The sequence below is a fragment of the Lepisma saccharinum genome, chromosome 2, assembly GCF_977018435.1.
Source record: "Lepisma saccharinum chromosome 2, izLepSacc3.1, whole genome shotgun sequence".
In the NCBI taxonomy this organism is placed as follows: Eukaryota; Metazoa; Arthropoda; class Insecta; order Zygentoma; family Lepismatidae; genus Lepisma; species Lepisma saccharinum.
Window position 1 is genome coordinate 22683429 of NC_139230.1, and position 121896 is coordinate 22805324.

The 121896-nt window shown below is 36.9% G+C and overlaps 1 protein-coding gene across 1 annotated transcript; it reads right to left on the bottom strand.

The window, feature by feature from the left end:
- Positions 1 to 54309: 54309 nt before the first annotated feature.
- On the bottom strand, positions 54310 to 118757 carry LOC145983950 (uncharacterized). The gene is made up of 14 exons (XM_083117152.1): positions 118505 to 118757; positions 105893 to 107941; positions 102294 to 102502; positions 99169 to 99318; positions 97273 to 97351; positions 93055 to 93209; positions 92125 to 92262; positions 84782 to 84917; positions 79557 to 79691; positions 78265 to 78522; positions 74369 to 74681; positions 65259 to 65397; positions 60373 to 60493; positions 54310 to 58542 (listed from the first exon to the last, which is right to left on the bottom strand). Exons 1-14 carry the CDS (start codon positions 118602 to 118604, stop codon positions 58457 to 58459), a joined length of 4068 nt encoding a protein of 1355 aa, XP_082973278.1. The 5' UTR covers positions 118605 to 118757; the 3' UTR covers positions 54310 to 58456.
- Positions 118758 to 121896: the final 3139 nt, after the last annotated feature.

Here is a 121896-nt window from a genome sequence, read left to right on the forward strand (position 1 = left end):
GTCTGGAGTTAGGGCCAATATAATGCTACTTGGGACTCACGTTGTGTTATCTCTAAGAAACTGAAGGAATACATTGAAAAACTTGATCAGATGGAACAGCAAGGGGATTTGAAATATGAACCTCCTGATCTTTTTGATTCTCAGTGCTATGTTAAACACGCCAAGACTTCAAACTAACCGTTTCCCTTCTTTTCTGGCACTCCCTTCAAATGTCGCGATGATTAGGCATTAATGTGTGTAAAATGAGCTAAATACGCATGAATTATTCCTACAAGCGACATTCTGTTTCCCATCGCCCGCTCTCTCTCTCTCTCTCTCTCTCTCTCTCTCTCTCTCTCTCTCTCTCTCTCTCTCTCTGTCCTGCAGAAATCAGAACCTTGCTGAAACAAGCTCCCCTTATTTCGGTGGTAAACTATGGTTTGTTTTGCGGAACGCAGGGGCAAGCGTGTTAGAGACAAGTTGGGTGTGCTAGGATGGGTCCAAGCTGTCAAGATATTGCGGCTTGGACATCCACCAACTTCCATTATCTACATCCACTGGACAGGAATAGTACGAGCCAGTTGGCAGGTTTTCAGAAAACCATCATAACTTCCTGAGGCGGAGTCCACACTCGTTGTTTGCCTACTTCTGGTAAATGTGTTGTAAAAATACTTTTTTCTCTCTCTCGCTATGATTCTTGAGATCTAATGTGTTACTTCGCTTTTTGTTTTTCTTACTTCTACGAGGATAGGTGAAAGCTAAGAGTCGCTGGCTCCTATTCAATGAACCAGAAGAAAAATATGCGAGTTGTAGAAGATCCTGATCTAAAGTGTCTTTCTGTAATGCCAACCAAATCGAACTGCATCATTGAGTTCAAGATTACTATCGCAAAAAGAACCAAAAATAAAAGTGCTGCCACAACTGTAGCAGATTTCTAATCTGTTCTATCCTTACAGCAAGTTCCATTCTTTAATACTTTCTTTCGAAAATTTCCTTAAGATTTGACTGATTGAATTGCTTTATTTTGCTTCGCTCTTCAGCCAATTTTGGCTAATCGCGAAGAAAGGTTATATGATGAAATGGATAAAGGAAAAGATACACATATGGACAAGGCAAGAGGAGCCCCACAGAAGATTATACTGGCTGTGAGTCCAGACGGCAGAGCCTCGCTAGTCTACAAAATGCAGTCCAAAGTGTACTATATGGAAGAGAGGTGGACATTTGGGTATCTTCTGAAAGGATCGCCCTTTACACCCCTATTTCCTTTCAATAAAAGCTAAGATATTCTGAAAATTTACATTTGTTTATAATTAATTCTGGAGCATTCAAGTGATCTTCGTGTGGCTTTCGTTATTGCGTAACGAACTCTGTGGTTCGTGGGATCGAACCAAGAACCTTTAACCATTCAGGTGGGTGATGTGACTCGCTAATCATTCATCATCTTCATTTGAGCACTCTCTCTTCATGGTAAGCCTAATGGTAATGAGCAAAAGGTACAAATATCTACACACTTGAGTTTAAACCCCTACAGACTGGATCAGCATGGCTAAGAATAATGGTATACCTGTCTCTACACTGCAGTCGAAGTTCTGTGAAGTTTGATTCTGATGGCCACTGTACAACAGTCTGACTTGAGACTCGCTACTTAATACGTTCTTCCTTGAACCGTACTTCTCCCCTGCTCCATTTCAGGCTCGTTACTAACTGCCTGACGCTTCGTATTCAAATAGACTGCTCGACTGCCCGACCGTTTAGAATTGATCCCTGACCTCTCCCCTCCTAGACATTTATTCCAACTCAATTTACTCAATATCGCCGACTCAGTAATCTGACGACTCTTCCTTGATCGCGGTTGTTTGCACCTCGTTGCAGCAATCGCGATCCAGGAAGCTCAAGGAAGCTCGGCAATGTCTGACAAGACATTCCTTAAATGTTTCGAGCTATTTCCTGACTGGAAAGGTGACGGCTAAATGTCTGGGGTTTGGAGGTCTTTGTGCTTTAAATTTCAACAATTCTACAGATTGTTACGATGTCTATATATTTGCGATAGATACAGACTTGAAGGACAACGAAACTATTACGGATATCTGGACAACAGCGAAAGTAAACTAAAGAATGTTTCATTTGAATGTTCTAGAAATAATTCTAAACAGATTCAATTCCGGATAGCGCTTTTTTTGAAATTAGAAATTTTCGAAAACATTGCTTGCTGGCATAGGTCCAAGGTCCAGCAGCAACTTAAACAATTTACAATTTAAAAAATGCCTTAATGGAAATAATTCTCTGAAACATGTTATATCTGTTCAAGTGAATTCTGATACAGCAAAGACCAACACATAAGCTGCACAGAAAATTTGGAAATAATCACATATTCATCAATGATCACAGCATCTTGTTCTCTGATTGGCTAGTTCCTTTCTGGTTTCTGAAATCATACCTGTGCCTAAAAACCAACCTTTAATCACATAACATGTTCATATAAGTACATATTTGAACGTGTTTAAACACATAGCATGTTAGAGGATAATATTTTCTGAGTGACTGCTCCCAGTGCCATGTGTAGAAATCACACAGACTGCCTTTTAAGTACATGTTGCAACAACTCAGTTTCCGGGCAGGAAGCTAGGCCGATTCGAACGTGGAAACAAAATATGCCGTCCGATAATATTCCTTCCCTGCCAGCTAAAACCAAACTAACAGAAATGACAGAAATCTATTACAACAAAAATCTAGAAATCACTGTTCTTTCTCTGCTATCTTCTGTAGTTTCTCTTATGTAGCAATAATGTGGCCAAAATGTTACATAGATACCGTACATGAAAAATCGAAATATGGTCAATTGATTCCATTATGAAATAATACTCCAACAGAATTCTGAAGATGATTTAATTCCAAGTTTGTTGAACAACGTGTCTGGTAGTTTTAATGCAAATAAACTAGTGCAAATTTCTTCTCGTTATGAATTCTAAATTTTAGACTGCTATTAAATGCATTACGCAGAAAGAATTTTAAAATTCCGTGACTGATTTTTGATGGGGAAGCAACAGTTTACGAGGTGATAACAATCTCCCTAATAGCCTCGAGTTATGAGTGCATCTGCTGTCAGCGTTATATTTTCAGCTCCTGTTTTACTATGCACTAACTAAATGTTATTACCAAAAAGGACTAGAACGGAACAAATTGTCGTGCGCTGCATTTCATCACGTGCAATTACCCATAAATAGCTATTAGATTGCAGAAGTTTATTGATTATTGATTTGTGTGCAATGTCATTAATTACTTCGACTACGGTTTAAGTTGGGTAACATTAGAAACGTGTGTTTGTGCTAAGCAAACATAGTGCGAGTTGTAAAATTTACTGGTTTGTTTTCTTATGGAGCCCTTCGTGCAACGTTTATTACTCTCGCTCATTCTCATAAATAACATTAATAAAAGCTCACCAACATGCAGTGCGAGTAAATTGATTTACTCAAACAGACTGCACAACATGACTAAAAAGCTGAATATGTTTTGTACAACTCCAGTTTAGTTTTTTCGTGGTTCGGATCCTAATTTAAACTGCACGTCCAGCCCTGGTTATTGTTCTATCATATCTGAGACAAAGTTTTTTGCATTCGTGTGTACTTCGTAAGTAAAAAGTAATTTAGTACTGTCACATTTAAGTGGTCTGGGTTGTCTACATCACTGTTATTAGTGGTTGAACGAGTGAAAATAATAATTGCGAAAAACTAACAAAGGTTCTGGGCTCGAGTAATGGAAATCACCCAAATCACTCAAAAAGTGACTCACGTTTTCCTGCTTCCATTTTTTTATTTCCTCAGCCAGGTCTGTAACGACCCTGAGTTTTAAGGTTTTATATTCTTCAATTGTTAGGATATGTTAGCATACGAGTCGATGTTTAGTGGTGGGAGAATTACATAAGTTCATCAAAAAGTGAAATCAAAGCATTACATTACCCCTCTGGTGCATACAAGGTATTTACTACATTATTACATATGAGGGGTCTCCGAGACCCCTATTAAACAATAATAGGAAATGAGCAAGTAATATCACAAATGAAACTGTTCGTGGATATACTGACTGATATATTTGTTTTTGAAGTAAACGATTACAATTCCTTTAACTTTTACTATAATTTACAGTAAAATACAGTACAATTTAAAGATAAAGAAATAATATTCACACGTATAATATGACAAACATTTTGTACTTCATATATCACTAGTCAACATACAAAATATCTTCAGGCACTGATGACAGTTGATGCACAACAACTGACTGTGTACCTTGAATATATTCTTGTTACTGTTTACTATAATTGTTGGAAAGTAAAATAAAAATAAAATCACACTTGCAACATAACAAATATTTGGTACTTTACATATTGAAAGTCGGCTTTTTCTTGGAATTGTTAGTATCGGTTTGGGCATCATGGTGCATTGTGCTTAAAACTATTACTGCTTTACTTTTCTTGGGAACATACCTGATCATTGTTGTGGAGTCTTTGAATCCAAATTCTGAGGAAAACACTTCACTGTTTCTACAAGGTTTGAATTCATTGGGAATTTCAGGCTTATTTGGTCTCACAGTTCCAACTGTTTCATCATCACTACTAACCACTGTAGGCACAAACTCTTCATCACTGCAAACTGATACCTCACCTTCCTCATCATTTTCACTGTTAGATTTATCAATCCAGTTCGAAACAACAGTTGGAAAACTTTTTATCTTCTGCTCTCACATATTTTCTATTGTGCAGAACACGTTCACTTGCGGCAGATATAACGGAAGCAAGTACAAAAGCCACGAAGAATAGAGAATCAGCAAAACGTGACTTTCCTGTATCTACGTACTACATCGACTGAAGAAAGTAAATGAACAGGTGTTTTTCAATACTAGATGTCTCTACTGTACTAGTAATAAAACAACTGCCACGCGCACATGCGTGCAATTCTACATCACACAAAAACTGACAACGCATTATCCATAAGGGTCTCGCAGACCTCTGATATGTAAAAAACGCAATGATATGGAAAATCGGATATAACGAGAGGAATTATATAAGTAGGGAGTCAAGCTTTTGCGCAATGTTAGCGTAGTTAGTAATCTTAAAAGTCAAGAAAAAATAGGAAAATCAGAAATTTTCAGTCGGAGGGATGGAGTAACAAAATGTTCTGAGGGTCTCGGAGACCCCTGAAATGCATCGAAGGGTTACAAACATTTTGTATGAAATTATAAATGGTGTTTTTCCAGTTACTGAAGAGTAAAGGGAAGTCATAATTAACTTTTCTCTGTTAAACTACAGAAACGGAGTTATAAATGGAAAATTCCTCCCCCTCTAAATTGTTCGGGCCATCCAGTGTGCTCCCCCTTCATTATTATTATTATTATTATCATTGATTTTCTTTATTTTACTTCGAGTTTTGTGGCACTTCTGGCTAATTTGCGAAGATGGGGATTAGTGATGACGTGATGAAATTGATGAATGGACACTCTCAAACATCCATGCCCGTGCCGGGATTCGAACCTGGGACCCCTGACATCGTAGCGCGATGTGCAAACCACTCCGAGATGCCTCAAAGTTTGACGAATACCAACATATGATACAGTGTCATATCAAGAAAAGTTGCAACAGCGTGGCTTGGGACTGTAAAACTCTTTCTTGTGGTCACTTGTTAAAGCTCTCTCTTGATAAATCATCAATGGTCAAAAGATATATCTCAATTGTGTTTCTAAATTTTGTTCGCAGTACTTCTAAAGAATTAAGATGGTTACATATGATCTACCGAGACGAGACATTTTGAGTGTTTACTCTTTTTTGATAAATTGATTGATTGGGTTTATTTTACTTCGCTTTTCTGCCACTTTTATGTGATTGCGAAGATTAGAATGAGTGAAACTGATAAAGCTACACTAAGAGAGAACAGCAATGTCCAGACCGGGATTCGAACCAGAGACCCCTCACGTCGTAGTGCGACGATATCGGTGGCGAGTAGCGACGCCAAGGGTCCTGGGTTCGAATCCTGGTCGGGCTTGGTTGTTTGTGAATGTCCATTCATCAATTTCATCACTCATCCCCATCTTCGCAAATTAGCCTCGAGGCACAAAACGCGAAGTAAAATAAACTAAATCAATCAATCAATCAATCGGTGGCGAGTAGTTAACACAGAGCGCTACGAAGCTGGGTTTGGTATTATTATTTTTATGAGTAGTATTATTGTCATTGCATCCTCAATACACTAATTACTTTTTCCTGTAAATTGTAGTGCAATGAAAATCTATAAAGACATTTAGAGTGGTCGTTAAATGCATCCCGTGAATGCAGAGATCCGGTTTCATTTTGTTGTTTACGTCCTGTTGAGGAAAATCGGAACGAGCGGCCTCATTATTTGGAGCTGCGAGCATCAGCTACTCTAGGGACAAGGGAGGAGAACGGACGTAAATACGGCGTCATTGGCAGAAACTCATCTACGTGAGAGTATTTATTTATTCACTACACCAGATGAACAAGCCTGCATAGTAGCCCGTATGGAGAGATGTTAAAGGGGTTCGAAGAACAGGCAGATATTTTCCGTATATTCACTATAGTGCGAGAAATTTCAATTTTGCGTGCATCATAAGCATCCTTGACGAATAAATTCTATTTTTGATAAATTTCCACCGTATAGCAAATTAAATTCCACAGTCAAAATACAGCACGTAAATGTTCAGGGAACATCTAATTGATGCATTTTGGATATTTGTGCCGAAGTTCTGGATATTCGACAGATATTCAGGAATACCCAATAGACATCCATTGGATATCCCCTGTTCAGCGGACATCCATAGGATAACCAGGAAAGATGTTTCGTGCATATTCTGTGGATCAATTGGATATGCTTTGGACATTCTGTGGATATTATTTTTATACGTTTTGGACATTCTGTGAATAGTTTTTGGATATGTTTTGGACATTCTGTGGATATTTTTTGGATATGTTTTAGACATTCTGTGGACAATTTTTTGATATATTTTGAACAATCTGTGGATCATTTTTGGATATGTTTTGGGCATCACTGATACTTGGTTCACGTGAGCGGAACGTTATCTGAACGTTTTTATTTGATTGTGGACAAGAAATTGAATCTAAGCTGGACATTTTTCTGATATTTTTCACACATATTTTGGATACGAAAAGCATGTTCCTTGACTAGATTTAGACCTATCAAAGAGCTAGTGCACACGTACGTTTGTAGCATGTACTCCTCTCTCTAATTCTCTCTTACACAAGTCTATACACCCGAAATTGTAATGAAAGTAGTAAGCACAATTCCCTGGGGTAAAATAAGCTAGTAGATACAACACCAATGCAAGTGCGTAATGGCATATTTCCATAATAATCTATTGTGCAACTAGTAAGAATGTATACTTCAAAATTAAGTACTACAATACGCGTGCCAGCGCTATTCACATGCAACATGCTATTGCCTTGGTGCATTCAAAGTTAATGTTACAGATATAATTGTTGAACAGTAACGAAATCAATGACTATTGACACGTCCGTACAACGGTAAAATCTACTTTACAGCAAACAACTTTCGTTCTACTAGACTTTGGAAAATCGAAGTTTGAATTTTGTTGTGTAGAATATGATCCGCAAAACAGGTACAATCAACTCAAATGATAATTGTCGTTATGAATTAATATGACAAATTGAAGTATTTTATCACTTTTTTGACAGCTTAACTTTGCGAAAACTTGTGTTCTCTGATCCTGTATCCCAGTGGGATTCCGCTGTAGGTACTTTGCATTAGTTTACAAACTGCTTCGAGCCCATTTCTCGAAAACATATTTTGCTAACAAGAAGTTTAAGTTCAATTAACATTTAATAATGCACGGTAATCCTGCAAAAAAAATGTTTACCACAACTAGTTTTACTAAAATTTACACTAGTTCTATAATATTCTGTTAAATGTTCATTATTTCCAATCGTAGATTGGAATCTAGATGCTCATTCTGTATTTATTTAGATTTCAGTTGTTAGAAGTAAGGGCGGAATGCGATTAGAATCGCTTGCTTCACGTCCAGTTGCTAAGACGGCAATTAATTTTGCGTTTGACCAATGTTCAAAGTGGCCAAAGTTAAATTTGACGCTTCAATACTTCACAAGTAGCACGTAACCAACGTCAACACTCGTCGTTAGTAACGCCAAAACACGAATAGCAAACTGCAAGTCACTATCGAATAAAGGCGACGCCAATTTTAGCGTAAACGCTCTACGTTCAGTTCTAAAATACCCACAAGACTGAGATCAAGCAGAATTCTAAAAATGTTCAATAAAAAATGGAGTATTACGGCAAATTTCGGAACTTAATTCAAAGTAGGCTCCCTCAGCGTTGAAATACAAGTATATACGTAGACTTTGCAATGGCCCGAAAACGAGATCTTTTGAGCAGGCCTGTGGTCGATTTTGAAGAAAGTAGTTCGTCGTAATGAGCTGTAATTTACAAAAGCAACCTGCCTCCCCGATGGCGTAGTGGTAAAGTTGTCGCCTTGTAATCCAGGGATCCCGGGTTCGATACCCGGTGGAGGCACATGGCACAGTGGTTCAGATCCCACTTTAAACTGTAGGTCCATTCCCGATTAGCCTTTCTGTGTATAAAGTAGACTTAAAACAACAAACAAAAGCAACCTGGTGGTAGATTTCTTATATCGGACAAACGGATGAAATTTGCTACTTCATTTAATTTGAATATTCGTACTTACGTATTCTGCATTGAGAAACATTGCTGAAAGTGGCATTTCGCTTATTTCACGGAAATACGCTCTATTTGCGACATATCGGGTAAGTTTTCTTCGTTTCTTTTTGCCTTCGGTAACACGCAAAATGGCGGTCACAGTTTCACTACCGTACTCGGCATGCAGTGTTTCCACCCCACTGTACCCAAAAATACCTACGTAGCCCCACAAACCATTGACGCATAGCCCAACGAACCATTCATACATAGCCCCACGAACCATTTCCGGTAAGGTTAGGTTAAGTTGGGTCACGTTTAGGTTACAATAGTTAAAAATTGGTTTAGAAAAAAATACGTAGCCCCACACACCATTCTTGCATAGCCCCACGAACCATTGACACATAGACCCACAAACCATTTGAAGAAACGTACCTTCTTCAGTTACAAAAACACGTGTTTGGAAACACTGACCGGCATTGACCGTGATTACGTCATCACACAGAGGCAACATCCGGCTGGAAGGAAATGGATGCAACAGCTTTCGTCCATCGGTCACACATTTATATCGAAAAATAGATGATTTACCGGCAAAATTCAATGAACGATGTGAGAAAACACTTCCCCGAACTTCCACAACTATAAAGAAACTGCATTCGGTAAGTAAATTTGAGGAAATCCGTTTGTCAGATATAAGAAATTTACCCAATCTTAAATAATATTACACGTTTCAACGAGACAAATTTAAAGTTCGATCGAAGCAATGAAACTGTGTCAAGATACAGTTCAGCTGTGTCTTAAGGTTTAGTTCGACGACGAATTCCTTTTACAAGAGGTTTCGCACATACCTACATTTACGCCTTTGGATTACGAATCCTTGGGAAACTTAAGACTCCTTAAGCACGAAGTCCGATCAGGTTGTTCCTCGTTCTCCCATGAGCTAGGCTGAGGTGACAGACCGGGGCTGTATGGAATAGCCAAGGTCGAAGTGCCGAGGTCTGCGTAACAGCGATAACTCGTTCCGCTCGAAGCGAGCTTTGGCATGGCAGTGTTATCAGCGACAATTGTAGTTCCCCTCGATGATGACTGACATCATAAGCAGGGGTTGCCACAAGGGGAGATAATTTCGCAGACCGCGCCATAAAAATATATTTTCTGAAATATGTGTAAAAGAAGTTTAAACCTTGGCACCATGCTGAAGTACGTAGGATGAGTTGAGAAAGGGGTAAATCAGAATACATTTCCTAAATAATTCATTTACGTTAGCTGGTTCCAAGTTATTTTTTCTACTAAGTTCGTCATATTGAATCCATTAATTGAAGAAAAGGAATGATTTAGGGGAAGGCAAGTAAAAAAAAAATTACTTTTAGTTATAGGATAGTAGTAAACACATGGTAGTAATGAAATATTTTTATTTGCGGATTTTGACATGACCTGGGGGGACGCGCCATTGGCCTTGTGGGGAGGGGAACCTCTTAACGTACACCTGTTGGAGTCACATTGCACAGTGGTTCAGATCCCACTTTAAACTGTAGGTTCAATCCCGATTAGCCTATATGTGCATAAAAGTGCACTTAAAACAACAATTCATTCAAATACATGACGTACGTATATTACGTCACGTTCCAGAGAGACAACTGCGCATCCATCTAGTGTAATTTAAGAAAACGTAAGGTAAACAACTGTTTCGGCAGATCAATAAAGGGTAAAAGAAGTGCGACTCATGAGATGTATGAAGATGGATCTGTGATTATACCAAAGGTACAATGATATTTTCAATCGTTGTAGCCAAAGGGGAAGAAATATCACGTGAAGCAAAAAACAAAAAATTTACAAAGATCAATTCTCAACATACCTTTTAGCAATGCTAGAAGCTGAAGAAAACGCTAGATGAAAGCGCGTTTAACTAACATGCCACCTCTCTCTGGTATCACTCGCACACTCCTTGTAGATTGAGAGTGCACCGATCGTAAAAATTACTTGGTCAGCACAAATAAAGCGGCGAACGCTTCAATGTGGAATAACGATTCGTCTACACCGTTCTATATGACGCAAACCCAGTCTTGGAGCTCGTAGCTCTGCAAAATGGTAGAACGCTGACAGTCAAATGCACCCGAGTACTTACGTTGCACTGTAGATTTCTACAACACAGGGCTGACTCCAAGGCACTCAGTTAGACTGTGTTCTGCCTCCGGTTAAAAAGCAAAACACAGTCGCGTTCGTGGTGGTAACAACAAAACTTGTACTTCGGGGGAACTTTCTGTGCACAAGCTGGAACGCTAACCTTGCCTTCGAAAAGTGTTCCCACTTTTGCAACCAGTTCTTGAAGGCATGGGGAGGGAAGGAATGAAGCGATACGTTGGCCAATGTATATTTATTTGCTTTTCTTCATTGTTACAAAATAACAACAAATATGTTCCAGGTAACTTTCAGACCAAACCTTCACGCGACATGCTTGATTTTTTTTATTTTTGTTATTTAGCGTCGATTTTCTGTCACTTTTGGCTAATCGCGACGATGAGGATGAGAGATGAGGATATAATGAAATGGATGAAGGAACACTCATGCCCAGGCCGATATTCGATGCCCTTGATGCCGTGACGCACTGTGTTAACCAAGGCGCCACGGAAGTTTGTTACACGCGATGTACCTCAAACGACACGTGTCACTTGGAAACAAGCCTTCAGAAATAAATGCAACCTTTACCGTAGCTACTGGACAAGCTGCAAGTGACGCCTCTGTGTTGATCGCGTATGTGAAGTGAATGCTTTTTTATAGGCATTGTCACTTGTCGCATGTCACTTCGATGTGAAACCCCCCGTGTCGCGTGTCGTCTATCGATTTGGTCTGAAAGGTGGCATAGTATTTTTACACGCTGATTGTGAAGTGTTTGTTAGGGGTTGTTAAACAAATCTATAGCTGCCATTTGTTATTTAGCGTCGCTTTTCTTCCACTTTTGGCTCATCGTGACGATGAGGATGAGTGATGATATGGTGGAATTGATGAAGAGACATTCACAAATACACCCATGCCCAGACAGGGATTCGAACCCGAGACCGCTGGTGTCGTAGCACGCTGTGCTAACTACTCCGCCATGAAGGTCGGTGCCTATATATTTATATTGGTAAAGGTGGATTTTTTTAAAAAAATCTATAACTTCTTTACACTTTTAAAGGTTATTTTCTCCTTAAGACACCAACTCATCAGACAGACTAATCGGGACTGGATCTTAAGTTAAAAGTGAGGTCCGAACCACTGTACAATGTTCAGGGATCGAACCCGAGAACCTTTGATTACAAGATGACAGCGTTACCACTACATTACTGAGGAGGCACTCGACACAACTCGCCAGCCAGTCAATAAAGGAGATTTGTCATTATTCTCAATATAATATCTTTTGTTAATATATAATTGGCTGCATAAAGCATTTTTTATACTATTTTAGTTAATTATTATTAGAATAGGTTTCAATATCAAAACCATGTACTGATTTCGGCGTGTGTAGAGACATCTCTCAAAAACAAAGAAAGACAGGGAAGAGGAACAATACGCATGCTCCAATCTGAGACCCTCATTGGCTTTCATATCCACGACTCATCTGATGTAGAACATAATGAAAATCTCCTTGGGAAGGAAGTCCCCATCTGTTCCCGTGCCATTTCAGAGTGAGGATCTACATTATTATCAAGTAATGACCCTTAATGTTAAACCACGCTTAAGGGACTCTAATCTTTCATTAAAACTTAAGTTATCCTCCAAGGTCCAAGGATTAATGTTTCGTTTTTAAGAAAATTGCTTTCTCAGCCTCGCGTGCAGAAGATGTTATACGCTTGTGGGCAAGACAAATCCAAGTACATAATCAGAAAAAAATATAATAGATATTTTCAGGAGATGCTTCTGTGTATTGCTTTCTTTAAATATTTAGTAATTATCTTCTGACATTCTTACATGAAGAATAACTCAAACCTGAGCATTCATAAGTATTTCTGAAGTACTGTTTATCCAGAAACTAAAAAGTGTGGTGCCTGTGGTTAGTTCTGGGATTAGAAATGGTTGGGAGTAGGAGAAGATAAAATTAAAACTAATTCAGGCGCTAGTTCTTTTTTTTTGGCAAATATGGTCTAGATAGCCACGAATCCAACTAAGATAAAGCTACACATTTTCAGATATCATCTTAAAACATTTATTAATTAATACAAGACTGAATTAAAATAATTTATTCTTGCGCCACAGTGGAATTCCTAAAGATGTCTCAGTTAGTAACAGCATGAATAACTATGCAATATATTCTAATATCATATCATATTAAAAAAAACACATACCGTACTTGTAACATTATAAAAAGGCAATGGAAATATCCATAAGCGAACTCGAAACTTTAAAGGAATATAGTATTATTTAGCACTGAATTTGAAAGTTCAGAAGCCAAGTGAAAATATTCAGGCGCTCTGTATTTTTCAACCCCTGGTTGGGAGCATGTAACACTGACACTTCGTCAGGTTCATATTTATATATGAGTAATGTAACATCGTAAGGTGGCCTTTTGTTTATAGTTTTTAAGTGATGTCATTTTTTTCATTATGTACCAAGATTATGTAACCCCAAGATTGTAGCCTCTCTCCCCATCCCCCTAAATCATGGCTTGCACTTCTTGTTTACAATACATGGAATATGATGCTTTGTAGTAGTTGGACGATAATAAGTTTCCACAAAATTCCAGTTCTGAGTTGCACACATCGAAATCTATTGAAACCAGGGTGCGAAATCCTGGGGGGATGGGGGGATTTTTCCCCACCAACAATCTATGAATAAAAAATCTCTGGGGGGAGAGTTTTTGTTACAACAAAAGATAAGCAATTACTTTTAATATCAAATATACTGTACTAAGAATAATATCGGAAACATACACAAATTAGTGTAGTTGTGTTCAATGCTTTTTCTCTCTCAAGAGATCATTAACAAATCTACATCAATACGTACAATAAAAGGGGTGTAAGGGGTGACCTTCCACGTAGTACACCCAAATGTCAACCTCACTTCCACGTTAGTGCACCCTGGACTGAAGACTAACGAGGCTCTGGCGACTGGCCCCATGGCCAGTATAATTTTGTTTGTTTGTATTGTCCTGTTGTCCTTATGTGCTGAGTGCCAGTTTCCAGCCTCAGCTTTTAACAGAAGTCAGAACATTTTAAATTTTTTCGTTATGCAACGTTAGAGTTGCTATTTGTAATGGTAAGGGGCTGGCCCCCGTATAATGCGACGGGAGCAAAATGGCCTAAGTGCTGACGCTCCCAAAATTTTAAATCCAAACCAAACCAAACGTACAATAAAAGTAAAACAAGAATGCAAAACAATAATAACTATGAAATCTAATTTATTTATATTAGCATAAAGCAAAAACTAAATAAAATCTTCATCATTTATTAACATCTTTAACCAGTTAGTAAATGAAGTAGTTTGACACTTTATAATATCTGATAGGCTATATATAAAAGCAACAATTTTTTGTGTAGTTCATAATAATAATATATTTTTAATTTAGTAGTTTATTTGTACTTTTAATAACATCATAAATATCGTATATGAGGGGGAGGGGGAGGAGGTTTGTAGATTAATATATCCCCCACCAGTCTAAAATGATTTCGCACCCTGATTGAAACTTGTAAAGCAGCTAATGAGAAACAGTAGGTAAAATTTAGTAACGTATACAAGGTTCGTAACCTTTCATCGAAGAGATTTAATCTTAAGTGCAAATTTCACTTGCCAAAGCAAAATTACCCTGCAACAATAAGTTAGAATTGCGAATTTGACACAATTTATTTTCCTGTTTTATAGAGTAATGTGCAAGGCGTTACTATGAAGTACACAGTTAGTATAACTATTGCAGCATAGCCTACAGGGAATCAATAATATAATAATATTGCTAAAAGAACCATATCATCGAAATGACTCACCTGCTTTAAATTAAGCAGTATACCGACACTAAACATTATGAAAATGCCAGACACGCATTTTTGCAACGCAACATTGCGAGCGAAGCGGGCAAGAAAATTTTTATATCCATTTCTTTGTAGGCTTGCAAGAATATTACTTTAATGGTACGTCAATACCTTCATAGGATCTCTTTATATTTACTCTTTTCCAGCTTCTCTTTTCCCATGTTTGGCGCAAACAAGTGCGCATACCATATCGCTAAATACACTGATAAACAATGAAATACTCCTTTAAATAAAACTAAGTGATCTTTATGTAATCAGATGTGCTGATAACGAATATCGCATCCGTTTTCCTGTATCACCTAAAGTTTTTGCAAAGTTTGGTTCCTAGCAAATGGATAAGAACCTTTTAGCGACCTTGTGTGTTTATGACTGGCAGTTAATATTTCGTGGAGGAAACATCTGGTAGTAGAGTAATTTCCTGTTTGTTAAAATTTGTTCTTCTGTGGGTTAGTCGAGTCCTAACTTCGTTTCCGATAACTTCGCGAGTAGCCGTATTTTATGTTTGTGTATGTTCGTGAAATTGTGAATGTAATATTGTGTATAGTGAAGTGAAGTGTAAGTTGTATTTTAACAAAACGATCAGAGCATTCATAATTGTTTTCTTAAAGAAATATATTATAATTCAATTAATGAGTTCGCCATGTCACGCAAATATGTGAATAACCCGAACTTGTTTTGTTATGTTTGCGGGGAATTTACTCCGAAGTCACAGAGAAATACTATCACTCCTATAGTGAAAAAAGCATACGAGTTGTATTTTGGAAGTAAAGTAGACGAGTGAAAAAGCTGGGCACCAGGTAAAATTTGCTTTAATTGTTCGCGAACTTTACGTGGTTGGCTTAATTACACTCACAAATCAATGCCCTTCGGAAACCCTGTAATATGGATAGAACAGAAAGATCATACTACGGATTGTTACTTCTGTTTAACAAACATAGTGGGATATAGTTCTAAATCAAAACATTCTATATTTTATCCTGGTGTTCCTTCAGCCAAAAAACCTATGAGTCATGATTTTATACCAATTCCTAAGCCTCCTAAAGAATGGACAGTGGATGAAACAGAACCAAGCAGTGCTTCTCCAGATGATGAACCTGGACCCTCATATTCAAACACCGATCCAAATTTTCCTGATACAAATATACCTCACTTTATTTCCCAATCCGAACTAAATGATCTAGTCAGAGACCTCAATATTTCTAAAGTTCAAGCGGAATTATTATGTTCTCGTCTCCGAGGGTGGAATTTATTACAAGATGGTGTTAAAGTGTCATATCGGAAACGCCAACAATCACTGACACATTTTTTTCTGTTAGTAATGAGTTAACTTACTGCAATGATGTAGAAGGCTTTCTGCAAGAACTTGGAAGGAGTCACAACCCAAACGAGTGGAGACAATTTCTAGATTCATCTAAGAATAGTTTAAAAGTAGTATTGTTGCATAATGGTAATATATACCCATCAGTACCCCTTGCCTATTCTTCCACCATGAAGGAAACATATGAAAATATGGATACAATATTAAAAGTGATAAATTATGAAAAATATGGTTGGCAGATATGCGGAGACCTCAAAATGATTGGTATACTGTTAGGCATGCAGTCTGGGTTTACAAAATTTTGTTGCTTTCTTTGCGAATGGGACAGCCGGGGAAGAGATAAACATTACAACATTGTGGATTGGCCCATACGGAGAAACTTAATTCCTGGAGAGAAGAGTGTTAGGCATCACCCTCTACTTGAGAAAGACAAAATTTTGTTACCACCGTTGCATATAAAGTTAGGGCTGATGAAAAATTTTGTTAAGGCTTTGGATAAACACGGTGAGGGTTTTGGGTACTTGAGAAAAACATTTCCTAAACTCAGTGATAGTAAGTTAAAAGAAGGCATATTTATTGGGCCGCAAATCCGTGAGATCATTCATGATGACAACTTTGTGAAATTGCTAACAGAAAAAGAGAAATGCGCATGGTTAGCTTTCAGACAAGTATGCTGTAATTTTCTTGGAAATGTGAAATCTGACAACTACAAGGAACTTGTTAAGAACTTGAAGTGTTATCAGCGCATGGGGTGCAATATGTCCTTGAAAATTCACTTTTTACATTCGCATTTGGACTTTTTTCCTCCTAACTTGGGCGCGGTTAGTGACGAATGCGATTTCACCAGAATATTTGTGTCATGGAGAAACGATATGCAGGAAAATCGGTACAGAACATGTTAGCAGACTACTGTTGGAACCTCAAGGAAGAGGTTTCTGGTGGCAGTTACAAACGGCAGAGTTCAAGAAAAAAAAATTGAAAATGTGAGTAAAAATGTGTTTTTCTCCCTTTTTTTGCATGAAATTTCTTAATTGAACAGTCAAAATCGGTCCTATATATATTTTCTTTTTATATTTCATAGTTATTCACTTCAATATTTAAATCTTATTTCATGAGCAAACAAACAAAAATAATTTCAAATTTCGATGTATTATTACAAAGGGAATTAAATTTTTATTAAAAACAAAATATGAAAATCCAGGAAAAGCGATAGGTGATACAGCATTTCTACTTTCAGATTTGAATTCAGCAGGGTCGAATTATAAATAATCACCTATTTTCGTTCAAAGGAGTAAAAAAAAGTTTAAATTTGTTCATCAGTGATATAGTTCACAAATATAATGTCCGAACCCTAAAGAAATCCCTTGATAACAGCACTATTTCTCTCTCGCTTCTTCTTATTGCTTTTTTTCCTTTTCGTTATTTAGTGTTGCTTTTCTTCCATTTTCGGCTACTCGCGACGATGAAGAACACCCAAGCTCAGCCCAAATTCGAACCCGGGGCCCTCGCATTCTACCGAATTGTGATAACTACTTCGTCACTAACATAAAAAACGCCTTTCTTTTTAAAATACATTTCAGGAATATTTCACATTTACATTACTTTGATTGTAGACGTGGAAAATGCAGTTAATTAATATTTACACTGCAATCTTTTTGCTAGGCCTTTTCTTTGAGTCTGAGAGACACACAATTCCCTGCATATGGTTAAATTGATTGATAGTAAGCAACACTGCTGCTTTCCGAACACTTACTTCTGCTGTACTTTCTGCCACGAAGCTGGACTTCAACTCAAACGAGTGTGTCACTTTTTGTGAACAGAAGTGTACATCAATAGATATGATGCATTTAGTTTTCTGTGTGTATAACCTCTCATTGCCAAGCTAGAGACCCTGGTTCGATTCCCTGGGTAAATGATTTCAACAGCAATGTTCCTGCATGGCCCTGGGCTTCACCCAGCCTTTAATAAATCAGTACCTGTAGGTAAAAGCGGTCGGAACGTGGTGCTAATAACATCACTTCACCAAAATGACCGAGATTGTAAATATGTTTTCGGCATGTTCCAATGTGCAGAGGGTAGCTTGTAAGAGAATGAGTGAACTTCAGGTTTGTTTAGGCACACGTGTTTCGGTGTAGGATAAAATGAATGGCAAACTATTCCATTAGTAGCGAATAAAGGAAGGTTTTTTAATACATTTCCTTTTCTAAGTAGGCTAATGCGTACAAAATGAAGGTAATTGTCTCATAATGCCATTACATTCCATTTCCTACCCGGTCGGATTCAACTGGAAATCCCAGAAACGGAACAAACTGAATGCCTTTTGTAGCGGGGAAAAAAGCTCCGGTCTGCTCGTGAGAGCATTCATGTATGTGTTGTTGTTTTCGCTCGCAGTAACTAAGCCATTAATAGAACTGTTGGCGGGTTGGCCCCCTTTTTTTCCTACGCGAATCACTCAGCTTCACAGATTCGTTCGCCGTGCTTGCTATGAAATACAGCTTCCGCCGAGGAAGACACAAGCTAATGTTTCTCCCCTGGCGTGAGGTAAACATGCCATTGTTTTTAAATGGATTAGTCCCTAGGCTGAAGTTCACTATCTTTTCGGGATACCTTTGGGCGCATGCTCAGACTTGAATTTCACTTGGTGATGAGAGAATCGTTTACACTTCTATCATGTTTCTAACCTTGTGTATCCCAGAATTCTAATTCTCTCTGGGGGGTCCGTCTGTCTGTCTCGCCCCAACCTCCTGGAGGCACACTGCTTGAGATACGAACCCAAGACCCTCTGACAAACCTCGGGTTTTGAGTAAGGCATGGCTATCCCCCCCCCCCAGTTGCTGAATATTTACACTTGAGAGGGATATCATATATATAAAGTATACAATATTCCGATGTTCCAATCCAATTGGTGTATCCCCCCCCCACACACACACACAGGAAAATGACGCTAAATAACGAATAATTAATAAAAAAATATCAATCGATCCTTCCATTTTGTGTGAAGATAAATGAAAATGGTAGATAACTATAAAAATAAATATTAGTTGATTATTATGTTATCAAGGATGCCTCCCCCCAAAAAAATTCATATGACTTTCCTCTGAGCACCCCTACTTGCGATTAATCAAAAGAAAACTAGAAAAGCAGACTTAAATAACTTATATACAATACGAGACCCTTCACTCTTGCCTCAAAAGATCATGAGTTCCCTAATTCGACACACTATTTAAAACTGTTGAAATTTGAGAGTAACAGCTTCTTGAAGGCAGTCCAATGACACATGTTGTTTGTTACACTCCAAGAAAGTGTTCATGGAGTGTAAATGTTAGGACACAATTACAAAATGGCTATATGATAGATTGATTGAGTTGGTATTTTTAAGTCCACTTTATGCACAGTAAGGCTAATTGGGACTGGACCTACAGTTTGAAGTGGGATCCGAACCACTTGTGCCTCCACAGGGTATCGAACCCGGGACCCCTTGATTACAAGGCGACGACAACAAAGTGGTTATAATATGACAATATGACACTGCAAGAGTTAATAGTGTTTTCTACTGAAAATAAGTTTTGAAAAGGGGGTGCTGAAGGGGTGTGGAAGAAAAATACACTCATATCCTATTAGCAAAGCGTATTACCTTATTCCTGGTCCATAATATCGTTTTTCTTTACCGTCTTACAGGTCTTTATTTTGCAATATATGAAACCACAACACAGATTTAAAGAACTCGGGCTCTCTTCCCCCAGGGCGATTTTTTTTTACACCGGGAACTTACGAATAATTTCAGTTTCAGTGGAAGTAAATCCTTACTTACAACGGAGAGAGCCTCTAAATATCATAACATTAAAACAAAATATAATGTTCTGAGAGAAAGACAGGACGAAATATTAGAAGGTCGATCAGTTGGCGTCGGATGTCACAGAGACACTTTGGAAAAGCCATCCTGGGATTTCGAATTCCTGGTTGAAGGGCGGGCAATTTATTGCTTTTCCTCGAGGCAGCGGAATTTCCTCCCCTACGATCAAATTACAGCTGAAACTGTTAAGGCGTCTACTTTAAATTTTACGACTCATGTAATTTGCTGCAAAAATTGGTGTTTACAAGTTAGAACCATGAATGATAGATAAATCATCTGGAGTACGTGCGAGAAAACCTAACCACTTTGCTGTTTATTACTATTGTTGGACAATTTCAACGAGAAATACTTGTAAAACTATCTGTTGGCACTGCACATAAAATCACAAGAAATTAATAATAAATACGCTTTTTTTTCTTCTTTTTTTACTTACATGATTTGTAGCATTTATCACGTCTTGTCAAACTTCACTATTTTCTTTTCAGAATTTGATTATTTAATGTTGCTCATTCTTTAAAATTTCACCAATACTGCAATCTCAAGACTTTTACGTGGTAAACTGTCAATTATTTTGTTTATAACAAACATACATACAAACACAAATTTATGTATATTGATTAATTTGTATGTGTGTACGAGGGATGTTCAGAAAGTTACGAAAAACAAGTTTAATATAAATGTTTGGTTTGCGTTGTTGTTTTAAGTCCACTTTATGCTCATATAGGCTAATCGAGACTGGGCCTACAGTTTAAAGTGGGATAGGTAAATGCCACCAGGTATCGAACCCGGGACTCCTTGATTACAAGGTGACAACGTTACCACTACGGCATCGGGGAGACTCTTTCATATAAATGTGCCTGTTATTTATTTCACGTTTAAAAACTTTCTAAAAATTATGTAAACGAACCAAAGTTCCAAATAAAATGTGCACTGATAGAGAAACCAGAGCATCACAAGTACAAAAGTGGATGTCATTGTGGATAACACACGAATATTCAAGAATCTTGCCTGGACCCAGGTTCGATTCTTGAAGTGGGTCTCAGGAGGAATATACAAAAAGGGGCTCACCCCCTCAACTACGGACCATTTGATTTGATTCGATTTATGTTATTTAGCGTTGCTTTCTGCCACATTTCGCTAATCGCGAAGATGAGGATGAGTGATGGTATGATGAAATTGATGAACGGACATTCACAAAAAACACCCACTACGGCCGAGATCGAATATTTATGGAGTTCTACCTCCACACACCTTACGTGCCTTAATGGCACGGTTTAATACACAGGGGATGCCTTTCTTTTATTGTCTCAACTTTTGCTATTCAGGCTTCTTTCTTCCCTTCTTCTTTCTACTCCATTAACCAAGGCTAGTGATCCATGATTTTGGTTTCAATCATGCCGCACTTTAGACCAAACGGGCAGAACGGAATCTACACCCTTGGCTCGCGTGATGGCATTTTCTTAGCCGAAAGCCGGGCCGTTTTACAGCGAAAACGTGTCGGGTAATTTGCGCCTGGTGTACAAACTCGACAACAGATCGAAGCCGACCGACCACCCCGCTAATGACGCTGTTCATACGCCCCATTGCGTTCACCGCTGTGGAAAGAATCGCTCTCAGCCTCGGATCGAATTACTTCCTGGTTTCACGGTATGATCCGTTGACCAGATCAAGCACTTTCAGGGGTACTTTTATTTTCGATTGCTCTAAAGGAGTTAAGTTCCTCACAATAATACTTGGATTATGTTGTCGGATTTAAAGATGCTTCGTCGTGAACGGATCCGAATTACCTTAACACGAACGTACTCGAATCCGAATTCAGGATTTCTTAAAGAATCCACGCTCACACCAGAAACTTTGGCAGTTGCGTGGGAGGAGTAGTGATGGGCATAATCGAAATAAAATAATCGATTAATTCGATTATTTTAATATTTCGAGTTATTCGATAATCTTTATCAATCATCGATTACTCTAAATCCTTTCAGACTGTCCACCGTGGCGTAATAGCCCTTTGAGGATCAAGGCCTGTCAAGATATTTTTCGTTGGATGACACGGATTGCCGTGCCCAAGGAGGGGCGTGGAAATCACAACTCCCCCTTTGGTCTCGTATTCCTTAAAAAAAATCCAAACGCAGGAAAGGATGGCAAAATTAGGGCTGACTACTAAAAAAGTATACCCCCCTCCCTTTTTTCAAAAATTATGGGCACGTTACTGGTGACACGTGGTCAGAACATCGAGTCCCAGTGCCACTGTTTTTCTGGTTTTCGAGACTGGAGCCCGCTACCATTGCTTTCAAGTATCTTCCCAACTCTCCTCACATCGAAATTTTTGAGCTACCACCGGAGATCGAACCCTCAACAGCTCGCACCAATGGCAAGAGTTGGGTTGAGTTTGTATTTTTAGCCTACTTTGTGCACAGTAAGGTTAATCGGGACTGGACCTACAGTTTAAAGTGGAATCCGAACCACTATGTGCCTCTACCGGGTATCGAACCCGGGACCCCTTGATTACAAAGCGACGACGCTTCCACTGCATCATCGGGGAGGCCCGACCAATGGCAAGAGTAAGCATATTAGACTACGTGGGAGCAATTGGTGATCAGGTCTTGATGTCTAAAATTAAGCCATTTCCCCCTCCGAGACGTCTGAAACATACTGGGTGTGTAAAGAAACCGAGCCATCACACAACCCTTGATGGGTGTCCATCTGCCAATGGGCAGTTACAGGAATATTCACGCCAACATACACAAACAGGGTGAGAATTAACATATCTCAATCTCTCCGATGAGAAAAAGTGTACCCAGTTTCACTTTAGTATTTACAAGTCGTCTAGAACATTTAATTTATATGCTCATACATATTTATAGAAACTGGTACTAAAGTTTATGCAAGGTCGGGCAAATAGTATAGGATCACTTGCTCGATTTTAAACGTAGTTTCTTTCCATGGAAATTCGTTTCTAACTTATGACGATTAATACGTTTGCTTTGCTTACTACATTTATCATATTTTCTAGTAAAAGCTTGTTGCAGTTTTCAACGTTAGAAAAATGCATATCGTAGAACGGCGTTATATTCGTGAAATTAAAGTTCAAACTGCGATAGATTCAGTGGATTTCGAAGCACTAATAGGTTGCCCTTGTACAGTCAATGAAAAAAGTTCTTCCCCATAAGGCTTTAATAGGAGCAAGTAATGCAGGAGGGTAGGCAACACATATTGCACCCTTCGATGATCGGGTGATTTTGCCTGTCTTAACACCGAGAAATGTGTTCCACGCGAAGGTCAACATGACAGGAAAGCAAAGAGGGTCACGTGACTATTGGTTACGTGGAGTGTTGTGCTTCTCCACGTCCCCAGTTCTTGATCCACATTGCAGAAAAAGTAGAGCTGCATGCAATATATGAAAATAGGTTGTTTTCAACTACACGCTTAATTATGATTTTCCCAATTGTAAATCTATCAGACGTGTCTCCCGATTTAGTCGGGACAGTCTTTTACTTTGAATTCCTGTTTGTCATAGGCGTAACTTGACGGGAGCAGAAAGGGCATTTGTAACCTCCCCCCAAAAAAAATCAGGTTTCTTAAAGCTGCTAAAACAGGAATTAAATACTATGATTTGACGCGTCCAAAAAAAGTATTATATTGAAAGATTTTTCCCAAATACGTAGATAGAAATTTAATACTTTGAAAGTGTCTCAGATTTGTTTATTGTCACAACTTAGTGTGGCACAGGTCTACTACAAAAGTGGAATTTCGTAACAGAAATATGAACCCACTCCTTTTATTTCGTAGCCGATTTCATCTTGAAACTGAAATTAAGAATATTAGTTAATAATGTCATTGGTAAACAATAAAAAAATGTGTTAGACCCAATTCTTTAATACCTTATCATAATCTTTATCGCAAGTTGAAATTTTGTTGTAAGTCCACTGTATGCAAAAAAAAAAAGGTAAAGTTCTCACCTGTGCTTGGCGCTACGCCATGAAGGCGTATAGGGGGTGTGGGGGTAACGCCCCACACTTTCTTGATTCGTTCGTGAGTGGGGGTGATGTGATCAGCATCACGCCGCCCCACACTTTCTTGATTCGTTCGTGAGTGGGGGTGATGTGATCAGCATCACGCCGCCCCACACTTTCTTGATTCGTTCGTGAGTGGGGGTGATGTGATCAGCATCACGCCCCTGACCGCCTTTACCACCAGGGTTTCCCTCAGGTACCCATGTCATTCGACGCTGGGTGGGCGCTGGGGCCGCTTCCAACGTTAGAAAAGTTCCCGGGCTTGAACCGGCCGGGAATCGAACCCGGGACCTATAGCATGGTAGTCAGACGCGTTACCGACTGAGTCACCGGCACAGATAGACTAATCTGAAGTGCATACAGTTTAAAGTGGGATCCGAACCACTATGTGCGATCACCTGGTATCGTACCCCAGACCCCTTGATTACAAGGCCTTACCACTACGCCATCAGTGAGGCGCACACAATCTTTGTATTTTGACCTTTTTAAACCTATATGTATCATATAAGAGGTTGTTTAACGTTGCTATGCCTCTATGGATTATATTTAGCCAGTATTCGAGCACATAGCGTCAGGTTTCATAGAATATAAGCTTCTCTTCCATGTTTATGGTTTCCTGTCTGCAGTAGAAAAACTGGCAGGTTCCCATAGCTTTTCTTTCAATAGTCTTCCAATGGTTGCATATCATATCACTCAAATTTGATTCATTCGTTTCGAACACAATCCCCGATGGCGCAGTGGGATCGTGGGCGCCTTGTAATTAAGGGATCCCGGGTTCGATACTCGGTGGAGGAACATAGTGGTTCGGATCCTCCTTTAAATTATAGGTCCATTCACGATTAGCCTAACAGGACATAAAGTGGACTTAAGACACCAAATCAAGCAACTAACACAATCCCGTTATTGTCCAGATTATCGAATCCAGAACCTTCGTCGCGAATAACATAAGCAGGAAGACAACGTGAAATAACCGAACAGAAACAGAACCTAAAACCTACATCGGATAGATTGGATTAAGTCGACGATACAGCACGGGTTCTGAAATGAAAAAGAATACGAAAGTTGAAGGACCTCTACGCACCCACTTTTCCTCCACTCAATGGGGAAGATATCCTTCTAGATGAGAAGCCTTTACGTAGGAGTGCCCTGAGGGGACTTCAAGGCCACGACGATAAAGTGCAATGACGGGACCAAAACATACGGCAGATAGCTGTGTTCCTCCTTATTTCGTACGCCATTGATAACTGGAACACGTGACCTCGTCTTTGGTAGAGCAGAAGCCTGCTTGCTTGCCACCACCCTTTAGTTCAGTGACCTTCGACCGTAGTCAGCAAGAGTGAATGACTCACCATATACTTGTCTGTGAGGCTACACAAGAATAGATATTTCGTTAGTGGCTGTAAGTATTGTTTCATCTGCAGTTATATCAGTTACCATTTCAATAGTTTCCATCCTAATGGTTACTTTAGTGATAAACATGTAAATTAGTTCTCGAGAGTGAACGTTTTATCTATTTGAACGGGGGATTTTTATACAGCCTGCATGTATTATTTTTTCCTGAAACAAGAAGAAATTCGAAGACGCAAAAAGAGTTGTATAAGAGTAGTTAACAAAAGGAAAAAGAAGAAGAAATCGAAAATGTAAATGCTGAAATAAATTATGGTAGAGATCGAGTGAATAACATTTTGTCATGGGGCCTCCTCGATGGCGTAGTGATAACGTCGTCGCCTTGTAATCAGTGGATCCCGGGTTTGATACACGGTGGATGCACATAGTGGTTAGTATCCCACTTTAAACTGAAGGTCGAGTCCAGATTAGCATATCTGTGCACCAAACCAAAACTAAGAAAGAAATTGTCACAGTGTAAGAAAATTTCATGTTCAACCACATACGAAACACAAGGGAATAATATATTGCAGTTTGGAGTTCACATCTGTAGCATCTAACCAGCACAATTATGAATCGCAACATATGGTATCAGATCCATTTTTATTATACATGTATGATAATATAAGAGAAGTAGAGGAAAGAGAAAACCAAGCGAAACACGGACGCCTTCTCCAGAATTTCAAATCTCGTTACATAAGGTTCTGGGTTGGAGTCCCGAACAGGCATGACTTTCTTGTTCTTGCCCTTTTATCTGCTTCATTTCATCATAATTCATCGTTATGGTTTACCTGCAGGGGAAGAATACTGGCAATAATTGCCAATACAAAGCCAATGACAAACAGAACAACTCGATTACGGAGGTGCCAAGAAGAAACGAGACTTGACAGTTTCTCCGTCTCTCGGTTTGTCGAATTGAAAATTGCTCTCCCGTTCTCGGTCTCGATTAGTTAAATATAGAAATCGAAAATGTATGTGAATGAATATACATGTATTTTATATATTCCGGTTTTGTAGGACATTTCGTGAGAGATGAAATAAATACTCTTCCATCGTATTTATTTTTATAATTTTTATTCCCTGTTCGATGATCGCGACGATAAGGACGAGTGACCATTACATGAAATTGATGACGAAATAGTCAAACACCCCCGACAAGGACGGTACTCAAACCCGGGAACTTTGGCGACGATATCGAATGTCAATCACTTAATGAGCTTGACCACCGAGCCTGCTTAATGTTGTTTCTGTCAGGTAATTCGTAATAATATCCCACATTCACTATCATTTGCTTCATAATTTATCTTATTGTTGTGATTAACCTGAATTCAAGGAATTAGTTGAAAGGCAAAAATGCAAGATTGAATGTCTCTGATGTTACTTCGTGCCGAATAATATGACGTGGTATTATGATATGAATTTATTAATCATATAATATCCCTATTCATTCCATTGATTGATCCCAATTGAGCGCACAAAATATGCTATAATGTCCACTCCATGGAGGAGTGGTTAGCACAGCGCGCTACGATGCCATGGGTCAATAGTAGTTGTATTTGTGGTATTATAAACCCAAGAAAGTATGAACCCCCCTCTGGCAGATTTGGCTACACTTAAAACAAGCTCAACATGCCTACATGAGCTTTTTGCTCAAGTGTGGAACCCTGCCTAATCAAAGATTTTTGTAAAAATGCCCTCGGGAATTTCTCGGAAAGTATGAACCCCCTCAGATTGATTTGTCTACACTTACAAAAGGCACTTCTGTGAGATTGTTGTCCATAAACCTGTCAAAAATATGCCCCTCTTGATATTTTTTTTGGCCACACTTAAAATTAAGCCAAGATGCTTATAAAACCCACACCCACACCCACCTACACCCACACACACCCACACACACCCACACCCACCTACACCCACACATATTTACTTCCGGTCCACTTCCGGTTTACTTCCGGTCCACTTCCGGTCCACTTCCGGTTTACTTCCGGTCTACTTCCGGTCCACTTCCGGTCCACTTCCGGTCCACTTCCGGTTTGACTACTTCCGGTCCACTTGTGGCCAAGTTGTGGCCTATTTCTGCTTTTTTTATCTGCTTTATTTTTAATGCCAAGTCAAAAATATTGCAATCAATGCAATAAAAATATATCCAGCCCCAATTGGGTTAAGCACCAAAAGAATTGTAGTCCAGATAAAAGCAGAATAGTCACAAAAATATGCCCCAAATGCCATAGAGAATATAGCATGAAATACTTCACATATGAACATATAGATACTTCTTCTGCACAGTCATCAATATTTCCAAACAAAATTGATTGGAAATATTTGTGTGATTGCCCTGTATAACTTAGATTGCAAGGCCAAATTTTGTAATTTTGTAGACCAGGAGCTGGATCCTATGCTCCAGAAACAGGCTCTCCACAAATTATGTGAACATCATGGAGCACACAATATATTTTACAATTTTGAGAATCTCAATTTAAATTCAGGAACAAGAGATTTGGATTTGATGTATCTGGAAATATTTTTGCATCTTGAATCAACCTGCAAACAATATTACATGTTAGGCTGGGCTATTTCAACAGCAGTAAATATTTACCAAATGTTTCAATGTTAAAAAACAATCAGAATAATATCTTCCAGGAAATATAGATACCTGAACATGCAAACATATTTTGAAAGAAGAAACATTGCAAGATATATAAAATCAGACCACCTGTTGGATTGTTTTAGGGAAAAATTTGAAAATCTATCAGAGTATGATTTTTTTAAAGTGCAAAATGAAACAGAGGCAAGATGGGTACTTGACAGTGATGTTGGGTTTGGGTATGTGAGCATAGAATTGGGTTCTGAATATGATGATTTTGAATCCAATACATACTGGCATAGAATTGATGCATACCTGTTGCATTGTTATTGGGGAAAATATGTTGCTTTTTTTACAAAAAGTACTTCAAGTTTAGAAAAATTTAGGTTTTACAAATTTTTCCATGATCATAGAATTTATACAAACAGCAGGTGGCCTGTTGATGACATAACATGGGACACAACAATTTCCATACTTGATGAGGCAGGAAAATTGGATGTAAATTCTGGTTTATATTTTAATGAGTTGATTATGTACCTGCTTAAAAACAATATCAATTCTGGCTTATTCAATACAAGATGGACTTAAATAATTAGAGTTTTTACACAAAATATTTTTTTTGCTAACAATTTCAAGTTTCTTGAGTGGGAATATGTTGTTTTTAAGATCAGCATTGATTCTGTAGTACAGTATTGCTGCGGAACATGTCAAGTCCTTGGATTCTGTCACACCTATTCTAATACAATTAATATCACAAGTACCATTACAAGGCACGCACTGCATAAAATCATAATTCCAAGCGATGGAATGGAGTAATTATTTTTCCACGATTCCATATCATACAAAAAAATTATACTGCAATTGGAGCTTCAGCAGTTCGGGACTGTGCAATATATTGTCTACAAATGTAGGAAAAATAATATTGTACGGGTTGCAAACAAAACTCCCAAAGCTTATGTATTTCAGGTTTCTTAAATTTGAAACAGAATCCAAACTGTCTGGAAGTTCATAAAAGTGAAGCCATTCTACAAGCGGGTCTATCTCAGCTTTTGCATGATATATTTGAGCAAGAGGTGATGTGTTTATAATATTTGTTGGTATAGAGGTTTGTTCTGAGTACAATTATATCTTATTAATTATGAACAGCTCTGCTGCATGTTGTGATGATGAATATCTAGTCCCTAAACCTAACAGAGCTGTGCAGTGATGTTGTTATTGGGAACAGGATTCAAATCCTACAAATATTTATGGATAGGAGTGAAGAATTAATTTTTGCCATGAAATTATATCTAGATACTCAATATCCCTGTGCAATAATGCTGTTATTGGGAACAGGATTCAAATCCTACACAGATACAGATTCTTGCTGAGCTTAATAGGTGATTGTCATGGAAGATACTCAATATTTCTGCTGTTATTAGGTACAAAATTCAATTACACAGACACTGATATAAATAATAATGCATACAGAACTGTGGTTTCTATAAATCTATACTCAATATCCCTATACCTGACAGCTGTGCGGTGATGCTGTTATTGGGAACAAGATTCAAATCCCACACAGAAACAGATTTTTGCTGGGCTTAGAACTATTATGGATAGGTGATTGCCATGAAATAATATCCCTATACCTGACAGAGCTGTGCAGTGATGCTGTTATTGGGAACAATTTTAACAGAGCTGTGTTTTCCATAAATCTATACTCAATATCCCTATACCTGACAGAGCTGTGCAGTGATGCTGTTATTGGAACAGGATTCAAATATACAGATCCTTGCTAAACTTAGAACTATGCCATGAACAAAACTGTGCGGTGATATAATTATTGGGAACAAGCTTCAAATCCCCGCACAAATACAGATTCTTGCTGAGCTTAGAGTGAAGATACCAGTGATATAATTATTGGGAACAGGATTCAAATTTTGGAACTATTATGGATAGGTGATTACCATGAAGATACTCAATATTTTTGTTATTAGGTACAAGATTCAATTATACAGATACAAAAATATTCATTAACAGAGCTGTGCGGTGATGTTGTTATTGGGAACAGGATTCAAATCCTACACAGATACAGAGCCTTGGAATTATTATGGATAGGTGATTGCCATGAAGATAGATACTCAATATCCCTATACATGACAGAGCTGTGCAATAATGTTATTATTGGGAATTGGAACTTAGGTACAAGATTCAATTACACAGATACAGACACGGAAATAATATCTAGATAATATTTTTTAACAGAGCTGTAGTTTCCATAAATTTATACTCAATATCCTATACCGTGCAGTGATGCTGTTATTGGGAACAAGCTTCAAATCTCACACAGATATAGAGCTTTGGAATTATTATAGATAAGTGATTGCCATGAAGATAGATATTCAATATCCTATTAGACACAAACACAGTATCAATAAATTTATAATATATTTATATTTAATAGAACTGTGCTGTGATGCTGTTATTGGGAACAGGATCCAAATCATAGATAGGTGATTGCCATGAGGATAGATATTAGACACAGACACAGAAATAATATTTATCATTAAATTTATAATATCCCTATACCTGACAAAACTATGCAGTGATGTTGTTATTGGGAACAAGCTTCAAATCATGGATAGGTGATTGTCATGAGGATAGATATTAGACACAGACACAGAAATAATATTTTCCATAAATCTATACTCAATATCCTTATACCTGACAGAGTTGTGCGGTGATGTTGTTATTGGGAACAGGATTCAAATCATGGATAGGTGATTGTCATGAAGATAGATATTAGATACAGACACAGAAATAATATTTTCCATCAATCTATACTCAATATCCTTATACCTGACAGAACTGTGTGGTTAATATTATTAGGAACAAGTTTTAAATCTTACACAGATATAGAGCGGAATTATTATGGATAGGTGATTGCCATGAGGATAGATACTCAATATCTCTGCTGTTATTGGACACAAACACAGAGAATGAAATAATATTTAATAACATAAATCTATACTCAATATCCCTATACCTAACAGAGCTGTGTAGTGATGCTGTTATTGGGAACAGGATTCAAATCATGGATAGGTGATTGCCATGAGGATAGATATTAGATATAGATATAGAAATAATATTTATCCATAAATCTATACTCAATATCCCTATATTTAATAGAGCTGTGTAGTGATGCTGTTATTGGGAACAGGATTCAAATCATGGATAGGTGATTGCCCTATACCTAACAAAGCTGTGCGGTGATATAATTATTGGGAACAGGATTCAAATCTTACACAGATACAGAGCGGAATTATTATGGATAGGTGATTGTCATGAAGATAGATATTAGACACAAATACAAACAGATACAGAGCCTTGCTGAGCTTGGAATTATTATAGATAGGTAATTGTCATAAAGAACACAGAGAATGAAATAATATCTAGTAAATAAATTTTTGTAAATCTATACTCAATATTCTTTTGACAGAGCTGTGCGGTCATAATGTTATTGGGAACAGGATTCAAATCATGGATAAGTGATTGCCATGAAGAGGTAAATAATATTTATCCATAAATCTATACTCAATATCCCTATACCTTACAGAGCTGTGCGGTGAAGCTGTTATTGAGAGGATTCAAATCCTACACAGATACAAATCCTTGCTGAGCTTAGAATTATTATAGATAGGTGTGTTATTGAGAACAGCATTCAAATCCTACACAGATACAAATCCTTGCTGTGCTTAGAATTATTATGGATAGGTGATTGCCATGAAGATAGATATTAGACACAAATTTTATAAATCTATACTCAATATCCCTATACCTGACAGAGCTGTGTGGTGATGCTGTTATTGGGAAGAAGCTTTAATACTGAGCTTGGAATTATTATAGATAGGTGATTGCCATGAAGATAGATATTAGACACAAACACAGAGAATAAAATCATAAATCTATACTTAATATCTCTTTACCTGACAGAGCTGTGTGGTGATGCTGTTATTGGGAAGAAGCTTTAATACTGAGCTTGGAATTATTATAGATAGGTGATTGCCATGTAGATAGATATTAGACACAAATTTTATAAATCTATACTCAATATTCCTATACCTGATAGAGCTGTGCGGTGATGCTGTTATTGGGAAGAAGCTTTAATACTGAGCTTGGAATTATTATAGAAAGGCATGAAGATAGATATTAGATACAGACACAGAAAATAAAATAATATTTAGTATTAATTCTATACTTAATATCCCTATCTCTAACAATTACAAATCCCACACAGATACAAAACTGGATCGTATGTTGAAACGTTTATAAAGGAACAATAGCGGAAAATATCAGAATCAGATTATTAGGGTATGTATTATTCACATCTTATCCATAACATATCAGCAAGGGTAAATAATATTTTCAAAGCAACCTACACAACACAGCTCTGTTAGAGATAGGAATTATGACAATAACAATATCAACAAGGCTCTATATCTATGTGTGAGATATGTACCTACACAACACAGCTCTGTTAGGGATTCATAACAATTCCATGCTGTAGAAATATCAGCAAGGCTCTATTAGATGTTATTTCCATAGTAATCACCTGTCCATAATAATTCCAAGCTCAGCAAGGCTCTGTATCTGTGTGGGATTTGTAATTGTTAGAGATAGGGATATTAAGTATCTTCATGGTAATCACCTATCCATAATAGTTCCAAAATTTGAATCCTGTTCCCAATAATTATATCACTGGTATCTTCACTCTAAGCTCAGCAAGAATCTGTATTTGTGCGGGGATTTGAAGCTTGTTCCCAATAATTATATCACCGCACAGTTTTGTTCATGGCATAGTTCTAAGTTTAGCAAGGATCTGTATATTTGAATCCTGTTCCAATAACAGCATCACTGCACAGCTCTGTCAGGTATAGGGATATTGAGTATAGATTTATGGAAAACACAGCTCTGTTAAAATTGTTTCCAATAACAGCATCACTGCACAGCTCTGTCAGGTATAGGGATATTATTTCATGGCAATCACCTATCCATAATAGTTCTAAGCCCAGCAAAAATCTGTTTCTGTGTGGGATTTGAATCTTGTTCCCAATAACAGCATCACCGCACAGCTGTCAGGTATAGGGATATTGAGTATAGATTTATAGAAACCACAGTTCTGTATGCATTATTATTTATATCTGTGTCTGTGTAATTGAATTTTGTACCTAATAACAGCAGAAATATTGAGTATTTTCCATGACAATCACCTATTAAGCTCAGCAAGAATCTGTATCTGTGTAGGATTTGAATCCTGTTCCCAATAACAGCATTATTGCACAGGGATATTGAGTATCTAGATATAATTTCATGGCAAAAATTAATTCTTCACTCCTATCCATAAATATTTGTAGGATTTGAATCCTGTTCCCAATAACAACATCACTGCACAGCTCTGTTAGGTTTAGGGACTAGATATTCATCATCACAACATGCAGCAGAGCTGTTCATAATTAATAAGATATAATTGTACTCAGAACAAACCTCTATACCAACAAATATTATAAACACATCACCTCTTGCTCAAATATATCATGCAAAAGCTGAGATAGACCCGCTTGTAGAATGGCTTCACTTTTATGAACTTCCAGACAGTTTGGATTCTGTTTCAAATTTAAGAAACCTGAAATACATAAGCTTTGGGAGTTTTGTTTGCAACCCGTACAATATTATTTTTCCTACATTTGTAGACAATATATTGCACAGTCCCGAACTGCTGAAGCTCCAATTGCAGTATAATTTTTTTGTATGATATGGAATCGTGGAAAAATAATTACTCCATTCCATCGCTTGGAATTATGATTTTATGCAGTGCGTGCCTTGTAATGGTACTTGTGATATTAATTGTATTAGAATAGGTGTGACAGAATCCAAGGACTTGACATGTTCCGCAGCAATACTGTACTACAGAATCAATGCTGATCTTAAAAACAACATATTCCCACTCAAGAAACTTGAAATTGTTAGCAAAAAAAATATTTTGTGTAAAAACTCTAATTATTTAAGTCCATCTTGTATTGAATAAGCCAGAATTGATATTGTTTTTAAGCAGGTACATAATCAACTCATTAAAATATAAACCAGAATTTACATCCAATTTTCCTGCCTCATCAAGTATGGAAATTGTTGTGTCCCATGTTATGTCATCAACAGGCCACCTGCTGTTTGTATAAATTCTATGATCATGGAAAAATTTGTAAAACCTAAATTTTTCTAAACTTGAAGTACTTTTTGTAAAAAAAGCAACATATTTTCCCCAATAACAATGCAACAGGTATGCATCAATTCTATGCCAGTATGTATTGGATTCAAAATCATCATATTCAGAACCCAATTCTATGCTCACATACCCAAACCCAACATCACTGTCAAGTACCCATCTTGCCTCTGTTTCATTTTGCACTTTAAAAAAATCATACTCTGATAGATTTTCAAATTTTTCCCTAAAACAATCCAACAGGTGGTCTGATTTTATATATCTTGCAATGTTTCTTCTTTCAAAATATGTTTGCATGTTCAGGTATCTATATTTCCTGGAAGATATTATTCTGATTGTTTTTTAACATTGAAACATTTGGTAAATATTTACTGCTGTTGAAATAGCCCAGCCTAACATGTAATATTGTTTGCAGGTTGATTCAAGATGCAAAAATATTTCCAGATACATCAAATCCAAATCTCTTGTTCCTGAATTTAAATTGAGATTCTCAAAATTGTAAAATATATTGTGTGCTCCATGATGTTCACATAATTTGTGGAGAGCCTGTTTCTGGAGCATAGGATCCAGCTCCTGGTCTACAAAATTACAAAATTTGGCCTTGCAATCTAAGTTATACAGGGCAATCACACAAATATTTCCAATCAATTTTGTTTGGAAATATTGATGACTGTGCAGAAGAAGTATCTATATGTTCATATGTGAAGTATTTCATGCTATATTCTCTATGGCATTTGGGGCATATTTTTGTGACTATTCTGCTTTTATCTGGACTACAATTCTTTTGGTGCTTAACCCAATTGGGGCTGGATATATTTTTATTGCATTGATTGCAATATTTTTGATTCGGCATTAAAAATAAAGCAGATAAAAAAAAGCAGAAATAGGCCACAACTTGGCCACAAGTGGACCGGAAGTAGTCAAACCGGAAGTGGACCGGAAGTGGACCGGAAGTAAACCGGAAGTGGACCGGAAGTAAATATGTGTGGGTGTGGGTGGGTGTGGGTGTATGTGTGTGGGTGTGGGTGTGTGTGGGTGTGTGTGGGTGTGGGTTTTATAAGCATCTTGGCTTAATTTTAAGTGTGGCCAAAAAAAATATCAAGAGGGGCATATTTTTGACAGGTTTATGGACAACAATCTCACAGAAGTGCCTTTTGTAAGTGTAGACAAATCAATCTGAGGGGGTTCATACTTTCCGAGAAATTCCCGAGGGCATTTTTACAAAAATCTTTGATTAGGCAGGGTTCCACACTTGAGCAAAAAGCTCATGTAGGCATGTTGAGCTTGTTTTAAGTGTAGCCAAATCTGCTTGAGGGTGGTTCATACTTTCTTGGGTTTATAATACCACAAATACAACTACTGTCCCTGGTTAGAATCTCGACTTGGGCGTGGGTGTCCTTGGTAAGTGTCCCTTCATCAATTTCATCATAGCATCACTCATCTTCATCGTCGCTATTTGCCAAAAGTGAAAGAATAGCAAATCTAAATAACAAACATCCAATCAAATCGAACATCTCTACCGATTTAATTCTATACGGTACCGAATTCCCACTTTATTACTGCATCTTAAGTCATTTTACAGCATCTCAATTGTTTTCCGATTCGAAAACATTTGGAATGTTGTTTTGTGCAGTTGATTGTGCATTGTTTCGTTGTTTGGATTGTTTAATTAACGTCGCATTAATTAGTTTTAGACCAATCGTGACGGGGGGAGCAAGAGCACAAAGAAAGCAAAAAAGACAAGGAAGAGACCACGGCTTTCTTTAAAGATAGCATCCCGTGAATACAACTCAAGTGACTGCAGAATATTATGAATAAAATTTATTTCGCTTTTTTCTTTTATTTCTGTTTCAGTTATTTTACTTCGCTTTTCTTCTACCACTCGCGTTACTCGTTTCGGTGAGGAAGAATTATAAACTCGTGAAATGGACGATGGTACAAAAAAATATATGCCTCTCCCACGGTTCGAAACTGTCAGTACAAAATATGTCTTATTTTTAAAATTTACGGGCAAATATGGTTTGTCACGTAGCAATTTTCGCTTATCTCTTTCTCAAGGGGTTCCATTACCTCTCTGATGTCGTAGTGGTAACGTCTTCGCCATGTAATGAAAGGCTTCCGAATTCAATACCAAATAGAGAGGCATTTGGTTCGGATCCCATTTTAATCTGTAGGTCCAGTGCATGAACTGGACTTAAACAATTAACGTGTGGCATGTGGTCTGTGATGAGAACCATCATTTCAGCGAACCTCTTGACAATGACTCTAATATCACTTGAAAGAATAGTATTTCTTTACGAGTAGGTCTTGTCAAGAAACCAGTTCCTGAAATTTTCTTCTGGAGGCATCGTAGCACACAGCTGTTTGTTGTGGCTGGGGCACGAGTCATGTGACTCATGCTATCAAAGCTCAATCCTTCCCGAGAACTCAGAATCACCAGACAAACTTAAGCGAATATTTTGTTATTTGGGTTGCATAAACAACAGGCTTTAAGACGTTACGAAATTCTACGTCCCGTGGCCCAGGTATTTTTTTCTAAGACTGTACATACAACGGATATCTTTGAACGAAATAACCAGCAAGATAGTCAAGTACTTGATATTTTGACCGTCGTTTTATTGTCGTAGTGGTCAGAAAAATCACGAGACGTTTGCTAAAGTTCAGAATTAACTACGGTCTTAACCTACCTATGGTCCACTTCGATGATCGTCGTCTGGTTGAATTGGCCCTCGAACAAGGAAACGCCACTCTCTGCTGTTTGTGTGAACTGCCAGGTAAGATGACGTTATTAGTAGGTCGTCGGCGAAGAGTACGTAATAAGCAATAGCATATCGTCTCAGCCAGAATAGCGCAGGCAACTTGACATATGCAGAATTATCTTACTTATGGCTGGTTTACATTGGTCGAGTAAACGGGAGAGTTACTGGCCTATCTGCTCGACTCAACCCTTCTGTGGCGAATACTGTTTACACACTTTCTACTCGACTCTAGCAAAGTGGGATAGTGGCTGCAGTTGTTCGGTGCTATTTTGACTGAATGAACCCATGGACGTCGTTGGCGATTAAAAAAAGAGCTCCGAAACAGTTTACACGCTTTTTTTTACAAGAAATTAATACAGCAATGCATGAGGACGTGTCTAGAAAGAAAAATAATTTCCTTGATTTTTCTATTTTCAATTGTTCTGGGTTGTACGTAGAACGTATATACAGGGTGTTTCTAAAGGTCGTTTACAACGCTTGGGAGGTGATTCCTCACACGAAAACAAGCAAAAAGTCTAAGTTCCATTTTTACGACAGAGGCTTCGTTTCCGAGATAGGAGCCTCGCAAAAGGTGACAAAGTGAACGTCACACCTAACTGGGACGAATACTATCACAGATAGAGAGGCGGTTCCAAGGGAATCATAAAGGAATCGTATGTGCTCAGTCCGGAAGTCACTATGAAAAGTTCACTGCACGCATGCGCAATGGAGTCCTCAAAGGAATTGGGGATTTCCAGCAACAACAATGCATGGAAAAGGTATGTAACGCAGCAAGAAGGACCGTGACAATGAGAAATGCGTTCAAGACAACACATCCCGACCTCAAACATCAAAACATGACCACCGAACACAAAATCCGAAAAGTTGAGCACGGTTGCATACCCCAGTTACACGCGAGGAATGAACGAATCATGTCATGTGGCATACGAGAGACAGGAGGAGGGAAAGAAAAACACAATATCAGATGATTGCGACAACGTGTATTTTTACACGCGACAACTACGTAATATCCCCCCCCCCACACACACACACACACAACAAACAACAAATGCTACAATATCTTACGCACAGACAGTCCGTGTCACTGTACACCAACTGAAGATGTCACTTTCACCACACAAAGGGGGTGGGGAGCAATACCAAAACTGTTCGCACGCGATCATTGTGACGTAAAAGAGACCAGTTTTGGAAGCGCTGCACAGGCAAGTCTGGCTCTCGTAGTCTACGTTTGACCTTCATGACTGCTGTTCCCGCGAGAGGAGCTCGAAGGGTTGGTTCTCTCCGGCAGTCGTCCCAATCGTGTTGCAGGTGCTGGGATATGATCAGCAGTTCGCTCTAGGTTGTCATACGCATTGAAGAGTACTAGTATGTTGCATTGAAAGAAGTTGACGTGGTGGAGTGGGCAAGTCAAGTATCGCAACAATTGGTCTGTGGTGTTCGTACGGTGATACGGCCAATTTGTGCAGTGTGCCAGTGTTAAACAAAAACAATACTTTGCAGTTCCAGCTCCCTATTACACAGATGGCTGCGTATACGAACCATCAGCTAGCAGACATGCATCTCATGTATGGGGAGGCACGTGGTAATAGCCGTGAGGCAAGGCGTCTTTATGGAGAACGCTTTCCACATAGACGTTTACCGTCTCACACCTTCTTTCAGGTAGTGGACAGTCGACTGCGTGAAACAGGGTCAATGTTACCACCGCGACAAGAAGTTGGAAGACCCCGAAGTGTACGCACACATCAGTTTGCAGAAGATGTGTTAACAGCGGTCGCAGAACATCCTGGCACCAGTACGCGAGTGCTCGCTCGGGCACGAAACACGTCTCATGTGAATGTTTGGCGAGTGTTGTCAGATGAAGGAATGCACCCTTTTAAACTGCAGAAAGTACAAGAACTGTTACCTCGTGACTTTCGCCCTCGTATGGAGTTTTGCCAATGGTTGTTGCATCAGCTGGACACAAACCCTCACTTCGGGGCAAACGTATTGTGGACAGATGAAGCCATTTTCACCAGGATGGATGTCTTCAATAGTAGAAACAGTCATGTATGGGACTTTGACAACCCACATGCACTTTTTGTGGCCCATCACCAGCACAGGTTTTCAGTGAATGTGTGGTGCGGGATAGTACATGATCATTTAATTGGACCATACATTCTCCCTGTTCGCCTGAATGGTCGCACGTATCATGCATTTCTTAGTGAGGTTCTGCCTGAACTGTTGGAGACCGTACCTTTGGCACTGCGGCAAGAAATGTGGTACCAACACGATGGTGCACCAGCTCATTTCGATCGTAATGTACGACATTTCCTGCATGACGTGTTTCGCAATAGGTTCATTGGTAGGGATGAGCCTGTGCCTTGGCCACCGAGGTCGCCAGATCTCAACCCTCTCGATTTTTTCTTCTGGGGAGAAATGAAAACCCTCGTATACGACACACCTGTCACATCAGCTGAGGACCTCGTTGCTCGCATCAACGTCGCCGCCGCGACGGTAGCAGATACACCTGGCTTGTTTGCTCGTACTCGACAATCCTTGATTCGTCGCTGTCATCTCTGCGTAGAAGTAAACGGCAGACATTTTGAAAACCGTCTGTGATTATTGCCCTCGGCAAATACCAGTGAGAACACTTTTGGTATTGCTCCCCACCCCCTTTGTGTGGTGAAAGTGACATCTTCAGTTGGTGTACAGTGACACGGACTGTCTGTGCGTAAGATATTGTAGCATTTGTTGTTTGTTGTGTGTGTGGGGGGAGGGATATTACGCAGTTGTCGCGTGTAAAAATACACGTTGTCGCAATCATCTGATATTGTGTTTTTCTTTCCCTCCTCCTGTCTCTCGTATGCCACATGACATGATTCGTTCATTCCTCGCGTGTAACTGGGGTATGCAACCGTGCTCAACTTTTCGGATTTTGTGTTCGGTGGTCATGTTTTGATGTTTGAGGTCGGGATGTGTTGTCTTGAACGCATTTCTCATTGTCACGGTCCTTCTTGCTGCGTTACATACCTTTTCCATGCATTGTTGTTGCTGGAAATCCCCAATTCCTTTGAGGACTCCATTGCGCATGCGTGCAGTGAACTTTTCATAGTGACTTCCGGACTGAGCACATACGATTCCTTTATGATTCCCTTGGAACCGCCTCTCTATCTGTGATAGTATTCGTCCCAGTTAAGTTTGACGTTCACTTTGTCACCTTTTGCGAGGCTCCTATCTCGGAAACGAAGCCTCTGTCGTAAAAATGGAACTTAGACTTTTTGCTTGTTTTCGTGTGAGGAATCACCTCCCAAGCGTTGTAAACGACCTTTAGAAACACCCTGTATATATATATATTTTTTTTTTTTTCAATTTTACTTATCCTACGCCAAATACACCAAGTCTCACTCCTGCACTATGGCCTCATACGCTCATAGTTTCTTTTGTTTTAACTCTCTTGGATCACCTCCTATTCATGGTTGACTTTAATAAGAAAACTCACAACACTCTACGACAGCACAGACGGTCTCTATACTCTCCTCAAAAAGCGTTTACATTCCGTCGAGTTTACGCGCGAGTGAAAAAATCGATGGGGGAGGAAGCAACTCGGTCGAGTCGCTGTCCTCCTTGGACAGCCACCCGACTGTCCTGACTACTGGAGCGAGAACTGGCTCCAGTATTATCCTAAGTTGTTTACACGAGGAGAGTTGCTCGCTTTACCCTCACTCTGTCCAGCTACTCTCCTGTTTACTCGACCAATGTAAACCAGGCTTAATACTGCGGCGCCGTACCATACCGTACCAAACTGCTGTTGAAAAAAAAAAACGAAGTTAAGGTACAGTGCCTTAGTTAAGGTATCAAGAGATCCAACCCTGATTGGAGGGAAGTTACGCTTGTTTATTGTACACTTCGCAACATCTTATTTGACCGCCTCGAAAGAATTCTAAGTCCCGAAATCGTAAACTTAGCAACATTGCACTTCAGCTCCAGGTGAGAGTAGCCAACTTTGAGTAGGTTCATCCACTAGACGAAAAACGCTGCGGTGATAGGTTTTCAATTTAACACTTTCCATGAACTTAGAAACTATAAACCGCTATTATAATACGCAATCAAACAGAAATAATAAATTGGAAAAAGAACCTTGAAGGATATTTACGATTCTGCTTGCTCGACTTGAAATTTGGGGGGTTTGAAACACTGAACAGGGTTTTTCTCCGCCTGCAGGAAATTGCCAACACGTTTGTGCAGAAAGAAACAAATTTGTGAGGAGTTGATGCGACATTTTATTTACAATATCTTGCATAATATCGAACAGTTCTCAAAAACATATATTTTACACGACTTGTCGAGAAAATGTGCTTGAAAAACAGGAAGGTGGGAGTCTTCATAAACGTCAACATGTTTTTAAGGGTATCACGTCATTAAATTAACGTAGAGCAGGCACAGTTCGCTGCCAGCACTGGCACGCGGTGCATCGTCTCTACGTGCGGTCCGTGTCGAGCATTTACGTGCAAGCGAGTGAAATTCCGGTTAAGTCTACCTTCTGTGTTCTGAACCATGTCTGTAAGGCGAGTGAATACTGTGAAATTGGTCTTCACGAATGTGCGACAAAAACCAACATCGATACAACTGCATCGGTGGATACAGCAGAATTTGTCACTAACAGAAGATCAAGTGCTTAGTATTGAAATCGATCAATATCGAAAGTGTGTGTTTATAAAGTTAATATCGCGAGTGTTAGGCGAGCAGATAATATTACGATCGGGAGGCACATTAGTTTACACTGATGACAATGGGGAGCATGAGGTAAAACTGGAATGGGCGGATCAAAATAGCGTAATTGTGAATGTACATGTAGTTCCTATGGAACTTCCAATGGACGTTCTACAACAGACACTGACAACATATGGTGATGTGAAATATGTTGATGATGAAAAGTACACGGATGAACATATATACCCAACGCGTACCGGTACAAAGCGAATTCGCATGACGCTTAAAAAACCAATTCCATCGTACATCACTATCAAAGGTGATCGATATTGGGTAACGTACTATGGTCAAAAGATTACGTGCAGGATATGTGAATCTACAGAACATCTCTCAAATTGTTGCGATAAGCGTAGAAAACCAGGAAGAAGGACAGCCTCCACATATGCGGAAGCCACCCACCGATCACCAATCAATATTGATGCAGCAGAACAACCACTGCCATACCAGCCTACAAGTTTTCAAGTACCCAAGACAACCCTGGACATAGAAATGAAAGAATCCCCAAAGAACCCAGATGTAAAAGAACCCGAAGGTGCCGCACAGACGCCACTGGATCCTCCGACGAACAAAGTTTCATCAGAGAGAGCAGCAAAGGAAACTTCCCATTTGTTAACAACAGAAAGTCAAAATTCGACATGGGTAGCAGAAGTTGAACGCGAGGAACTTTCGAGTAACTACCAGGTCTCGCCTGAAGCCTCGATTAGTGATAAGATAGCCCCTCCCCTCCCCGCGAACAGCTGTGTATCGGAAGGTGAAAAGAGCCAGGCAGGTCATGAGCTTTCCCTGCCAGGCGCTTCCTCGCACACAACGACCTTGAAACTAGCAGAAGGAAACGTGAGTGGACAACATGACCAACCTAAAATTGCTCCCCCCCTTCCCTCGTCACAATCGCAAGAAATGGTATCAGGAGATGACTCCCAAACTGAAGAGGAATCCACAGATGATAAGCAAGTTATGGACAAAGGTCAACGAAATAGAAGAAAACGCACAAGTTCACGACTGAAAGCGGTAACAGAAGGTAAGAAAAAGAAATGTATCAGGATGTTTCTAAGCCAGCAGTCCGTCACACACAGCAGGAAGACCCAACAAAAGTGAAATGTTAAGTAGATGTGGGTTCAGATCGCCTTCCACCCCCCCCCCCTCCATTAGGTAGTTAGTGTAAGGAGAAATGTTTGTTTATGTTTTGAGATGAGAGTGATTTACGAGTGTAGTGCGCGACATAAATTTGTGTACTTTCCTAGTGTATACAGTGTAATGTTATATATTACATGTTAGAGAGTTACAAGATGAATATCGATATAATAACAGGTAGAAAAAATAGTGTTAATTGTATCATGCACATGAACGATTATCATCATTCTGAAAACACTTCGGACTAATACTTACTTTAGTGTAATTGAGCACCAAAAATGCACATTTACGTGGTATTCTTATATACAGTTTTTTATAATATCTTATTGTGCATGAATTACAGCACTCGTCTTTGTACCCTTAACATCAATGGGATCCTGACGCCAGTGAAATGCAAATTGCTTGCGGACTTTGTCCGAATCCACTCGATTGACATTTCATACTTGCAGGAAGTTTGTATTGTAGATTTTAACTTCCTGTATGGGTACGAGGCTATTGTAAACTTGGGGACAAGCGGGAGAGGGACGGCAATTATAATCAAAAGTGGTATAGAAATAAAAAATGTAAAGAAATTAGTCGATGGGAGGGGAATTAGTTTTCAAAGTCAACGTTATACTTTTGTTAATATCTACGCCCCCTCCGGACAGCAAAACAGATGGAAGAGAGAACAATTTTACCAGGCTGAGATCGTATACTTACTTCCAAATAATGATTCGTGTATCATCCTAGGTGGTGATTTTAATCAAGTGCTGCGATCATGTGATTGTATAGGAAAGTTTCAAAATAGTTTAGCTTTAACGACCTTAATCAGGGATTTACAGCTGAAGGACATCTGGACCGAAAAACGAAAGGATATAGTGTTTACCTATTTCAATAACAAAGCAGGTTCTAGACTGGACAGATTCTATACACTTGGTCATACTATAAAATATGTGACGACAATAGATGCTTTGCCGGTACCTTTTTCAGATCATATAGCAATCAGAATGAGTATTAATCTACAAGAATCTAAATTAGTTTGGGGTCCGTCCTATTGGAAAATGAACTCTGCCCTACTTCAACAGCCTAATGTTAATGATATGTTTGAAGAAAAATGGAAGTATTGGTGCCGGCAACAAAAACACTATACTGATTACAATACGTGGTGGGTAAAATACGTAAAACCTCGAATTAAATCCTATTTTCAATGGCTAGGGAAAGAGAGTGCACGTGACCGGAACTTAATGTTGAACTTCTATTACAAATGTTTACATGAGTTATGTATGCGACCTGATGTCACCGAACATTATCCACAGATACAAAAATATAAAGCACAAATCCTTACGTTGCAACGGCATCACTTGGAGGGTATAAAGATAAGAACTACTCATGCGTCATCCTTGCAAGATGAACGAACCTCTTTATTTCACTATGTTCACACACAAAAACAAAAGCGAGCTCTTTTGATAAACAATATTGTCGATTCCGGCGGAGATACACATAGAACTCAACAAGGTATATCACAGGCGTTTTACACGTATTATAATAATTTGTATACTGGTAAAGAAGTAGATCAATTGGCTGTACAACAATTGCTCACATCGGTAAATAATTTTTTGACGGACGAAGACAGAACTTTGTTAGACAGTGACGTCACTGTCGATGAGGTGTATGAAGCACTGCGTACTTGTAACGTTAAGCGCACTCCTGGCAACGATGGCATAGGCTACCAATTTTATATACGTTTTTTTGATGTTATGAAACATGAATTGGTCAAGATAATACAAGATGCATTTCGAAACGAATGCGTGCTTCAAAATGAAGGTATAATTGTACTGATTGCCAAAAAAACGCGTCCGAGTGCAGTGACTGACTTTAGGCCCATTACTTTGTTAAACTGTGATTATAAGATTATTGCCAAAGTTTTGGCTAATAGACTGAAACCTATATTATCTTCCTTACTCAGTTCACGGCAAACATGTGTCAGTAAAACTCAAAATATATTTTCTACGGTGGCGGGTATACGTGATATAATGTATTATTATGAAATGCAACAAACCGCAGCTTGTATACTATCCTTTGATTTCACAAAAGCTTTTGATCTTGTAATTCACCAATATTTGTTTGAAGTACTTCGAGCCTATCGCTTCAGTGAAGCCTTTATATCTGTTTTGCAAAGTTTCTATAGAAAGGCAACCTCCCGTCTTCTTATCAATGGATTCGTGACTCCTGCAATACACGTGACGAGATCCATTCGCCAGGGGTGCCCCTTGAGTATGTTTCTCTTCGCTTTGACCTTGGACCCGCTACTTCGATATATTCAGTGCCGAGCCCCACCCGCAGCGAGTGCTTTCCTTGAAACGCAAGTGTTTACATTCGCAGACGATTTATCAGCTTGTGTAACAACAACGACCCAGCTCCAAAATATACTGAATGCAATGTGTTTGTATTGTTCTGCCAGTGGAGCGGAAGTTAACATGACAAAATCAAAGGCTTTACCTGTTGGCAACTGGAAGCAAGACAATCCGGACATAGGGATAAAATATGTAAACGAACTCAAAATATTGGGCATTATTTTTCATACTAATGAATCCAGAATGCTGGATCTAAACTGGACGAAAATTGTAAGCGAAATCAGGTTACAGTGTTATCAAATGAGAGGAAGACAACTCAATTTAATTCAGCGTGTTTGGTTCCTACACACTTTTATTTTTAGTAAATTAAATTATGTCGCTCAAGTGTTGCCAATCACACAGCAATATCTCCGACAAATAAAGTCTGCTGTGGGATGGTTCATGTGGTACGGACATTTTTTTCGGGTACCATTCCCGATCATGTGCCAAACACAAATGACAGGTGGTCTAGAATTATGGAATATTGAAAATAAATGTAAGTCCCTATTTTTAGCTAGAAATTATAAATTGTACTTAATTGAACGGTCGATTACATCAATGTGGTTGCGTATATTTACCGATACGTTTCCACCGCAAAATCCACCCAACTTGTCTCGACTAACAAAGAGCCCTATGTATGTACGAAATTTTGTACAAGAATGGAGTTATGTGGAGTTTCCCATGGACTTGAAGGAAAATACTCTGTCAAAATATTTGTATGAACATTTTCAACGACAACTTATTTTGCAGCAGAGTCGAATAGAGAAAAAATTTCCTAATGTTTTTTGGTCAAATGTATGGCAAAATCTCCACAAGCCTTTCCTTGACACGGACATACGAAGTTTGTGGTATACCCTGGTGCATGATCTAGTTCCAACAAATGTTCGACTAAATGAAATAAAAAGACTACCAACAAATGAGTGTAGACAATGCGGAGAGGTGAATACAAATGAACATCGCCTCACTACATGTAAAGGAATTTCAGAAATTTGGGCCTTTCTCCTTATGTGCCTTGCCAAAATATGTCGTATATCGCCACAATGCTTTCAAGCAAAAATTTGTATATTACCAGACTTCAAATATTTCCCTGTGAAGAAACAAAATGCCATTGTGTGGCTAATAGCACATACAGTATATTATATATATAGCAAAAAGTTTGAACCAAATATCACCCTATATACAATGTATCTTAAAAGATCTAGATGGAAACAATCAAATAAACAAAATGTCCGATTGTCACAATATTTTGGTAAATATCTGGATGTAATGTAATTGTATGTATACATGTAGGAAAAAAAATCCATAGATGTAAACAGAATAGTGAAATAAAACTTATATTAAAAAAAAGAGTAGTTGGTTAGATGACAAAAAAAAAAGTTGGTTTAGGCGCTGCTATTCTTATTTTTCGTCAAGCGTGAAAAGTCGAGGGTTCAAATCCCACCCTCTCCTCTTTCTTTTTTTTCATTTTTTTGTTTGCTGAACAGATACCGTTGATATTAGAATATTTGAAAAATGAATCCAATGCACACTTGAGGGAAGTCCCTTCTGCGCATATTTCCCCTTAGAAGTTGGAGATTTCCAGGATTTAAAGTTAAAACTTTTCTTTTTAGTTATTGTTCATATGTTGTGTTAACACACACATCATGATTAATTCACAAATCACATATATGTATTCAGGATGCAAAATGTAATGTTATTAAGTTATGTATTGTTTGTTCTTCACTGACACCTAAAATATTGATTATTTGATTTCGATATACTAAAAAAAGATACACAGTTATGTTAAGTAGTGATGTAGTGCAGTACTGTAACGAAGGATAGCATTTAATGAGTTTACATTGCTAAGATTGGTAATTTTATGTCCGTTCCTTCGTAATGACTGTTGTCAATCCCCTCACCACCATCTTACCATGTGTCTAAAACTAATAGTAAATCGCTAATTAACATAAGTAAGTTGTTATTACGACGAAGGCCGATTCGATAAGAAACTACTAATAAGTATTTATATAGTCAGTGACAAACAAAAAATTCAAAACCTCATAATGATCGTTAATTCCTCACTGCTTTGTATCTAAAATGTTTATCTTCTTTGAACAGAAAGTACGAGTATCAGATATAACAAACTTTCCGCACTTACTTTGCAATATTCGAAACCACCATTACACTGGGCCCGTTCCGAAAGTCGCACGAGTTTAACGCGTTAAACGAGTTATGGCAACTGGCCGTTCCATAAGTGCTTCCGTGCGTTTCGTGAGATTCATTATACTGTCCCAAAAGTCGCATTCCGTGCGTCTCGTGCAAGAACGAGATTCACCAAACGCACGGGCCAGGAGGCTGGTGTGTTCCGTGAAAATCGTCTGCTCCTTGCAGACAAAGCGCGTGCTGTTGGATTCAAACTGCACTAGTTCGGAAAATGTATTATAATTTTAACAGATAGCGATATGAAGCAACATGCACAAGATAAGTATGCCTTGATCTTTCTTAGAATGTGATTAAAATGAGTAACAGTGGCCATAATAGAGTTTATTTTTGCCATAAGGACATTCCTTCCGCTGACGCCATGCGGAAACTTTCTCGCAACAATACGCCGCACCTGCGCTTTCGCCTAGAGTGTCCCATAAGTCCGTAAAATAACTGGTTTCACCAGATTCACGAGCCCAGTTATTTTCGTTGAATGCGTTCGTTTTGTTAAGACTTTCGGAACGCACCCAGACTTAGCTCTATGTAAGTTGATTCTGCGCATTCCACGTGGCATGTGACTTCCTCCTATCATCGAAATAACTTTCTCTTACTATTTCCTTTCCTCTCGTGAAATACAGAGACCAATGTTAACTTCTTAGCACGGTGGATAAACTTTACACCCAACGATATAATAAATAAATAATCCGTTGCGCAACAGCCCATGAAGGGCCTAGGCATACCTACCGACTTCCAGTCTCCCTCCCACGCTTTCCTTCGTCACCTCTAAGCGTGGAGATCTTCAACCAGGATTGGAATAGTCGGGGGGTCAGCCCGACGTATCCCCAGCCGTTATAGCAGGTCTCACACCCAACGATATACTCCTGAAAAAAATCCTGCCTACGTGGAGAATCGAACCTACGACCTCCCTCGTAAGAATCAAGCACGCTACCTCTTCTCCAGGTAGCTCTTGTTAAAATTTGTTACCAGTTTGAAGAAACCAATTCACACATAATGTCATGTCTATAATTTCCTCATGGTAAATTTCATGAGGAAACGAATTCAGATAAAATCGAGAAACGCTGAAGGAAAAAATGATGAACATGTCTATTGGCATTTTGTCATATTTTGTAAATTGTGTAAAACTTCCGTGTTTTGAACAAGCAATCGTTTAGTTACGAAGAATTTTGTTGTTTGTTTAAAGTAGGAACAGGAGAGCGAAAAGGAGTCATTTGAACCAGACCCCGTTTGACAAGAAACTTCAGCTTTTTTCCAAAGACTGTATGAAAAGAGAGAGGAAATGGAAATTCAACGTATGAAATATAAAATATGTTTGAAATTATAACAATGGAAACCTTGAAAGATAATACTAACGAACTTCAAACTATGAAAAACATATTTTCGTGGTGGAAAATTCCAAGTCATTTTCGAAATATGAACTTGATTTTTTCTGTATTATAAAGTGGAGATATGGGACGATACGATCCCTCAGCAAGAGAATTTTAAGTAAGCTACCTCCAACTTTTTCAATGGTCATAATTACTAATTAGGGTCCGGAAGTTGATGAAAAATCAACTTTTTTTCTGACTCTTAAAAACAATGCTAAACCTGATATCATGTCCGTTTCCCTTCAGTTAGAGCCGGAAAACACTTTCTATTTTACATTTTTTTTTTCATTTTTCGCCCTTTTATGGCTTTTAGTTTATTTGTCAGTATTTTTAACAGTTTTTGTTGCATTTTTACTTATTTTTGAGGTTTATTTTTCTCCTCCCCTGTTGTTTCGTGCATTTTAAATGCATTTACTAGTAAAACTTACATATTTAGATTTCTTGACATGGTCCTTTTAGCAAATTCACCACGAATCGAAAATACGGTCAATGGAAAAGCATAATATTATTCTTAACTGAAATGTTTGGCAATGGATTAAAATACTTTGTGTGAAGATCTACTTTGAGGTTCTTTTTCTGGACACTATTATCGCTTTAATCTGTAGTTTTAAAGTAAAATTAGTCACAATATTAAATGCAATTACATTCTGGTATATGCAAAGCAGAACTGTATTTTCGGATGCTGGCCGACTACAGTATCATAGAAGGCCCATTCTGAAAGGATGTGAATTGGTTGATTTGGTGTTTTAAGTCAACTTTATGCATAGTAAGGCTAATCGGGACTGGACCTACAGTTTAAAGTGGGATCCGAACCGAGTGCATAAAATAACGTGAACCGTGTGGTGTAGGGGCATCGTTTGCTTATGGAATGGAAGGTCATGGGTTCAAACCTACTTCTTTGCAAAATCTTTTTCGGGAAGTAAACGGCTTTGGACGAGAATGCTTATCTACGTTTCCAGGATATTTCCGTTGATATTTATGTGATTTATGTCCAGCATTTCCGGATGCAGAAAGTTGACATGTAAGTTCTTAATATGTGTTAACTTATAACAACTGAATGAAAGGAAAGGTATTTCCTAAAATCCTGCCAATCACTGAAAGATTAAAAACATTAGTAGACTCATTACTTGAGGCATGCACAGTGGCGACGATTATGGAGTGTGGAGGGGCAGATGACCCAGCACTATGCTAAACATTATCTACAAAGGGAAAGAAACTACATTTTTCTATTTTCAAATTCAGAACGAAGAATCTTGAAATATTTTCAACATTCGTATTTCTAACATTTTTTTGTCTACTCATATATTTTATTACTGCTTTAGAGTATCTTTACTTTATGGAATGTGAAAGAATGAAAAAAATCACGAGCGTTTTCATTCAGGAAGAAGAAATGTTGCAAAGTTGGCTACTCTTAGTTGGCTCTGAAGCGCTATGCTGCCAAATTTACGAATTCCGGACTTTGAAATTTTTCAGGGCGGTCAAATAAGATGTTGCGAAGTGTACTACGTGCATGTCCTCAAGACGAACACTCTTGGATGAAACCAAATGAAAAGGAAAAAAAAAGGTAAAGTGATCCCCTGTGCTTAGCCCCACACCATGAAGGCGTATAGGGTGTGTGGGGGTAACACCCCAGAACGAGATTCAAACCCAGGACCACTTGTGCCATATTGCACTGTGCTGGAGTCCGTATGAGAGAGGGGGAGGAAGGGACATGCAAGCTTTGATTAAGTGTAAAACATGGTGTTAACACCGACCTTTGTAGCAGCCTACTTTATATTTATATTTATATTTATATTTCATAACACATGAAAAAAGTTTTGACATGAGCCTCGCTTTTTAAACGTAACTTAGATCTTGTAATGGGCGCTGATATTTTGTAAAAACAGAGAAAGAGATCACAAATTCAATTCCAATTTCATGAATTTCATTAAGAGAAATTTGTTAAATTTTATCAATTTACATGCAGCCATCCCTGATGTCATAGTGAGAGAGATATAGGAGAAGACATTTAAAAGGCGAAAGGGAAATTCTAGTATTGTGTGTGTCGGTGCAAACTTTAAATATATACCATTAATAAATAATATCGATGAAACTGTATTCTCTGTGAAGTTAAAACCTGGTAGTTTAAGTGTATTGGCATTTTTACTCATTTTACTTTACTTTTATCTCTTCCACTCCTGGCTAATCACGACGACAATTGATGAAAGGACACTCCCAAAGGAACACCATGTCCAAGCCAACACCTGATCTCAGAACCTTCGAATGCAAGATTGTGAAGTGACAAGCAGCAAAATATATTAGTTTCTATTTTGTGTTGCTCTTCTACCCGTTATGTTAATTGCGATGATGAGAAATTCATTGCTTCGCTTTTGTGCCACTTTTGGCTAATTTGCAAAGATGGGGATGACTGATGATATGATGAAATTGATGAATGGACACTCACAAACATCCATGCTCAGGCCAGGATTTGAACTCGGGACCCCTGGCATTGTAGTGCAATGTGCTAACCACTCCATCACGATGAGAAAGAATGATCAATTTAAGATAGAACAAACACAATGATACATCCATCTCCAACTAGGGTTCAAACCTGGAAACTTTTGAGTTTGTAGCACATTAGTTGCCTATTACGATATGAGGTTTCAGTTCTCAGGTTTGCTTTTGTGTTTTGATTCAGTTCTAGTTTCCCTATATTAGTTTTCATGCTCACAGTAAGTCTTTGTAATAAGGTCAACACATCAACTGTTAATTTCCAACCCGAACCAATTCATGGAAAAGATTGTGCGCGCGCACGCACCGACGCACAATACACACATACATTTGTCATTATCATATAGAAATTCACCATCATCCACCCATCCACACCAAAAGAGACATAGATTCATGTCCTGCATTGATTTCATGAAGCCAAACTTCATTTCCTAGTATGGTGACATAATGGTGAAATTAACCTGTATTAATCCAGTTATCCCTGATTTTTTCTTTTTTTTTTGTTAAATTTTGGAAATTTTTTATGCATAGTGTGTATGAATCATTTTCCAATCACCTGAGCCCCCAATGTTAAGTTATGACCCTGCATGTGTCAAATTGTAATGGATATGTTTCATTGTGTCTGTTTTTTTATCTATTACACAGGCCTGCGAAATTGAAGTTATCGAAAAATACAAGAGACGTGTACGCTGAGTTTTATGTTATTGGGTGTGCTGATTTCGAAAATGACCTCCATTTTTTTCCAGGATGAAAATTAATATAAATAATAATTAAATTAATGAATGGACACTTACAAAGGAATATCTATGCCCATGGGAGGACTTGAACCTGTACCATCGATGGTGAGATGGTGGCCACCAAGGTGGCGAGGACTTGTCGAGGATAGGAATATGAAGATGGAAGAGAAATGTAGAAAGTCGAGAGAAGCAGAAACAATTTTTAGGCAAGTTTGGCCCTTGAATGGTTGCAGTGCCATGGAAGGAAAGAAGGATCCAAATGTTGGGCCATCCCATAAGCAATGTCGTTTTCTGCAAGACCAGGGAAAGGATGACATGTGATGGTCAAATTACAAACTACTCCAAGGATATGATACTACCAATGTATAGGACAGTTCATTATGTATTCATGCCATGGAGCGAGATCAGTCTGCAGAAACTTCTGTAGCAGTGACGCATGTTTGAACATAGAAGTGTCTGAAGAACATATCATATGCTTTAAGAGTTTCATCAGGGACACTCAGCACCCATAGCAGTACAAAACATCAATGCCGAGTATGGTCACGGGACCCTTGATGCTCGCAAGTGTCAAAGATGGTTCTCAAAATTCTAGTCTGGAAACACCAGCCTCACTGATGTGCCACAACAAGGGAGACCCATCGACCTGGACAATGCCCTTCTGAGAGCAACTGTTAAGGGGAATCCACGTCAGATGGTTGAAGAATTGGCTACAGTACTCTCATCAACCCATTCAACTGTTCACAGTCATCTGCAGGATCTTAGTTGTGTCCAGACTGGGAAAATGGGTACCTCATGTATTGACATCACAGCAGAGGCAGCAGCGTTTGGACATTTGCAGTTACAGAAGGGACCATTTTTGGACAAAATGGTGACGGGAGATGAAAAGTGGATCCTTTACAACAACATTAAGCACAAACGTGAGTGCCTAAAGGTGGTGTGGTTGGAACAGTGGCAGAACAAGAGCTCCACTCATACAAAATGATGATGTGTGTTTCGTGAGAGATGCGTGGTATCCATTTTGAATTGCTTCCACCAAACCAGACAATCACGGTGAATGCCTACTGTCAGCAGCTGGAAGGGCTACCAGCTGCATTGCTGGATATATGCCCTGCTCTGGTCAATCATAAAGATGTTCTGATCCACGGCGACAATGCCTGCCTACACACAGCAACGAGCACCTGTGAGAAATTACAGGAATTTGGATGGGAGAAAATGCTCCAACCACCTTATTCACCAGACCTTGCACCTACATATTTCAGTCTCTAAGACCATCTTGATGGAAAAACACTGCAAAACATGGAGGATATGCAACAAACACTGGATGAGTTTTTCTCGTCAAAAACTACAGCTTTCTTCCAACAAGGTGTTCAAAAACTGGTTGACATTTGGCAGAGGGTGGTCAAAATAGGAGGAGAGTATTATGATGACTGACGATTGTGTTCCAGGTATGTCAACATTATTTCCTTTCTTGTGCTGAAAAAAACGACATTACTTATGAGATGGCCTAATAGTAATCAAACGTCAAGTAGGCATATTTCCCTGGGGGCAAATGTGGTTGGGGTAATACCAAAAATTAGCATGCCTAATTATAGTCAACTAACTATATGTGTACCCATTACATAAAAGTAAGTGCATAAGAACCCTGTTATACAAGAGAGGCTATATAAGTAGGGTCTATATTATGTTTCAACCCTAGACCTAATTTTTTCCATTTATCCCACAGCATCAGTTGCCTTACATATTTGAAATTCACACAAGCATTTTATCTTTGCATTGCACACAGCTTGATCACGTCAATTTCTGAGAATGTGATAATTATTAAAACTATGAGGTGTGTTGGGAGAACATTGAACTAGCACTCCAACATTAGTGCAAGAATTTTTTCAATCTGGGGAGCCAGATCACATGACATGTTGACAATTTCTTACATATTGCAGAGCAAGAGCTTACTATTTACCTAAACTTCAACAAAATACGGAAATTAACTCCAAGCTGGTAGGTGACATCTCGCACACAATGTAAATCAAAATAATGTAACACCAACATTGGTACAATGTCATTTCATTTTAATGTGAAATGTATAGATATCCCTCAATTATTAAACATATATAAAAGATTCAAAGTGATGATGCTACCATTGAATTAACCTGACTGATAACCTGAGTACACCTGTTTGAATCATGTTGCCAGATAAGCTACAATTCCTGTACATAAAAGAAGACAAGTTGCAAAATAAATTAAGAGTCTAATATAAATATGAAACCAGGTTTTATTAACAATTATTCTAATACAACTAACAAACAAGGAAAGTACTAGAACCTTAGGTAATAAAAGTCAAGTAAACATAAGAATACATTTTAATTTCATTAAATGCATAATGCACTAAATGTAAAAGTTGCTTTTAAAAAATGAATAATTGAAATTCATTTATTTGTTTAATTTGTAATGAGTTGCATCAACATACAAATTACTTGTACCAATTTTCACAATTAACAAAACTAAAATAACTGGTTCTACACTACTTGACAATGTTATTAACAGATACAAAACAACACTTTATACTTTTTATGGGGGAAGAAGGGGGTTATTAGTGGCAGTGATGTTACAGAATTCAATTTATCGGCCAAAGATCATTCCATAAATTTTCACACACTTTTGAAACCCTGTTGTAATACATTGGAGAAGACTTGTTAATTCTAAGAGCATAATTTTAGGAGTTAGTGTCCCAAAGTTCACAGTTTAATCCCATAGTTACAAAATAAAAAATGAACACTATGATCAGATTTTGCAGTGACTGCATAGTTGTGTTAATGCAATTTAATATTTATCCATCCCTAATAAAAATAGAACTGATAATACTTTGTAAAAATTAATCTCTTTTTGTTACAAAAATTTATGTTTCAATTGTTCAATATAAACATTAACCTACTTTCAACAACCTTAAGTCATTGCATAAACTGTACTGTCAATTATTTTCAACAAAATAATATAGCACAAGGAAGAAATTATTCATTTTTTGAATCTAGTTACCATGAGGAAACCTTTTTTTTTTTTAATAAAAACGCTAATTTTTACTGGAATGCATGCAGAACAAAAAAATTAATGTATGCATCTTGTTAAATCTCATACTTTAACGACATATACAAACAAGTCAACTAAGAAGGATCAATTATGAGTAGAAAAACATACGTTTGCTTGAATGCATTCCATAATTCAAAATGTCAGATAAAAACTGAATTTGAAACTTAGATTGAAGACTTAATTGTATGCAAACACACACCCACACTAAAATCTGAGCAACTTCTCCACATGCTCTCTTTAATATCTGCAAAGGCACTCACATGTGTGTGCGTGTGTGTGTACAATAGGCTGCACACAAATTACTGTATGTGCATTGTCTAGCTCTCAACCAAATTAACAAATAAACACAACAATGAAAATCAGACAACAACACAAACACACACACACACATGTGTGTGCATGTGAGTAGATGTGGTTGTCAAACAACAAAAAACGGAACAACAAAAATGGAATCTTTTAGACCTCTAATTCATGTTTAAAATGCAATGTAACTAAAAAATAGAAATATTAACCTGATATCAATGGCCTAAATTCATTGTATGTATTCTGTTGTCAATAATTTTGATCAAATAAACAAACCCTTTTTCAACAGTCAAGGTTGATTTCATTTTTTTAATAAAAAAAATACTGGAGTGCATGTATGCAAAATGCAAATATTCTGCATAAATATTTCTGCATGTACATGGTCTCATTCTCAACCAAATTAACATTAAACACATGTAATGAAAATCAGATGAATAAAAACATATGCATCTGCTGCAAGTGTGTCCAGAAGAATGAAAATGGAATTTATCAGACTCCTAGTTCATCTTTAAAATGCAATGCAACTAAAAAATATAAATATTACATGCTTTCAATAGCCTAAATTCATTACATATATTCCGTTGTCAATAATTTTGAATAAAGTAAAATGGCCTTTTTCAACAGTTAAAGGGGGGAAATGATTTCAATTTTTTTACTGAAGTACATGTACACAAAAAGCAAATAACCTGCATAAACATTACTTTGTGTGTATGTGTATAGCTCAAACAAATTAACACTGAACACATGTAATGAAAATCTCATATGATTCAAGTTGACAATGGAACCATAAGGTTGGACCTATTAAATAAAGAAAACATAATAGTTTGAATTTATCATAACACTTTTAGTATCAAATTCCATCACATTAAACACACCAAATAATAATTCATTCCCTGTTTTTCCCTTTCTTAACACAGCCTCAAAATGAAGCTTCTATTTCACAAATCATAAACAAAAAATTTATCAAAATGATATCCGTGACATGACAAATGTACACTAATACATCAGTTGTAAGAAATTTATACTTAAAAAAATTACAACAAATAAATAGGAAAAAGAAACAAAGGGAGTAATTTTATATCTAGAATCACAACTGGTCTATGACGCACATTCATGCTTGTGGCTGAAGTATGACATTCACAAAAATTCATATAAAGAAAAGTATAAAGCATGTCTAGTTTAAATAACTCACATCCTTCTATCATTCAGAACAGCAAAATGATGATTAATCTTCAGAACAGCCCACAAGTAAATACTGAGTATTTGATTTAAACATTTTACACAATAAAATAAATTGTAGCTAATACATAGTTTCAGAAAGTCCTTCTGGCTACTAAATTTAGACAACTGCAATTCAATTGACTACATGGCAAAACATATTATTATTACTGTGTACATGATGCTTATACTCAAAATTGTTTTGATTTATTTTTCTGTATGAACAGACCAGCAACATAATAAAATGTCACATTGTGCACGAAATTTTACAAGGCTTACACTTTAAAAATATACTACTTACTAAAAATCATGCATTCACAAGGACCTGTTCATGAAGAAAATATAAATGGTACAGTGGAACCTCGATTTTACATTTTTCAGGGGACTCCGGTTACAAAACTTAAAATGCAGAAAAATTTTCTAACATTTGGCTACACTGCAACCATGGAAGATTGAATTAATAAAGTGGAAAATGCAAGATATGGGAATTCAAAATTGGGGTTCCGTTGTTTTCTACTTTTCACGACTTTGATGAAGTGTGATGAACAAATTATTTAAATGTTCATCAGTTTGTTGAAAAATGGCTGAAACTGTGTCCTATGGGAGGTTATTTATCAGGATTATTTGTGCATAAATCGCAAAGTGAATGTAATTTTAAGAGTAGGGAATTAAGTGCTTAGTAATTTCATGATAATTTAATTGCTGGAATTATTTTAACAATTACCACAAAATAATACTACAACTATGAATTGTTGCCAACACCATCTTGTAAATGTTTTAAAAAAAGAAAACAAAATGCCTTTAACACTAGAACTTCAGAAGCAGTCAATTTGGCCATTTTTATGTGCTTTAAGTTATCTTCTTCTGAAAGAATTTAAATTAACAAATTATTTAAAAAAATTGTCAGTTTGTTGAAAAAACAGCTAAAACTGTGTCCTATGGGAGGATTGATATTTTCTTTCTACCTAGAATTACTAATCTGGTCATTTTGACAGCTGTCATTGCTTATTAAAATTTTCAATAATATTTCTACACATTGTCCTTCAGAAATCAAATGAAAAATCACAACTTTGTACAATTTTTTGCATTAATCATAAATTTCTAAGATTCTTACATTCTATCAAAGTGTGAGACACAAACTTTGTAGCAGAAAACTAGAAAACCGTACCAAGCACAAAAAAAAATTTAGAAATAAATTTTGCCTTATTTCAGAAGTCGAATGAAACCTTAAGGTTGAAATGAATCTGTTAGTAATTCTAGGTATTGCCAAATGTTATTATTATGAGTGTTAATTGAAATTCAAATCGTAATATATAAGTTTCAAGGGCACTGTTGGTGATTTATGTGGAACATTATAAAAAAAATATCTTAAGTTTTCATAATTGCAATCTAATAACCATTTTTGAAAATTTTAGGATGCATAATTTGTTGCATATTCTCAAAATGCAACAAATGAACTAATAGAAAAGCATAATATCAAAGATGCATATTTTAAATCTATTAATATGTACAGAACTGATACGAATATGATTTATGAATATTTTACAAATATTAATACAAGCTTGTTTGCAGTCATCTAATATTGTATAACATAAATTTACACGACATATGTGTGTAGCAAATACATAATTATTTTTTCACATGATTCTACTACATCCACATAAAATTAAATATCACAACAACAAAAGATATAAAAACTAAATATATTTTGTACTTCATTTGATTAAATAATGAATGTTGATAAATAACAGTCATACTGATCACTTTCTCCCAAATTTTTTTACAAGACCTGCTTGTCAATGGTACAAATTCATTCAATTTACTCACACACACAAAAGATTTAAATACATATTTCCACAAAAATTTACATAAATGCTAATTTTCACTATGATCACAGTTCTTTATAGAGGTATAAAATGCTCCCATCTCACTTTGTATAACTGTCTTACCGCCCTTTCATATCTTCTTTTAGTTTCCAGAGCATAAGTTCCATACAAGCTATAGCGTCTTCAGCACTGTCATGGCCACCAACTGAAACAAAAAGTATTTTCAATTACATTACCTACAGTCAAGTTAAAAAAGTTGGAATTTGTCTTTATTTCAAAACACTGGCTTGTCCAATATACAGGTTGTTCCATTCAAACCCCATTGGTCGCTACTAAATTCCAGCAACACAGCATTAGATGGGATGTCACATTGGAAATTAACAATGTCTTGGAAGTAGGCAACAATTCACAGGCCTCATACTGTTTTGAGTTGAGAGAGGAAGAAAAGTAGAATTTTTAAGAGAAAAAAGTAGAAAAAGTAGAACTTGAAGGAAAATGTGACCACACTCCTACTTTTCTTACTAGAATATTTCAAATTGTACTTCAGATTATAAAATATTTGAAAAAAGTTGTTCAAGACGTGCTACACGAAAACACACTCTTCATTAAATGTTTTGATTAGGGATGAGCCGATACCACTGCTGACGTATCAGTATCGGCCAATACCACTGGTTTCAATATCGGAAAGTGCCGGTTGGAATTCATCTACCGATACCAACCAATACTTTATCGGCCCACAAACATGCCATGTGGCACTTGCGGGGTCTAATTATCCTGGAAATTATGCAACAAACTTTCTTTTTTTATTGCACCAATTTTGCACAAAGAACTGTATTAAGTGATTACATAACATCTACTTTAATATTGTGATGTTCTTGAATATTTTAAAGCAAATTTCTTGGTAAATTGATGCATATAATTGGAGAAGAATATTTACATGCCAATATTGATCAATATTTTGAACAAATTTGCACCTGCAAGTTTCGCTTCCGTTCAAAGCTCAACAAGATTCACTCCTTTGACAATGATTTCATTTGTAGTTCGACATAATGTTCCAAGTGAATGCAACAATCTATGCAAAATAATGAGGTCTTTGCTCACAATTAGAAATGACAACAAAATATGGATGTTTGGAACAGAGACTAGTTTTCTTGTCATAGGTGATTACACGAAAATCCTTTCATCTTAGCATCCAGAAAAAAAAACAGTTGAAAACAGAGTAGTCAAATTTAGCTTTCCCCTGGACCCATTATAAATTTTCAAGAACTGAAATGTTGTAAAGTAATTGTAAAAGTATCCATTGATAATGATTTCTCTTGCAAAATGTAACTCAGTTACAGCTACTACCTTTTAAAAGTAACTAATTACAGTCAAAATTCCTAAAAAGTAATTGTTACTTCTAACTGCATTACAAGTAACTAGTTGAAACAGTGGTGCAACCACACAAACTTACAAATCTAGTAAGGTCATATGGATTTATGTTCCGAGATAAAACTACAAGAATGAAGGAACATTTGATTGATTGATTGATTGATTGATTTGTTGTTTTAAGTCCACTTTATGCACAGTAAGGCTAATCGGGACTGGACCTACAGTTTAAAGTTTGATCCGAACCACTTGAGCCTCCACCGGGTATCGAACCTGGGACCCCTTGATTACAAGGCAACAACGAAGGAACATTTGAGAATGAAATACCTAACTACTGCCTAAAAGTTGCAGAATGCTGTATATGGTAAAACTAGCATTGAACAGCATGATGAAAAAAGGGCCCATATATTACTTACATAATTGATTGATTGATTGATTTGCGTTATTTTACTTTGCTTCTTGTGCCACTTTTGGCTAATTTGCGAAGATGGGGATGAGTGATGATATGATGAATGGACACTCACAAACATCCATGCCCAGATTACTTACATAAGATGTACAAAAAATTGAGGGAAAGACTTGCATTAACCTACAGCATGTAGCATACACATGTCAGCAGAGAGTTCAAAAAATCATTTCACGGGAACAGACAGAGAAAAGCACTTACCATCATTCTGAATGATCTTTTTAATGTACTCTCCACACAGTTGTCTTAAAGCTCTTTTGCGTGGAGGCCCTAGTCGATGTGGGAACACAACACTTGTGTCCACGACAGTGTAATGAATCAACTGAAATCAAAAAACAATAAATATTAAAATGTAATGCACATCATGCATGTCTAATGTATGCACATTCAATTTATTAAAAATATGTAATTTCATGTTGGAAAACCTTAAATTATACCTAACAATTATTAGCAATATTTTTACACAATTTTAAGTCTGCATATTTGGAATCAAATTATGACAATGACAGTGTATTACCTAATCTGACAGAGATGTAACTTCATCTGCAAAAATAACAATTACAGGAATGCAAATAACCCATTTAAGTTTATTAGCTTGTTTTGACATACTTAAAATATCCAAAATTACTGAAACCATATTCTGAACAAAGTACTATACATAAATAGCATTTAAATATTTCAATGAACAAAGTACTATGTACCGGGTGTTTCACAAATAATTGAGGGTATACAAAAATTTATTGCAAGTAAACTATTAAACTTATGGTGATGAAACCATTCCAGAACGATCAAGGAAAGCAAACAGTTTATGCGTGTATGTTTTGTTAAGCTAAGAGTTCACATCCCTTCCACTAGGTGACACTCAAATCACTCACATCACTCACAGTGCTTTGTGCAATGTTTTGCTCCTCAAGATCATGGGACCTTACACCCTGTGACTTCTTTTTGTGGCGTTTCTTCATCTCACCGATGTCAGGCAATATCACAGCCCTAAGGGAGTGTATCATCACAGCAATACACAATATCGACAGGCCCATGTTGATGTGAGTGTGGCAAGAACTAGACTATCATGTCAATGTGTGCCGTGTCACCTGTGGTGCACACATTTATAGGCGTAGGTGTAAAAAAAAAAAAAATACTGTTTTGAGTTCCTCGTTCATTCTGGACTGGTTTTCATTAATGTTAATACTTTACTTGCAATAAATTTTTGAAACCCCTCAATTATTTCTGAAAAACCCAGTATAAATAGTGTGAAAATATTTCAATCAAAATTACTTAATATGCACTATTTGTTTAATTACAGGGTGAAACAATTCACTACAGCAGCAAAATTTAATAAAAAGTAAACTAAAAAGGTGATGGAGAATGTTATTGGATATGATTAAAATTGTCACTTCATAGACATATCTAGTTTGATATCAAACTCACTCAGTTTTGAAACTGAGTATAATGAACACTGAACCACTGGCACATCAAAAATTAAAAGCACCACCAATTTAGAAACTACTATTAAGGGAGAATTCACACCAATGCAAAAAGCTCCAATCAACAGGCAACAAGCAACACTGAGAATAAACATCAAAGCTGCAAGCTACAAGAGACACTAGACCATTCAGTCTAAAGCAAAACATTCACCACTCATGCACAAACAAGAACATTGCATTGAGAAAATGGGCCAATCAGACACACACAAATGACACGTGCAACTTGTGCCGCTTCTGTTCAAAAGGTTTGCTTCCAAGCAACATGTGTTGCTTGTCACTTTTCACCTGTTGCTTTTCACTTGTTGCTAGTCACTTCAGTGTGAATCTTCCAAAGAGGACTCTGGTGAGAGAGAACCTCTGTCAAATCAATGACATAGACCTTGATGTCACGGATTTAAATAATTCTTAGTATGTAAGCATCTCACCATGAGATACGAGAAAATAAATAATTTTAGATTGCTTGGACCATCTGTTATCAAGTTATTGAATTTCAACAACTGAAAAAATAAAATGATCAAAAAATGCTAACTGAGGAATTTTTAAATATTTTCTTGGCTCCTGTAATATCTAAAGACTTAGGATTGGTAGTGTTTCAAAATGTCTGAAATAAGTTTGCTTTTGTATCACAATATGGCTTGTTTTGAGACGAAAAAATTGGGCATCCAATAAAGAAAATAAGCTGGCAAACAATCCACGACGAACTTAAAGAATGGAAAATGTAATGGAAAGTAAGTTTCCTGTGGTTATGCTATGTTCATAGTTTACATTATGTAGTGCTATTGGGAGTTTTGGTGATGGCATACTACTTTGATGTCAGTGAAGCTTGGTGGGAGATTTACTACAGACGAAATCTTGTAGTGTGAATCACATGATAATTATACTCACACTTCCTTAATTAATGTTGAGTGTCTTTTTTGTGTAGAATTATAGAAGATATTTATAGAATGACAAGAATCATGAGGAAAGTAGTACCTGTTTGCACTTCACATCCATGCAAGGAAGTAAATCTAGTCAATGCAAGCTCAGCCAGTCGCAGTTACTGTTTTCCACGTTCAAGAGGAGTTGCACTACATTGGGAGTAGTTGTGGTTTTTCTGCGTTTGATTAAAATGAACAAGAGAGTAAAGTGATTTGATTGATTGGCTATTTTACATTGTTTTTCTGCCACTTTTGGCTACTCATAACAATGAGGGTGAAATTGATCAAAGGAGCATCACAAACACGCATGGATAGAACACAGCACAAGTCCCACAGAGAATCATACTGGCTGTGAGTTCAGACACAGGGTGTACTACATGGAAGAAGAATTGACATTTGCTTATGGAGAAGTCACTTATATCCCACAAGAGAAGCGAGATCAATGATTCAAGAAATATTCGGCCATGATAAATTGATAGTCAAATTATGGAAGTTTATGGTGACGTGATGGAGAGTGTTGGAACTTTAATGCAGGCAGGGAGAACATTCATGATGATGAATGAACCAGTTATCCAACTGTCACTGCTGAAGATTTGATGTGTCATGTTGATGAATTTATCAGAATTCATGGGAAACCATTAACATGTCACATGCTAAAACCAGTGCATAAATGTGCGACTGTGTGAAAAAGTAGCAAAGTGTATTAAAAGTTTGGTTCAGGGTTCAGAGCTATTTGGTTAGTTTTCAATTTGAAAATAGATACTACGAGGGGATATGAAAAGGTAATAAGAGTACATTTTTTACAGCCAAACGGAAATGTATTCACAAAAACTGAAATATACATTTTGAAGGTTGAACATTACTCTACTTTTCCACATAACATGCATTCACATTTATACACTTGTCACCGTGACACCAATTTTTCGATGCCAATATGGTAGAAATTGTTCGGCTGGATGTGTAACCAACGACGTATGGCTGTCGCAACTTCCGTGTCGCAGCTGAAGTGTTTGCCAGCAAAGCGTTCCTTCAGTGGGCTGAACAGGTGAAAGTCTGATAGGGGCAGGTCTGGACTGGATGCTTGAGTATTTCCCAATGCTAGGAATTGACTTTTTGCATCACTGATGCAGCCACATGGGGAAAAGCATTGTCATGGAGATTGATGACCTCCTCCAAATTTTGTTGGACGTTTAAGGTGCAGAGCAGCTTGTAGACGATCCAGTGTGACACAATATGCAGCAGCATTTACAGTTGCTCCTTTTACCACAAAATCAGCAAGAATGACACCCTGGCTGTCCCAGAAAATGGTAAGCAAAACCTTTCCTGCAGACGGGGTCGTCCTGAATTTTTTGGGTGGGGGCGAGTTTGTGTGTTTCCATACCATACTCGGTCGCTTTTATTCAGGGGTGTAATGAAAAAAAAACACAATTCATCCCTGGTAACAATGCGGTTGAGGAATGCGGTTGAGGAATGTGTTTCCAGCCCTATGGTACCGGAGCAAATGTTTGAGACTGTATCCCATACGGTCCTCCATATGCTGTGGTGTGAGTTGTCTGGGGACCCATCTCGCTGACATTTTGCAATACCCAAGTTCTTCATGGATGATGGTGTATGCACTGCCATATGAAATGCCCACTGCATATGCTGTTGTTTGGAGAGTTGACTGCCAGTCCTCCTCAATCAATGCCTCCACAGTGTCAACATTGCTCTGTGTGTGGGATGTGCAAGGCCATCCAGAACAGGGTGCATCAAAGACATTTACATGCCCTACGTTGAACTTTGCACACCAGTTACCGACATTTGTGAATGTCATCCATGCATCACCATACACTGCACACAACTCACGATAGATTTCAGTTGGTTTCTGTCCCTTTCACCACAGAAACTGAATTACACTCCGCAGCTCAACTGTGTCGAACGTCTCAAGCATAGCTGCCATTTTGAAACAACTGCTTCTCGGCGTGCGTGAGGTGCACACACCTGTCATCTCACGAAAGATGGCAAAATACATGTACTTCCAAATGTATATTTCAGTTTTTGTGAATACATTTCTGTTTGGCTTTTACTCAATTACTTTTTGATATCCCCTCATACTTTCCAAATGACTCACGTATGAGACACAGGTATGCTTATATCAGCTGATACTGATAATGTGCCAAGAGCACGTGATATGCGTAGGCGGTCGGGCAGCAGCATTGTCCACATAGCAATCAAGGCCAAACGGCCTGGCCTGTTGTCCCTTGGAGTGGTTTTGCTGCATGACAACGCATGGCTACATACGTCAGCTGTTACAAAGAACATGTTGGCGATGTTTGGGTGGACAGCATTGGAATGCCCACCTTATAGCCCTGATATATCACCATGCGACTTCCATATCTTAGGTCCATTGAAAAAGGCATTGAAGGGTCGGCGCTTCCACTGGGACATGAAGTCATGGACAATGTTTGCAACTACTGTAGTTCCGATCTCAGCCAAAGGAGTTCTACAAGCAGGGTATTCGCTGCTTGGTGAAACAGTAGGACAAGTGCTTATGTAACTTTGGAGATTACATTTGAAATAAACCTTACTGATTTCATTCTGTGGCCCCTGTTCAGTTTTCATTTGATCCACCCTAATAATTCTTTCAAAATCCCTGTAAAAGAGAACATTTGCATAGAAGTAAAGACCAAAATTAGTGTAACACTACCTTCAGAGCTTTGAAATCACTTTCCAAGCTATGCCCAATCAGTATTGTTCTGTCACTGAACATGCTTAACAAAGTAGCCTGTACATCCCTGATGTTAGTAGTCACACCGTCCATATCTTCTGCTGTAATACCACTGAATCTGCAATACAAAAACAAATGCTATTAATATTATTTACCTACTGTTTTACACAGGTACGGTACATACCAAGATCAATTTAACCTGAAGGTGAAAATTAGAGACTGGATGTTGGGCAAAATGCATATATTTTATTCTTACAGATATAAAAAATACTTGATATAAGTTTGTGCCAGGGTATTTCCTATGCAAAAGTTTATTTTGCTTATTTTCGTGTATAATGCCTATAAATGCCTATTTACCGTATTTACGTGTGTATAATGCGCGTGCGTGTATAATACGCACCCTCGTTTTTGATGGGGAAAAGCAACAAAAAAATATATCTCGTATATAATGCGCAGTACAATTCAGGTTCCAGAAATGGCTTTCTTAGCGTCGGACTAACATTTACGTATTTCATTTAAAATCAATCAGTAGATCATAAAAACGATCTTTTCCTTGCTTTCGTAGCTGATGCATTCCCCACGTGACCTTGAACTTCCAGATGTTGGGCTTTTCATAGGAGAGGCGGGAGCAAAGTTATCAACCACCCGTTCAAGGTCACAGTGCGTGATGCTTACAATAGATGGATGACATCAAGGCAGCATGAACTCGCAACAAGCGGGAGGGTAAAACGTGCGTCGCTGCCGATTGTTTGTGAATGGGTTCGTGAGGCATGGAACTCCATCTCCCTTGAAATGATGATCAAAAGTTTTAAGGTAACGGGAATATCGAACAAGATGGATGGAAGTGAGGACATTTCAGACTACTTGTATTAGTAACTGGGAGTGAATGACGAAATTAAGTGTAAACGTTATTTATTTATTTACGTGAGTCAAGCCGCAATAGCGCAGTAAATATACAGTAATTATTTCTATTTGGTAAGTGTTGACGTAATTATTTTAACTTCATATTTGTTACAGTCAACACTCGATACAACGACCTTTCATAGTTCCCAGGAAAAAGGTAGTTATTTCGAAGGGGTTGTTATTGGAATTTGCACCAAAAACGATTATTAGGAGATAATCGGGCAGAATGGATGTTGGATTTAATACGGGTCTACTAGAGCATTGTCTGTTACAAGATGAACCAGTAAAATAAGATCTCTCGGAAGATCTCACCTTTCTAGGCACAAAAAAAAGGGGCTGTAAATTTCGATTTGGTTCGGCTGTGTAAAATACGTTGTAAAAATGTCATTTTCCTTCCTTCGACCAACTTCTAATTCACCCCCTCCCCCATTCCAGGGAGCAGTCCTTCCTCTTCCTCGACTTGCATTGTAAGCCAGCCTGAAAAAGGAAACGGGCAACTTGCGATCTATTTGCACCCAATGCGTATTCTAAGACACATTGAACAGTGTCGCACTCGATAATCATTTTGGTTTGGAATTAGATTTCACTAAAGTGAAACTGTATATTTAGTCCCGATTAGCCCAAAAGCATAAAATGAACTCAAAACAAGCTTTATGAAACCTGCGCATTTTCAGATATCAAAATGTGAGATCTTTATTTACTCTCACGTTAATCGACGGTAATCGGTGTCAGCTTATACATTGAGCATTTTTTAAATCGTTCGCAGCTTACACATTGAGGTTCTGAAGATAAAGGTGCAGAACATGAAGTTGTTTTAACTCTACTTTTTCTTTCTGAAGATCGAATTTCGTTATCGTCAAATCAAAACAGCTTTGCGAGATACAAAACAATGACTTGCCTTCGCGCTGGATGAGTCATTGCTGTTATCCACAAGCGACAACTTCGCAGACGCTAGACAAAACACTGGCGCCAGTTGCAGCGTAAAAACAATGCGACCGGCTGGAAGTTCGAGCAACAGGTGGTCAGGGAAAATCCTCCGTATTTCAAAGATAACGCAACTGTCGAAGGCTGAACTTTTATCAGCTGTGTGAAGAAGAAAGAATAAACCCTTTCTTTACGTTTTACCTTGCAACAGACAATAATACGGACAATATTTCAATACAATAGCATTAAAAAAAGAAAAAAAATAGGACCTGAATTCTGCAATTATTACATTGCCATGCAGACCAGTGGCGGAGAAAGCTGGGTAGGGAGGCATTTTTTTTATACTTGTCCTATGGTTTTTGTTCGTTTTCAAGAATGCATCCAGAACTGGTTGACCATTTTAGAAGTCAAAGGAAAGAAAGAGCGGTCCACTTCCACCCTTGCCTGTAATCAGCTTGTGTGTGCACACACGAGCAAGAAGTCAATCGGCATTGCCCCCCCCCTAAACGTTTGCTGAGAAGAAAAGAGGGAGAAGTCACTCTGCCAACGGAACACTTTTGGCAAATATTAGGACATCGGCACAGTCATGAAAATGTAGAAAGTGGTAAACGGGAGTTATGATGCAAGTAAGATCGAAGTGAACTTTTGCGGAAACCTGGATGAAAATGCATTAAGAGTGTTGACGATCTTTAGTTGGTCTATGTGGCTTTGATTATCTATAACAGTTTCACTTCTTTATGAAGTGTTACAGGGAACAAAGAATACGATTTCAATGAAAGCGATTACCAGAAGTTGTACGCTACAAAGTCGATTTAAAATAACATCCAAGCATATTCGATCTCTTCTCATGTATAAAAGAGCAAACGAAATCACAAAGGCAAAACAAGCCTGGCATGTTGCGTAGCAGCCGTCGGCTGCGGGTAACAGTGGTACGCTTGGGGGAGGGGAGGGCAGAGGTCAAGTGCTATTGGATATAACTGAAGCGTGGTCTGGTGTTTATTTTTAGATCAGACCCACTTGCGAGCGGTAGAGTGCTTCTGAAGGGAATGAGTGCAAAAAACGTATTTTTCACCCGATCTCTGATCATGGCCATGTCTAAGGCGAAAACAATTTTTGTGGAAGTTATTTCTCCCGCGAAAAATACCGCTTGATACGTCTCCCGTGTGATGGTAGGCGCGTGCTTGAATGCCGCCAGAATGGGAGCTCCTTTTCTCGATGTCGCAAAACTTTCCATTACTAAGTGACAACTCATGGAAAACGGCCATTTCACATTTAAAAGTTATTTTTTTAAATTATTATTGCTAAAGAAAGGCAATCTGTAGATATATACATGTTATACGCAGTGACATAGTGGAAAAAAAAATGTGTGATTTCATTTTGGCTGTCCGAATTATTCCGTGCATAATACGCACCACAGTTTTGAAGGGCAAAAATTTTGGAAAAAAGTGCGCATTATACACGCGTAAATACGGTACCTAAGTTTCAAACTAAACTTTGCATTGCATTAAAAAAATTAAATGTACAGTAGCAATAGTTTCTGAATGCATTATACTTTCACTTCATATCATTTTTTTTTTGAAGAATGTGTTTTTCCAAATGTGTGGCCTCTATTGTGTTAAAAAAAAAAAACTGAATAATTTTGTGAAAGAAATCAGTGATGCATTTCCAACTGATGGATCGATCTTGTTTTGAAAAGTGTGTGAAATATTGATGAACTGCACAAAAAAGTATCATGTTTAGTAGAAAGTACAAACCACGAAACTTAAATCTGCTCTTAGAGCATGATTTATAGATATATTTTATTTGGTAGCAAGTTTTAGTGCCTATTTTCTAGATATTAGTGCCTTTTTGCCTACCTATTTTGAATACTTTTAATACATTCAGTCTCTAAGTGATAATTTGACATAATCAAACACAACATTTTTATTCTTTTTTGTAGCTGATCAGTGGTGATTTATTCATTCTTACTTTTTGGAATTTTAACCAGTGTTAATTTTAACATCTCCAACCCTGCTTTGGCCAGTCAGCATACAAACGAGGATCAGTGTAGCACACGCACTGGGAGAACTGTATGTCAACAACCATTCAGGGTTTGACAGTAGCACATAAGCGGCACTGAAGGAGATTTTTCATTTTTTTTTTTCATTTTTCATTTCTTTTTGGGGGGGTTGATATTCGACAGCATCAATCCTTTGACAATGTGGAGCCTGGGCCACCGCAACAGAATCCTCCCTGGCAACCTACATACAATAATAGTGGCTACCTGACGAAATGGAGCCTGGGCCACTGATAATCCTCCCTGGCAACTTCATGTACATAGAGGTCCTTGTGACCGACAGACGAGGTGGAGCCTTGGCCACCGAGAATAATCCTCCAGGGCAACCATTTATAGACAATATACGTATATATATTATTAACTTACGTTTTGCGAGTATCGAGGTAACTCCTGCGACGTTTCGGGATGCAACTGCTCCCTTCCTCAGGCTGCTCACGTTGAACTCTCCATAGGTATAGGATATAGAATTGGTAAGAGGTGTGTGGTTAAAAAAACATTAAAAATCTAAAACCCATTACAGGTGCACGTCAAACTACCATGCCGTATTTCCCAATTAGACACTGTTCCTTGGAATGTTAAAACTTTAAAACTGTGAATAGCCATGGTCCACATGTGCTGCAATACTCCAATGTTTCCTCGTAGGGTGCAAGGTCGGGTGCTTCCCCTCTCTTTCCCCTCCACCGACCTCCTCCTCCATTCCGGTTCACGTCAAGTCCAGCGTGAATTCCTCTTCCAATTGAGCTTTGCGTGCTGTTTCCGGGGTTACGTTAAATCCTATTTTTACGTATTCCATCCCATTTCTTGAACATCTTCCCCCACATCTCATTGATATTCCCATCATCCCTGTTTAATTTATTCTCTCTTTCTTACATATATACGACCCTTCATATACATTCCTTCTTATAGGTTTTCCTCTTCCCTAAGCACTTTCCGTTAAGCGATTACATGGCCTTCGGCAAGGATATGTTCGGAGAGCCACGTCTTGGGGACCCCCTCCCTTATATCCCTGTCGTGCTCTCCCCACCGAACATTCATAGTTCTTCCTGTTTGGCCCACATATTCCTTGCCACATTGGCAAACTATTCCGTACACACCCTTCATCCCTCCTTCGTTTATTTCTTCCTCTTTTCTATCTTTCTTATACCCCGTGAAATGCTTCTCTAAAGTTTTTGGAGCTCGCATCCCACACCTTATGCCATATCCTCTTACAAGTATTTCGATTTTCTCTGATATTCCGGGAAAGTACAGAATGCCTACATATTTAAATTCCCCCTCTTCATCTCTAACTTCTTCTTCTTTTCCTTTTTAGTCTTTCTTCAGTTTATTCCTTTCCAATTCTCATTATCCATTCGATTTCTTTACGCAAATCAGCTTGGTTATTACATAATCTGTAAGCCCTCAGGTAGAAGTTTTGGAATAAAGTTTATTCTTTGTCCTGTTAGCGTGGGCCGGTTCTTTGTTGATATAAAGATCTCCCAATAATGCCTTATGATGAACCCGTGTAAATTTTCTTTCCCTCCAGGTCTAAGAAACTAATCTTATGGTCATCCATCTCTTCCTTACTGAATGTTATCCTTTCCTCTTGTTCCCCTAGGGTTTCATATAGTTTCTCCACATCCCCAATAACAAGAATATCGTCTACGTATCTGCCATAGAACTTAATTCCCCTGTTTATGAGGCTAAGTGCTGTCTTTTCAATATAGTGCATAAATATACTCGAGATTATTCCTGAGACTGGGTTCCCCATTGCTAGCCCTTCTTTTTGAATGTATATCCTCCCATTTCCCCAAAAATAGTTAAACCCCGTACACAGATTAAAATATCTAACATACTCCCATGCCTCGACGACATCTATTCCTTTACTCATTAACCATCTTTGTAATACGTCAGCTGCTTTGTCCCTAGGGACCCTGGGGTATAAATTTACGATGTCAAAGCTCACAATGCAATCGGAGTTATTAACTTCAAGCTTTTCGATCTCTTCTTGACATCCATGGAGTTCTTAATACTAAATTCTGTTTTCCCCCCACTCTCTTAATTCTTTCAACAGCATGGTAGTTTGACGTGCACCTGTAATGGGTTTTAAATTTTTAATGTTTTTTTTTTAACCACACACCTCTTACCAATCCCATACCTATGGAGAGTTCAATGTGGTTATGATTTATACATAACCTAAATGCAAGCAGCCTGAGGAAGGGAGCAGTTGCATCCCGAAACGTCGCAGGAGTTACCTTGATCCTCTCAAAACGTAAGTTAATAATAATATATATTAAACTTGTGAGTAATTCGCACAACTTTCATCATGAATTCATTTATAGACGCCATATGATTTAACAGACTACACGCTACCCTGAAGACGGAGGCAGATTCAGCCTCCAAAACGTTGGTATTTTAAGATTAACACAGTGGTCAAAAGTCCAAAAAGTAAGAATGAATAACATTTTTTATTATAAAAATAATCTTGCAATAATTTCAATGAAACGCAATAAGGTCTGAACATTGAGCACATTTTCAGCAAGAAGTTTAAAATTGCACAAGGTTTTAAATAAGAAATTATATCTTGGTAACTATCAATGCTAGCTCATTTTTTTTCAACTAATCTAGGCCTATGGCAGAAAAAAACAAATTTTAATTTACCAAATAGTAGAAGATGATGAAAGTAAAAAATATTTTTTTCAACAAAATTTGAAGTTCATTGGGCCCCCACTTAGGCAACGCCAGGATGTGAGGTTTCAAAATAGTACCTGAATATTGCCCGATGTGTGTTCCATTCTCATGTCAAGTATGGGCACTAGTGCTGATACTTTTGCAGAAATGAAATATTTTCTAATGTAAAGCCAATCTTTTTTTGATGGGAAGTTTAAAATTCTGCAAGGTTTTCGATAAAAATTTATGTCTAGGTAACTACATATGCTAGATTTACACAAGTTTTAGCTCATTTTGTTCAGTATAGATTAGGCTATGGTCGAAAAAGAACCAATTTTCATTTATCAAGTAGAAGATGATGAAATAAAAAATATTATTTTTTTATGAAATATGAACTCTGTTGGGCCTCTACATGATTTTCTTGCAGTGGGAAATTGCCTCCACCCGTCCAAATATAGCAGGAATGTTACTAATAACTAATTGAATTCCTCAAGGCTGGTGTAGCATTCAAAACATATATCTCCAAACATTACCTGAGTCACAGTATCATTCACAAGTAAAAAAAGATAAAACATTGTTAGTGACCTTACCTGAATGTAACATATGTGTCACATCTCAGCATTTAAGAGTTAAAGAGCAAAATATATTCACAGATAGATTGAAAAGGAAGTATGTTCCTCAAAAGTTCATTCAGCTGACTACAAAAGCATGTTCTTGTATCAACAATTAGTAAGCCCAAAATCAAGAATGCAATTACAAAATATAATTCCACAAGAGTGCAAAAGTAAAATCTTCAATTCATAATTTTAAATCTATGTTGGTACAAAAATTACCTTCTTTAAGTTAAATAATTAAAAAGTTACTAAATTCAAAGTCTAAGTTGATTATTTAAATCAACTTAGAATTTGTAACTTTATGCGAAATGGAATGGACACTGTATGTTCAAAAAGACACTGTATGTTCAAAATTCTAAACTAAAATAAAAAAGAATTCAAAAATTGAAAATTAAAAGGCACCAAGTATGGCATGTCTTCTTGCTTGTATCTTGAAATTATTTCTAAGAGCAATTATTTTTAAGACTGCTTTATGCATGGCTAGGATAATTGGGAGTGGACCTACAGTTTAAATTGGGATCTGTACCACTATGTACTTCCATCAGGTATCGATTACAAGATGATGACATTACAATGCAATGTGGAAGGTCTTTGCTTCTACGAGGGGAGAGTGAAAAGTTTTGAGCCTGACAGGGAATGGGTGTTTGAGCTACAGTTTCTCATTATGATTTCTCTACATAATCTCTATAATCACCCCCCAGATCAATGCACTTATGCATTCTGTGCTGCAATTTGTTTACAGCCATCTGGTAGAATGATTTGTCCCCGAGTCTCTCACCACTGAATGACCGCCTTCCTCTGTGTGGAAGTGACATCCTCAGAGTGAATTCTTTATAGAAGGAAAATATGAAAATCTGATGGGGGAATAAGGTGGATGGGGATGTGTGGTGAAGCCACACTCGACAAAAGCAGCCTGTGCAGTGAGATCTTGCTGACAGAGGTACCGAATCATGGCCCTGTCAGCCACTCTCTTCTCTGACACTTCATTCATTTTCAACCTGACAAAAAAATAGAAGAAAACATGTGAATTTCATAAAAGTTTGCACAGTGTGTCCTAAAACTCAAACTTTACATCCTCCAAAATTTTAACTACCTAGCATCACTCCTTCCATGTGAGGCTCAATCTTTTCACTCTCCTCTCGTACATGCTGCAACCTTCAGAATGCTTCAAACTTGAAAAAGTTCAACTACGCTAATTTTTCAATGACAATTCAAAACAGTTGGTTGAGTAGATAAGGTAAAGGTAAAGTTCCCCGTGCATATAGCACCATGCCAAAAAGGCACATTTAGGAGATGTGGGGGTAGGGCCCCACATATTCTCGATCTTGACCACTTTGGATGACCTACTGACTAGACCACCATGAGACTCTGCAGTTGAGTAGGTACACATTAAAATAAAACAAGTACCCTCTCACCAAGGAATGCTGCAGAAAAGAAAGTAAAAATCAACAAAACAAAATTGCTGGAATTTAATGATCAGAAAGTGAAATATGTATATCAACATCTTCGTGATATTCATGCAGAGAACATTATTGATTATTAAAGCAGCATAAGGGCCTCCCCCATGGCGCAGTGGTAGCATCATTGCCTTGTAATCAAGGGGTCCCGGGTACGATACCCAGTGGAGGCACAAGTGGTTCGGATCTCACTTTAAACTGTAGGTCCAGTCCCGATTAGCCTTACTGTGCATAAAGTGGACTTAAAACACCAACTCAAATCAAATTAAAGCAGCATAACCCCAATTTTACATAACCACATTTTACATTTTCCCACAATCTTCATGATTCCAACGGAGCATAATGTTATAAAATTTTCCCAGATTTTACACTTTCCTGCATTACACTTTGGTTCCCTGAGATAACGCAAAATTAAGATTACACTGAATTTACCATTCCACCAACATCTGTATGCCACAGGAAGAAATACAGACTAACAGATATAAATACCTGGTATTGTAGTCCAGAATTGGATTTTCTGGCTTTACTAAAGCTTCATACACTGATTTAAAGTCCTCGTCTATTACAGTCACCCTTGTCAGTTCACTTCCAGCTGTAGTATATGACATTTCACAGTCAAGAGCATAAACACCATAACAAACATTGGGAGCAGCTTCTTTAGGAAGAGTTTTAACGAAGCCCCTCAAATTCTCTGGGTCAAAATTGTCAGACACATGGTACGATGCAACACAGCATCCTGTTTGAGCATCATTGTCGCCATCAGCATCGCAGCAACTGTATATACCAACGTATCCCTGTTTAACTGGAAAAAAAGCATAGATACAAAAATCACATCCTATACTAGTAAACCTGAAAGCATACATTGGAAAACCATCAGTGTCACAAATGTGAGTCATCAAATTCATGCACATATAACAGTTTTCCATTCTTATATGACATTTTTGCATAACATATGACAGCTTTTGTCAATGTCTTTAGTTACAGTCAACATTTGGCATCACATGCACATCATACAATGATATCTTTTGGGGGGAGGGGCCCGAGGTAAAATTTGTGGAAATAGGGAAACAAAACTGTATTAATCATAACTGACCCCAGGGCAGCATAGCGTTACCACAAAATGATGGAAATAAAAAAATCTTAAATACAGGGTCTCTGAGAAAAAATGGTGAGGTTTGGTGAGGATATTGTGGAAGATAGATTATACAGTATACCTTGCAAGTATATATATATATATAGGTGTCCCACTATTAGGTTCAGCAAATCAGTTTCTCTACACATGCAATGCACAGTCAGGAAGACAGCGCCATGAGACAGTGATTGAGGAGACTATGTGCTCGAGATAATTATTTGTTCCCTCAGATTGACAAAATGAAAGCCATGTTTAAGGTCATCTTGCAACAAGATGGGGCATCATCTTACTTGTGTGTTGTATGATAAACATTCACTTTCCAAAGAGACAGATCTGAAGAAAAGGACTCATTCCATGTGGTTACATTAAGCAGCATAAAAATTCATAATGTGGACTACCTAAAAGCTATAATCAGCGCAGCAACTGACAGTGTTACTTGGAGCATTCTTGCTCGAGTGTACACTGAAATTGAATTTCATTATGGCAATTATGGCATGTGCTTTGTTATCAATGGTGTCCATATTAAAAGTTAGTACCTTAAGAATGCTATCCAGAATGTATTTCAGTTAATGGACAATTTGTTTAACTCTCTCAGAGTTGCTGAACCTCATAAAACAACTTTCACTGTATACCGTGTAATGTATCTTTCACATTAACCTCACTAAACCTATGTTTGCCTCTTCCAGTTAATTAGGTCTGCAGGATACAAATCATCACCACTTATAACTAGACCTCCGATTTTAGGTTTTTAATTTATTTTTTCCTTTACAGGTACGTAAGAAATAATACATTATGTCAGCCTTTCATTTAAAAATGCAACAACTGATGAAGTTTTATAGTGCTTAAAAAAACTATTTTGCTTGTTAGAACTTATTTTAGGTTTATGCACCTAAATCAAGCCTCTTTTTAAGGTTTTTATATTTTTTTATATTTACAGGATTTTTATGTCACACACAGGCATTTGTTTGTTTGGTCACGAAAAAATTCAATGACGAACGTGCTTGAAACGTACTCTCTCTTGATTTCCCTTCCTTCAAGTCCATGGTGATTTTTCAAAGCTCTAAACAAAGCAAAATATCTGATGGCACTGTTACCTGTACAATCCAAACTGGACTGATCTGTGTGGTCTTGCTCACTTTCCCGTCACTTTGGTGCTTTGTCGCATTCACACCTGGAAAACTAACATTTCAGCATTTACGTTTGCACCACTGACTATGGTTTGTGTTGAAAGATTATTTTCAGCATATAAGATGATCCTCACAGACGCTAGCAAATTTCCATTGGTAAGTTCTGCATCGCCCTAGGGTTAGGCAACACACATAACGTTATGCAAGATAGTGCGTATTTCAGGATATAGGTGTCCTATTTTCATTGCCGGTGACTATACCTAATCAGTATTTTTCAGGAATTTTGAACTATTTTAAGTCTTTTTGAACCTACTTCAGGACTTTTTGAGCCTAACATAAGATTTTTAGGATTTTTAGAATCTATCTAAGGTTTTTTGAAACCTATTTTAGGATTTTTAGAGCATATTTTAGGAACCTAAAAGAATACTTTTTAGAACCTAAAAATCCAAGGTCTACTTATAATGCAAAACTGAACAAGCAATAAAAGTTCCTCACTATTAGGGATTGCATTGTTAGGAAAAAGTTGTTTTTTTGCTTCTTCTTTCTTGGTAAATATATTATATAATTTGTGTCTCCAATGAAAACTTATAACGTTCTTTTGTCTCTAACAAATTTAAAAAATGAATAACCTGAAAGTGTAGAACAATTATTATTTTTTTTTAAAACAGTTAAGTCCCTGTAGTTGAAAAATCATAAAAATAGAACAGCAGTTTAGGATCAGGCAGATAGGATATTATGTTACTCACTGTGAAAGGGATAAAGGCAATAATATATTAGTAGGATTGGACAGATTAATTGGTACTCTATCAGGATTGCCCAATATAGGCATATTGGTGTATCGGTTTATTGGTAAAATTACAGATTATTTTACTGATCTGATATATCTATAAATATCTTATTATTTAGGGCCAAATTCTGCAATTCCATTATTATTTTTATGGATAATCTCCAGGCCTTACTGTTTAAAGAAGTAAATGTCTAAATATGCAACTTCTTTTGCACTGCAGTCACCTGGAAACAAATATTTATTAAGGAGGTCAATGAACCATTCAGGTTCTTCAAGCATCATTTGGAATTTTATATCGGATTGGAAGAATATTGGTTATCAGTCAATTATATATCGGTACTTTATAGGTATCTGTCAAAATTTTACATCGGCCCATCTCTAATAATTAGTAACAACTGCTGCATGTTTCAGCTGAGATTTTCTTGTCTGTATGATCCCATTTGTAGATTAAAATAGAAGGTAAAGGAGGAGACATTAAAAACTAACGAAAGTTTTCAATCAACAAAAATAAATGACAATCACCTCCCCTCGCCCCACTTTCCTTTGACATTTAAGACTTAGTTATCACTGCTAGAGCCAACATTTAAAGCTAACAATAAGCCTTCAATGAACTTCTTCATGAATTTTGCAAGTATAAATTTCTTACGTACATCAGAACCAAATTTTGTGTTCGCAGATTTTACATTTTCCTGCACAGTCCCCGTGGAGGAAAATGTTACAAAATTTTCCTATATTTTACATTTTGTTGCATTTTAAGATTTCTCACCTTGGTCCCTGAAAAATGTACCATCGAGGTTCCGCTATATTGGCCATTGTTGCCTTGCATCTTTCTGTTTTATTTTTCTCAGAACTCATTGACAAGATTGGTGTGCACATCCAGGGGTTGTTCAAAATAAAATTTTCACCTGGACAAATTTCTGGCATCTCCCTCTTGCTTTCCACCCTGATTCCCCTTCTTTCCCCTCTCCCAATAAATACTTAATGATGTTACATATTTGGGGTTTTATTTGCAAAAATAATAGAATTATTTTTAAAATACTTCAAGTGTTACTGTTAAAGAACATGTTTATTGTACGTATTTATTTAATACCTACACAATGATATCAAAATTACAGTAGTAATCCCTTAACTTACACTGCTACATGATTTTGCAATATACTTATTATATTATGCAGCAGTAACTTCAATTAATTCTAAGCCCCGCGACAGGTTAAGTTTGAAGCAGATTTTATGTATTAGTCCACTCGAGAATACATTACAAAAAAAAATAATTAAAATACATAAAAATAACTCCTCAACATTACAAAAATTGAGCAAAAAATTTTTAACTTTATTTTACCTCTTTTCTTATATTTACGGCCCCAATGGTATATGCAGTTTTCTTCCTTCACAGCACAGCCTTTGTCATTTACTCTATAATGTTTTCCACACCGAGAACATATTCTCTCAATTGGACTTGGTGAAATTTGCGGTTTGTAATAAATCCCAGCCACTACAGCTCGGCCTTTTTCTTCTGGATGAGGCAATGGAAATCCATTTAGTTTAAGCTGTTCTTCATCCAAAATGTACCTGGAAAGCTCATCGTACAAAGCTTGCCCTATTGTAGAAAACAAAAGTATGTGGTAGTTAAAGAGGAATAACTATTTCATGAGCAATATTTAACAAAATGAGCACCACTCTACAAATAGTTCATATTAGTAATACACAAGGATGGAGGCAATTTCTATATAGAAAGTATAGTAAAATAACAATGTCGGTCAATTTTTCTTCTAAATTTCTTGATTATAATTTTCAATGAAAATATTACCAATACCAATAATGAAAAGTTCAAAGATTTAATATAAAATGTAAACATTTTACTTAGAATCTGAATTATGTATTCTTCTTCGCAGTAAATGTTTTCCCTACAATGCTTAAGTTGACACTCGGACAATGTTTTCTTGGAACAATGTCAAACTGGCAAATTTAAATTAAAACAAAAACCATTAGAAATGCATTGCGTTGCAATGTTTATTTGTACTTAGTTAATGATAGTTTTCTTCAGAAAAAAAACATTCAAAAAAGCATTTAAAAAATGTAATGAAATTTTATTTTCATAAGGACTACAACAAAGACATTTTTTTAAAAAGATTAAATAATAAATCAGTAAAATCAATATCAGCAAATTTACCAAGCAACTGATGTAATAATACACAAATTACTGGCCATGTAATTGGTAGCCACTTAATTATAAATTTTTTAGGAGGCCTCCTCAATGGCATTATATTAACACCATCACCTTTTAATCAAGGGAGGCACACAGTGGTTGAGATCTCACTTTATACTGTGGGATTCAGTCCCGATTAGCCTATTGATGTATAAAGTGAACTTAAAACAAAAACTCAACAATATTTTTAACAGTTTTTAGAGGTCTGAGACTTTAAAACTTAAAATGCAGGAGAGCGTAAAATCAGGGTTCCATTTTAAATGTCAAACATTTAAATATTGTGTGGGTTTAGAATTTAATTATGGTACTAGAAAATAATAAAATGACAATACTGCCAGCTTGTACAGTCACGGACAATTCTGGGTTGTAATGTAATATCGTTTTAAGGTCACAAGTGAAAAAAGTAATGATTTAAGCTTGCTTACCTTTCAGCTTTTCCGAGATTGTTTTCCTCTGTTTCACTATGCTCCAGGTACCCCTTGTACCTTCTTTTCCAGCTAAAACTGATGTATGAGATATGACTCGCTTCGACATGGTTGCATACCCAGGAGTAAAAGACTCTGGAGACAAAAGATATCATCATTAGCAAATAAATTTTCATTCATTTGACACTAAAGTTGATTTGTAAAAGTAGATTTTGTGATTCAATGACAGCTCTTTTAATTTTTTAAAAACATTATTATATATTAATATTTGTATTTCAAGTAAAGTGTGATACCTGAATGTTAAGAGATAATGGTTCTTTATTTGCATGCAGTCTTTATTTGCTGTTGTCCATTATGAAGTTAACCCTATTCTAACACTACATTAGAAGATGGAATTAGTAACTTAAAGGGAGCATAACGTAGTGAAGAATCCTGGGGGCGAGTAGAGAAGTGGTTAGCACACTAAGGGGCTGTTCATTAACATACGATTAAGGTTCAAGTTAGTATGTAACTGGAAGTGTGGTGCTGATTATCTTAACTTCTATCATCCAGATCAGGGGTTTCCAACTGGCGGCCCGCGGGCCGCATGCGGCCCCTGTTGCCTTTTTCTGCGGCCCGCGAAGCCAGTTCGCAAAATACATTAATTTTATTTATTTTTATTAAAATACATTCTTTTTTTACTGAAGGAACGGATGCTCTTTGAAGAAAGACAATATCACAGGTAGAATTGATTTTGCAGTCAATAATGATCATCAGAAGAATCTAAAGTGACATAACTTTCTCTTCATTCCATCCCTTCGCTATGTGGAATGAACTCGCCTGCTTTCGCGAAGGCTTCACTCTTTGTGTTCAGAAACAAACTGCAGAGCGGCGCTATAGAGATCTGTTTTACTACGCAGGAAGTACGAAGAGATTTCCAGTGTTCCAACTCGGATTGTACTGTGATTGATTGTTAAAGTTTGTTCAAATATCGAAATGAGCAATATCTCCTAAAATCATAAGATTGAAAATTAAAATAGCTTCTCTCCAACTTAAATTGCGTGATTTGCAAGGCGATGTGTTCCTTCAAACTAGGCAAGAAAAGGGGCCCGAGTTTTTCAAATACCTTTCAAGAGAACGCTTTCCAAACCTTCGTAGTTTTGGGCAAAGAATGACATTGATGTTCGGCAGCACATACACGTGTGAAAGTGTTTTTTCTTCAATGAAGTTCATCAAGAACCGCTACAGAAGCAGACTGGCAGATTCTTTACTGCTTCACCTTCTGAGACTTTCAAATACAACTTTAATAAAAGAAGCAGATCGGGCTCAATTTTCACATTGAACACTTACTATGAAGGATTCTTATTTGTAGGGTGTGTCTTTAATTTCTTTCAATTCATCAATAAGAATTGGGTTTTTGTGAAATAAATTGTAATTATACAATTTTGATTTGTAATTCCATTGTTTTATTGCCTCATTTTAGAAATTTAGGTCATGCGAAAGTACTACATTTTCAGTTCAGTACTTACAATTTTTGTAATTTTTAATCCCCCACCCCCCAAAAAAATGCGGCCCGCCTATCAACTGCTGGATATAATTTTGGCCCTCGGACCTTTTGAAGTTGGAAACCACTGATCCAGATTGTCAAAATTTAAATCCCCACATGTATACCTGTCAAGGACAGATGATTGATATTTCAACCAGCAGTGTGCAGCAGCAATTAATGTGTCATTTCTTGAAAACTACACATGATATTTCAGTTCTGTCTTTTCTTATCTTTAGTATACATATGAAGGCATGACATACTCGAATTACAAAACAATATATCCATTGTTACTACTATTAACAAGTGAAGTTTGAAAAAGTCCATAATTTCCCTTCATTTCCCTTTGTTACCATCATATTATTATGGGATAGATTTTCAAAAGTACTTAAAAAATACTGCATTTTTTAAAAATTAAATTCTACAAAAAAATGAGTTAACAGCAACATTTTAAGCAACGTCCGACAATTAAGGATTCAGGGGGGATGCAGGGGCAAAGCCTGTGAGGAATTTTCGCAACAAACTATTTTCGAAATAAAATCGTCGCTCAAATCAGTCACAATGCACTTTGCTTTGCACTCCATTACGAGCGTGCATAAAAGTTGTTTGTTTTGAAGTGTAGTTCAACAAGCAGTCATTAGATAGCAGCTCTATACGGCCACCTAGATTTGTGAAGACAGAACTTCGATACGCATTACAAGATGAAGAACGCCAGATACGAGAGCAAGACACACAAGGAACATGCAAGTGATACGTTACAGTTGACATGTGTGAATGCAGTGAACTTAAAATTCCAGCGATGCAGTGGAGTAACAGGAACATTCGTGCAGACGTATGCACATAATGATGGAGAAGTGATATCAACATTTTGGTGTATTGATTTACGTACGACGGAAGTTACTTTCAATAAACGCCCAAATCAGAGATGTCATTTTCTACTTCATAGTATCCTGAGCTGGAAAGTTTCATGAGGATGGGAATATGCTACCCTGAGAATGTTAAAACTTTCTTGTTGAGTCGTCTAAGAAACTATTTTCGATCGACAGACGAAGACTCTTCTACAAAAGTGAATCTACCTTCTTATTAATGTGCAGAAGTCTTTAATCAAGTCGCATGGGAGATTTGACAATGTGGTAACCAATGGGAATAGAACAGGTATGTGCAGTGATAACTTGCGTGTCTAGAGAATTTGATCATGTCCTATACAACTGAACTTCAGCAAGTAAAATAGTGTTAAAAATAGCAAATATCTTTCCTTCTTTGAATTAAACTCTGTGCATTTATTACGATTATGCATAAAAATAAAAAGGAATTATGCACACGAACATAGACACCTATGTATGACTCATGGTGAAAATTCGTGAATACGTAATGTTAATTGAAAAGTGGTAAAGTTTACGAAAATTGGAAACCATATCAGTTTGAATCAAATTACTCTCTCGAACATTAAAACGATCATGCATAAACTGTAAATGAAATTATGTTAATTAGTTTAAAAATATGTGGAAGAGAATAAAGAAGTTAAGATTTCTATTGTGGCACTCCACAATTTATGATGTCACTGTTACTCGTAAGATTCCATGCGAATAACAGAAAATGAAATATTTTTTAAGTACCCAACCATTCATAATAACCTAATTAATGTAAAATATATCCTCGCAAAGCATCTTGTCGAGTCGGTTGAATTATATTTACTCATAGGTAAAGAAAGCTTTAAGATAAATGTTCATGTAGTTTAACGTACTTAGGACGCATCATTTTTATGTGCGTAAAAATGTAGATTGACCTAGTAAGTAAATAAAAAGAGAAAGTATGCATAAAAGGCAAATAATTGTCATATATTCATTGGCAGAATATTTCTTGTGAAAATAAGTTTTAAGTTGTTCTTGTTCCGTTGTTTATTATTAAGATTGTTGAAACGGAAATTCTTTATTCAAAATATTTCCCTGCAGAAGCACATTTGAAATGTTTAGGAAAACTTAATTGGCGATTTATTATTGACCTTGTTACTTGTTGTTAAAAGTGTTGAAAACATATTCTTGAACTAAAGCAAAACTTGAATAAATCAATGCCACTGTTAATCCAATCCTCTGTATTACCTATTATTGAACTATGAGTTGTAGTAAGAAAGAATTAGAAACTTAAAATTTTGATATATGGTGTTGGGAGTAGCAGTAGCTAAGTAGAATCAAATGGTATGTTGGGTTTCTTTGAATGTTCATTTTTGGAAAATGCGATATTGTACCATAAAAGCACACTGTAGTAGGTGTTGTTTCGAATTATGTAAACTTCTTGTACTTCAGATTCTATACGGTCTGTATATAGATATTCCTTGAGTATCTTGAAGTGTCACATAACCTCGTGACGTTAGCTTCAAATATGAAAACTATTGTACGCTTTGCATGTTGAGAATAACTTATGTCCTGGACTCTCTTACCTTCCAAATTTTATGAACCAAGCAGAACGTCACAAGCCCTGATTGTCACAATTTACCCCAACCATGTGTTAGCACACCACAGCAGTTGTGCCATTTCTTGAAAACTAAACTATATAAATTGGTATAAAAGAAGGCAGTTTTTTTCCATCTAAGCAGGGAAATTAAGCAGCATGGTTGCCAGATTTCACTTGGTGAGGTTGTGTTGGAGAATGATATCTGGGCAGCAGACCTCCGAGGTCCAACATCGACGAAGTGGGTTTTCATTGCATGATACATGGTCAGCACATCAAGTCCTATAACCATCGTTTCTTGGCATTTGAGACTGGAGTTTGCTATTGTTTCATTCAGATCCTCTTGATACTGGGTCGACAATGAACGGACCACATGTATCAAAGGTGAGTGCTAACCACCTGGCTATGAGGGAGCTCCCAAAATGTTATTTATTTATTTAGCCCTATTTGTAACTATTTAAACTTTGTTAAACTCAGCTGAAGTACTCTCGATACCATCCTGTTGAAATTAAAACATTATTACCATACTATACATTTCAAGAATCTACGTACATAAAATATCTCAAACTTGATTTTGAGGTAAAAATTGAGAGGAAGATTTTTTTTAAAAAAAAATACAGATCTTTAATATTGTGATACTGTAATCACATGAAAGAACGTAAATAACATATAACATATTAAAGTAAACCTTGTGTTAGACTGGCATGACCACATTGCAATGCAATACTGTAAATAGCAAGAACTAGTGACAAATATTATAAATTACTGAGAGCATTGGTTTGTCCTGGGTTTATAAATACACACTCAGCAACGGCTTAGGACATATATTTTTCAAGTGACACAAGAAAGCACTGAATATTTCCCATTTGGAGTACTTTTGAAAGATTGCATTATTGTGAGACTCAAGGCACATAGCATTCTAAATTTGAGCCTGATTTATACGAGTATCAGAAGCAATGTTTTGCATCACAAACCAGTCCATGTAAATACATGCCATACTAATTGCTGCAGTATAAAACAAAAATGGATAAATGCTGTCAAACTCTGCATGTAGATAATATTTTGATGTTGAAGTTACATTTCAAAACTTAACTGACTCCAGTAAATCTTGCATTTAATGAACAATGTTCAGCTTTTGCCTGCACATTTCTCTGCCATTAATGGATATAAGATGTAGCTGCCATCTTCCATCCTTATTAAGTAATACAATCAGTTAAAAATTATGGCACAAGATATACAAGTATTCCATACTTACCAGCTCCAACCTGCAAATTTGAAGCAATCACAGATTCTGCCTCCTTTCTCAGCCTACTAATTAAATTTGCTACCACATTAAGATACACAACTTTGCTGGATGACCTAATGAAACAGCATCTTTCTTCTTCAACAGCCTGAAAGTAAATTGACATTTCATCAAAAATACAGTTGTCAAGAGAGAAAATTTTACAAACTTCAAAACAAATACAGAGGGGCTTCACCGATGGTGTAGTGGTAACGACATCACCTTTTAATCAAGGGGTACCAGGTTCAATACACAGTGCATGCACATAGTGGTGTAGATCAGAGAGCTGCACATCGGCCAGAATCGCTTACTAGGCCCACCTTGCTAGCAAGCGGGCGAGTAAAACTATAGACCTGGGATTTGACCCGTCAAGCATCAAAAGCCCCCAGGTAACTGGAAGGCCTTGCAAGACAAACCTCACTTCTCTTCAGCGAACGCTCATTCCGGTTTTGCACCGTCTCCAGATACATGAGTCACGCAGTCACCATTGCCAACTTTTAGATTCTAAACTGGTCAAGGAGCACTTAAAATGTTCATCATTTTTATCAAATTGAAATTGCAGACAGAAAACATTTGTATCACTCACACCCAGAGGCAGCGATTGGGTTCCGAAACTATGAGGCCAAGGTGCAAATGTGTGTGTGGGGGGGGGGGGGAGGACAGTTTAATTCCCCTTGGTACATGAGGTTAGCATGGTGCAAAATTGGCAAAAAGTGGGGTCGGCAACTGCACCCTCTTAGCCCTGCCCCTAATCGCCGCCACTATGGATGCCTGTAAAGGAGTACGAACCAAGTTTCGCAAAAAGTGTCATCGTAAATATTCTGGAACTTTGTGTGACTAGTGGTTGTTCTACATTATACTTTTTTGGGGGGTGCTCCCCTGTGGCGCAGTGGTAGTGCCGTTGCCTTGTAATCAAGGGGTCCCAGGTTCAATACCCGGTGGAGGCACATGGTGGTTCAGAACCCACTTTAAACTATAGGTCCAGTCCCGATTAGCCTTACTGTGCATAAATTGACCAAATAAATTAATCAATCAATCAAACCGATTTTCTCTGATGTAATTTTGCCTATCCAATATCTGAATTACTTGCTCAAGATCCCCCTCCCCCCCTGAACACTAAGGCATGGTCCATAAAATGGAACATGAAATCAGAATTTGCATTATAAAAGGTTTTTGAATATTGTCATCTCTTTCAACAAATCATCGTTCGCTCATGTTATTGCTAATTATCTAGTTCTACAGACTGCATTGATAGTAATACGATGACAAATATAATTGTTAGCTTGTATCTTCATATGGGTGCAAATAGCAGGCAATGCTATTTACACATTTCAACAAACAAAAAACGTAAAAATTAAACCAAGAGATGATTTACGATTTCAAGACCAGAAAAGTGACATAAAATGAACAAGACACACAAACCTATTTCAAGACCTTCAAAACAAATTTGGAAAATATGTGGTAGTTGGTTTGACATAATAATGAAACTAATTTTGTGGTAGTTGGTTTGACATAATAATGAAACTAATTTGAGAAGTTACAAAATCTTAGGTACAGTGGCATAGCAACATACCGCGAGGCCCTGGGCGAGATTAGAATGCACGGCCCCATTCATTCTTAAGTTTGAAATATCGATGTGAATCGATACACAGTCATCAAGCAAATGTCAGCAAATTATCATATTTATATAATAGCCTATAATAATAATTAATTTCTGATGAAAATTATATTTAATAGTATGCAACAGAGAAATTTACACTTGGCAGAGCTACAGTAACACGCTCCTGTATTTTTCATTAGCCAAAGTAGTAGTAATAGTACATTTTTAAGATGTTCTTTAGGCAGTAAGACAACTGAAATATCCTTAAATGTGCTAAACTTTTTTTAAAAAAAAATCAGAAATACAAACTAGGAATCTTTAAATATAACCTATATATTATTTAATGTTTCCTCATTTCAAAGTTTGTAGAATGTAAATGTCACAAACAATGCCTTAAGTAGAAAATATCGAAGGATGCACATAAAATGTCAGTGCTTGACAGAGCGGGGTGGAAGGGGCTGCGCTAAACACCAATCCTGTCTAGGGGCCCAAAGTATCTACCAACAAGCTCTTCGAAACAATCGGTTTCAACATCAACAAATCTTAAAACGATAGTCATTTGCCCCATAAGTGTGAAATCTTTGGTGTAATCAATTGATACAGCTAATTTGACTTTTTTAATTAGCAATTTTGACTTTGTTGCACATTAATTGTACCAGTTAACTTTGAATTTTAAGACTTAGATGATAATAATAATTGTGAATCTCATTTTGTTGTAACGTCTTAATGTTAATGTAATATTAAATATTTGACACAGTGGCATAACAAAATCGTAGAGTACGCATCCGCAAAAAAACAAATTTCGGTCCCTCAAGTACAGTCAGATTCTTCCAGGAAATTTATGTAATTACTTAGAATGGCTGGTTGTGGCTACACTTATATTAATAATTATACAAATCGATGCTCTACATCTGAATTTTCACATATTACAACATATCTTTCTTTGACATTTATGTATTCAAAAGAAGAAAATACAAATACTTACTTATCCCCTCCCCCGGCCCTCTTAATAGCTGGGTGCATAAAAATAATGATTTTTATTTATAATTTTTTATATTTTTTATTTAAATATATATTTTTTTGGCACCGTACACATATACATATTTTTTATATAGAAAGGCTTTTTCTTATAAACGGCCCTGTAAAATATTTGAACAGTTTGATTAAAGCAAATAACAAATTACATGTAAATATGCATTTCTCTGTTTCTGGAACTGAACATAATGAACCTAATATGAAAATGTTTGTTGAGTGTATTAATGAAACTATTATAATTTCAGTAACTTTTCTTACAGTGAAAATAATAAATTCTGGATGTACTTTATAATTTTAACTTAAAATAATTTTTACAGTCTTTGCAGCCAAATTTTAGCATTTTTAATGATAGGTAGCCAAATATCAGCTGCCATATTTATTTAGAGTTTAATTAAAATGACACTATTTATGGTTTAACATGATTAGTATTTTGTATATTATTCTATTTAACAGGTGTGCTATTTTTGCTTATAAAAATTATTGAATTTTAAATCAAGGGAAATTTAAGTGTTTTTTTTTCAGATGACATATTACATTTACTTTCGTATGAGCTTCACCCCATCAGTACATACATTTTGTTTCCTTTATTTCCTTTCTTAGAGTATAATAAACACCATTAAATGATTACAACATTACTTTTACAAAAAGTTATTCTGATATCTACAAATTCCTTGTGTACATTATTCTGTAATTTTATTTAAAGTGATTTCAATAAGTGATTTTTTTAAAATAGAATTCCTCAATTTAAATTTTGATTTAAATCAACCGGATTTAAATCGAACCACCTTGCTTAGCAGAAAGCTGACTTCTGGGCAGCGAATGACACTTTTACATTAGATCTTACCCTTTCTCGTTCAAGAGCGAGATCTTTTGTAAAATTGCTTATCTGCCTTCTGTAATTGGAGGATTTACCTCTGTTGAGGCAGTAATTGAATAAATAAATTACTGATTCCGCTATATTTGAGCTGAATCATACCATTCGACACTACCTTCCAGAAATTTTTCCTAAGTTTCAATTTTGAGAAAGATAGTTCTTTTTTCGTGGTTGTTACTTGAAGAGTAGGAAACAAACATTTGATTGATTGATTGATTTAATTTATTTTACTTCGCGTTTTGTGCCTCTTGGCTAATTTGCAAAGATGGGGATGAGTGATGAAATGATGAAATTGATTTATGGACATTCACAAACAACCAAGCCCAACCAGGATTCGAACCCGGGACCCTTGGAGGAAACAAACAGAAGGAGGTGGTACAAGATACAGAGAACACTGGAAGCCAGTGTAGAGCTATCAAGGAGAAGAAAATTTACCAAAGCACTTGGTTTCAGATTTAAGCACATTCCTGAAACGTAGAACTTGATCAGGAAATTTGGGAAAATAAATCATCTTCGTGCCCGTTACAGGGGGCAACAGCTGCATCTGAAGTTGCAGGAAGGAAGGAAGAACTGATAATATTATCCATACCCTTCTTCAGTTAAAACACCGGAAGCATTTAAATGCCCCATACTTTGCTCCGTGACAGTTTGAGGTGCTTTATCATTATCATATTTCCGGGTCTTGTGAAGGTCTCTGGTGTGGATCCCACTTTAAACTGTAGGTCCAGTCCCAATTATCCAATGAATTAATTATTATAAATTAATAGAACAACCAAAAACACCTTCACAGAAAAGTGAGTACTAAGTTTTTCTGTATTCATTACTATAGTGTCTCTCATTTTCCAAAATATGAATACAATTCTAAGATTCCCAGATATTACATTTTAGAGTAGTGACATCTGCTGCTAAGTTTCTCTGTATTTACGAATTGTAGATTTATAAATCATGTCTTGTTTTCTTCAGCATAATCAGGCTTGTCATGCTTATGAAGGACCCACATATTTTCAGTAATTAGAAGATATTACAAAACAATATATTTTCACAAAAAAGGAATTCTGCCCACACCTTTATTACCAAAAAACTGAGATGGGACAAATTAACAGATACACCAAAAAACAAAGTTTATTTTTCAGATACATTAATTAAGGAAGTTAATGAACAACTCATGTTTTTTTTTAATTGTAATTTTACATTGGGTCAGTATATTGATTGCCAGTATTGGTAAATTTATTTGTAGTGTTACTTTATCAGTGTCAGCATAAATTTCATACCAGTCCATCCTACTATATATACGAGGGCCACTATTTATATTTTGAGCCTTGGCAACACTGATTGAAGTTAGGCATTATTTGACGTTTGCACAGAATCGTCTGGCATTATTGACCATAAAGTACTTCAAATGTATTGTCAATAGCTTGATTTGTGTTGCCTTGGAGATTGCACGACAACAATAAAATGGAATTAACTCGAGAACATTTTCGTGCGATGATTTTTTACGATTTTCGACGTGGATTATCAAGACAAGAATGCATCGATCAACTTACTTCCACATTTGGCGATGAAGCCCATCCTTTGCCACTGTGAAACGCTGGTATAACGAATTTAATCGTGGCCGCCATTCGCTCACCGACGAGATTCACGAAGGTCGTCCCAAATCAGTTGTTGTTCAAGAAAACATTGATGCTGTGCAAAAACCTAATACTGCAAGATCGTCATGTGACATACTGTGAGATTGAGGCAACGATAGGCATCATATATAAAATATTACATGATCATTTAGCTGTGAGAAAGGTATGTTCTCGTTGGATCCCACACAATTTGACAAAAACTAAAAAAGACGCTCGCGTCAATTGGTGCAAACAAATGCTCAATAAATACAATCGTGGTGCTTCAAAAGATGTATATAAGATTGTAACAGGTGACAAATCATGGATATATGCATATGAGCCGGAACGTAAACAGCAGTCGACTGTATTGGTGTTTCAAGATGAACCCAATCCAACAAAAGTTGTTCGCGCTCGAAGCACATCGAAACAAATGGTCGCCTGTTTTTTCGGGAAAACTGGTCATGTGGCAACTGTGCCTTTAGAGGAACGTAGAACGGTCAACTCTGAATGGTACACAACAATTTGTTTGCCAGAGGTCTTCGGTCAAATATGGAAAACAAACAAACGCCGTCGGATCATTCTTCATCAAGACAATGCCAGCTGTCACACATCTCGTCTAACAACCGACTTTATGAACAGTCAAAAAATCGAATTGATGGGTCATCCACTGTACAGTCCTGATTTGGCACCCAATGACTTCTTCTTGTTCTCGAATGTCAAGAATAAATTGCGTGGACAACGATTTTCGCTGGCGGAAGATGCTGTTGATGCGTTCAAAAACCATATTATGGAGGTGTCTCAAGAAGATTGGAAAAACTGCTTTGACAAATGGTTCGAACGAATGCAAAAGTGTATTGACCATAAAGGAGAATACTTCGAAAAACAATAAAGCAGTTTTCAATGCCAAATTCCTGTTTTTTCATTGTTAGGCTCAAAATATAAATAGTGACCCTCGTACACTGTAAAGAATACATACATCTCCACTAGAACTGAAAATAGTTTAAAGCAAAGAAAACATATAACAGAGAGAATGTTAAAGTCAGAAAGTGACTTTTAGTACTACTACTGTTGTTGTGAGAATGTTAGTCAGAAAGTGATTTTTTAGTACTACTATTGTAACTGATACACACAAAAAAATATTGAGTATAAACTAGGGATGAGACAGATTAATTGGTACTCTATCGGTATCGGCCAATATAGGCATATCGTTGTATCGGTTTATTGGTAAAATTACCGATTATTTTACTGATTCAATATATCTATAGGTATCTTATAATTTATTGCAAAATTATGCAATTTTGTTATAATTTTTATGGATAATCTCCATGCCCTACTTTTTAAAAAAAAAGTAAATATCTAAATATGCAACTTCTTTTGCATTGCAGTCACCTGGAAACTCCCATTTATTAAGGTTAATGAACCATTCAGGTTCTTCATGCAACATTTAGGATTTTATATTGGATCTGTAGAATATCGGTTATCGGTAGGTGCATGCATATTTCGTTTTTGACGAAAAAACGAAATTTGAAAAAACACATTGTAGTGTTAATTTTTCATGTTTTTGAAAGGTGTGAGATGCATTTTGGGACCATGTTTTGTCACGAAATAATGCGAAATGAACAGCAAAAAGCGAAATTAACTCTTAAACACAAAATTTACCATTTATATACCGACGCGACACTTTCTGAAGTCTGAAGAATCCTGTGAGTTATGCAATTCCCGGAAAATTGATTAATTCTGCTGTTAATATTGGAGAAGCAAAAATGGACTTCTTTACACAGAAATAAACTTAATACTCTTATAACTACATAAATGTGCTATTAGAAGTGAAATGTTAATTCTGTGGAATAAGTGTAGTTTTTAAATCAAATTTAGGATTATATTCACAATTTTTAAACCAAAATGTCTTTTTATATACCACTTTTCATCCAATTTTTCACTGCTATAACACCGATATTTCATTTTATTTACCACTTTTGAACCCGAAATTAACTCCATTTTTATACCGAAAATTTGCTTTTTTATTTACCAAAAATATGTGCCTCTAGTTATCGGTATCCATAAATTTTGTATTTGTACTTTATCGGTATTGGCAATAATTTCATATCAACCAATCCCTAGTATAAACCAAACAGACGTGTTTTAAACCACAAACAATATTTTTCTTCAATATTTCTTTTTTCCATTCAACCCTGCTTACCTTATCATAGGCTTCCTTGTCAGTCTCACAAATCTTAAGGCACTCATCTATAATAGTGTTAAGGTATCGTTGTCTCACGTTTGTGGGTATTTTAGTAGCACCTGGTTCTACAGATATCACTGGACGTTTCAGAACTTCCTGTTCAAAGACAAAAAAAGGCAACTTTCAACAATAACAAGCTTCATTTGGGATTTGATTGGGTGCTCCATGAAAAATTTAAGTGATGGTAGTGTTTAAATTATGATGAAAACGCCTTTCAGATCTACATAACAGTCAAAGCTAACCACACAAAGATTCATGTGAATGCTCCAGAAGAATTCTAAACATATGTAATTTTTCAGAATTTGGAACATCGTAGCTTTTTTCAAATTCTGGAAATTGCCTCACTCTGCATGAAAGCAGAGAAGAGTTACAGCTCAAGCTTTAGCACTTTACTGCCATGCCAAACAAAATTATATGTTTACTGATGGAAGTAAATGAGTAAATTCAAGAACATTTTAGCAAGCTGACAATGAAGGGAATTTGAGACCCATCTCCTTTGCAAGTAGAATACTAAAATACACCAAAACACATTATGACACCTTTAGTTAGTTTTTACTTATTGACATCCCTCTGAATACAATAGCTTCTTGAATAAAATAAGAAAATGGAATTCAACATATCAGTCAGATGACCAGAAAGGTTACATTGTAGCTCATACATCAACACCGTACTTGACACTAAAGACTTGTAATAATAGTACAGGTGAAGATTTATAGAAGTTACTGGTTACTGCTTTTAGTGACATTCTGGTATTGTAAACTGACAAGACAAAATTTCATGCTTCTCTGTGCTGTTTAAATTTTTTGCAATCACTAGTCACCCAGAGACATGCATGGCATGACTGTAACAGTAATGACTACAGCACAGGCCATTTTATGTAGTACTTACTTGGCATGGTACATGCGCAACTCTCTGCTTGCCTTTAGGAGCAGACTGTGGTACAGTAACAGTTTTTAAACTTCTTTCCGCTAGCTGCTGCTGCATCCTAGACTTAGCACTGAGCAATAAGGAAACATTTGGGACATGAGCTATGCGAACCTTGCCTGTGAAAATAAAAATAATTATTGGTGCGTTCCAAGGTATTTCAAATCAAATCAATTGCACTATACTTTAGACTGACAAAATTTTACTCCAAAGCATCAAGTTCTGAACCATTTCCATTGTAAGTAGAGCAAGTAACCATGAAGGCACACACGGAATGTGCAGGTAAGTTTCTACACATTCTTGATCAGGGTCATAGTGAATGCGGTGTCATCAGGATTATGTTCCGGTAATACTGATCAAAAGTGCTATTAAAAATGATAAATATCGAATAAAGTACTGTACTGTACTGGTCTAATAAAGAAAGATTACAAATATATATTGTAAACTTGAGCTCAATTTAAATTTACAGTAGGAATTGAAGCTTTTTGATATGGCTCATACAAATGCTTCGGGTGATCAGCCAAGTTAGATCAAGTTTATATCTAACATTTTGAGAAATGACATGGCTCTCATTTCAGAGAATTATAATAATAGAGTACATGGTGTGGAAATATATGCATGCTATGGATATTCAGGAAGGTGCACGTGATTGGCCCACCCAAATACTGGATTCTCATTGGCTGAATTCACTATCTGTAGTGAGGTCTGTGATATAGTCACCTCAAATAATGCTACATGGATACATGTGGATAGTTTCACGTCTATTTTTTTAAAAAAATGTTTGAATATTATATCACATTTTGCTTTCTCTTTAAAAATGCAGTTCTCTCACATTTTGCAAGCAAAACTTCTTTATGAACAGATCAAAATCCTCTGGTCATAAGATTGGACTTTTTTATACTTGCACCTATGTGGGGGGGAATTTGCCTGCCCTACACTACTGGGATGCTCACAAAATTTTGCAATTGTATTTCTCTTATTTTATGTTGCTTTCCTGCCATTTTCAGGTAATAATGAAGATGAATGGTGATTAAATGAAATTGAGAAGTGGCACAAAGGTACATCACATCCATGCTCATGCCACGACAGCCTGAAATCTTGCATGGTGAAACTGTAGCTCAAACCACACAATATGATCAGCCACCAAAACTGGGCCAAAATGATGATGTTTGTTCAGGATTATAAAAACAATTTTGGGAGCTAACTGAAAATAAGAAATGGCAGACTCAAGTAAAGAATGAGATAAAAGTAGTGATATGACTCCATGTGCTGATCACACATCGCCCAGTGAAAAAACATTTTGACCACAATGATGAGGATCCACTCGGATGGTAAAATTCAGAAAGGACAATCAAGACACTCTTGGCCTCTCGTTTTGCAGTATTCTCCATATTCAACATGCATATAATGGTACACCTGTGATGCTCACATCAACTACGAAACAAAAGGTGTAAAAGCTCCCATTCTTAAAGTTTACGGGAGGTTTTGCAAGTTTCCATCCCACACAAATATATAAAATCACTTCACACCAAATATACACTGAAAAAAAGAGAAAGAAGATAAACACGAAATATACATTGTTCACTGAACACCCCCCACCCCCAACCGCCTCCCACTGAAATATTACTTTCAACCACAATCAACATTCTCCTCTTATTAATAGTACAATAAGGTTTCCTTACAATATGGTAGAGGAGCAAGTTTCACAATTGAACATCTGTACAGTCCATCCATCCACTGCACATAAATCTGAAGTACCAAGCCACTATCTCTGGAGCTTTGATAAGCTTGAATACCTGTTTACTAATAACTAGAGCTCAGTAGTTGATGAAAAATCATTTTTTTTCTGGGCCTTGAAGAGAATGCTCACCCTGCTAATAGTCCATTTCACTTCAGTTATAACCAGAAAACATTGTTTTTATTTTGCATTTTTTTTTCCTCTTTTGCATTTTGTGGCCTTTTTTAACTTTTAGGTCATTTTTCAGTATTTTTTGCCATTCTTGTTGCCATTTTATCCCCTATGAGGTTTCTTTTTGCTCTTTCCCTGTTGTTTCATGAATTTTAATTGCAATTGCTAGCATAACTTACACATATTAAATATCCTAACATGGTCTTGTTTGCAAGTACGTCATTAAACGAAGAAATGGTTGATGTAAAAGAACATATTATTTTAACTTAAATCTTTGGCAATGGATTAAATCATTCATAGCAGTAAATTTATTTTTCTTTCATCAATCCAAAAATACTTTGGGTGAAGTCTACTTTGACGTTTCTTGCTGGCCACTATTGTAGCTTTAATCTGTGCATGTACAAAAAAATATATAAATCTGATGCACGTGAAACACAATTGTATTTTCAAAAACAATGGGTTTTACCGAATTATTTAACTACTCTCCTTTAATTAATGAAAAATGAAGCTTTCCTTTTAAGAGCGAAGATTATTTTAGGTAATTTTTTAAAATGTTTATGTCAGTTTTTAATAATTTTAAGATTATTCTGTAGGTCATTTTTGGAGATTGTTTAGGTCATCAACATCAACTTCCAAGCCCTACTAATAACTCCTTGAATGAAGACTGTATCACAAGAAGACCCTTTTCTCTCTCCAGTTCAGCTGTTTCCACTGCCATCCTGGTGGCTATAAAAGGAGCACTAGCCGTACAGAACGTGAATCCCTCTATTCTGAAGTCCTGTATTTATTCCTTTAGCAAATATCTCTGTTGAATGTCACTGCTGAATGTGGGTAAAGTTAGTTTCAGCAACTGCACATCACTTTTTCCTTCACTGTTCAATGTGATAATGAGAGAGATGACTTGTTTCTGTTTTTGATACAGAGAGCCCAACAACTCGAGTCTATCTTGTACTGCACTGCATCATTATACTTGGAAAATACTATTTCCTTGCACTGTTTCGTGAGATTCAGGAGTAAAGTACTGCAATCTGCACTGAGCTGAAGACCTTTATCTACATACACTTGTATTGTTGCACTGTCCAGTGTAGGTAAAACTGATTTATTTTCCATCTGCGTAACTTCCCAATTGAAGACTGTCTTTGATGTCTGCAACTGCTCCATGATGACTCACCATGCAAGAGATGCAAAATAAATATGCAAACAAATATATAAGGGTGTGGCACGTTGACTCTGTTTCTGGCTAATTCATTTACCGTCAACGAACTACCAGAATATGGCACAAAAATACAATTCAATCCAGCCAGGAGGACCATTTGTTGAGTGTCAGTATCCAGAAAGCCCCACAACTCTGGCTACCTGGCTACACTCCATCCTGTTCCAAATTATCCTAAATCTTGTTTGGTTCTTGTATGATGCATGGATCAGAACCCCCCCACACACACAAGACGATATGTACAGATTTAATAACTACCACACACAATGTACTGGGTATTACAAGCACTAATGCTGCTGTTAAAGCACTTAGAACCATGGGCAAATACCACGGTTCCTCCCGCAAAGACTTTCTCTTGATGACTGCTCTCCAACGCACATGTATTTAAGTAAGCTCAGCTCACAGGAGGTTCCCGAACTTCATATGTGGGTGTAAAAGCTCCCGTTCTTAAAGTTTACAGGAGGTTCTGCAAGTTTCTATCCCACGCAAATATATAAAATCATTTGCACTGAATATACACTGAAAGAAAGATAAAAAAAAGCACAAAATATACATTGTTCACTTAACAAATACGTATAGATATATTAAAGTAAAATGTCACATTCAACTTCCATTGCAGACAAATAGATTCACTTCTTTTAAGTTATTTAATTTTTTTTATTCCTGATACCTAAGACTTGCATGAAATGCTACATGATATAAAAATGTATCTGCTTTATATGAATGATAGAAATGTTGGAGTGTCTGCATCATAGCCAACAGAAACTAAAGAGGGATCACCATCATGACCAATATATTTGTGATGAAGATTGCAAATGTAACATCTCAAATTTGTCATATTAACTACGCACCAGAACCTGTACAAACATGGAGTAGTTACAATGGTGGTTCAGTGCCAGGACAATGATATAATTGAAGATTATATGAAATATAATCATCAATTATGTACTTCATCAAGAATACAGTAATCATGCTAGATCATCCTACCATGAAACTGTTGTGACCCACACCAAAGAATTATAAAGTACATGTTCAAAGTGAAATAATAAAGTTCAGTAACCTGGTGCAACAGGAGCAGGCACTTGCTCAGAAGATTCACCATGTTCTTCTCTCAATTTACGCCATCTATCACACATTTTCTGCAAAAAAAATTAGACATGGCATGAATCAAAACAAAAAAAATACATAACACTTAATTTCATACATGTATCATATTCCTACACTTGTTTTTGAGATCATATCTTGTTCTAACTTTTAACATCACTTCCTAGTTCACTAAATACTTTTTATTAGGGATGGGACAGATTAATTGTTACTCTCTCGATATCAGCGTGTAGATTGGTTCATTGGTAAAATTCCCGATAATTTTACCCATTTGATATATCTATAAATATCTTACAATTTAGTGCAATACTATGCCATTTTGTTATAAATTTTATGGATTATCACAATTCTGTACTATATTTTTTTTAAGTAAATGTATTTTGCATTGCATCATTAGGTAACATACATTTATTAAGGAGGTCAATGAACCATTTGGAATTTTATACCAGATCGGTAGAATGTCAGCTATCGATACATTTTATATTGGTACTTTATTGCTATCAGCCACAATTTCATATTGGTCCATACCTACTTTTTAATATCAAATCTGACACCAAGAATTCAAGCTTTCATCAGACATTTTTAACTGTATTGAGTATTTTCCTTGACAGTTACAACCACCTTTCGGGGTTGAATTCCTACCAGATCTGGGCCTGCAAGAGGTCCCTAAAGCTCGGTCTAACAGTTGATTTGCAGTAATCAAAATTTGACAACACAATTTATGCTAGCTATACATTTATTCAAACCAATCAGTGGCTTAGTTACATATTGTGGGTTTCATTACTTAAGATACTATTTCACATGGTTACACATTCAGTGGGAGAGCGTGCATGAGAGACAGTAGTTCCTTTCTTCAAAATGGTAATATGATGATGTGATCGAAGTGTTATACAGTTGAGCAAATATATTTTGAGATCATCTGTGGTGTTTAAGCCTCTAGCTCTTCCATTTATCTGGTGCATTGCATCCTGAGTTTTAGTTATCCTCATATTCAGTCTCTTAATGCTTAATTTTACAAATGGAAACTAACCAATATTCTTCCTTTCCCCCCTTTTTCTTGATCTAATTCAGGTTTCTTTTTCATATATCTTAACATATTTCATATTAATTTCATACTAGTCAATTTTTATTTTTTATATTTCTTAATTATTTCAATTCAATACAAATAGTTTCCCAACAAACTTGAACTGAGAATTAATATTAGATACAAAAAACTCACAGACCTCATCAGTAGGAGTGGAAGGGGGACTTCACATTTTATGATGATAAGCCCTGAAAGTGCTACACTTCAAATGTAATGTTACAATGTTCACAAAAAGTATAAAGAGAGAGAGAGGATTGCATTCTGTATTTCAGTTAGCTTTATTTTTGTATCACTCCCTATGCAAAAAATTGTTCTTTACAATGTTACTATTTTCACACTGTAGCGAGGGGCCTCCCTGATGGCATAGTGGTAACATCATTGCATTGTAATCAAGGGATCCCGGGCTCGATACCTTGTGGAAGCACATAGATGTTTGGATCCCACTTTTAATTGTAGGTACAGTCCTGATTAGCCATCTGTGCACAAAGTGGACTTTAAACAAAAACTCAAGCAAACTCAAATAGTGCCAAGCAACATGCAACACATATCACTTGGGAATGAACTAATCAATACTTTATTTCGCACAAGGCATATTTGAACTAATCAATACTTTATTTCGCACAAGGCGTATTTGATGGCCAGTCCTCAAGTGACAATGAACATATTTCACAGCATAACCAAAACCCAATATTCTACTAGTATTAAATATGTCAGTGCTTGCTGGCTGGAGGTTGAAAATATGAAGATAAGTGATGAAAAGATACATACCACAGCTGCAGATGAAGAAGTCTTTGGCTGAACTGTGGCACTTGGTTTATACACATTTCTTGCTGCAGAATGTGCTACACGCTGTTTTGAGACAATAACTGGTACATATTTACTGCTTTCCTCACCAGCTTCTTCCTTCTGTCGTTGAGCCTTTAAATAAATAAAAAGAGAAACATTATTTTTTCATTCAGCACAGGTAGGATGGCTACTCTAGCAACACGAAAGAAAATCATGTATAATTTCAAGTTTTCCTGGATAAACTTCCCAATTTTATAAAAATTTTAAACTGAGTCAGATCCCAGCCACAAAGCTAAATTTCACCACATTGTACAGTCACGGACAGTTCTGGATTGTAACAATCCCATTGACTATCAATGGGAATGTTACAACCCAGAACTGTCCTTGACTGTTCCAATGGAGATACCAGTATGGTTGTGTCAGAAGATAATTCCATTTATCATTACAGTGAAGCACAAATTTATGTGTTATTTCAAACACTTATTTTAAAAAGAAATGAGTATACTTTTGCCTCAATCAAAAATCAAAATGTTTTGCATAAACATTCATGATAATGTAGACGTAAGTTTTCAAGAATGCCATTATTATGAAGATATGCAACAATAAATAAAACAACAATGGTTGCATGTATGTAGAATGTAACCATATGCATCAGAATTAGGAGGGATGTAATAAAATTTAGAGAAAAATAAATTACATATTGGGCAAGACATCATCATACTCCATATCGTCACATTCTTTCAATAAGGCATAATGGATGCAATCATTACATGAAATATATATTTTTCCTCTGTACTTCTCCGCTCCTCCTTTTTCTCATCTGCAGTACTATGAAAAATATAATTATCTGTATATGCATTCCCAGGGAGCTTTTTCTACCTCATAAACAGGCAAAAAAAAACAATAAAAGCTGGTTTCAGTTCATGACCTTCATTATTTTTATTGTATCATTATTCATATTATACATATTTTCCAGTTTCCTGAACAACAATTAGCAAACTATTAGCTATTGCAAAACAAAAAACTTGGGGACTGGTTTGAAAGCAAGAATGTCATATTCTACCCAAGGTTGATTCATTTGAATCATGACTTAAATCAAGACCTAAATCACGCGATTTAAAAAATATTAAAAAAAATCACTGATTTAAAATCACTTTGAATAAATAATTTATAGAATAATGTACGTAAGTATTTTCAAGATATCATAATCACTTTTGGTGAAAGTACATTAATCTTGTAATCATTTAATGGTATTTATTAGGTTCTAAGAAAGGAAACAAAATATAATGTACTGATGGGGTGAAGCTCATACGATATGAAATGCAATATGTAAACTGTACAGACACTTAAATTTCTCTTGATTAAAAATTCAATAATTGTTATAAGCAAAAATAGCAAACATTTTGAATAGGAAAATATACAAAATACTAATCACACTAAAGCATAAATAGTGTCATTATCATTAAACTGTAAATAAACATAGAAGCTGATATTTTGCAAACTATATCATTAAAAAATTTTGCCAAAAATCAGCTACAAAGACTGTAGAAAATATTTTAGGTTACAATTATAGAGTACATCCGGAATGTTTTATTTTCACTGGAAGAAAAGTTACTGAAATTATTTGATTGATTGATTGAGTTGGTGTTTTAAGTCCACTTTGTGCACAGTAAGGCTAATTGGGACTAGGCCTACACTTTAAAGTGGGATCTGAACCACTATATGCCTCCATCGGGAATCAAACCCGAGAGCCCTTGATTACAAGGCGATGATGCTACCACTGCACCATCGGGGAGGCACTACTGAAATTATTATAGTTTCATTAACACACTCAACAAACATTTCCATATTAGGTTCATAATATAGTATCAGAGACAGAAAAATATGTATACATATATTTTTTTTTATTTGCTTTGATCAAACTGTTCAAATATTTTACTGGTCCCTTTACTAGAAAAAGCCTTTCCATAAAAAACATATATCTATATGTATGGTGCCAAAAACCATACATGCAATTTTAAGCATGTTTCTTTAAAAATTAAAAATCAATTTAAATAAAAAAAATCATCAAAAATGATTTTTTAAATAAAAATAATGATTTTTATCTACACTGATTCTACCTCTGCAAGTATATGAACTGTGCATGCAGAATGAATGGATGCAGGCTTTCTAGAATAATCATGTATCATGCACCCACAGTGAGCCTTATATGCTGTCACAAACTGACTCCATCTCTGAATGTTCAGGCAAGATTTTGCACCAGTATGGGGTTCAAGGAAGTCCTTTCGTGAAAGGTTTCTCCATCACAGAATAAAATTCATTTACATATTGTTTACCTTTGAACATTAATGTATAGTTCTTACTCTGATGGCATGATGTGATATTTTGGGTGAACCAGGAAGTGTGTTACACCCAAAATTTTATTGCTCAGTTTGTATCTGTAGGTTGCACTAATAAAAATTCCAGCAGGTGTCACCTTATCAGCCTTGGTGAAATTTAAATATGGCATCATCAAAATGGCTGCTGGGTGAAACTGCCATTTTACCTATTAGTATACATTATTTCGAATAGAGTTATCACAGAGATGAATTTGGACTTTTTAAGAGCAGCAGTGACAGAAAAAATATCTTTTCTACCCTTAGATTTCATGCTACAAACTTTTTGATCACCCCTTGATTTCAGTTTGTTAAGGTGGAACTTGACTGTCACACAGTTTGAAAATATACTTTACATAATATGAGGAGACTTTTAAAAGCTGTCTTGAATATTTCCTATTTGGGAGTGGAGCTTTTACTAATCCTCCTCCCCAACTCTATTATTTTATTACTCCAATTACACCATAATTTGCTTGCAGTGGCATTGCGTGATTTTCTTGTGTTTCCCCCCTCCCCCAATCCAGGTTCTCACAGCTTGTAACCAGACTATGTGATCATTTGTGACAAAGGGTAAACTGACTGACAACCACATAAAAAAGTAGTTTTTAATCAGGACGTGTTCACTTGTCTAAATATAGCTATTTGTTTCTCTGTTAAAATAGCTTACAAACTGCAGTGCATGCATAAATTTAAATTGCCTTATAAAAATTTTATTTGAGTTAACTTCCTTACCTTTTTCAAGCCAGCATCACCATCTGCCTTTTCCTTAGGTTTGTACTCCTGGAATATTTTGAAGCATTCCTTTGCAACATCATCATCCTCATAAATTTGTTCAATGGAAGGCTCATCAGGAAAATCATCTGCGGAACTTTCACTTGGGGAATATTTTCTCGGGATATCACGATCAGGCGTCTCTGAATTTGAGATGTTACTTTCGTGCTCTGCAATGCAAATTTAAATCTTGTCAGTTCTGTGGCCATCAGTAGTCATTTCTTACACTCATAAATGTATATAGCTGGCAGGGTTTTTTATAATAAAATAAAATGACAGTATCCAAGGTTCTAATCTGGACTTAAATGGTTACATGTAATTTGGTGAATATAATATTAGATGCCAAAGCTAAATACTTAGTATACAAAATTTGATTCAAAATATAAATTGAAGAGCTTGGTAAAAAACATGATAAGTGACATTTTGATAATTTCTGAATTCATTAAGAAAAAAGGTTATTAGAAGCTACACTGTAGATAAATTGTTTTCGTGTTGCTTTTTCCAATTTCAGAAGGCTTCACTGAGTCCAATCCAAATTGTATGACATGGCAATTTCACATAAAAATTGAAGGATGGCACATTATACTTTGTAACTCAAAAATTACCAAAATGTCACTTACCATGTTTTACACCAGAGCCATTCAATTGTCAAATTAGTATACATGAAAAAGAAAAGAAGTCACAAAATCAAGTACATAAGTCTACGCCCCTCGGAACCCTGTAGCAAAGAAAAATATACTTAACGCAATCCAAATTTATTAAAAAACTTTTCACTGTTGCATTCTTCCATACCTTAAAAAAGTGAAACACTGGTCAACATAACTACATCACTCACTCACTCACTCACTGACTCTCACTCTCCATCCCTGTGTGTGTCAAGAAGCCCCCTAATTGGAATCCAGAATGAAGTATTCTTTGTGGTTGTCTGCTCATACATTTCATCTAAGTGTCAGTTGTACTCACCACCATTATTGAGCTAGGGAGGCACAAAGACAACACCAAATGACTCAAACATATAAATAAATTTGTCATTTATCAGAAATCAATAAATATTTAATGTTGCTGTATCAAGAAAGTGTGAAATTTACCATCATGTTTACAAACAAAAAAAATGTGTATTTGCCAAAAAGTGGCAATCTCACTGATGAAGATATGAGCCAAACTCAAAGTTACAATCACACTTCGAGACTTGTGATCAATAATTTCAAATGCTGTCACTACCTAAAGCTAATAACTAACATATGGTAATGACAAGAATATGAAGCACCTAAGGCAGCTTCATACCTGACAGATTGAAAAGGAATAAGAATGTTAACATCTCACTTCTTAAATCAGGGGCACCCAAACGTCTTTATGTGCAAGGTAAGTAAGTACTTGAGTCATTGCTTGTGGGCCATATTACAATATATATTAACACTGAAGATAATGTAATGACCAAGGAAGGAATTTATATGTACATACATATTTATGTATGAAGCTGAAATCAGTTATTTTTGTATTATCTTTGCGAGTCATGGCATGTAGACTTAAAAAATTCCATTTTCATTTTCCATATTTGTACATATATTAGGTTTTGGCTCATATTTAAGTTATTTTTACATATTATGTCCACATTTCAGAACATTTCTCAGCATTTACTCCATATTCACGTAATAACTACATGTCCCCGTGTAATTGAAAGATTTGGGTGAATTTCTAGCAAATAACGAAAGTCCGAAGTGGCATTAAACAAACAAAAGTTTACAGCATTTTTGTTACCCTCCAACTGCATTAATTACAAGTTTTCTATAATCCGAACAATAATGTTTTTTTTTTCAATTTTACATCCCCAAAATTTTTGCTTTTGCTATTGTAAAACACTTGAAATTCCATTTATTTACAATTGTTGTCAACAACAGATAATGAGGGCTTAATAATTGGTTCCTGGTTGTTACAAATGACCTTCTCGCAACATTGCAAGTCCCAAGTCAAGCAGCCCATTGCTAGCTAACTCCACCTTTAGCAACTATAGTTGCATGCCCGACAGCAGCAGCAGAAGCAACGATTTTGTGGCACATGAACGGGACTCGCATCTGGTTTCTCTTCAAAACAGTCACGGTAATAGTTAATGCCAAGATTGTATTTTATGTAGTGTCTTACATTATTAAAAAGGCAAATTTTTACCATTTTAAGTCCATATTTAACTCCATATTTTTGTGAAATTAACTAAATATGTATTTACATATTTAGCACATTTATACTACATATAAATCCATTCCCTGGTAATGATCTACAAAATTCAGTTTTATCATTACTAAGGCAGACCACGAGCCATAGTTTGGGTGACCCTGTCTTAAACAAAATGTTTGTTTTGTTTTGTTTTAAATCACCTTTATGCTCAAATTGGGCTAATCAGGACTGGGCCTACAGTTGAAGTGGGATCCAAACCACTGTGCAATGTGCTAATAACAGGAAACCCAGGATTCCTTGATGATTAAAAGGCAACAGCATTAACACTACACCATAGGGGAGGCCCTAATAAAAAATGTTATTCATCTTATACCATAGCCTCCTACACAAACATCAAGTTCTACATGATGCTACCGGATGTTCATTACACGACCATTGAAAAAATCATTAAAAACTATATAGATATTGCATTGAAAAAATCATTAAAAACTATATAGATATTGCATTTTATTCCACCAGATATTTATTTGGTTCTAAAAATATATGCCAAATAGCAAAGCACTAATAGTGAAAAGAAAATTACTTCATCAAATTATGTTAACCTGACACATGGCATTCACAACAGTGGAGATGGGACTCAATGTATTGACCCTATATCACACAATGAAGTGTCACTTAGTAGGCCTTGGCTCTCATAGGGCTGTTGTGTAACACAGTTTACATTTTTTACACTTCTTCTAAGCTATACAAATGTTTCTTTCTATCCAAATATGTATCTAGGTGCATTACTTTCAACAATATACACCTCCAATCTTAGGTCTCCCCAATGGTGTAACATTGTCACCTGGCAATACAGCAATACATCATGGTTCGGATTCTACTTTAAACTGTAGGTCCAGTTCCAATTAGCCCACCTGTGAATAAACTGAATGTAAAACAAACACTTAACACATTGACTGCCACAATAGGAAAAAAATCCCAATCTGAAAAACTTCAAAACAGTTCACGAATGAAAATGTCTTTTTTCTTTTTTACTTGTCACATTTAATAAATATAAGAAGTTAATGTACATTTATTAATTTGATCCACACTTTTTAAATTGTTTGTATTAATTGTAAGAATAATAGCATCACTAAATAAGATTTTCATGAACCATCTGCAAAATTTTGTCCACGAGGCAACTCTTCATGTAGCATGTATGTTATAGCATGGTAGCATGAGTTACCAGTGCACCACAAAGCTCCCAAGGTAAAGAGACGCGAGAGTTAAATATGCTTCGCAAGCCCCAGGCTAAAAACTAGTGTAAGTTAAACACAACTCATGTGGCAGTTAATGTGTTAAACTCAAACCCTCCAATCTACTCTGCATTAAAATATAAAACATCTAATTACCTGGACTATCACCTGAACTCTCTGATGTGACACTCCTTTCAAATGAACTTCGAGTAGTACTGCCACTACTACTCTCTGAAGTACTGACATTCTTGTGACGTTTCTTCTTCTCGTGTTTCTCAGAGAATTTCCTTTTCCTTTCCCATTTCCCAGAATATGCATGTCTTTCATCTAAAGATTTTGATCTATGAGAATTATATTTGCTACGCCTCTTTGAATGTTTATTCTCGTCACTACTGCTTTTGTGATCACGACTATGTTTGTCCAAGCTTTTACTTTTTCTTCCGCGATCTCTACTTCTGTTGGAACTAGAAGTAGTGTGTCTATCCTTGTGCTTTGAACTTTTTGGATTGCTCTTCTCTGAACTTGACTGGGCTAACTTCTTCCTACTTTTATCACTAGAAACGGATCGATCTGATGACTTATGCTTTTCTTGTTTCCTATCATGACTAGAACTCTCTCTTCTTTTGCTGAGTTTATCATGACTTTTCTCTTTCTCATGAGTATCTGCATTTGTTTTTTTCTTGAAGCTGTCATGCGAATCTTTATGTTTACCATGCTTTTGATGCTGATGGGAATGTTCCACATGTTCCTTTGGCGTATGCTTCTGTTTGGCTTCTTTCTTACTAGTGTGTTTGTCAGCATTCTTAGGCCTACCATGCTCTGAACTATGATGTTTCCTCTCACGGTTTTTATCACTACTCTTTGCATCCCTTCCATCATTTGTCTTTTCTACATGTTGACGAGATTTCTCCTTGACACTTCGTACTTCTTCTAGCGATGTTTTCTCACTTTTCTTCTTCACGTCAGCTAGCCTTTTCTTACCATCATCACATAATTCAGATTTTCTAGAAGCACTGATAGTAACTTTCTCACTACCATTACTTGAGGAGATTCTTTCGTTTCTTATCTTACAAGCACCATTCTTACTGTTTGCAGATTTTGATGTGACCTTAGTTTTGACAGTGGTTTGATTTGCAACTTCAGCTGGCTTGTTTACCGAATTCAGTCCACTATTTTCAGATTTAATTCCATGTCCCATTGATGGCTCACTTTTTATCCTGTTGCATGAATCCTCAGTTTTAATTATCACAGACTGTTGTTCGGACTCATTTCGGGTTTCATCTGAAGCTTCACCACACTGAGAATCTGTGACAGGTTCTTCGGACAGAATTTCAGCCAACAAATTTAGATCACTGCTTAGGTCTGGAATGTTGGAAATATCTCCATCGTCTGAACTTTGTTCAGGGTCCAGCTTTGATCTATCAGTTGGCACATACTCTACAGAATAAGAGTTGCTGGAATCCTCAGGAACGTACTTAGTGTCTGATAACTTTGTTGGTGAAGGTACATAAGAAGAAACAGTCTCTTTCTGATTACTGGAAGGGGAATACTCTGACTTTTTATGTTCTTTACAGTCTTCCAAAAAATTAGGTTTGTAGCTTTCAGATAAGGAAGGCCTATAATGTGATTCTTCTGTTTTCACAGATGGATTGTACAAAAGGCTGCTTTCTGGTTTCCCATTCTCCAATGTAGTCTTGGCACTAGGTGTGTACAAAAGACTACCAGTTGAGCCACATTTTTTCAGCGCATACTGTGAATCAGATAGTTCTTTCTGAGTATCAACTCTGTACTTGCGAGCATCCACACTCGAAGATTTGGGTCGCTTAGAAATCTTACCCGAGCTTGAAGATTTCTTAGCAACACACATCTCCCTAGTAACTCTTGGTGTGTAGGGAATAGGGATATGCTTCTTCTTGCTTTCACCAATGGGTGTTGGACTATAAGAAGGCACGGAAGATAACTGGAACACTTTGCTTTGGGAAAGTGGTTTCAATTCTTTCACCACATTGCTTACTATGGCTTCGGAGACTTTATTCTCATCTACTTTATTGTCTGAACTTTTTTCCTCTGCTTTGGCAGGTAGAATTGCCTTCTCTTGAAGCACTTTCTTCACAGCTTCTGAAACAAGGTGTTGCAGAACTTCAGCATTGTTGTCATCCAGCGATTCGATGGGAGCCATTAAAGGGGCCATCTGGTGTGTTGAATCTGTAATAAAAAACAAGAATATTATATCAGGTGAACTTTATTGTTGAACATCTAAACTCGAAAAATCAGCACAATCCAAATAATCAAACAATTACAGTACCAAATGAGATTACCACATTAGACACTACTCTGAAGGTAAATGTAACCCAAAACAGGGGGAAGGGGTCACAAACCAGAAACATAAAGTAAAAGTAAAGTGTTCCCCTGTGCTTAGCACCACGCCATGAAAGTGTATAGGGGCTGTGGGGGTAACGCCCCACACTTTCTTGATCTGGTCATGAGTGGGGGTGATGTGATCAGCATCACACCCTTAACCACCTTTACCCCCCAGGTACCCATACATATATTAATATAATTCTGAAAATAAAATTACTGTGTCAATAAAATCTTGTGACAGCTAACAATTGGAAACATGACATGAGTTCTTACAACCAAATTTCAAAGATACATTCTTTGGTTTCAGCTTGCACAAGGATCTTTCAATGTCTTACACAGAATGGGTTAATTGTTTAACACTAACTTTGTATTGCATGGAACAACATATTGGGGAGTGTCTAGACATGTTCTAACGGTACAGGTTTCAGTGCTATTATTTTTCAAAATGACTAATTGATAAAAAAAAACAGATAGAAATTGTAGTTTTCCTAGCGATGTGATTCGAACAAGTGTTCTTGGGTTACCAGCCAGGTTAGGTTGATGTTCGCTTCCAATTCTAGCACATACATTGCTCTCATCATCAGGGAATACAGAAATGGAGACCAATATAGGGTTAAATATATGACTATGATGGGGCAGAGTTTGGACTCTGTCTTCCTATTGGCTCGCTATGGATCCTGGTGTTCTTATTGGCTGGAGCTTTGTTTTTACGGAGGAGTGGGTTCCAAGCATGACTGAGCTGGAATCCCACGTCCCCGTTGAGATTGGTGCTTTCCTGTGAAGTGGCTATGGCTTTCTTTACTTGATGCTCTCAGTAACTGGCACATTTGGCTATTATTTTGATGTCAGCAAATAAAATCCTGTGTCCCTCTGTGATGATGTGTTCTGCAAGTCCTGACTTTTCTGGTTGGAATAATCTGATGTTGCGCTGATGTTCATTACGTCGCTGTTCAATGGTGCATCCTGTTTGGCCAGAGCTCCAGGTTGTCCTTGACTGAGCGGAGTGGTGGTCTCTGTATGGACTTAACGCCATGTCTCGCAAGAATTCTACTTAATTTCCCAGAGGTATGCCCAATAAAAGGTAAAACTGTTATAGAGGGACATTCTTCTGTGTTTCTGCTAGCAGGGGGGCTGTGCAGTGAAGGGACCACATTCTCATGTTTGGCTGGTCCAGGTGGTGATGAATCAGCCCTTGTAAGGGCCACACTGGTCTCCGCTGAGATGTCACTGCCTTGGTGATTGCCCTGTTCATGTCACTGATGTGGTATCCATTCTGTTGTAGCATGGTTCTAAGATGATTGAATACTGAATTTTCCTCGTCCAAAATGGTTACTGCTCTGTGGGCTAGTGTTTTGAGAACCGCAAGATGCTGAGCCTTATGGTGGAAACAATGGGCATTAAGGTGGAGGTCGGTGTGAGTGGATTGGGCATTAAGGTGGAGGTTGGTGTGAGTGGATTTTCTATACACACTATGTCCGAGTGTTCCATTCAGTTTGCACCAGATTAGGATTTCCAGGAAAGGGAGGCAGCCATCTTCTTCTACCTCAATAGTAAACTTGATGCTTGAATGGCGGTTGTTAAGGAATTCTAGGAAACTATGTAATGTCGGTCGTCCATGTGGCCAAACAACGAATGTGTCATCCAGATATCTGTAGAAACAGGATGGTGGATGTGGTGCATCCTTCAGGGCTTCGTGTTCAAAATGAAGCATGTAGAAATTCACGTTGGCTAGTGAAAATGGTGAACCCATGCGCATTCTGTCGGTTTGTTTAAAATATTTCCCATTGTAAAGGAATATGTTGAAGTGAGCATGTGGTGAATAAGGTCTACTATGGCCGGCGGAAAGTGGCTCCCCAGAAGTTCCAATGTGTGTCTTACTGGCATTCTTGCGAACAAGGAAACAGCGTCAAAGATGCATTGTTTTCAGAAAACGAGTTTCTTCAGTTCCTGGATGAATTCTGATGAGTTCTTGACATATGTCCACACTGTCTGACTAGAGGTTGAGGCAGGGATGTGAGGTATTTGACAAGGCGATAGGTAAGACTTCAAGGCAATTGAAAATGATTTGAGGCATGTTCCAAAAATACAAAATTCTGTACAGCTTATGTATATACAGGATGTCCAAAAAGTCATGCAACTGAGACTTTGAACATACGTAAAAGAAAAAGTGATAGAGACATGAACCTTGCACTGGGTATTCCTTTGTCTATGTGGATGTTTTTAAATATTAGAGAAGAAAATGATTCTCTACATGAACGTTCAATAGTACTCTCTTGTTGCACATAGACTGTAGTCCTTGACTTCTTTAAATGTCCTCCATTTCTCCTATTGGAGGGAAAACCACAGTCAAAAATCTTTGGGTGTAGTACATAACGACATAGGAAGGCTAGTTCAGAGTTGCCACACATTTTGCTGCTCTTCCACCCTGATCCCCCCCCCCCCTTTAAGCAGGAAAAATGTTGCAAAGGTTCTTCCATAGAGCATTTTTGTGTGTGTGTGTGTTGCGAAAGATTCAGTGACCATACCCATGGCTGCTGACAGACAAGAGGAGGGAAAATATGTGGCAATGCTTCCAACTATCAACTGTGGCATGCACTATTTGTGGTTTTCACGGACACAACCCAACCCTGTAAATCTGCAATCGCGGCACCAAGAGCAAAGTGTTCAGCCACACAGACTATATAGTACAATACTTTAGTCAGAGTAAGTAAATACATCAAAATAGAACATTTTGACACACAAATAAATGACTGGTGATATGAAGTCAAGGGTCATGGTTGTTTTGTTTTGAGTTGCTGTTTTAAGTCCACTTTATGCACAGTAAGGCTAATCGGGACTGGACCTACAGTTTAAAGTGGGATCCGAACCACTTGTACCTCCACCGGGTATCGAACCCGGGACCCCTCGATTACAAGGCAATGAGGCTACCACTGCACCATGGGGGAGGCCCTCAAGGGTCATGGGTTTGAACTTGTGGAAATATATGTTGTACAGGTAGGTGGTGGACATTGAGACTGAAACACTGGTGACTGTAAAACACGCTACTGGAGGGCTTGCCTGCACCACATGTTGGTCATGCACACCATAGTGGGCATTTGAGTGCATAGGTCACATTGACACAGTATTAGCTGGACTACACGTCGAATATTCAGTTTCACGCAATAGAATGAAGGACATATCAGAGTTCCAAAGCGGGCAAATTTATTAGTGCTAATCTTGCCAGTGCATCAGTAATACAGGCTGCACATATTTGTAGAGTATCAAGAGCTACACCAGCAAGGGTCATGGCAGCTTACCAGAATGAAAGACAAACCACATCCAGGAGGAGTAACTGTCGGGGAAACCGAAGCTGTCTGACAGGAACATCAGGGTATTGAAGAGGATTGTGTAGAAAAAGTGTAAAACCACCACTGCAAAAGTCACCGCAGAATTGAGTTGAGTTGGTGTTTAAAGTCCACTTTATGCACAGTATGGCTAATCGGGACTGGACCTACAGTTTAAAGTGGGATCCGAACCACTTGTGCCTCCACCAGGTATCGAACCCAGGACCCCTTGATTACAAGGCAATGACGCTACCACTGCGCCATGGGAGAGGCCCCACCGCATAATTGAATACAAACTTGACTGAACCTGTTTCTACCAAAACCATCTGTCGAGAACTTCATAGGGCCAACATCCATGGCACAGTTGCTATACCAAAACCCTTGGCCACTAGCACCAATGCCAAAAAAACAGGTTGATTGGTGCCAGCAGCGCAAATCATGAACATTAGATGACCTGAAACGTGTCGTGTTTTCGGATGAGTCCACCTTCACTGTTTTTCTGAAATCTGGAAGAATTTACGTGAGGAGAAGTTCATCCGAAGCATACCAACCAGACTGCTTAGTGCCCAGAGTGAAACATGGGGTGGATCAGTGATGGTGTGGGGTGCAATATCATGGAAGTCTTTGGGACCACTGATTATTCTAGGACATGTCAATGCCAACGACTATAGGGCCATTCTAGAATATCCCAGTCACCACTGTGCAGAACTTTAATCGGTCCTTCTCCAGACGTATTGCTGCTGTACTGGCCGCCAAAGGCTGTCCCACACCATACTAATAAAGGTTAGTGTCTGCATTCCAGATGTTTCAATTTCAATGTCCATCACCTGTATTTTCTTGCATGTTTACTTACTTTGACATAATTAAATATGATTTCATTGATGGTCCCATTGAATTGCAATTAACATGTGTAAAATTGCTTCTAATTGTAAATTAAACCAATTTCTTAGCACCGATACATTTTTGTGGAATATCCCAGTTCAATTTGGTTGTATTAGCATTATCACACTTTCCATTCTTTAATGTAATACAATTCATCAGTGGCCTATTCTGAAAATTTGATCTGGCTTACCACAACAATTCTTATTTATTGTACATATTTATTATATATGCAATCTACATTAATTAAATGTAATAGAAATAAAACAACAGTGCAGGCATGCAAGAAAAACAAAAACACATGTCTGGCAGCTTCAGATTTTCCATAAAATCTAAATTTTTACATACAATTGGACTTAGATTTCCCTGCAACAAGAGACTCCAAAAAGCAGAAAGGAACAAGCTGTTTTATCCTACCAACACCGTTTGCAGCAGTGGAACTAACCCCACAGGCTGCATGTCTTTAAATAGCCACTCGCTTCGGCTCGCATGTCCCCCCTGCATACAATCGGGGAGGAAACGTGATTGTCAGAAGGGTGCAATGGAGAAATTCTGGTTTACAAGCTTGCTTTAATGGTTTGCATTATATATAATGAGCATTTGCCCATATATTAAAGCAAAATGTATGGTAAATGTCTGTTATATCAGACACATATTTCTTCATTTTTACAGAAGAAACTACTTATGGAAATGAGTTTCTGTAGCATTTTGAAAGTTCGTGGAGGTATTTTCTCACCGTAGAATGCTGCACAACAAGAAATAAGCACTTTTGATATAATAAACTTCCATTTTGTGCAAAGCGACAACATTATGCCGTTGTTTCCATTCCATTATATGGTGCGAGCATCGAAAGTCACGCGGTCCCGCCAGTGTTTCCAAACATGATTTTTACGAGATTTTTTTTAACTATGCTTACCTAACCTAACCCAACCTGACGTAACCTTGCCGGAAATGGTCCAGGGGGCTATCGTGAATGGCTTTTGGGGCTATTGTGAATGGTTTTTGGGTCTATTGTGAATGGTTTTTGGGGCTATCCGTCAATGGTTTGTGATGACATAATGAACACAAAAGTAGGTATTTTTTGGTTAACAAAGTTGAAAACACTGCATACCTACTCCAAATCGACAAAACACAAGCAAGACATGCAATGATCCACAGCTGTGCAAGCCATATTGTATGTTCCGCAACGGAAGAAAGGAACCAAAAGAATTACTCGTAATGTGAAAAATCGAAGTTATTTTCATGTAAAAAGCATAATGGCACCTTCAACTATGTTCCGCAATACACAATTGGTAAGTACGAACCATACGAAACACAAAATATCCAATTTTAATGTGTGACTGATATAACAGACATTTACCAAATGCACAAAAATATATGAAAAACAGTCCCGTCTACCAGCAGTAAACATGGTAAGATGGAGATTACACAAACAAATAAGTATTTAGCACATCATTTGTATTTCTTATTTTCTGCCACTTTTTGACAATGAGGATAAATGGTGATTATATTAAACTGATGAAGGAAAATTCACATAGGAACTCTCCATATGGCTATCAACACTCAATTCCTAAATTACATACACTTCCAGTGTAACGTTCAACTGCAGAATGCTTTCATCACAAGGTTAGGCAAGCTCATGCAAAGCTCAAAGGGGGTTTCATGCTTGAGACCAGATGTTAGAAGCATATGGAAACATTATTTTAATGTTAAGAGCCCAAAATCTCACTTACCTAACCTAACAATAAAAGCATTTAGTGTTGTAATACCCTTTCACACCTCATGCATATGAAGTAGATGGCAGCAGCAGTATGTATCCAAGACAACAGTAAACAAATGGCTTTTGTTTTATTGAAATTTCATCATGTTATGTATGCATTTTTACATGGTTCAATTTCGATTTAAGTCTGTTAACAATTACTGCAGTGTTTTAGCGATTACTTACTGTGTGTTTCCTTGACGGTAGTTTTCCACTTCCATGTACTTCTATATAATTCTTGCTGCTAAAATGTTTAAAGATTTTGTTCAATAAATGCTTTCGTAGTTAGGTTAGGAGGGTCAGGTTTAGTTTCCTTAGGATTTTAATAATAAAAATAAATGCTTTCGTGGTTAGGTGGGTCAGGTTTAGTTCTCTTAGCATTAAAATAATATCCCTAAATGCTTTTGTAATTAGGTTAGGTGGTAGTTTGTGTAATGTGTCAAGCATGCGAAATGGGGAGTTTTGCACAAGATACATCTAACATATTATTTTACACATAAATTGGACTTTTTTGAATTGAACACTGTGCTGATTAGTTTCAGGAAGGTTCCAAATTACTTCTACATTCATTCCCACTACTCTATGATACTTACTGTCGTTTCTACCAATGGAGAATGCCTTGTCCATGGGAAACGTGCATGCTTGCATAAGGTAATTAATAAGTTTTTTTTCCCAAAATGAATAACTTTTTTTCTAAATCTAAACAGTGCTCATTACTTTAAGGAAGGTTTACATTTTGTGAGACAATGATTTCCAAAATTCTACGATAATTAGTAATTTTGCTAGGAGAATTTGATAAAATCGTAAAACAATCGGAACCGTTATTATTATTTTCGGCATGTTCTTTTGCTATTTGAGTGTGCATGCAAACGGTTAACGGTTGACAAAAGTACTAAAAAATGGCACGTTTTTACTTATGCGGGCCATACTTTGGGATCAAATACCTCAGTTATTTGTGTTTTCTGCACGCTGGAACCACTTTTATATTATGTACATCAAAATCAGTCCATTAATAAAAAATACGGTACTGGTACGATCTCGCACAAACACTTTTCACTCATTTCTTTAGTCATTTTTAACATTCGTACTTACCGATTATGCATTGCGAAAGGTTCTTGAAGGTAAGAATTTGCTGTTGTGAAGAAAATAACTTCATTTTATCACATTAATAGTAATTATTGTTCTTGCTTTCTTCACTTCCGTAGCACAAGATGGCGGCCACATCTTGAGTAGCATGGTGAATCATCAGTGGGTATGCAGTGTTTCCAACCTTCTTAATAAAAAACCTACTTTGGTGTTACTGATTTTGGATTTTTTTTGGGTTCGAACTTCAAACAACCATTGACAGATAGCCCCAAAAACCACTGACGGATAGCCCCAAATATTAGTGACGGCTGGCCCCACGAACCATTTCCGGCAAGGTTAGGTTAGGTTCAGTTAGGCAAACATAGTTAAAATTTTGTTCGTAACACAATACGACAGCTTTAAAAAATATAAAAAATCTTTCAAAACAACCACGTGGTTGGAAACACTTCAAGGGGGTTACATCATGAAACGTATGCGACATTTGGTTACCGCAGAGCGTCGGAAAGGTACTTTTCTTGAAATATACATGAATTTGCGGTCAAATATATTGCACGATGGAAAAAAATACATTCACGGCCTTTCAACAATCTATAGAAACTCAATTCCGTAAGTACTTTATCCTGAAAAAATGAAGAAATGTGTGTGTGCGAGATCGCACCGTTACCAAAAATTCAACATAATCCTCAAGGGAGTACAGTGGGTCAATGGCGCCATAATCATTATGACACTGAAGTATGTGTGTTAACAGACTTATACAAGCACAATAACTCCACAACAGACATTTTCTGAGAAAATATCTTCCAAACAACAGTTTCCTTACCTTACAACTGGTGGAAATATGTGGAATAATCAAAGCTTCAAAGATCTTACAAACATTATCTTCATCCCCTTGTAAAACTTACAAAAAACTTCCAGCATATGAAGTCTGACTCATTCCTCATCTTCCCGTAAAACTTACAAAAATGAGCATTTTTCACCAATTAATAAAATACATTGTGTATTCTCACCAGAAAGGTCCCTGGCCATTGCTCAGTAGGCACATAAATGCAACAAATGAAGAACTGTTATGTATTAACCGTGGTAGCATGCATTCTCCCTTCTTATCTAAAGGCTATAAATGCTGAAAATATTCCATTCAGTAAGTCAAATCAACCATTATTACATTGTATGTTAAGACACAGGTTCCAATTATGTAAATTCTGATATGACCAAGATACATATGTGTTTTCTACACTTTTCAAATTCCAAAAACATGTCTTTAAACACATAGTGAACAGGTTTTTCAATAACTTGCTGCATTTTATGTAGAAACTATTTCCTTTTTCCATCCTGCTGCTATATGCTTATGTGAGTAAGCAGTCACATTTTTCATGCTCAATTACACTCCTACACGCTTGCAGTATAACTCTTTGCATATTTTCAGCAGGTAATGATTGTTAGGTTTGAGTGTCTTAATATTTCAGCACTTTCCCACATCTTCTACATGTGTACACATTTTTTTCCCCATTAAAAAAAGGGTTTCCTACAGTGGCACCATACAAACACATTCACTTGCACAATCTACTTTTCACATGATCCCTTGCAAATTAATATTTTGTGTCTCGGAACGACTTGAGATGACCGGACTCCTCTCCGATTTTCTTCATATTTGGCATACTCACTAATTGAGTCCTCCTAATCACGAATCTGAAGTTAAAATTTGTCGGAAACATCTAGAAATTGCAAAATAAGCAAAAATAAGCAGTTAGTTTTCGGAATGGAAACAGTCTATTTTCGATTTTTTTTTTCTTTCACAAGCAAATATATATATTCCTGATACTACCATGACACCAAATTTTAACTATGTTTGCCTAACCTAACCAAGCGCCAATGGTTTGTGGGGCTAGCATCAATGGTTCACAATTATTTGCAATTTCTAGATCCTGATACTACGAAGACACGAAATTTTAACTATGTTTGCCTAACCTAACCGAAACTAACCTAACCACATTATAATGGTTCGTGGGGCTAGCACCAATGGTTTGTGAGGCTAGCGTCAATGGTTCGCAATTTCTAGATGTTTCCGACAAATTTTAACTTCAGATTCGTGATTAGGAGGCCTCAATTAGTGACTATGTCAAATATGAAGAAACTCGGAGAGGGGTCCGATCATCTCAAGTCATACCAATATTTAATATGTAATCATTTTACACTATACTTGTGGATTATGCACACACAAAAATGCCTTCTTCCTTTCAGTGAAATTTCACTGAAATATCCATATTTAGGCATGTAGTTCAATAGACAATGCTGAGTGTATCATGAAAGACAATTAACAAAAGCAGAACAAGTCAGTTTCCAAAGAATTATAAATAATTTATGACACACTGCAATAACATTTCGACAATTTCAGAGATTTTGTAAAATGTTCGTGTCAATGAGAAGAAAAAATTTCTTCCTGTTTTACATTTGTGTCCAATATCATAACACACTACAATACACCTGCACACACCTAAATTATCCTTGTACAATCTTACCAACAGACAATGAGAGACCACCTCTGCATGATTAACTATGTTTCATGTAAATATAACACGGGTCAAAACTTTATTCGGTAATGGTTCAGATTGTTTTATGATTTCTCCTAGCACAAAGACTAATTATCGTAGAATTTTGGAAATCATTGGCACACGAAATTTGAACCTTCCTTAAAGTAATGAGCACTGTTTGAACTCAAAAAAAGTTACTTATGTTGAAAAAAAAAAACTTTAAAATTACCTTACGCAAGCATGCGCACTTCTCATGGACACGTTATTTGTCGTCGACAAGCAACAGTAAATATCGTAGAAGCATGGGAATGAAAGTAGAAGTAAATTGGAACCTTAGTAAAATGCATTTAGGGACTTTATTTTAAAGCTAGGGGAACCTAACCTAACCACGAAAGCATATATTGAACAAAAATCTTAAGTAATCGCTAAAACTCCGCAGTATGTATTAACAGACATACGTTGAAATCGAACCATGTAAAAATTGCATTCGTAGCATGATGAAATCACAATAAAACAAAAGGAACTTGGGCCCATTATTCCTTTTTATTGTTAACAGAACCGTTAAAAAGAAATATTCACTGGCAATATTTAGAGGCTACAAGGAGGTAATTGTTATTTTCATTTATTATTAGAGAAAAATGAAAATATAAACAATTAAATTTTAGATGTCTGGAGAATCAAAAACTGTCAGGCATTGTACTATTGTACAGAACAATCATACATTGAACTAGTCAGCTTCTTGTAAATATTTATTGTGGCATTAATTTAGGAGATAGACACATTACAAACCCAATTATTTCACTCAATATACTATAATTTTGATGTTTCCTACCTTTCCTAACATGTCGAAAATGGCAATAGGGTCGTACGCATAGATCCTTTTCATAGTAAGGGCACGGGGTACTTTGAAAATACCCAGTAGAAGGAAGCATTCTACTTTATTTTTTCACGTACGAATTCACCTTTATGAAATATTTCTTTATCGGCCATTCCAAACCTCTAAGAACAAATAAAATAATTCATTCATCTCGAAAAATTCACTAGTAGGATATTGGTTTAGTATTTCAAATGCATAGGTGCAATTCAGAGTGCAAACCACAGACTGTTCACAGGATTTCTCCTTCAACCACAGGGCTTGAACATGTATTTTCATGGTAAAGGCTACTCTTTAGCCAGTGAATTCTCCTTTATTAAAATAATAACAATTACAGTTTGTTATCCGCAAATAATAATAATAATAAATTATTTTTGCTTACTTGAGCCCTTCTTCATTTTTACAGTTATTATTGAATAGGTGTCTAAATCAAGGGGAAGTCGCGACATTTATACTTTATTAAATTCTGATTGGATTTTCCTTATCGTCATAACTCTCACAACGTTTTCTCACCGTTTTGTTTAAATTAATTTTGCTCATTTGATTTATCACAAATATGCAGATATACCTCTAAGCTTTACGGAGTTCACTTCACAGTAAGGGTGTGCAGGACAGAATTTCTTTGGTCGGGACGGGAAATTTTCTTAATCCCGACCTTTGGGACGGGAAAAAATTCGGGACGGAAAGTGTTCCAAATTTCTGTACGTTGGGAAAATCTCGAATGGAGTTCAATAGTGTGGCGTTACAGCAGACGACGCGCTGGGACTGAGTCTAAACAAATAAACACGTGCTTTTCTTCCTATCCATTTCAATGCTATTTTCCTTTGGAAGGGGTAGCTTTAATGGTCCCCACGCTTTTCATCGGCAATGGACATATCCACTCATTTTTGTTAAGCAATTTTAAAAACTACACCCTGGGAAAATAACCCCTGCAATTTTTCGCGTTTCTCTGCGTTCAGTTTGAGGGGAAAACCAGACTTCCAAAGTTGCGAGGCTAGCGTTGCGCTGAAAATCACGCCCCGCCATGTTAATACGTCACAACTCAGAGAGCGTAGCCGACGACTACGTTAGAGAGAGCTCGTTTGTTGCCTGCTGAGAGCGTCCAGTCAGTGATGCCAAAAGCAGGGAAATTTCCCTCGGCACAGGGTAATTTGAGGGTGAAAAGGGAAAAGGGAAATTTAATGAAAAATAGCTAAAAAAACAGGGAAATTTAAACTCGCATTCTTTTAAAAAGTTCGAAAATATTTTTTTCAGCGTGTACTTTTTCCAAATGAATAGTTAGCAAGAGTGACACTTTTCAGTAAGCTTTCTTTCTCCCTGTTATAGATGACCTTGACCGGTCAAGGTCAAGGCACGAGCCGCACTGCACCTGGAAAGGATTCGGAACGCGATTTTCAACTTCTTTCCTTTTTCCATCCATCATTTCAGAACGTTTCTTAGTGGCTGTGTGTGTGACTTTGTGTGTCCTGTGTCGTTGCAAGGAGAATGGAAGAGGTGACTGATAGGAAGCTACCTGCATCTCCCAAAAAGGTTAGAAAACGTCGTGGGGATTTATCTGCGGATGAAAAGATATCTTGGGAAACATGTGAAAAAAATCGTATTGTGTGGTTGCCCATTACTTCACACTTTTATGATTTTCATAAATATATAATAATAATAATAAAGTTTGTTCCTCAGGCAAAACAGGCGTCAAAAGAAAAATTTTAACAACAGCCCCTAGCTAAGCTTTGACAATGGGTGGGTTTCAAAGTCCGACAATCATTGCGCCGCAGACGATTTTTTTTTGTTTGGGGATTTTTTCAATATATTAGTGTTTTATTTTAAAATTCAAATGTTTATTTTAGGATAATTATATTATGAAACTATGATCAGTTTCTAGTATTTTATTCAATCGTGGGTTTGAACCCACTAACCCCCTTATATAGGGGCTATCCACCGGAAGGAAGTGCCTTCGCGCGAACGCCATACTTGTAGCACAACAACTTCCGGTTCGTAGGCTCACAACATGTAGCTAAAGGGATCTGAGATTGTGTCATGTATGAAAGGAACGAATGGGTGTGTACAAGGAGGATGTAAACTACGATCAGGGCTAAATATTCTTTCACAGATCTCACTTCATCCATTTCCTCGACATCTAGGGCGCCAAAATTATTGCCTTCAAGCTGCCAAGCGTGAAAATGGGAAACCCATTAGCAGGAGTAGACTCCGCAGTTATGACAACGGATGTGCAGGAATCCAAAAAGTCGGGACCGATCCAGACTTCGGAAAATCTAAATAATAGAGTTTAAAAGTAGTATATTCCCTACATAATTATGTTCTAAATGTCCGAAATTTATTGAAAGTAGCAGTTTTTATTCCAGAAATGCAAAATCATCACCCGAGGGTGAATTGTGTGTATAATTAACATTTTTTTAGTATCGGGAAATTTTGAATATTTTCCGCCCCTATAATCTCCCAATTTAGTCGGGAAATAACATTATTTTTTTCCCCCGTTTTGAACGTGAGGACTTTAAAAATACCCTGTCCTAATTCCTTCCCAACCAAAAATTTTGCGTCCCACACCCCTTGCACTTCATTAAAGGTAGACGAGAAATCATTCAAATCTCGATTTTCGCTCTGTTTTATTGATATGAACAAAAAATATTACTTTTCCTTTCAAAATATGCTCGGTCATAGTCAGTTAGGTTTACACGTTACGTTCTTGAAGAACATGCGAACTGTATTAAATGTTTGTGTATCCAGAAAAAAATATTATTTTGTGTAACCAAACAAAATAATAATAATTTTTTGTGTAAGTGCGGGTACTATTATTAATTTTCGTCTTATGCAATGGAAATCTCTTCAATATTGATAGAGAATAGGTCCTAGGTTTGAACACTGGTCAGGCAATGGTGTGTCATTGTGTTTGTCCCATCATTAAACTTTTCAGTTTATTATTCATCTTCATCGTCATGTTTAACACAAATGGCAGAAAATTGACTTAAAATGAAATGAGCGTTTTGTATTTCTGCGTTCAAACGGGAACGAAACACGTGTGCATCCCTCTGACTCGCCCTGACTGAAGAAAGAAGGAAAGAGCTCCTTTTCCGATTTTTATATGTTCATACATCTCGCACTTTTTTCACTTAAAACATAAATGTATGCATCCAAAGATTTACATGCTTTACGTGCACTCGCTGTGTAGGAAAAATTACTTTTTATTAAATATGTAGGCTACAAATATCGTCAAATGCAACGACGGTCAGCAAATGGATCTCATCCTGGAATAATGCCGTATTACTTCCTAGTTGCTCATCCAATTGATGTGAACAGGTCTCTACTTTGCCCAGATATCTCTTCTTCTCCTCGTC

Coding starts and splice junctions, on each gene's coding strand:
- LOC145983950 (XM_083117152.1), bottom strand. CDS start 118,604: ATGCTTCCTTCTACTGGGTATTTTCAAAGTACCCCGTGCCCTTACTAT. Junction 74,682..78,264: donor CCGTAAATATAAGAAAAGAG/GTAAAATAAAGT, acceptor CTTTTTTTCCAG/TTAAACAGGGATACGTTGGT. Junction 58,543..60,372: donor AAAGATCATTCAGAATGATG/GTAAGTGCTTTT, acceptor TTTTTGTTTCAG/TTGGTGGCCATGACAGTGCT.